This window comes from Tenrec ecaudatus, chromosome 2 (assembly GCF_050624435.1).
Source record: "Tenrec ecaudatus isolate mTenEca1 chromosome 2, mTenEca1.hap1, whole genome shotgun sequence".
In the NCBI taxonomy this organism is placed as follows: Eukaryota; Metazoa; Chordata; class Mammalia; order Afrosoricida; family Tenrecidae; genus Tenrec; species Tenrec ecaudatus.
This window is the reverse complement of record NC_134531.1, coordinates 211,853,671-211,997,461: the sequence shown is the minus strand read 5'-3', so window position 1 is coordinate 211,997,461 and position 143,791 is coordinate 211,853,671. Positions and strand designations below refer to the sequence as shown.

At 50.0% G+C, this 143,791-nt stretch overlaps 2 protein-coding genes and 2 pseudogenes across 2 annotated transcripts; 2 read left to right on the top strand and 2 right to left on the bottom strand.

Annotated features, from left to right (window-relative positions):
• Window positions 1-11,333: 11,333 nt before the first annotated feature.
• On the bottom strand, window positions 11,334-37,084 carry RIPK4 (receptor interacting serine/threonine kinase 4). The gene is made up of 8 exons (XM_075543356.1): window positions 36,903-37,084; window positions 26,133-26,424; window positions 20,341-20,489; window positions 18,708-18,757; window positions 16,573-16,731; window positions 15,655-15,758; window positions 12,787-13,051; window positions 11,334-12,517 (listed from the first exon to the last, which is right to left on the bottom strand). Exons 1-8 carry the CDS (start codon window positions 37,082-37,084, stop codon window positions 11,334-11,336), a joined length of 2,385 nt encoding a protein of 794 aa, XP_075399471.1.
• A 21,276-nt stretch (window positions 37,085-58,360) lies between these two features.
• Window positions 58,361-58,679, top strand: LOC142441324 (vesicle-associated membrane protein 3 pseudogene; annotated as a pseudogene).
• Window positions 58,680-81,158: 22,479 nt separating this feature from the next.
• Window positions 81,159-142,487, bottom strand: PRDM15 (PR/SET domain 15). The gene is made up of 23 exons (XM_075542271.1): window positions 142,441-142,487; window positions 141,603-141,696; window positions 141,335-141,488; window positions 139,068-139,320; window positions 133,048-133,149; window positions 116,384-116,608; window positions 113,498-113,627; window positions 112,152-112,354; window positions 111,769-111,863; window positions 111,270-111,357; window positions 109,004-109,171; window positions 105,208-105,302; window positions 102,282-102,413; window positions 100,494-100,628; window positions 99,405-99,568; window positions 98,883-98,962; window positions 98,566-98,685; window positions 96,158-96,289; window positions 94,527-94,610; window positions 94,031-94,206; window positions 90,589-90,669; window positions 85,659-85,871; window positions 81,159-84,612 (listed from the first exon to the last, which is right to left on the bottom strand). Exons 1-23 carry the CDS (start codon window positions 142,475-142,477, stop codon window positions 84,133-84,135), a joined length of 3,441 nt encoding a protein of 1,146 aa, XP_075398386.1. The 5' UTR covers window positions 142,478-142,487; the 3' UTR covers window positions 81,159-84,132.
• LOC142441875 (U2 spliceosomal RNA) lies at window positions 117,528-117,593 on the top strand (annotated as a pseudogene).
• Window positions 142,488-143,791: the final 1,304 nt, after the last annotated feature.

Below are 143,791 nucleotides of genomic sequence, written 5' to 3'. Positions count from 1 at the left end.
TTGAAAGTACTACGGTCTTCCAAAAGAACCAACAAGTCTGTCTTAGAAGAAGTATCATCACAATGCTCCTTAGAGTCAAGGATGATGAGACTTCATCTCATGTCCTTTGGACATGTTGTTGGAGACACCAGTCCTTGGAAAAGGACATTGTGCTTGGCAAAGTGGAGGGACATTGGTAAAAGAGGAAGATGCTTGACAAGATGGATTGACACAGTGCTGCAACAATGGGCTCAAGCATAAGAGCAATTGTGGGGATGACACAGGACTGGGCAGTGTTTCGTTCTGCTGTACAAAGGGTCTCCAGGAGTCAGAACCAACCCAACAACAACAAAGAACATTAGGTAATATGATTATTAGCTAGTGGCATGAGCGATATATTTTTTAATGATTATATATATCAAAAGTAATTGAATGCAAGAAGCTACCAAAACACAAAACAGGCATGGAAAGATGAACAGAACTTTTAGAAATGAAAAATATTATGAGAAGTAAAAATACCAAAGAACAGGTCAATTTTTTCCTTCTTCATAGTTTTATACTTCTCTCATCATATTAAAATTCTTTCCACTTCTGCTCTTAATATTTGCACGTACAAATGTTCATTCACACACATACACAGCTGTTCTACACTTCATAGATATAAAATCATCTGTTTTCTCTCTGAGATCATTGTAAAAAATTTTCAACGTTCTTTCTAATCCATATTTTGTGTTGTCTCTAATTTTTACAATCTGCTTGTTGGGTTCATTTGGAGCTATTGTGTTCTTTCATTTTGTATTAGGGACAGCCTCTATGTCTACTGGGGCTTTCTGTTGATGTTCCAGATGGGAGTTGGGAACGATGATTGGAAATTTGGCATGTGTGGGTGGGGTTTATCAATGAGTAAGCATCATAGTGATTGGAAGGAATCCAAACCAAACTCACCACCATCAAGTCAACTCCAACTCAAAGTGACTCTATAGGACAGAGTAGAACTGCCCCTGTGGGTTTCTGAGGGTGGAAATCTTCATGGAGCAAAAAATTTAATCTTTCTACCATGGAGAAGCTAGTGATTTAGAACTGCTAATCTTGTGGTTAAGAGTCCAATGCTGATTGGGCACGCGGAGTCTCTAATTGTCAGAGCTGCAGATCTTGTCCTTCTTGAGGGTAAGAGTCTTGAGTTCCAGAGTCTTGGGTAATGAGAAGATGAGTTGAGAGGATGTCAGACTCGATGGCAGTGATTTTGGTTCTGGTTATGTAGTGATGACTCCATCTGGCCCTCCAATGCTTCACTGAGTTCCAGCCTTGAATATATTACTTTCTCGGAGATCTCAAACCTAACAAACATAGAACAGAACTCTTCCCAATGACACCCCCCCCCCCACCATCTCAGTAAAAAGGCCACTCTGGGTGCTCTGGACAGAAATTGTAGAGTCATTTTGAGTTTTCTCTTTCTACTAGAAGCTCTATCCAAGTCATTTGTAGGGCTTATTGGTTGGTCTTTGAGATCTACCCAGTTTCTGATGACTTCTAGCCCAGGTCATCACGACTCTTACCTCAGCCCAGCTGGCCTCATGCCCCTCCCTGTTCTTGCCCATTCCTTGCCTAGCAGTCAAACTAATCTTTGGGGTGGGGTGGGGGGGGACAGTAATGTCAACAAGGTGATCCTATTAGTTACCCATGTACAATGTTCAAGCATTTTCCTACTATGCTAGGATCCCTGGTAATACTGTGGGTTAGACATTAGGCTGTTAACTTCAAGGTTGGTGGTTCAAACTCACCAGCAACTCTGTGGGAGAAAGAAGAGGTTATCTGCTCCCATAAAAATGAATTGTCCAGAAAACCATACATTTTGGGTCAGTATCAGTTGAAATCAACTCAATGGCAGGGGAGTTGGGTTGTTTTGTTTTTTTGCTTGCTTTGTGTTGTTTATTTGTTTGGGTGCTTAGAATAAAATCTAACCCTGCTGTGGTTAGTGTGTTAGTCTGGGTAGACTAGAGAAACAAATTCATAGACACTCACATGAGTATAAGAAAGAGTTTTATATACAAGAGCAATTGAATATTGAGAGAACATCCCAGCCCAGTCCAGATCAAATCCATAAGTCCAGTATTAGGTGATATTTCCGATACAAATCTATAATTCCTCTTCAGACTCACAAAACACATGAAGGATGCCAAATGCAGGACAATCAGAGGCCAGTGGGAGGAAAGTCTTATGGATCCAATGGCGGTGTAAGCATCTCAGGGCTGGCAGGGGTCTCCATGTGGCTTCTCCAGCTCAGGGCATGAGTAGTTCCATTTGTCTTGTCAGCTGCAAAGTCTCCCAGGGACTGAGAAGAGAGAAAGCGTGTGTCCCCTGCCTCCAAGAAGTACAGGAGTTCCCAGAATCCTCAGAAGGCCATGCCCACACAGAGGCCTCATTGGCTATGTCCTGATTGACAGGCTAGACTCCACCTCTTCACTCTTATTCCTCTCAAATTGACAAATGAAAGGAAACCGAGCTGATTCCAGGAACCCAAGTGGAAGGTGAATTTTGAGAATGACGAGTGCAACAAATGTATAAGGGTGCTTTGCTCAATTGATGTATGTATGGATTGTGATAAGAGTTGTATGAGCCCCAATAAAAAGATTAATTTTTAAAATTTGACAAATGATTATGTAACTACCAAAGTTGGATAAATACCAAAGAAACTGATGTTAGCTATTTTATTCTTCTTGGGCCAATAGTCAATGATCAAGGAAGCAGGAGTCAAGAGCTCAAATGCTGTATTGCACTGAATAAATTGGCTGGGGGAAAAGGTCTTTAAAGTTTTAAAAAGGAAAGATATCATTTTGATGATTAAGGTGCACCTGATCCAAGTCATGGTCTTATTTTAATTACCTCCCATCCATCTGAAACCTGGGCAATGAAAAAGGAATCAATACATTCGAATAGTGCTGCTGGCAATGAATACTGAAACGTGTGGACTGTCAGAATGAACCAACAGGTCCTATAAGTAATATAACCAGAATGCACCTGAGAAACAACGACGGCAGGACTTCAGCTCTCTCACTTTGGACGCACCATCAGGACAGACCAGTGGATTACAAAGGACATCATGACTTGTCAAGTGGAAAGTTGGTGAAGGCAACCCTCACTCTCTAAGACATAGATTGTTCTAGCAATCCATGTATCGTCGACATCCCTTGCCACCATGACCGCTGGGACGAGTCAATTCTTTTGTCTGCCCTTTTCATTGTTGGCCTCTGGCACATTCACCTGGCCACTGAAAAAACCAGGGTCTGTGTCAGTCCTGGCACAGCTCGATAATCAAAAGGACTGTGACGTTTTTGTGTGTTATCACCTTTACGAGGTCTTTTCCAGCAGATTCCCCCCAACAACTTCTACAGACGCTCATTGCTGATCCAGGTAACATGAGATCATGAGCAAGCTTTATCATGTTGTTTGGAGAGCCGGCCTTCAACGGTTGAAAAGGGACCCTGGGTGGTACAGTTCACACTGCTGCTAATTAACATGTGGGAAGTTTTAGCCCACCCAGAAATGCCTCGGAAGAAAGGTCTGGGGATCTGTTTCAGACACACCAGACAGGAAAAACCTTACGGAGCTCAGTCTAGTCTGGTGGACGTGAGCTGGCGTTGACTCACTGGTAGCCAATTCGTTGGTGGTTAGTTCAATGGTTTTACAGTGAAAGATGCCGCTCCACAATTCAACTGAGACTGGCCTCTTACCCCGCAGCCACCTGGGAGATAGGGACAGGAAATAAGTCCGGCTGCAAGGGCCCATGCTGGCAGACCCCAGGGGAGGCGGCCCCCATCTGCAAGTCTGCTTTCTCCCTGAGGGAGGTCACCTCCTGCCCAACCCTGCCTGACATCCTCACCAGGTGCCACCTCACCTGGGTCTCGTTTTTCCAGTAGCACAGCTGGGTATGGGCAAGGTGACGCAAGGAGGAAAGAAAACGCCGGAGAGGCGGGAACACCCGCAGGGAGACCTCATTCTTTTTGGTTGCCACCGACAGACCGGGTTCCTCAAAGCCACCGACTGCTCAAAGTAGAAGCAAGTGACCAGATGTGTGCCAAGTAATAGATGCGCCCCCCCCTCCCGCATCCCCTCCAGGGCCCCCCTCTGGGGCAAGTGCTGCGGGATGCTCTGGGGAGCGTCTTTCCGGGGAGCTACACCCAGTTCTCTCGTTACACTTCTAATGATAAGCGGAGTATGCATCCTGTTCTCCGACACACTTCGCTGTCCCCGGCTGTATGGTCTGTTTGTTTTTCTCTCTCTCAACCCAGAATCTAAACATAAGCATACATCCCTTCATTCATACCTCAGTATAACACTTTCCATTACCCTCGAACCGAACGCAACTTACTCTTTGTTTAACCCCTTCATTGTGGCCAATGCAATTAGTGGTCTGGGAGGTCTGGAATGTTCTTTCACTCTCACTGCCAGAAGAGGCCGTCATCCCGAGCAAGGGGCAGGTGAGTTCAAACCTTTCCCCAGTATTGGCTGCATTGTTCCCTACAAGGGAGGCCTGGTGGCATCGTGGACTGTGCGTTGGGTTGCTAACAGCAAGGTCAGCAGTTTGAAACCACCAGCTGCACCACCGGAGAAAGAAGAAGCTTTCTATTCCCATCAAGAGTTACAGTCTCTATTGAATTGTATATGTGGATGAAGTGCCACTAAAACTGTTGTAAAAAAAAAAAAAAAGCTTTACAGTCTCAGAAACCAACAGAGGGTCATTCTACTCATCCTAGGGGTCATTGAGAGTCGGAATCGACTCTATGGCAGTGAGTTTGGTTTGGGGCGGGGGGCGGGGGGTGCCCTGCCTCTGCCTCTTCACAGAGTCCTGATTGGGGTGATCTTGGCCATGGTCTGGCTCTGTGCCTCCCTCCAGGCAGAGCTCTGTGGCTAGTATGCCTTGCCTTCTTGCTTGGTCCTGGAGTGGGGTGGGGAGGAGTGTAGCAGGTGTAGTCAGAGGGCTCGTCCCCCGACTCCTGATGCGTCCTTCAAGGCAGCCCTGCGAGACTCCCTCTGACGTCCTCCTGCAACTCCAAATTCACCAGCAGAGTCTATCAGGAGGGGTTGTGTTGGGGGAGGGATCTGTAAATGAAAACTCTCTTTGTGGGTTCGGCTCAGAAACTGGGCATCAGTGCGCATCCTACACACAACGCAGGCCCCACCAAGCTGTGCTGGGGCTCTCCTCACAGGATCCAAGTTTGAGAGCCCTGTGTCCCTCCCAGAGTGTGGGACACCTGGGCCCGTGATGACCCAGTCTTTCCCAGTGAGAGGGCCCCTGATTTCCTTCTCGGAAACTATAACCCACACACGTCAGGGTTGGGGTCCACCAATTTGACTCACCAACTGAGTCAGTAGGAACCTTCTCTTCTCCCAGCTACTGAGTGGCTTAGTGATGGGCACGTGACCTACATTACGATGATCTTATCAGTAACCCAGTTCCCATTGAGTCAGCTCTAACACACAGCAACTCCGCATAAGTCAGAATAGAACTGGGCTCTGCGGGGTCTTCAATGGCTGCTTTTTTTCCCAGAAATACGAGACCACCAGGCCTTTCTTCCGAGATAGCCCTGGGAGGTCTTGAACTTCCAACCTTCCAGTTAACAGCTGAGCATGTTAACAACCTACACCACCCAGAGGCCCTACTTGTCAGCTGGCTCTGAGCTAGCCCTAGACGCAGGGAATCTGACTGATGCTGCCTGGTCCTGCTCCCCCTCATGACCCATTGCAGATTGGACTGTTGTGTTTCAGAGGGTTTCAATGGCTGGTTGTCTGAAGTCAATCACCAGGCCTTTATTCCAAGGTGCTTCAAGTGGATATGACCCTGCAAGTTTTCAATTAGCAGCTGAGCCCCTTAAGTGTTTGCATTATCAGAGACTTTTAAAAAAATCATTTTATTGGGTGCTCGTACAACTCTTATCACAATCCATACATCCATCCATTGTGTCAACCACATATGTACATTTGTTGCCATCATCACCAGAGACTTTTAAAACGTATACCTAAGGTGCAAAAATAAACAAATACATAAATAAAAACATTATCCAGCTTTGTTGTAAGAAGCCATCACTAGTAAGTACATTTTGATTCCTGGGTTGTTAAAATACGTGAGAGAGGAAAGAAGAGTGTCTAAGAATCTATGACTTGTGGTGAATTGTGGTTCTGGGAAGGAGGAAGGGGGCTCTCTTTCCACTGAGGTCACCTAAGTTTGGAGATGACAGGGTCACTAGCGAAGCCAATCCTGAGCACCTGGATCCAGCCCTTCCTGACACTGGATTTTCAGTTTGCTTTGCCAGTGGGCCTTACAGCAGGGACCAGTAACACTGGGTACAGTCGACTGCCTGCTCATACCTCCTTGCTTTACAGTCATTCTGGCTGTCACTGTGCTCTGGAGTGCAGGCACGTCTGTGTTCAGAGAAACAGCAATCTGGAGCGCTAGCTGACTGCAAAAGTGGAACAGCAGCCCGTGGAGTTCCACATGCCTGACCTGCCTGATAACTCATCACAAGGAAGAAAGGAGCGGGGACGGCGGCAGGAAGGCAGGGAAGAAGGAATGACAGGAGAAAGGAAGGAAAGAGGGAAACAGAAAGGGAAGTAGAGAGAGGAAGGGAGGGACGGGGCAGGAGGCAATGGTGTTAGGAGCCTTCAGTCTTCTAGAACCTAGCAGCGGGAGCTTAGAGTCAGCTCTCTCCCTACCTGTCAGCCTCTGCAAAATGCCAGCTTCCTCTAGGCTGCTATGTAAACAGGAGGCTTCACTAACACTGCCTGCCCCACCCACTCTTTAGAAAGAAGTAGCTCATGTTTGGCCCAGCGAAATGCCTCCTGGCCAATAAAGGACCCAGAACGTGGGATCAGGGTCAATTACCTGGAAGAAGATGATGAATTCTTAGCTAATCAGCTTTGGAGAGTGGACATCCAGTGGTAAACCAGTTGTTTGCTAAGCCATCTGCAAGTACACAGGTGCACGTGTTGGCTGCCTTCACGGGAGAGCCAACCAGAGGCTGGCGGCTGCTGCCCGCTGCCCAATGGACTTCAGAAGAACCCCGCACGAGCCCCCGATGTCTAGATTTCTAAGGCACGGGATGGTGAAATCGTGGGAGCAGGCATGCCAATCAGGGGTGGGGTGTGCGATCTCATTGCTTGCCAAAAACCTGGGCTCAGGTGTGCTAAGGGTGAAATCACTGCTTGACTCAACCAAGCCCAGCGAGAGGCAGAGAGAGGCAAGGTGGAAGAGGGGAGGGTGTGGGTAAACGGAGGGCTGAGGCAGAGGTTCAAGTCCTTTGCTACCTTGGTGAGGCAACCCCCAACCTGGAGTTCCAGGTCCGTAATCTGGTCGTGGGGCCCCTGGGTCATGCAAATGGCTAAGGTGCTTGTCTCAGGTGATGATGAAGTTTGGGGAAATCAAACCACTGAACAGTCCCTGGCACTCTCAGTGGGCCTTTGCCCACTGAGAACCCAGGGTCGGGGCGGCCCCAAGTCGGAAATGACTCCATAGCAACAGATGTGATGGGGCCTGGGGTGTGCAAGTCACTAACCTGCTTCATGTGACCCATGTCTGAAAGGCCAGCCATTAAACATGCTGGTGAGCACAGAGCTACTCAGACACACGAGAGGTTGCCATGAATCAGGAGTGGCTCTGACAGCAACTGGTAAAACCGGGGGTGGGGGGAGGGTATTGCACCAACACATTACCTGGGGGTGCTCCTTCCCATGCTCCCATGAACACTGCCGCCAAAGGGGTTGCCTGTGGCTGAAGGGTCTGGGGAGGCCCACTGGACAGCCACTTCTCTTCCAGAACCTACCACTCTCCACATCTGAAGAAAGGCTGGCGGGACCTCTTGGTCCTGACAGGACTGCTGGGCAGTGTCCTGAGCACTCCTTGACCACAGACCACCTGGAATGTTCCCTTCCCTTGTCTCTCTCCCCAGGATGAGTGGAGCTATTTTTCCTCCCAAAGTGGAAGGTCTAAGAGATGCCCATGCAATTCTCAGGGGAGAAAGGTGCTCCAGCATGAAATGTTGATGATGGAGAGGGCTCCCAGGGGACAGGCACGAAGGCCCCAATCTTCAGGGAAATAGGAAGGAAAATCTTGAATACTTCAAAGCTATCACTATTTCAAGACCCGAGACAAACAAAAAAGGAACTTGCTATGAACTGAATTGTGTCCTGTACACCCCCCCTTTTCCCCTGTCCCCTCCTACATCTGCCAAATTTGTGAAGTCCTGATCCTGTTTAGAAACAAGATTTGTTGTTGTTTTTTTCATGTTAATGAGGTCATCCCAAAGTAGGGTGGGTCCTAAGTCTAATAACTTCTAAGCCATCAGATAGACCTGCTCCTGTGGCTTTCTGAGACTCTTACCCCTTTATGGGAGTAGAAAGTCTTGTCTTTCTCCCGAATCACTAAGTAGTGTCTTCTAAAAAGAGTAAACTACAGGGATGCACATGAGGTTGAGGGAAGGGTTAGGTGGGGAGACAGCATCTGGGGCCTGTCTATGAGTCAAGGATGGCAAGGATTGCTGGCAGGCATCTGAAATTAGGAGATAAACTGACTAATGTAATCCATTCAACCAAGCCCCTGATTAGGATTTCTAACCCCTGAACTGAAAGAAAATAAACTTCTGTACTGTAAAGTCACTCACTTGTGGGATTCATCTTACAACAGCACTAGGAAACTAAGACAACCTGATCGGAATAAAGAGTGAAGTTAAGCCAAATGGCAGTCTTTTTTTTTTTAATTACATAGACCTTGCCTCCAGGAACTTGCCAGGGTGCAGTGGGGCCGTCCGCAGAGGGGATGCAGCTAAGGAGGGAGGCATTCCACATGGCAGGGGTGATGCTGGTGCACACAGACGAGCCTGGGACACATCGCGCAAGGTTGAAGAGAGGCCTTCATTGATGGAGCACGTGATGGGAAAATGGAATGAAAAGATAGTGGGATCTCACCATGAAGGGTTTGAAAGCCCCTTGGTGCTGACGAGGAGAGGAGCTACGTTTCTCACTGTCAGAGGAAGGAGGCACAAATGTGGAAAGGCTGGAGTAAGCCCAGGGCATTCGGTTCTAAGTGAAGGCACTGGTGTGAAATCGTGCTTTTAAGGAAGTGCATAGATATGAGAGTTATACACCTCTCTCCTCCATCTGACCAGAGAGAGCCTAGGAGTCATAGCATCTCAGTGTCAATGAGCACACAGGCAGCTGGACTATGGTTTCTAAATCCCACTTGCACTTCAAGAAGCCAGGTCTCCTTGGAGAAATGGCTACTTCAAAGGCTAGGGTGGACCTGAGGGGTGCCATATTGTGCCACAAGCAGACATGCGAAGTAGGGGTGGGGTGGGGGGACACCAATAGGATACAGGCGTCATCTGGGAAGGAGCTCAACTAGTTAAATGGGGCAATTTGAGTAGCTAAATAACAGATTTTAGCCCATTGATTACATAGAAAAAGAACCCTGGCAGCCCTGTAGGCTGAGAATTAATGATTCAAGGTCAGTGGTTCAAACCCACCAACTATATATAGTCTTCATAGGACTTGCTAATTATACTGAATCACATCAAGGCACTTTTCCTAATTCTGAAGTGGACACTCTGGCTTTACTACATATTGTCCTTGTTTCTAGATCCACAGTGAAGCATGTAGAAGTAATGGGGCACAGTGCCAGCAACTTTGTCAGCAAAAAAGGTGGACAGACGAACCAACGGATGGACGGATAATACAACTGAGAAAGGAAAGAGAATGGTCACACAGATGACAAGGAAACATGGGGATCTAGATTCTTCCAGGACTACTCCGCTTATTTCAGTATTAAAAAGCAATGTAGGCTTGGGTGATGACAGAGCCTTCTCTCAGGACTACCTTCTCTCCCAGGGGAACAGATGATCTGGCAGGGCCCACAAGCACCTCAAACCCCTGATCTTCAGACCACAGGCTCTCTGAGGAAAAAGCAGACACACGGACTCCAGAGAATAGACGAAAGACTTTGCTTTATTGACATCCAACAGAATGTGTTTGGTCTTCCACACAATCTATATGAACAGTAGCCAAGCACAATGAGGCATATTAAAACATAGCCAGTTCTAAAGAGCCTGGATATTTCCTGTCACAGAAAAGAAGCATCCTGCCTGTAGACTCATGTTAACATACACAGTACGTTAATACCAATCTCTGTATCATACTCTAGGCCACATGACGAGGTTCCAGGTCTGTGCCAGACTCATTCTGACAGCATTCGGAAGGCACCGCACAGGACACACATGGCGATGGCATGTGAGACTGGACAGATGGGATCTTTTTTATCCGAGAGTGCGGCTCGGTCCTGGAGCCACCTTGGGACCCGTATGTCTTAAGGTGCACAGGCTCTGACGGCCGCAGCCATTGTAAAACAGGTCCCCAAACTCCTCTGTGACCCCCAGACATTATCATTGCTCAGAACGATCACCCGTCTTACCAAGAATGAGAGCCAGAAAGTAACCAAAGGAGCGAGGTGTTTCCTCTGACCGGGTGATACGGCTTTTAGTCCAAAACAGAGGTTAGAAAGTAATCAAAATTTCAAATAACCTCGTATGGGGTTACCTTTTTGGCTCTAGAGCGTTAATTTTTTTTTAACGCAACAAGAAGTGACTAGCAAGGAATCTTCCTGGTGCAACAGGGCAAATTCGCAAATAATGAGCCAGTAGGGTCCTTGTTGGGTTTCTTTCTTTTTCTCCGGGAGGCATGACCCTTGCTCTTTATCCATGTCCTTTACGGGCGAGACTACCAATGTCACGACCCTCTGACAGAGTTAAAGCAGCCGTCGATAGGAGGGTCCTCTATTCGAGGCATTTTATAAAACAAGAATTTCACTATGAATTTCCAACAGCAGGGGTCATTGCCTGCTGCTTTATATGAAGGTGAAACACACAGCTCTTCCTCAACCTCTTCACTCCAATACTGGGGTGACCCCCCAAACCAGAGGGGGTGCCCCTCTGTGACAGAGCACGCTCAAGCTCACCCGTGACTTCGCCACTGAGACCCTGCGTCAGGGGACCATGAGAAACAGAAGCACAACGAAATGATTCCGACCCGTCCTGCCTGCCAGGCCCAGGCCCGCTGACCAGCCAAGAGCAGGGCAGCCCACTGCACCAGAGAGGAGCAGGCCTAGGCAGAGGCGGGCACAGCATGGACATCCTGGGGGGCCCCTCCCTGTTGCCTGCACACCCCAATGCTGTCTCACCCTTTGTCCAGTGGTTCAGCTGGACCCCGACAAGGCAAGTGCAGCCACCCAGCATGCACCGGTCTGTCCCCGCAGCAGAACACAATGATGGGGCAGGAGCCCCCGACCTTCGCCCAGACTCCATGGGCACAGGCTAGGTCTTATTCCTCCGGGGGAGTGTGGACTCAGGGCTCTGGCCGAGGTCCCCGCCCGGCTGCTGGCCGCCCTGGAACTTGAGGCTCTGAAGGTTGATGTAGGCACCGTGGTTGAGGAGCACCTCCACCGTCTTGGCGTGCTTGCCCTGGGCGGCCAGGTGCAGCGCACTGAGGCCCCGTTCGTCAGACAGGTTGATGTTGTCGGCACTGACCAGCTCCTCCACCACCTCCCAGTGTCCAGAGGCGGCGGCCAGGTGAAGGGCTGTCTGCCTCAATGGCCCACGGGCCAACACATCCACCTTCTCCTCCACCAGCAACTTGGTGGTGGCGAGGTGTCCACCGCGGGCGGCCAGGTGCAGGGCCGTGCAGCCCTCAGCAGTCAGTGCCTCCTTGTCAGCACCGTGGTGCAGCAGCAACCGTGAGGTGCTGGTGTGGCCCGTCTCGGCGGCCACGTGCAGGGGCGTCTGCGCGAGCTGGTTGCAGATGCCGACATCGCAGTGCAGGCTGATGAGGATGCGGGCCACGCGGTAGTGCCCCCGCTGGGCAGCCAGGTGCAGGGGCGTCCTCCCATCCACTGTCTGGGCATTCACGCTCACACCTGGCTGCTTAGCCAGCAGCTTCACGATGGGCAGGTGGCCCTGCCAGGCAGCATAGTGCAGTGGGACCCAGGCGTCCTTGCCCTGCAGGCCGGCATCCACCCCGTGACGCAGCAGGATGCGCACGATGCTCTCCTGGCCGTGCTGGCAGGCCACGTGCACAGGTGTGCGGCCCTCGCAGTCCGCCTCGTCGGCGGCCGCGTTCTTCTCCAGCAGCAGCCTCGTGCTGCTCTCGTCGCCATTCTGGGCGGCGAAGTGCAGGGCCGTCCACTGGTCCTCGTCCTTGGCGTTGACGCTGATCTTGCGGGCCAGCAGCAGCTCCACGACCCCACGCAGTTTCCGCTCCACGGCCAGGTGCAGGGGCGTGGAGCCCTTCCGGTTGGTCAGCGTGGGGTTGGCGTTGTTGAGCAGCAACCACTTGACGCACTCCTCCTGGCCGGCCTCCACGGCCAGATGCAGGAGGCTGGCATTGCCCTCCAGGACCAGGTCCACGTCCTGGGGCTGCAGGATCTTCATCAGACGGCTGGTGTCCCCGCACATGATGGCATCCACCAGCTTCTTCTTCTGAATGTCCATCGTGCCAAGATCTGCAAGGAGGAGAGAGGCGGGCTCAGCAGAGTCAGGGGACCCCGGGGCACACCGGCTCACCCCCATCTGCACACCTGATGGCAGACCCTGTACCTGACTGGGCACAGGTGGGACCGGTGGTACAGCCAGACATGGGCTGTGCTTTTTACTCTCGGAGCCACCAAAAATCAATGTGTGAAGGGTCAGAACTAAGACACCGGATCCTACGCAGCGGTCCCTGGCCCTCCCAGCCCATGGGTCACCCGGCACAGCCGTGTTCTCCACTCACCACCTGTCGAAGGCTCGCGCTCGAAAGACAAGGACAGTGACCCTCTGGACGAGAAGGCGGAATCCACCGAGGAGACCCCTGAGAGCCTTTTGCCGCTGCTCGTCGAGGGCAGCTTGGACTCCGAGGAGCTGCGGCTGAGCTCCTCGGGGCCCTCGCTGGTCTGAGAGATCCCAGAGTCTAACTGCGACAGCAACTCCGAGAGGCTGTAGTCGTTATCAAAGGCTGGGGCCGAGGCGCGCTTGAGAGGCGTAGACATGGGCATCGCCTGCCAGGGAGGGAGTGGAGAGGGGAATGCATGGAGACCACACCATCTCTTGCTCAGCAAAGGGAACGATAGGCAGGCACTGAATTGTGTTCCCCCCGACTGGACCTCCACCCATTAAGTGCCAAGTCCACTGCCATCAAGCCGATGCAGACTCATAGTGACCCTGCAGGGTGAGGCAGAACTGGCGCTTGTGAGTGTCTGAGACTGTAACTCTACGGGAGTAGAAAACCTTGTCTTTCTCCCATGGAGAAGTGGGTGGTTTCGAACGACTGACTTTGTGGTTAGCAACCTAGCTGGTAACCGCTCTGCCACTGGGGCTCCTCATTCAAACTATGAGTCAAAAGGCTGGTGGCTCCCCCCCACCCCCTCCCACCCCACCTAGAGGCAGCAGGGGAGACAGCCTGACAGCTCTACCCTGCATACACGGGATCAAGGGGGGGCTGAGCCCACTCCACGGCAGCCACCAGCAATGCCAGTGGATGGACTCCGTCTGGGCAGAGGGCTCTCTTTGGCCAGGTGAACCATACAATAGGGTGTGCTTGGAGCTAATCATTTCTGAGATAAGCAAGGAGGCACAGATGGGGGAAGACAGATACAAAGTCCCATGAAGCTCACCAAGGAACTGAGGAATGGAAGATGGAAAGACAGAAGGACGCCAGAGGGAGCAGAGAGACCCTCCCCACCCAGCACCCACGGCCACCCCGAGCACATGGCCTGAATTTGGACCCTGAGCCTCCTGAAGTGCAAGACAACATATTGGTGTTGGTTGAAGGCACCCACTTGTGCTCTTTCTGGTACGAGAACAAAAGGAAATGTTGACACCCGGCACGGGAAAGAGAAGAGCATCCGTGGCCGGCGAGCGAGGGGGAGAACGCAGTATCTGTAACCGCAGCAGAGCCCGAGCCGCAGCGCTGCCAGAGCCCCGGGCTGGGTCTGCCCAGCAGGAGGAAGCTGAAGGGCACCGGTGACTGGACAGAAACGGGAAGTCCGTGTTGTCCTGCTCCAGATGCCAGGGGCTAAGTGGCATTACATGCCGCGGTGCGCAGACCAAAGGCAGAAATGAAGCAAACCGCCAGAGCGCAAGGCGAGAGCGGCTGGATGCTAAAGCCCAGTGTTGGTGCATGCTCAGCATCTCGGCAACATGCACACCCCCACCAGCAGAGGAGGCAATGGCACAGGCGACGGCGTTGTCGGGACAGAACCTGGATCTCCTACATGGAAGGCAAGCGCTCCACTACCGCACCACCACTGTCCCCTTACTCACTGCCATCGAGTCGATGCCGACTCAGCAGCCCCCGAGCCCTGCAAATCGAGCCTAGGAACTGAGTGTGGACACCGGCGAGGGTATGGACGTCGACCTAGCTGCCAAGGACCACAGGACTGTCCAATCCAGGACAGACTGACAGGTTGAGAGATAAGAAGATTCCTGATGACTGGAAGCAGCCTGTGACCGCCCTGATTCATGCCCACTCATTTGCTTCCAAATCCCTCTCCTCCCTCTTTGGGAACACGAGAGCCTGATTTGTGCTCCCTTTGCCTTCCAGCCTGAGTCAGACCCACTTGTTGGATTCCCTTCTTTTTCTTCTCAGGGGCAGGTCTGATTTTCATGGTCTCCTCCCTGGGCTAGATTTGTTCCCTGATCCTTGCACTTACACACACGCATGCACACACACACACACACACACACACACACCTTTATGTTCAGACAGTGGGTGTGCCACACAGGTGACTTATCTCCCAACCTCACAATGCCAGCCTGGAATGAACTGCCTGGGACTAGATAAGAAGCTATTTAAAGGCAGTTTATTAGGCTTTACTTTACAAGGCTTGTTATCCTAAAATGCACTTAGGGTCCAAGTGCTGGGAAGTTCTTATTGCACCTGACATGACTTCTGTGGTGCTCAATAATGGAACCACCATTCATAAGAGGTTAAAAGATTATGTGTGTGGGTATGTGTGTAGATGCACACACGCACGTATATATGAAGCCTGGTGGTGTGGTGGTTACACACTGGGCTGCAATCCACATGGTCGGCCGTTTGAAACCACCAGCAGCTCATGGGAGAAAGACTGGGCTTTCTACTCCCTTGAACAGTTAAAGTCTGGGAAACTAACGGGGGGTTGCTATGAATCAGCACTGATGATTCCATGGCAGTGAGATAGATAAATATATTTTAAAGAGAGTCCAGAGACTCAAGCCAGGGGTGCAGAGACACCCAAGACCACCAAAACCCAGATTACAGCCAGTCCTCCCTCCACCGGCCAAGTGGGCCCAGCAGCTACTCAAGGTACTCTGCTCAGTCAGTGTCCAGTGGGTGGCTATTCAGTCTCGAGTGCGCCCCACAGTTTGGGTGGGATGGAGAAAGGTGTCCAGAGCCTGGTGGCTAGCCGGGGGGAGCGCGCTTGGTGCCGGGCACAGACCAGGGATGGACTCATAACACAGTCTCAGATGTCAGGGGGAGCACGTAGGTTCACGGGGGCACCCTGCACAGCATCAGGACTGCTTGTGGGCAAAAGGCCCAGCCGCAAAGCCAACAAAAACTGCCACAAATGATGCCCCCCCCCTCCAACACACACACACACACAAAGATGATCCAATTTACCTCATTCTTGGGCTCAGGGGAACTTTTGACGTGGAGGTCTGGAGCCGTTTCTCTCACCTCGTCGTCAGGCATTTTACACAGGGCCTCGGTTTCAGAGGTAATCTCTAGGGAGAAGACAACAGGGCACGTCACTTCCACAGGCATGCTACTTCCAAATTCTAACTGCAGCCACAGCGTGCCAGCAGGCCCGTCTGGGCTTTAGCATGAACCTGTGGGGAGCGGGGAGCTTCTTAGATCTCCCACGCAGAGCCCGGCTCACCAGGAAAGCCCAGGGGCCCCGGTAGCCCCGGGGGCTCGTGGGTGAATCAGGATGAAAGCAGGGGTCACTGTTCTCCAAGATCCTACAGGAGCGTCCCTTCAGTGTGCCCGGTTTACGTGCTCCTCGGGGGCCACGGGCAGGGCCCGCACCCCATCTATGTTGCCGTCCCTCTCTAGACTTGGAACTAATTCAATCTCACCAGGCGACTCTCCTAACCAAACTGCACATGTTGGAAACAAGACCCGCAGCAAAGTGCACCGGGAGCCCCCCAGCCACCTGGCTGAAGACGCATCGCACTGTAGGGTGGGGATGGAAACATGCCGGTGCCTCTGGTCAGCAACCCCAGCCCTGAGGCGTGAGGATCCCAGGCAGATGGGCGACTCACCTGTTGGGCTTGGGTTCGTGAGCTTGCTGCTCTCCTCTGACCCTGAGGCCTAGGCTGAAGCCCTTTCTGCCTCAATGCCGGCCACCAAGGAGGTGAACAGCATGCACCTTAAATAGCTCGTGTGGTGCTCCATGAGGGAGCAATGCGAGGCGCTTACCTAAGTCAGGAGTGTAAAGGCATCCAGACCCTGCATCCAAGATTGTGACCCTCCAGGCCCCACCCCACCCCCACCTGGGCAGCCTAGCAGAGGAGCCAGCATGTGGGACAAGCTCACCTTGGAAGGTGGGCCGTGCTCTCGGGTCATCCTGCCAGCATCGCTGCATGAGGCGGATCAGGTTGCTGCAGGCGCGAGGCCGGTGCCTGCAGACAGAGGGCAGCTCGGGGCGGTGGCCCTTCACCACCTTCACCATGATGTGCAGAATGTTCTTCTCGTCTGCCAGGGAGAGGGGTACAAGTCACGACAGCTCAGGGAGCTGGGGGAAGGGGGAGGGGGTCATCTCCAGGAGGAAGTGGGGACAGACCGTGGGAAAGCACTCAGGGGCAGGCGCAGTGCCACCACCTGCCCGTCCACGTCCACGAACCCGTTGCCTGGGAAACGGTGCTTCCTCCTCTGACCTGCTTCCTACGGGGCACCCACTTTCTGGGACATTTTCGGGGGTTACGGTTTGCCAAATGGAAGCAGGGTGCTCTGTCATGAGGACGATCTTTCCGGGCCTCTAACGCAAAGGAAAAGCAGCAGCTTCAAAGGAGGAAGGCATCCGACAGGGCATGTTCCCAAGTGGCCCGAGCCTGCCCAAAGGCGGCAACGCGGGCACCGCAGCATCCGCAGCACCCAGGACGGGGAACACGATCTTGCCAAACTCCAGCCCTGCCTCCAACAGCAGCTGCTCCTCCCCGCACCCCTACAGCTCCCAGAGAGCCAGCCGGAGGGGGCTCTCCCAAGGAGTGGGCAGGGCAACACGGGACCCCTGCTGGGGCCCAGGGTGGGGTTTTACTTCCGTGGGGATGGGCTGAAGGGGCTGCTCCCAGGGCCAGTCTCACTGTCTATCAAGCTCGGGCTGAGCGGTCCAACACTTCCCAGGGGAGGGACCCTCTGGAGAGGCGTGTGGAAAACTGGCCCAGAAGTGCCGGGCCCACACTGCTGTTTGCTTCCCTTTCCCATGAAATCCCGTGCCTGAGCACCTCCGCCCTGGCTCCCATCATCGCCCAGCCTTCCAGAACCAGGCAGGCCCTCTCACGGAACCACCATGAAATGAACACGTGGAAGAGCCCTGCCACTGGCCATCTGGCTCCTACACCTTTAAGCTCCCGTATCTACCAAGCAATAAAAGGCTGGCGCTCAACTATTTATAACACATCTATCAGACAATGGTAGGCTTGCCAAGGCTAAACGAAAAAGTAGATCACACACAGGCCTCATGAGGGAAAGGAGTCATTCGGGAAGAAAGCCTGGCAGGTCGCAAGGCGATGCAGATGCCACCCCGTTAGAAGAAGGCTGCTGGAACATGCAGTTCTTCCTCCTGCGATGAAGGCAGTCCCAAGACCGCCTAAGTCTTGAGGACTCCTGAACCACTCCGCTGGCCCAGCACTGATTTCACACAGCCTCCCTGTCTCTGACCACCCCAACGTACAGAGGGACAAGACCAGACAGCGTCCCTTCCTGCCTCAGCGTAAGGCCGTCACCAGGGCAGCAGCCAACAGCTCCCTAGTCTGCAGCTCCCAGACCTGTGGGCCATGTATCCACTGAGCTGTATTTTTAGGGGTTTTTTTTTTTTTTGGTCACACCTAAACACTGTGACTGTCATTGCACAAGAATTAACGGGAAAGCAGAACAGAATATCACTGTGGGATCTGGCAGCGGCTGGAAAGTTTGGGCCAATTTTCCACCCCTTCTGATAGCATCTGCCTGCCTCTGCGAGCGCTCTCTTCCCACGGGCATGTTGGGAGCTGGTGGTCAGGGGAGGCATGTGAGAAACTGGGGAAGGCCGGCTGAGGAGCTGGAGAGGCACGTTGGGAACTTAAAGGCTGTCAGGACCTCGCAGATACACTGCGGAGGTATTAGGATGCGGAGGCAAACGGCTTCCTGGGAATGAAAAGGAAGTTTCTGGTGGCCCGGGAGGGGGGGGGGGAGGAAGGGAGGTGTCGAGCTCTGGGGCTGGGTGGTGGGGACCCACTGTGCACAACTGCCACCATCACCAGAACCCTCCCTGTGAGCGTGTGATACTGCGAGAGCATGCTAGGAGCTGTGTTGTTAGGGTGGTGGTCTTAGCCGCCCAGCAGGACAGGGCAGCTGGACCCCAGGGTAGCCCAGCTGGCCTCGAGGCCCAGGGCAGGCCGGGCCAGCGGTGCCGTCTGAGAGCAGAGAGAGTACACAGAAAGTCCTACTGTTTCCAAAGAGAATCCACTCACCTGCAAACGGTTTCTTCTGTGTAAGCACCCCCCAGAGGACGATGGCAAAGCTGGAAGAGAAACCAGGCCGGTGAGTGCCCTGTGACCCAGAGCCCCCACGTCAAGGGCAGAGCGTGCACACACAGCAGTGAGGAGGGAGGGGAAAGGCACTCTAAAAGCATCTCTAAAGCTAGATGACACCATGGTATTCCTCGGGAGTTTTTAAAAAGGAAAACAACAAAACAGAACACGCCATGTCGCTAGCACGGCTACTCGCTAATAACCACAATATGTCGCCCCGCAGCCAGAGGGGACGGGACCCCAGGCTCTTACAGAGCCCGTCACCGCCGCCTGCTCCGAGCCCCAGCACATTCCTGCAAGCACGGGGCCCAGAAGGGGCTCAAGCATGTGCTGAATGCATGGATGCAAGACAGACTAGCAGCTCACAGCCTTCTCTGCTCTCCTCTGCTCTGAAATAAATGTTCCCCGATGAGTCAGCTCACACACACACACACACACACCAGGATGCCCCCCAAGTTCCAATTTGGGAAGCTCCTGGCTGCAGCTTTGGGACACACACACACACACACACACACACACACACACCAGGATGCCCCCAAGTCCCAATTTGGGAAGCTCCTGGCTGCAGCTTTGGGACACACACACACACACACACACACACACACACACACACACACACACACCAGGATGCCCCCAAGTCCCAATTTGGGAAGCTCCTGGCTGCAGCTTTGGGACACACACACACACACACACACACCAGGATGCTCCCCAAGTCCCAATTTGGGATGATAGGAAGTATTTATATTTAACAGCTACACTAGGTAGAACAAAAGAAAAAGCCACACAACTTAAAAAAAAAAATACTAGATAACCAGAAAGGCAAGAAGTCAAACCACTGTGAGAGTCTCAGTCCTAAAGTCAATAAAATCAGAGACTCTCTTTATTTGCCCCCAAGCCTACAAGCCAGGGCTCAGCCCCACAGCGCACAGCTCACAGGCACAGCCCAGCACCTGAACAGTGCTGACTGCCAAAGCCAAGCCAGGCGGCCACCTGCGGATGGATGGCTCTCACAGCAAGAGGCTTGGGGCCTAGGGCCAATGGGTAAGCGCGAGCCCCACACCAGGGCTGAGTACAAGCCTGCCTGCTCCTCCTCCTCTTCCCCAAGGGGTGATGATTTAGGCCTTTACGATTCAAAAAAGAAAAGAAGTCGGTCCGACTGACTTTGAATCTTGGACGGCTTCCAGGGTGTCTACATTCTTAGCCCAGGCTAAGGGAGGCAGAAAGGTGAGCTGCCCGGTGAGGCGGGGGCACGACCCCACCCACGGAGACACACGAACACTCAGGTACTTAAAAGCAATAGATCCTCCCAACAGACAAGCAACAAAATCCACATTCCATCCAAGCTTTTACACGGTGGGAGCTGGGAGGTCTGGTTACATAAGCGGTCCCAGTAGGCATGACCCCTCTACCCTCCACGAGGAGACCCTCTGGGTAAGAATATGCCAAGTTTGCATGCCTCTCTCTGGACAGAGCATCCTTGACAGGCCCAGGAGGCATTCCCAGCACTGTCACTCAACACGGGGACAGGCCCCGGCTCTCCCGTGACAGGGGCGGGAGGTTGTGTCTGCCCTACCTGTACACGTCATGCTTGGTGTCAAAGAGTCGGTTCTTCTCGCGGATGCGCTCTGGAGGAAGGTAGGCGATGGTGCCAAAGAGCCCGTCCATGCTGATGTCGTGAGAGTGGGACAGCCCGTTGCACTTGGCAAGCCCGAAGTCAGAAATCTGCACACAGACCGAGAGAGAGCCCATCACACTTGGTCTGCCACTGTCTGGGGCAGGGCACCGGGGCCCACACGTGGCTAGCCAGGTGTCCCTGGGTTGACCCCCCACTCAAGGCGACGCTGTATGGTACGGAGCAGAACTGGGCTCCACGGGGTTTGCAATGGGTGATTTTCCTTTTTTCTTTCTCTTTTTTGTTTTTTGGAAGCAGGACACTAGACCTTCTTTCCAAGGTACCTCTGCATGGGCCTGAACCTCCAACTTTCCAGGTAGCAGCTGAGAGCTAGCATTTGCCCCATCAGGCACTGCTGACACGTTACCAGTGTTTCTGATCTGCGGGGCCATCTTGGCCCCTGGATGCATACACAATCCAGAACTACGGCTCCACCAGAGAGAAAGCAGCTCTGGGGGAGCCTCCCAGGGTCCTGACAGGCCCTGGTCTAGGACTGTCCCTGCGTCCCCAGGAGTGATGTCAGACACCACCAGAGCAACCTACAGTGGATGGGGGCAAAGACCCTCCTTGAAGGAAGACTTCACCGGGAGAAAGACGCCTAGGAGAGTTAACAACCAGACTCAGGGAAGCTATGGTGCTGCTCTAGCTGACGTCCAGCAGGATAAACACAACCAAACAAAACCTTGACCTTCAGATTGATTCCCACACCTGGCCCCCATGTGTTACTGAGCGCAGAGCTCCACAGGCCCCTCAATGTCTTCTTTCTTCCAAGGAGGAGCTCCGTGGAAGTTAGGAGTTGGGCTGCTAACTGCAGTTTGAAGCCACCAGCCGCTCCTCGGGAGCAAGACGGGGCTGTCTACTCCCATAAAGAGTTACAGGCTCAGAGCCCACAGGGGCAGTCCTGCCCTGCCCCACAGAGTCTGTGTGAGTCAGACCCGACTCCACGCCAGGGTTCACGTACTGAGCTATTGTACATGGAGGCGGGGCCCTAGTGGCATTGTGGGTTAGGTGCTGAGCTGCTAAAGGCCAGGTCGGTGATTCAAACTCACCAACTGCACCCCTGGGCCAAGATGAGGCTATCTGTTCCTATAAAGGTTCACAGTCCTGGAAACCCCGTGTAGGGTCAGAGTCAAAAATCAACTTAATGATAGTGGGCTGTAGGGTTGGTTCAATCACAGACTACTTCAGCTCCCACACAAGAAACCCTGCTCCACAAGCAGCCCCTCCTCATACCCTACACCACCTGCTGGACACCACAAACCTACTTTGCATCTGTCTGGGTCGGTCTATTCTACACATCACATATGGAATCACAGAGCATGTGCACGGGCAATGCCTATGTTTACACAAGGAGACCACCAGCCTGGGGTGTTTGAAGCACCAGCCCTTAGGTCAGCAGTCCAGCTCCCCAGGGGCAATCGCCTGGGTGCATGGAGGTGTCAGGCTGCAGACGGGGTCCCCCAGAGTGGACACGTAGAGAGCCGGGCCTGCGTACCAGGCGACCTGGTTATGCAATTGGGCGTGGGGAGGCCAGGCATGTGGCTGCAGGTTTTTTTTTTTTAAAGAGAAGCACACCTTCAGAGCCCTTTAAAGCAAACAAAACCCAAACCACGCAGCCAGCCGCACTGGGCCTCCTGTCCTCTACCCAGACGGAATACTAGCACCGGCTGACACGCCCATGGCCCCCTTGCATGCTGAGTGTTCAGGTGGAGCGTTTGGAAGGGACCTGACCAACAGGGACTTCGTCACTCACAGCCCTTCCTGTTCAAGAGGGGGGATCTAGGGGGACCTTCATGCTGCCTTAAGCCTGCCAGCAGTACTCCCTCCCAGCCCCCCCACCCCTGCCAGCCTGTGTAAACCAGACTCCTTTGAAGTCCTAAGCGTTGTGTGTGGGATTAAGCCACAACTCATTAACATTAATGGGAACCAGGATCCTCGTGGAAAATGGCCCCTTTATGTTCTCCTTCAAGGCTTAGGGATTTTTTTTAGCCTTTTAATTAACTCCCCGGCTCTTCCTCAAACACGCCCACTGAGTGATAGGAACATGGCTGAGTCAGAGGGTGAGGGCCCCCCCAGGGCCGGGTGAGCGATGGGCCCGCTGCTGTCACCACCAGCTGAACCTCGGGATTTACAACCGCTGACTTGGGGCTTTCAGGGAGCCCTGACCACATCTGCGGGGAGGAGACACAGACAGGAGGAAGCTGCCGAGCCTGTCCCTCGCTTTCCATTGTCCGCTGGTACCCAAGCTCAGTGGCCCTCGGAAGACTCCTCCCCTCACTTGGACAGAAGTTGTGAACTTGCCAGAAGAACACTACCCCCAAACTCACTGCCATCGAGTCAACGCTGACTCCCGGCGACCCTGTGTATTTGTTTCTGAGATTATAACTCTTGACAGGCGTAGAAAGCCATCTTTCTCCCCAGGAAGGGCTGGTGGTGTCGAACCGCAGACGTCTCGGCTAGCAGCCCCGTGCGTAACCGCTACACCACCCCACCGGGGCTCTGCAACTCCGCAAAGCGGCCAGCAGCTGAGAATCGACATGTCTGTCATTCCTCTCAGAAAGTTCCCAGCCACACACACGCTCACAGGCAGTCAGAGAGCAGGCGGGCCCCTGGACTTGTGAGTCGGGGGGCCATGAGGGCTATGCCTCCTCACCGAGAGGGGCTTTTAATCCAGGTGAGGCACGCCCCTCGGCCATCCCTCTGCACACAGCCCGTTCTGGACAAGCCAGTGTATTTCAGGGCAGCCTGTGGTCTCATTCATATCAGCTCTTTTTATTTTTAACGTTAAATGTGTGCACATGCTTAACGCTGCCAGCCGCACAAACACTTCCAACTTGGCAAAGCAGTGGTGGCCGAGGCAAAGGTCCCTTCTCTCCCGTTAGTATCGGTACCAGCAGCCAGCAAGTTGATGCCCACTCATGGGACCACTGCGTGTGTCAGAGTAGAACCGACACCCCAGGGCGGCCGGGGCCTGATTTTCTCTGCGGCAGATCATCAGGTTTTTCTGCTGAGGAGCCTCGGGGCGGACTTGAACCACCAAACTTTCAGTTAGCATCCTAGCTCGGGACATTCACGGGCCACCGGCAGAGTATTCCCCATCCAGAAGGGCCAGAGATGAGGGGCACATGGCCGGGGGTGGAATGACACCCCCTGGTCTTATTTCAAGTGTAACTGCTTCAGACCCCACCTCCTGGATGCCGATCGACGGCGCACACACGGCCCGCTTTTCAAGCCAGGTCTCTTGGAGAACAAGGGAGCTGACACGCAGAGCCTCACACCCGCACCCTGCTGCCCTGCACACACCCGGCTAGCTATTTCTAAGGATAAAAGAAACGTGTTATGGAAATACCTGTGTCTGTTGTGGGGGCTACCTTGATGGTGACCAATGTGCCTGATCCAGGAGGGAGTGACACAAAGCACCTGCCCTTTAGGCATCCTGGGACCAGCCCCTGAGCAAGAAGGGGCAGCGTGATCCACAGCAGTTCCTCACTTCCCTGCCAGTGCTTTCGGGACAACGGTCCCCGAAAAGCCGACAGCGCACTCCCCTCTGTGCCCGTCTGGGCTGTTTCCATGGCAGTGAGGATGTTTATGAGAGAAGGCATCCATGCTAAAATCAGAGGCTTCCAGGCCTCCGGTTTCTCCGAGGGGAACGGCACTCACTTCCACAGTGAACAAGGATAAAGCAGAGTGTCAGGCTCGGAAACCCACAGGGGCAGCTTCCACCCCCCCCTGTCCTGTAGGGTCACCAAGGTTGAGTGTAGGGCACCAGGAGGACCTGGTGCTGTGAGGGCGAGGCCCTGATAACTGAGTGTACCACCACCTCTGTGCTCCCGTCAAAGGAGGCAAAGGCAGTGTGGGAGGCCAGGCGGCAGCGGCGCCTCTTGCCTACCACGTAAAAGGTTTGCTTTCCAGCCATTGCACCTCATGTACAGACACCAGCGCCTGTCAGTGGAGGCTGGTGTGTTGCTACGATACTGAAGAGGTTTCAGCACGACATCTAGGCAGAGGTGGACGAGGAGGAAAGGCCTGGCAATCTAACGTCTACAAACCAGCCAGTGAGCGCCCTATGAATCAGAATGGCCCACCTACCACTCACCGCAGGGATGGTGAGGCAGGGCCAGGCAGGGTCTTGTGCTCTTTGTGTCTGGGGTCACCTAGAGGCAGGGGCGGGCTCAATGGCAGCTAGCAGGGAAACCACTATCTTCTAGTTAATATCTGTCCTGGTCAAACAACTCAGTAGGGGCAACTTCTATCCAACGGGAGAGGGGTCTGCCCGGTGCTCTCAGCCTCTCCGTGCAGTGGGGGAGAATGCCGTCTCTCCCCTGGCCCCACCTTCATTTCACAGGTGAGGAAGCATAAGCCAGCCCAGCAGAAGGAAGGGCAGGGTTGGATCTTGGACCTAGGTCAGTGGCCCTCCGCCCAGCACACGTCTCTGTCCCTAAGTAACCTGGGACTAGTCATCACCTCCTGTCCTTCCCACTGTGGAGGACAAAGGTTGACGCAACCAGGGCAGCATGGCCAGGAATTGACACCGCGAGTGTCCCGAGAAGTGTGGATGGCACCGCGTGGCAGAAAGCCGCCCGCCGAGGCACCTGCTCCCACACACCAAGTTCCTTCCAAAGGAGAAAGTTACTTATGGAAATACAGCTTCAACACGGGAAAGACAAGGTCGACCATGGGCAAACTCTGGGTGGCTGGTTCCTGGTGCCTAGCAGGAGTTTACATTCGCTCTCATACGTATGCCTCTAGATAACAGAGACCAAAGTCTCACCAGTCTGATTCCTCACCCTGAGTCATAAACTTCCATGTCCCTGGGTGTTGGAAACAGCTGGTTGAGCACTCAGCTGCTAACTGCAGGGTCAGAAGTTGAAGCCTACCCAACGGTGCCTCAGAATAAAGGCCTGGTGACCAATTCCCATAAAACCAGCCATTGGAAACCCCATGGGGCTCAGCTTACTTGGGTTGTGTTGGAGGTGACTCCACAGTCACTGATATAGAAAAAAGCAAAAACTAAACTCACTGCCCTCAAGTTGATCCTGACTCCTGGTGACCCCATAGGGCAGGGTAGGAATGCTCCTGTGGGTTCCCAGATGACAGGTCTTCCCAGGAGTAGAAAGCCCCACCCACCTTTCTCTGCAGCAGCTGGTGGTATCGAACTGCTGATCTTCGAGTGGGTCAGCAATCCAACATGTAACCACTAAGTCACTAGGGCTCCCTGACATTCACCCCAGAGCCCCTATCTCTTTCTACAAGAAGCCCCAAATCTAGGCATGTGCCAGGATTTGAAGCCATGATTCCTGTTATCAATGGGATCCATTTTCTAACTGCACATTTTTGTGTCTGCGCCAAATTCTTCAAGAGCAGGGATTCCGGAGCATCTTATGCAGAGAAAGCACGGGCTTAGAACCCTCAGCATGCCTGGGCGGGTGACCAGCTGAGACTCGGCCACTAACCGAAAGGCTGACCACTCAAATCCACCCAGAGGCACTTTGGACGATCTACTTTAAAAACAAGTTAGTTGCTGACAGCCTAACGGAACACAGTTCTAACCTGACTCTGCGAGGTTGGCGGGAGTCGGAGCAGATTTCAAGTCAACTGGCTTTTAAATAGAAACGATGGTTCCATTTCTCAGCATCCCTGTCCTGGGCTCTGACCACGCCCAGGACCCAGCGTCCCCCTACCCCAGCCCCTACCTTGACGTGGTAGTGGGCGTCCAGCAGGATGTTGGCCGGCTTGAGGTCCAAGTGGAGGAGCGGCGGGGACATGCAGTGCAGGAAGTTCATGCCCACCGCGGTCTCGTGCGTGATGCGGACACGCAGCTCCCAGGGCAGTGGCTGGGAGGCCAGCAGCTTCTCCAGCGAGCCTGTCTCCATATATTCCATGACCAGGCCCACGGGCTCCCGGCATATGCCGTACACAGGCAACACATACAGAAACTTGGCCATTTCCATCTTCTTGGCTTCCTCCAAGAGTTCCAGGCGCTCCCTGGGAAAGTTCAAAGACATGGAGTGTGTGTGACAATCACCCTCTATACACACACACACACACACACACACACACACACACACACGCAGCACCCCAGCCAGGCAACAAGCAGATCCAACCAGCTGAAAAGACAACGAGGGCACCCCCGGGCAGGGACACGACAGGTACAGGGCCACGTCCTGGGACCCAGCCTTCCCCAAGTCCATGGTCCTAAGGCTGTTCAAACACACCCGTGCAACCTGAGGTCACTGCCAAGGAGGAGAGAAACCCTAATTGTTCTAATGATCCAAACCCTGATGGCAAGCTTGAGGCCAAGGCTATCTCCTGCAGGTCAATGCCAATGATCCCTCCTCTCGCTTGGGCAATGTCCACCTAAACATGCTACCCAATTGTCCATCCCTGAGCCCGACGCTCTGCCTTTGCTTAAAGCCGAGCCCGCGGCCTGCCGGATCATCCCTGCCTTCAACCTAACACTCAGACGCACGGAGTAACCAGAGTCCGCAGCCGACGTCGGAGGCCAAGGCCAGCCTGCCACCTGTCTTCATCAGTAGAGTTTTACTGGAACACAGCCACGCCCACTCATCTGTGTGCCGCCTGTCTGTGTCTGTTTGACACACCACGGCACTGGAGAGGGGAGGCTGTGTTTGGGTGAAAGACTTATCTTCTGGCCCTCCCCCGAAAGCATTTGTTTTCCAAGCCCTGGCCTAAGTTCTCCATCTCCGATTCAACCTGAGTAAACACAGACCAAAACCCCAGGGCAATAGTCTGAATCAGCTTTGCACAACTCTGTAGGGTAAAAAGGCAGAGCCCATCGCCCCCGCTCTGAGAACTGGGCTCTGGTGCTCAGGGCTGGGGCTGGGCTGAGTCACCACCAGGCTGATGAGCTCCTCTGACGGACACAGCCTACAGAGCACAGCATGCAGCAGCAGGCAGTGAGGAGCATGTGCAGGGCCATGCGGAGAGGCCAGGGAGCACAAGGCTTGCCCATCACCCAAGATACAGCTTGAGTCCCAGTTCCAGAGCCTGCTGGGGAATCTGGACCGTTTGTTATTGGTTTAAACCACCGCCACCCTCACCTTAGACTACAGAATGCTGCCAGGCTGCCCTTGAAGTTTAAAACTGTCCCCTGGGAGGAAGGTGGTAGGCCGGGGGTGGGGGACTCTGAACCATGAGAGCAACTGTTGCTTGCGGCCCAGTCAATCCGGGTTCATGGTGCGCCTGGTGCACCAGAGTGGAGCCGGGCTCCACAGGGTTTTCAATGGCTGGTTTTTTAGAAGCAGATCACCAGTCCTTTCTTCCAAGGCACCTCTGGTTGGCCTTGAACCTTCAGCCTTTCCGTCCTGGCCATAGGCATCACCCCGGGACTGCTTTTTCTCCTGCGTGAGACTGTTTACCTGAAGCTGCCTCACAGAGGCTCTTCCGGTGTGGCACTTCTGCCACGGCTTACCACACCGGTACCAGGCACTCGGGGAAGACCCTCGACCGCCCTGCCCACCCTAGTCCAACTCTTATGGCTGTGAACTGACCCACCAGGAGGGCCAGGGGGCTGTGGGTCTCAAGTTGGGTGACTGTATGTATGTATGGTTTCACAGCTCAGGGGGGCTACTGGCACCGTTGGGGAGTTCAGGGTCATGTTAACCATCCTACAGAAAGATGACAGGGCAGGCCCCCAACAAAGACTGACCCAGAGCAGGATGTCAACACACAGAGTTTGAGAAGCCTCAGCGGAGGCTGAGTTGGCGCGTCTGCAGCTGAACTTGAAATCAACCATCCACCAAGGCCGGAACCGCTAATTTAAGTAATCCCAGCGCTTCGTCTACTTTTATGCTTTTGAGGGTTGTTTGTTTTTAACTGTTTCTAATTTAAATGCATGTATGGAAAGTATTTACTGAGTACCTAACACCTGCGGGGAATCTGGGCTGATGAGATGTCCCCCTGCCTGCTTCCCAGCGAAGATGAAACTAGTATCCAGTGCCCTGCAGCCCACCTCACAGGGCAGCACTCCCCACCTCACAGGGCAGCACTCCCCCACAGTCTCTGGGGGCTGCCAGCTTCCCAGGCCCAGATCGCCAGGTGTCTCCCCAACAGAGCTACGGGGAGGATTCCAATCCCCCACCTACTAGTGAGCAACTGAGCTCAGTTAGCATCTGTTAGACCACCGGGCTCTCCAGAAGATGGGATGCACCCCAAGAAGTGTAGTTGGAAACTCTCAGGACTCTGAGGGGAGTGTACAGAGTGAGGCCGCAGCCGAGAGAATAAAAACACAAGAAAAACCAGCGACCTCACTGCCAGAGCCAACCCCGGCTCTGAGGAGAAGGAGGAGGATGCCCCTGGGGTTTCTGAGACACTTCAAATATTCAGAAGGCCAGACAGCCTCACCTTTCTCCAGAGGGGCGGGTGGTGGGGTCGAACTGCTAAGCAATTCCTAGCCCACTCGACACCCCCATGGCTCTTTTGAATAAAGAATACAAGAGGAACCTGACTGAGTGGGGAAAGGGCGCAGGGGGGTGGGGGGTGAAGGGCGCAGGGGGGTGGGGGGTGAAGGCTCCAAAACAAGGACCTGTCCAGGTGGAGGAGATGCAGGTGGAGGAGGAGACGCAGGTGGAGACAAAAGTGAAGGAGTCGGTTGCCTGAGTGCCCAGCAGAGCGGGCAGTTCACAGAGACACTCCGAACTGGGGACAAGGTCGGGTCTTGCAGGACTTTAGCGCTGCTCCTGAAAGATGGGCTGCTCGGTGAGGACAGTGAGTGGGGGGCTGGGCCACTGGAAAGAGAAAGGGCCCTGGGCAGGGTCCCCTCCTCCTGGGTTCAAAGTGGACTTAAGGCTCGGCTGCAGAAGTGGAGCAGGAGGAAGCGGGCTGATGCGTGACACGCTCGGAGGGGGAGGCAACAGGGCCGGATGAGAGTGAGGTGGCAAGGATGCCTGAGATGCCCAGGAAGCGTCTGTCTGCTGGCTGTGGGATAGAGGATTGGGACAGTGGGGGCGGGGGAGGGCAACTACGGGACTGGTGGGAGGGGGGAATCAGGGGTCTTCTGAACATGCTCAAGAGGCATAGAATCCCACTGATCCCAGTTTCCGAGGTGAACCTCCATGACTAATGCAAAGCTGGCCTCAGCCCGCCTTGCCCTCTCAGCATGCTGAGGAAGCAGGGATTGGAGGAGAAGCAAGGGTTCTGCAGGAGAGGAGAAGCAGGCTGAAGGGGTCTTCGCGAAGGGCCCCTACCAGGTCTCGGCCAAAGGGAGACCAACAGCCTTTCCCTTCCTTCAGCAGGAAACGCCATGAGCAGGAGGGCCAGCTCCCCACCCCCACCCCCGCTGCCACAGCCCAGAGTCAGGCCTAAGACAGAGCTGGGGTCCAGTTCCCAGCCAGGCAGGTGGGGCTGCCAACCCTCTGCCAGTCCTGCCAGTCTAACAGGCAGCGGAGGGCAGGGAAGGCAGAGGACTGACTGGATCACGGTCCCAAGCATCCTTTAAAGAGCAGCAACACCTCTCCGTCACCCTCCTCCTGGGAAAGCACTCCCCGCTGAGGACCTGGGTGCCTGCTCTCCCTTAGAGTCAGCTTCCTGATTTGTGTTTGGGCCTTAGTACTTCTGTCTTCTTTTGTGAAGTGGCCAATTTATCACCTCCACCCATGCCAGTGGGGTGGTCCGCCAAAGGGCCCTGCACCCCACTCCCACCCCCGGTGGGGCTGGCATGTCCTCCAGCTAGATTTTGGGAGACCCACTCTGGGCATAAAGCAGGGTGAGGCATGCCCGGGGTCCTTCAGTTCCAGATGCTGGCAGGCCTGGTGCTTCCAGCGACAAAAAAAAAAGAAAAAAATATCACGATCATTGAGTCGATGCCAGCTCATAGCAACCCTATAGACAAGGCAGAACTGCCCCGGTGAGTTTCTAAGACAGCAACTGTCTGCGGGAGTAGACAATCTCGTCTTTCTTTCTCCTGAGGAGCTGCTAGCTCCGTGTTCTCAACCTTCCTCATGCCACGACAGTTCATGCGGTGGTGACCCCACAACCACAAAATTATTTTCATTGCTACTTCATCACTGTCACTTTGCTACTGTTATGAAGTGGGCGACCCCTGTGAAAGGGTTGTTTGACCCCCCCAAAGGGGTCGCAACCCACAGGTTGAGAACCGCTGGGCTAGAGTCTTTGTCGATCACCACCTAACATGTCACCACTATGCCACCACGGACCCAAATCACCTTTCTATACCCCGTAAGGCAGTCTAGTCTGGGGTGCACTCTTCAAGCCAAGCCTATGTGATCACAAATAGGCATTCCGAGAACAAAGTCAGTCAAGACGGAATATCTTCGTAAGTGAAATCTCTGACCGACTCTGCAATGCAAGTGTTTCCTCCATCTGCCCAAAGGGCTCACAAGAGAAACCCCAGAGGACTGCTGAGGGCCCAGCTCCTTAGAGGTGGCACGTCTCGTGCCTTCCCTTAGTTCAGCAAGTCCTCCTCCCTCCTCGCCCTAGCAGAGACCCGATTTACCTTACAGAAAGCAAAAGGCCCCAGAGCCGAAGAAGCCAGGGCAAGCAGGCAGCGTAGTCCCAGGGAGCAGGGCGGGATGTCCCCTTCCAGGCACCTCACAGAGCAGGACATGTGTAGCAAATCACCTCCCCTGGAGAAAAGGCAGTGTGTCCAAGGGCAACTCACACTGGTCTCCTTCTTGAAGGCTCCGCCAGAACCAAACAGACAGTCCGGGCAGGAGGGAGGGAGGGGGAGGGTGGGGGCGACTCTCCTCCGGTGCTGGTGGAGGGGTCCCCGGCCCATGGCGGAGAGTTCCAGGGACAACACACATGCCTGGCATGGATTCCCCGGTGTGCCCTCCCTGCCAATGTTGACTTTTGTCCAGAAGAGTGAGCAGCATCATAGAACCCCATCGCTCTGTCATTTTAGATCGTCACCAAATCAAACAAGAAAAACACATCAAAAACCCGCCGCTCCATGGAGCTGACCCTGACGCATGAGGGCCCGTCCGGCATGCTAGAGCAACACTGTGCGCCAGCCGGTGTTTCAACAGTGGACTGGGGCCTTCCTTCTCAGGCTCCAGCTCCGTGAGTAGTCAATTTTGTTACCGTTTGCAGGAAGAAGTTACACTCTCAACTCTGGATTTAGGGCCTGCTGAGCCCAGATCTGCAAGCCCCACTGGTGAAGCGGCTACATCTTGGGCTGCTACGGAAAGCAGTTTGAAACCACCAGGAGGTCCTCGGGAGAAGGACGGGCTTTCTACTCCCATGACTTAGTCTCGGAAACCCACGGGGGCAGCTCTGCCCTGTTCTCGTGGGTGCTGTGAGCCAGAGTCGACGCCATGGCAGTGAGTTTGGTTTTGAGTTTGAGCCCAAATGTAGTCACTGGCCTAACCCCACCCTTGCCTCTTCGGGCTTCAAAGTTCTAGAGGCAACCCCTTACCTCCAACTCCAGGAGCCTGAAAGGGGCTGGCGGGCTGGCGGGCGGCCACTTGAGACATTCCTGGAAAATTTATAAGGGATGGTGTGCCAGGGAAAAAAGACACCAATTTTTGGTCACGGACAATCATACTTTTAGAAAAGCCTTTGACCCCCCTCAATTCAGTGTCTCTGACTGGAGCTGGTGACCATACAAAATAAGACTGTAGATTTATTACGGTGGCTTGTACAGACCTGATACGGCCAACGGCTTCGCTAAGCTTTCGCTCCCTGGGCAGTAGTTCACCGGGTCTGCTGCAGGCCCCCGACCTTCTGGTTAGCAGGGGAGTGGTTGAGCATTAGAACACCCGGGCTGCTTAAGGTGACTTTAAGAGCTAGAGCCTCAGTGCTGGAGGTGGGGTGGGGGTGGGGCAGAGAATGCCCCAAACAAGCGCCTTGGCGCTAAGTCTGGTCAAGGTCCTGTCATAGCCAAACCACATTTTTGACTGTTCCCACTGAAATGCGCAGTTCTGGGCCATCGGCGCCCACTGACCTCAGCCTTTTAATGAAAGTACGATATTAACAAGTATGACGTGCTACAGGCCTGTACACGATGAGGCATGATCCAGGAAGGTGAGTGATGTCATGGGTCTCTTCTGCAAGCCACTGGAAAACAGCCTGCTCCTTCCATGGCAGGGGCTCTAGGAGAGCTCCCAAGATGACTACAGCGCAAGAGTGGTTCCCCAGCTCCCCCAGGGGCCTCTCTTGCTGCCAGAGCACAAAACTTGGGGCAAAAAGAAGCCCCAGGCCTGGGCCTCCAAGTCTTTCTCTCTCTCTCATGTGCCCGAATCAACTCGATGACAACTGGTTTGGTTGGTTCCTAATCGCACCCCCATTAGTTCCACTGCTCCTCACTGAAGGCTGTCCTAAACCGCCGGGGGGGGGGGGGTTGGGGGGGGGTTCCCAGCGGGAGAAATAGCGTCACCCTGGCCATTTCTACAGGTCTGGACTTTACTGCTTTCCAAAGACTGGACTCCACCAGGCCTCCGTGGGGCTCTCTGGGAAAACTCCAAAGCCGGGAGATGTTGGGGGTGGGAGAGAGTGGAGCGGGGTGCAGAAGAGGTGGTGGTGACAGTGATGGTTTCCCTTTCTAGAATCGGCTACCTTGGAAAGGGGGCAAGAGACCAGTCTGGTCCAGGCCTATGTCTTGGGAGGGGGGCGCAGCAGAGGGAAAGGGTGGAGGGGGGTGAGGCGCTCCGGTAACAAAGAGCTCTCCAGAAAGGGAAAGCTGGGAACCACCTTTGGAAAAAGGCAACAGGGAACATGTTTTAATCATTTGTTAGCTGATGCCTCTCAGCTAGGGCTTTCCACTCCGCGCCAATCCAATTACGTTCCCAGGGTTCCCACACTGCTATTTTTAAACTGACAAGCAGTGGGCTTGTCCGACTGACTGAGGTGCTGCAGTTACAAATGTGGGGTTTGCTTGGGCTCGCCCTGACTAGCTAAATCGGCTGCTTTGTTATTCCTCCCCAGGCTGCCTGCCTAGCTCACAGCAGGACAGGTGGGGAGGGGAGCTGTGGGAGAAATTGGGCCTTTGGGCTCACTTTTCTCTCCAGCCAGGTAACAGGAGTCAATGCCTAGACTGCACCCCAGTCTGCATGACTCCTGAGGAGGGTCAGCCAAGGAGGCTATAGACGGAGCGCCCCAAAGTCAGCAGAGACAAAGCCTGCTGCAGCCAAGCCCCATGAGGCACCTTGGAGGGGAAGAAGGACAGATGTGTGTGTCCCTGCTGGTCCCCAGGAGAGATGCTTTGGCAGCCCCAGTCTTGCTTGCATAAAATGCCCACTCCCAGGATGAAGACGGGCTACACAGGTGGGACATAAGACTGGAGCTAGAGCAGCAGGAGCAGCAGCCCTGGTGGCATCGTGGTTATACACTGGGCTGCTAACGGCAAGGTAAGCAGTTCAAAACCACCAGAGAAAGATGAGACTTTGTGCTCCATAAAGAGTTAGTCTCCAAAATCCACATGGCCAGTAGGAGGCAGAATTGACCCCATGGCAATGAGTGAGGGCAGCAGGGGCTAGCTGGAGACCCCAAGTTGGCTTAAGGGACAAGCAGCCCTAGAAAAGGGACACACACTAGCTGGCCCAGCAACTGTGTAAGATTCCTGCAGGGGTGAGGGGTTCAAGCCCTCCATCTGGGGAGACAAGTCTTAGGCAGTATTGGATTGTGTAAAATATGGCAAATATATATATGTATATATGACAGATATATATGTATATATATATATATGTAAAACTATTATAGGAAAATAATAAGGATTCCTGGAGGATAGGGATAAAGGGGAGCTGATATCAAGGAGTTCAAGAAGAAAGAAACTGATTGTGGTAGCAATTGTACAGTACTGCTTGATAGGACTGAACTATGGAATGTTATGATATCTGGAAAAGCTCCCAAGAAAATGATTAATAAAAATAATTTTTAAAATGACGTGGCCAGGTAGGGGCCTTGGGCAGTTGGTGGTTTCAAGCTGTTGACTGGGCTTCGTTCGCACGCTACCCATACACCACTAGGGCTTGTAAATCCGGGCTCAGCTCGCAATGACTAAACATAGCTCTGATGGTCGGGTCCCCCCCCTTTATTCCTCACGCCCAGGGGCTCTGCTGTCCATGTGCTTATGCTTTCGGCTGCGGCCTACAGGGAGGTAACTTGAACCACCCGGCAGCTCCGTGGGACAAAGACGGGACTTTCTACTCCCATAAAGAGTTATAGTCTCCGAGACTCGCAGACACCGTCGCGCCCTGTCCCATAGGGTCTCTGAGTCGACACTGACTCAACGGCAGTGAGTTAGGGCTCTCTTTGTATTCCTCACTTCAGAAAACACACCTTGCGAATCGTGGGGTGCAGCTGAGAGGCAGCTCATCAAAGCAGCACTAGAGCTCCCCGGCCCCACTATGGGCAGGGCTGTGTGGAGGTCTAGATGTGACAGTCTCCAGGCCCTCCCGCAGCTCTCCCAGACTGACTCCAACTGCCCCTCCGGCACCACAGCAGTGGTCCCTTCTGACTCAGGGCGACCCCATGTTATGCTCGGAGCAGAACTGCTCCACGGAGTTTTCAAGGGAGACTGACACCCGGCCGGTCTCCCAAGGCGTCTCTGGGTGGGTCTGAACCACAAGCCTTTCAGAAATGAACTTTTTCTGCCGCCCCAGGACTGCCACCATTAGGACCAACACAATTCTAACTGGAATTTCAAGCCCAGCAGTCAATAAATGAAGCTAAAAGGGTCACTTTCTCTAAAAGGGCAGGTTGGTTTCTCAAATGTAAAACCCAAGAAAAACCATCCAGCCTCTCTTCATGACAACCTGCAGGCGCTGAGAGAGGCTTCCTGTTGGGCGATGCTGACCTAGCCACAGTCGCCCAGAGCAAGCCGCCACCTGCCTGGTGGGGCAGGGCAGGATTTCAGGCAAAGGACAAAACACTGTGCCAATCAGCCCGTGTCATACCCTAAGTGGCCCGCCTCGAGCTGGGAAGTCCTATTCCAAGTAGGCCACCCAAGAAACAAAGGGGGCTGGTCACTGTGATAACAGAGGACCTGGGAGATAAGTCAGCCAGGGTCTGGGACGTTCATGTTTCCGCTGCTTTTCCAACACCAGAGGAAGCTGCAGTAACCCTTCCGGGTGACCAACAAAGTTCACTGGATGAGAAGATTCCATCAGACAACCATTCCCAAGAGTACAAAAAAACCCCTTCCTGACAGACTCTAAGTAGGTTTGAACTTCATCAAAATAACCGCAGCGCCCCTTGCGGCCACGGAGAAGTTCCCAGCACCAGCGCAAGGTGAGCAGGAAGTTAAGTCAGCAGGTTTGCACAGTCTCAGCACCTCATCTCAGCTAGTGGTATTCCTGGGCCCCTTGTCACCACCACTGGCAGCCAGTCCCCAAGAAACGCTGGATTTGGGGCTGGAAGCAAAACAGGCACCAATAGAATACAAATAGGAAATAACTCCCGCGTAGCATACAAAGTTCTTTTAAAATTTTTTAATTAAAAAAAAAAGATGCCAGTGTGCTAATTTGAAACTTATTTAGTGGACTTTAAAAAAAAACATGGGAAAATGCCAGTCTTTTAAAATTATTATTGTTCTATTTTTCCACAAACTTTTTAAAGCGCCTTTGTAATTATAAAATGATTAGATCTCAGTCGTGAAGGGTGGAATCTGGGAAAACATTAAAATGGACAGTGATCTGCGTCCTTTGCAACCGTCCCCACTACCTTGGGCACTTTTTTGAGGGTGGTGGGGAGAGACCAACTTCCATCCGGGCTTTGAGACAGAGAAATTGGGGCAAAGAGGCCGTGGCACGCTACGACGCAGGTGCCAGCCTGCGGGCCGCCCAGCCCTAGCCGCTCGCCTCGGAAAGCAACTGGGCTGGAAGCGAGAGTGCGCCCAGGGAAAGCGCCCCGCCGCCCCAGTCCGGGCCCCGGCCCCGCAGCGCCAACCCGCGCGCCCCGGCGCCCAGGGGGCCGCGCCCGCGCCAAGCCTGCGCTTCCGACCGGAATAATTACGGTCTTACAGCAATTTGTGCTCCGCCGTAAATTACTACGTGAACTCGCAAGGTTAAGTACACTGACAAAGCCCAAAGCCCACACTGCAATTGTTCCGAGGCCGGCGCAGACCGCAGCGCTCGGCAGGCTGGTCCCGGACTGAGCGGCGCGGCGGGGCCGGCGTCCCCGGCGCCCTGAGCGCATCGGGTTTCCAGAGCCGCGCTGGAAGCGGGACAGGCAAGCCGCACAAAGGACTTCGGGCACTGGACCAGGCGTGGGGCCGACGCGGCCCACGACGTCGTCCCCCGAATCGCCGGACGCCCGGAGCCCCGCCGTGCGCGAGCCGACCCGGCGCGCGCCGAGCCCCTCCCGCCGGCCCTAGGCCGGGGCCCGAAAAGCGGACGCGGTCGCGTTTCTCTCCAGGGAGGTGGCTCGGCAGGGGAGCCAGGGGGGCGCCCAGGAACCATGCAATCCAGCCCCGCGCCCCTGCTGGGCCGCAGCGGACCGTGGAGACGCCCGCCCGTTCGCCGCGGCGCCCCGCCCGAGCCACTGACCTGTCGTCGACGTGCAGGCTCGGCGAACACTTGATGGCCAGCCACGTTTTCCAGTGGACGTGGCGCACCTTATACACCTGGCCGAAGCCTCCCGAGCCGACCTTCTCCCAGCCCGCGAACTCGCCCGCTTCGAAGGTGCGCAGCAGCCCCAGGGCCCACGGGCTCCCGCACTCGCCCTCCATCGCGCGCCTCTAGCTGCCGCCCGGCGCCGACTGGGCTGCCCAGGTACCCAGCTCCCCAGGTGTGCGCCCGCCCCCCGCGCGACGTCATTTCCGCGGAGAGCCCCGCCCCACCGGCCCCGCCCGTGCCCATCCTCCCAGGTCCCGTGTAGACTGACAGCTGGCACCCACTGAGGGATTTTTTGTCCTCCCTGGGGTCCACGAAACGCGAGAAGGGGCTGGCGCCTGCTTTTTTGTTTTGCTCTTTTGTTTTTAAGATAATTGTAGTCACGGGCAGTTGTAAAAGATAATATACATTTTCCAATTTCCCAATGGTAACAATTTGCAAAATTTAAAATATAACCTCACAACTAAGATATTTTTACACGACCCACAGATTGGAATCACGTGTCCCCAGTTGTCCTAGCACTTATTTTCGTGGATGTTAAATTGTTCAAATTTCCCACCTGTTCAGATTCAGATGCCGTGCACCATCCCATTGTCATCCACTCCATTCTGACTCTTGGTGAGCCTACACTGAGTTCCCCATCTTGTAAGTATTTATGGGAGTTGATAGCCTCAACTTTCTTCTCTGGAGAGGCTGGTGGGTTTGAAATGCTGACCTTAGAACATGTCAGAGCCACCAGAGATCATGAATATTTCTGTCACCACAAAGATCCCTCCTGTGGCCCCTAGAAACTTGAACACCTGCTCCACACACAAGCCCTGGCAACTGGGAATCTTTCCCTCCATTTCTAAAAAATTGTATTGATCTTTTGATTGGGGCCTTTACAGATATTATACAATCCATAAATCAATTACAGCAAGCAAACTTGTACAGATGCTGCCATCATCATTTCCAAAAGATTTTCTTTCTGTTTGAGCCCCTTGGTATCAATTCCTCTTTATTCCTTCCCTCTCTCACCCTACAACCCATGTGAACCCTTAATAATATATATGGTATAAATATATATATTTCAAATTTTACACCATCTGATATATCCCTTCACCCACAAGGCTGTTCAAACGTGTTAGAAAATAGAGTCATGCATGTATAACCTTTTAACAACCTGTGATAAGCAGATGAAATAAACTTGCTTACTGAAAGTGAGGATTGGAAGCACTCGCTGATGAAGATCAAGGATGGCAGCCTTTGGTGTGGATCACAACTCAGTGTAAAGAAGACTCAACGCCTCACAACTGGACCAGTAGGTAGGCAGCCTGATGATAAATGGAGAAAAGGTTGACTTTTTCAAGGATTTCATCTTGCTTGGATTCACAATCAATGCTCATGGAGGCAGCAGTCAAGAGATCAAAGGACACATTGCATTTGGTAAACCTGCCACCTCAGACCTCTTTAAGATATTGAAAAGCAAGGATGCTACTTTGAGGAGGAAGGGACACCTGACCCAAGCCATGTTATTTTTAATTTCCTAATGTGAAAGTTGGATATTGAATAAGGAAGAGCGAGAATTGATACTTGTGAACTAGAGTGCTTGTGGAGACTATTGAAAGTACCATGGACTGCCAGAGGGATGAGCAAATCTCTCTTGGTACAGCCAAAATCCTCCTTAGAAGTGAGGATGGCAAGACTCTGTCGTTTGTGCTTTGGACATGTTCTCAGGAGAGATCAGTCCCCGGAGAAGGACAGCATGCTTGGTCACGCAGGAGGACAGTGAGAAAGAGGAAGGCCCTCAGCAAAATGGGTTGACACTGTGACCACAAAAATGGGCTCAACCATAGCAATTGTGAGGATGGTGATGGGTCAGAAAGTGTGTGCCGTCCTGTGGTCCACGGGCTGCTATGCGGTGGGGCCCACTCAATGGCTCCTAACGGCAACCAAGAACTACTGTCTCAAAAGCTCACAGGAGCAGCTCTATGCTCCGCTGCAGGTCGCCAAGTTGGAATTGACTCGGTGGCAGTGAGTTTTTGAGCTTTCCTTTATCTGTAGAACTGGTTGCTTGAGGAGGAAAGGTGTTTTTCCGCCTTTGGGAGTGGGGTAGGAAATCCCTGCTGGAGAGCACTTTGCTCTTCACAAAGGTTAAGGAGCGCTAGTGGTGTCATGGGCTCTGCTGGGAAAGATGAGACTTTCTACTCCTGTAAAGAGTTACGGGCTCAGAAGCTCACAGGGACAGTTCTACCGTGTCCTGTGGGATCCTTATGAGTCTGAATTGACTCAATAGCAGTGACTCTGAGACTACTAGAAAAAGTTGGTCAGACTGGGGTCAGAGATCAAGCAGCGTAATAATACACTTCCATGCCTTAAAAACACTCATTTCTGTAAAGCTCTGTAAGAAGGCTTTTTCTTGGTCAAAGTGAGAGTGGAGAAATAAACACAAGAGCATTTCAGTAGAATTTAACTCTGTTTTGTGTGTTTAAAACATCTCACTGTCATCGAGTTGTGGGGACTCGTAGCAATCCTATATGACAGGGAGAACTGCCCCGGGGGGTTCTGGGATTGTAACTCTTCATGGAGGAGATAGCTCCTGTAGAGCAGCTGGTGGTTGTGCAAAGGACAAAGAAGGCCATTTTAACGGGAAGCCTCAAGCTTAGCTTCTGGAGGCTTTATCTTCCTCTGGGCAAATGGTAATGGCTATTTTATAGCCAACACCTCAGCCACACCCCTGATTTATGGGAGCGCCTGCCTCAGTAAACAGCGCTCAGTCACTGGGCCTGTTGACACCACTGTACATTGCAGCCCTTGCTTGGGGGCTTCTTAGGAGACCAGATATCAAACACAGAATCAAAATTTCCTGAGGAGACAAAGTTTTTTCTTAACCTGTTTATAGCTAAGAGAGAGAGAAAGAATCAAGTCAATTGCTCTTGAGTTGATCCCAACTCATATTTGCCCCCATGTATTACAGGGCCAACTGAGCAAAAACCCACAGGGGGTTCATGCCTGAGATCTTTATCAAAGTAGATTGCCAGGCCTTTCTTCTGAGGCATCTCCAAGTGGATTTGAACATCTGTCCTTTCAGGCAGCTAAATTGCTTACAGTGTGTCCCATGCAGGGACTACGATGTAAGCCGACACTAAAAATAATTGGCATGTTGACTATAAGGACAACAGAAAGTAAACACAAACTTGTTGGGAGAAGAGGGAAGGAGATAAATAAATGGACCAGAAAATTCATCTCCCAGGTTCAACTGTCTCTCAGAGCTCACTCTAGGCTGTAAGCATAAGTTCCCAAACATTTGGCCCATCGCCCACTTTGTAGGGGGAAAAAAACCAAAAGCTACTCAGGACCCCCTTGGCAAGAAAACGTTTGTACTGTGTTCCATGATCCAGGTAAAGTGTAGGCACCTGGTCTGCTCCAGCGCACCCAGGGGCGGGCGAATCGCCCCCTTTGGGAACCACTACTGCAGAATCTCACTTGCACGCACATTTCAGCTGTGGGTGACTAACCCACACCAGGCCAGTAATAAAACACTCCGATTTCATTTCTTTAATCATCTGTCTGCTTCACTTGACAAATATTTATGGCGTGTCTACTGTAGGATCTGGGCTCTCGAACTAGAGTCCAGGCGGACCGTGGTAGTGGATGCCCAACTGCGGTGGGGACCAGGACAAAGGCCACGGTGGGGGCCAGGACTAAGACCACAGCCAGGGCTCAGAGAACCTGGCTTGGAGCCCCAGCTCCTCGGCAGACTGCTCCCTAGGAAGGTCACTATACTCTCTCCAAACTGTGATTTCCCAATCTGTAGAAAGGAAACATGTTCCCAGGCTGAGAGTTTGAAGGCAAGGTGCTGAGCCCTCGGGGAAGACAGGCGTGCACTTGCTATGTTAATGACCACTTTGCTTTCACAGCCCCGGCAGGTGAGATTACCACTTCCCAGTATGAAATCTAAACCCACTGCCTTCCAGTTGATCCCGACTGCTAGTGACCGTGGACAAGGTTTCCGGGACTGTAACTTGACAGGAGCAGACAGCCTCTGCTGATCTTCCTAGCAGTTCGCAGCTTAATCCTAGCCCATAAGCCACGAGGGCTCCACTTCCATGAATAAAAGTACAGAATTTGAAGTTTTATTTTAACTAAAATCTAAGATACTAGTCCATTCATGAAAATTAGTACGTGAATAATACCAAACGCCCACTCCACCTACTGCCATTGAGTCGATTCTGACTCATAGCAACCAAATCAGCTGCTGTCCATTCCTATCCATGTCAAACCCGGTGTGCGTCAGATTTACACTGTGCTCCATTGGGTTTTCAGATTGCTGAGTTGCTTTCCGGAAGGAAGGAGATCTCCCGGCCTTTCTTCTCAGGCACTTCCTGGAGGACTTGAACTTCCAAGTCCAAGCAGAGTGGGAGGAAAGTGGGAGACACCTCGTGATGCCAGCTGTTCGGAGATTTTAAACTCTTTTGAGTCTTTTTCCTTTTTGCCTTTTGCAAACCGGTGGCTCCGTTAGATAGGAGAATGCCTCAGGGTGGCCTCAGAGCGAAGTCAGCACCCCACCCTCTGCCTTAATCTGGTCCCCCATCCCTTAAATGTGGGGAGGGACACACGGAGCTGCAATTCCAGCCTCAGCCACGTGGTGGCAGCCTCCTGCTCTCTCTGCTCCTCCACAGTCTGGCTGTCAGAAAAAAAAAACTCAAACAGTGTGAGTAGCTAAAACAAAGGGAGAAATGATGAAGTAATAGAATTGAACAGAGGATTTCAAAAGACCGTTTACGAAGACAAAGTATAGTAAAATGTACAAAAATCTGAAGTTGGAAAACTCAAAGGGGGGAAACCCTTGTATTTCTCAAGCTGAACAAACTGAAGGAAAAAAAATGAGGCCTTGAGTTGCTATATTGAAGAATTACATGGGCAAAAGATTGAATGAAGCAGGAAGCACGGAAAGACAGTGGAAGACAGAAGTGGGAGTGGGAGTGCAGGCCTCGCCAAGCGCGCCAAGCCTTGGGCACAACGTAACCACATGGAGCAACTCATGGACAGAGAGGGCTACAGGACCGGCCCCAATCAGAGCCAAACATACCCCTACATAGAAGCAAGTGCTACAGAGAACAACACTTAACCTGCAGGTTGGGGAGAGGGGCCGGTCTGCCATGCCCACACAGAAGCAAACCAAGAAGCACAAAGAGAGCGTGAGGGACTAGAGCCCACACTGGCACACCAAGCCCTGAGGACGTCATCCCTGCAGGGAGCTGCTAAGGCACATGGAGGACTGTAGGGCCCACAACAGCTGGAGACATGATGTCCCCTCACTGGAGCATACCACGCATGACAGGACAATACTGGGGACACACTGCGGGGAGTGAGCCCCTCAGGGGCGAGAACCAAGAAGGGAACTAGAACTGATTAGCAAAGTGATCAGACACGAAATCAAGGTGCATTTGATAAATATTGGCTGACGGGAAGGCAAAAGTTGGAAACAACAAGGAATGAAGCGTAGTTCAAAACTCTGGCCTTAGTGATAGAAATGAAGTTGGAGATCTCATGATATCATTTTGTAAGACCAATGAAGTATTCATCACAAAGACTCTTTATCCACAATACAAACACCTACTATGCTCATGGATTTCTCCAGATGGAATACACAGAAACCAAATTGACTCCATCTGTGGGAAGAGACCATATCAGAGAAAATCAATATCAGCAGCTAAAGCCAGGCCTTGGGCCAACCAACTGTGGAAAATCTTGGAGAAGGTATTTTATGCTCACTAGTTATGTAGTTATGTTGGTAATTTATTCATCCCCGAGAGGGAAAAGAGTCTAAAAATGCTATATTCCATTATTATTCCATATAAAAATGCTATATTCCAAATTATATGGAATATAATTTGTTGAGAGTAGTCTGTATATACCATATAATTTGTCATTATATGTATATTTCCATATAATGCCAAATTATATAGAATATAATTTGTTGAGGGTAGTCTGTATACCATTGTAGTGTTGGAAAAACTCTTCATGATTTCAACATGCTTCACACATTACTCAGAAGCTGGCTCAGGAGAAAGTTTGTGCTTGCGAATAAGCTACCCATTGTCACCCTCACACAATGCCGCACTAAATAGATGGACAATCAAGGATAAAAGCATGCTCAAGGAAGTCTGTCCAGGTGTTGTGCATCAGCTTTTGTACCATTTTTATAAAACTATTATACCTTCTTCACCTAAGTGCCTAAGGTTTTGTAAAATTAATTAATTTAATTTCTAAAACCTTCACTTTTTAATAAATATAAGTATTGTAAATTGCCCTAAGGCCTAAAAATCACATTAATGATGTGATGTAGAGAGAGGTTATTGTTGAATATTTGTTCAAATTGGAAAATGTATTCACTCTTTCCCTTTCCTCGTTCAGCTCATGAACCTGGTTTCCACAGCCCCATAATTTGGCCTTATACAACCTTTAAAATAAAATTCTAAAGCCCCCCCCAAAAAAAAAATAAGACAGGAAAGGAAATGAAAAGGTCAATGCCAAAAGATACTCTGAAATTTGCTCTTAATGTAGAGGAGTTGGGGCACATGAACGAAATGATGACGTCAAGGAGCTGAACAGAAAATTCCACAGGGCAGTTCAAAAAGACAGAGTCAAATACTATAATGAAATGTGCCAAGACCTGGGGCAGAAAACCCAAAAGACGAACATGCCCAGCCTATCTTAAACTGGAAGAAGTTAAGGAAAATGAATCCTCAAGTCGCAAGATTCCATGGACAAAACATGTCCCGAGCAGATGTAAAGAATGCACCGGCGCTCTCCCGAGAGACCGGGCCGGCAGCCGGTCATTTCGAGAAGGAGTGTAAGATCAAGAACCACTGGGACTGCAGGCAGACGACCAAGCTGCTCTGAAGGCAGGAGCCAAGGAGGAGGCTCCGGGAACTGATGGAATAGCAATCGAAAGGTTTCAAAAAGCTACGAACTGTCTATGCGAAGAAATTCAGAAGACCTTACTAACGGACTGGACGAAATCCATATTTGTATCCATTCCAAAGGAGGGTGACCCGGCAGAATGCTCAAATTATAGGACAATGTCATTGATGTAACATGCAAGTAAGGTTTGGATGAAGATCAGTCAACAATGGTTGTAGCAGTACATTGAGAGGGAGCTGTCAGAAATCCAGGCAGGATTCAGAAGAGGACGTGAAACAAAGAACATCACGTTGATGCCTTACGGGTCTTGATTGAGAGCAGAGTATACCAGAAAAAAACATGTGCTTGTGTTCTATTGGCTACACAAAGGCGTCAGACTGTGTGGATCATAAAAACTATAGATAGCTTAGGGAAAGATGGGATTCCCAGAACGCGTCCTTTTGCTCATGCAGAACCCGTGCGTGGATTAAGAGGCAATTGTACGGAGAGAATAGGAGAATGCTGCGTGGTTTAAATCAAGAAAGACATGCGCCAGGTTGTAGCCTCTCACCATACTTATTCAATCTTCATGCTGAGCAAGGAGTACTGGTGGTGTCATGGTTACTCACTAGGCGTCGAGCCACAAGGTCGGCAGTTTGAAACTGCCAGCTGCTCCACTGGAGAAAGCTTTCTACTTCTGTAAACAGTAAGAGTATAGGAAACTCAAAGAGGCAATTCCACCCTGTCCTGTAAGCTCACTATGAGTTAGCTGAGCCAATAATGAGAGAAGCTGGAATATAAAGAAAAAAAGGTAGAATCTGGATTGAAGAAAAGCTTATTAACAACTTGGACCAAGAGATAAGCTCATGATAAATGGAAGATCAAAATTATCAGTGATTTCATCTTTCTTGGATCCTTAATTAATAGTCATGGAAGTAGCAATCAGGAGATCAAAGGACGCATTGCACTGGGTAAATCTGCTGCACAAGAAAAATGTTACTTTGAGGACTAAGTTGCCCTTGACCCAATCCATGATATTTTTCAGTTGCATCATATGCATGTGAAAGTTGCACATTGAATAAGGAAGACCGCACACATTTGAATCATGATGATAGCAAAAAGTAGTGAAAGTGCCCTGGCCTTCCAGGAGAATAAGGAAATCTATCTTGGAAGAAGTATGGCCAAAAGTCTCCTTAGAAGCAAGTATGGCGAGACTTCATATCAGCTGGTGTTTGCTGGGCTGTTAGGAGGGTTAGGTTCCTGGAGAAGCACGTCAGCCTTGTGGCGTGTCCGTGAACCAGACAGAGCTGGTCTGGCATGGTGGCTGCAACAGTTGAGTGTAAAAGACGGCGATGATTTGTGAGGACAATGCCAGACCAGACAATGTTGCCCTCTGCTGCACTTCAGGTCACAATGAGTTGGAACCTGATCCAATGTCATTCTGTCGACCACAATTCTCCATGTGGGCTTCATTTAACAATTGTCTATATTTCTATTCAATTTGTATCTCACTGACCCCTCAAAAATGGAGAGATAAATGAGGATTTCTGGAGTGAAATTTGAACCCCTTCCTATTTTTGCTTTTGATATTTAGAGAGTGTTTTATTAAATACATGCCAACCCATTAATCCCTAATCATCTTTCTATTAAAGTCAGTTTTCTCGGACAGCAATATGGAAGCACCCCTTTTCGTTAGTTAACCTCTGCCTGATATGGCTCCTTCTTTATACCTTCCACACGCTTTATTGTGAACATAAGACATGCTTGCAACCCAATGGGAAGAATATGAGTCCAATTGATGGTACACAGAGACACACACATCATCACACCATCACCAGGATAAGCAGGAAAAAGACTGAAGCGGTCAAGGATTTTATTTTCTACAGTGTCCCTGGAAACAAGAGGAAACACATGTTGGGAAAAAAGAGGAAACACATGTTGCATTGGGCACATCTGCAGCAGGAGACCTATTTGAAGTGTTACAAAGCAAAGGTGCCCCTGAGGCATACCTTGCCACTGACTAAGAAGCCCACAGAAGAATCGATGCATTTGAGTTGAGCGGTCGGTGCCGAATGGGGACTACATTGTGGACAGCCAGAGGAATGGGCATCCCTGCCTTCCAAGAAGTACAACCAGAATACTATTTGAAAGTGAGGACGGTGAGGCTTTGTCTGACAGGTTTGGACGTCCTTTTAGAAGAGAGGGAACGATCATGTTTGGTAACACAGAGTGGCAGCAAAAAGGAGGCAGGCCCTCAATAAGCTGGGGTGACACTGGCTGCAGTGCCAGCGGTGAGGGTGGCCAGGCTGTGCCTAGGGTCGCTGTGAGTCAGAGCTGCCTCCAAGACAGATAGCGAGTCGTGTGTGTGCACGTGTGTATTGGACTATGTCCCCCTGGCAGCAGCCCAGGTGGCTAGTGGGTTACACATGGGCCAGGTCAGCAGTTCAAAACCACCAGCTCCCCTCCGGGAGGAAATTGATGGTCTCCACCCCCACAACAATGTACACTCTCCGAAGCCCAGCGCGGCAGTTCTACCCGGACGCATGGGGTCACGATGAGTCTGAATCTGCTCGAAGGCAGTGAGGTGTTGGTTCGCTTTGCTTTTGGAGTCAAACTGGGTGTTGGCATCCTAACCCCAGCACCTAGAAGTGGAGCCCCTGGGGGGTGTAAATGGTTAGTGCACTCCGCGGCTTAACCAGCTGGAGGTGTGAGTCGGCCCAGCGGCGCCTTGACCCCGTATGTGTCAGAGGGGACCTGCGCGCGCGCTCCATGCGGTTTCAAGTTCGGATTTGTCAGAAGTGTCAAGGGGAGAGATTGCGAGTGGTGTGGGAGGACGGTGGGAGCCATCTGATGGGGCCAGCTTCTCAAACCGGAGCCTGTCAGCAAACTCTCCGCCAACGCGAGAGGTCACTGTGGGGTGCAAGACCTGCCCAGGCCTGGGGTGCGGGTGGCGGCCCAGCAGCTACACTCCTAATGGGACAGGACATGGGGAGACCACACACCTTCATGTCGGGAGGGAGGAGAAGCCGAGTGCTCCAAACACAGGACAGCCGGGTAAAGATTGTCCTTGTCCATCATCCCCTACAGCGCGTGCCCCGAGGCTGTTCCTCCAAACCGCAGTGGTCCCTCTCCCGTCCGCAGCCAATTTCACAAAATCGCCGCCCGCCGGCTCTGCCCGGCACTTGGCTTACTGAAGTCAACCTTGAGGAAGACGTGAACTATATTATTTCAAAGTTTACGGACAGTTTGGTAAAATGTCAATATAAGGTGATTCGTTACGTTTATCCGTAAACAGTGGTGAAACGATCCTGATTTTTAAATATTTACTGTAAATGTTAGGCGTCCTGGTGGCACAGCGGCTTAAGTGCTCAGCTGCTAAATAAACCCAAGTCAGCCGTTTGAAAGCCCCAGCCACTGCCCGGTGCGCTGCTGATGCGACGCTGCAGTGCTTCACGGCCGGGAAGCCTGAGCGGGCCTCTGCGAAGGGGGATCGACTCGGTGGAATGGTTTTATTTGGGTTTTCGTCCTTGCGTTTAGCACTCAGCAAAGCACATTTCTATGCAACCATATGTCCTTGAAAAGTGGCAAAACGACCTTGGGTCCAGGTGATCGTCTGCAAGCAAGTAAAATAAATTGTGCAAAAACCTGTTTTAAGACTTTCAGAAGCCTCCCCATACTGATGCCGGCATGAGGGTAAAGCACACGGATCCTCCCCGGCGCCCGCAGATGGCTCACGGGGCCTGCCCTGGGCTTCCTGAAGAAGTCATTGGCTGAAGCTGAAGGGGAATCGGGGGAAAGTGACGTGGAGGACTGTAATCTTCAGCTTACTTTCTTGTGGATCCAGTCACTTTGGAGTTTTGTTTCCATCGTTTTACTGAGGTATAATGAACACCAGACAACTCGAGAGTTCGACCATAGGAAGCCGGTTGTGCGAGCACAACCACAACCTACCTGGGGACGGTTTCTTCCTTCTCGTGACCATTGTCCAGGACTCCTTCTCCCAACCTCCCCTTCCGTGTCCCCAGATAATTAGTCATCTAGTTGCTGCCTTCCTAGATCCACCAGCCTAAGTCCCCTATACAGAAGGCATGCAAAGCAAGACCAAAAACAAACAAACAAGCAAACATAAAATGACCCGGCAACAATGACCAAATAAAACACAGAAAGATCTCCATGGAAAGGAAAGCAGAACCTCTGAAAGAACCAGAGTAGAATCTAAATGGGTCAACGGGAGATCTAAGGATGAGGTGGCACATTCCAACCCAACTACAGCCGCTAACCTCGTGTGTCTGCTCTGATAGTAAGGCTGTTTACATTGCCAGACGGTGATCAGCGGGAATTCACTGGAGGCTCAATGCGCATAATCAAGCCCAAACCAAACTCACTGCCAATGAGTCTACTCTAACTCGCGACCCTACAGGACAACGTAGAATTACCCGTGGGCTTCTGAGCCTGGGGACGCTGCGATGGATGGAGGGCTTCTTCTATCATTCATAAGGTTCGCCACACTGGATGCTTAGAATTCAGGCTCTGGTACTGTTCCCTCCTCTAGAGTAGATTTTATTATTTATGATCCCTTTATCACACACAGACTGGTGTGTTTGTTCTATGTGTATTTAGCTGACTCCTCACTTAGATGGCTGCTTCTTCAATGAGTCTTTAAGCCTCTAGTTACTATTTGCTTCTGATCTCCAGGCAACAGTTGATTTCTTCACCATAGCTTTCTATAGCACCCATATCTTCAGTGTTGTCCCCACGAGGGCAAGTACGACGCAGGGCAAGTACGACGCAAGTACAGAACTAATTGCTTTATATTAAAGCTATGATCAAGTGAGAGCTCAGAATCCATTCACATATCTATTTACATATGTCTATTTACACATATCTATTTACATATGTCTCTGACTCATACCCATAGAGCAAAAGGTAATTCTATTGATAGCGTTATTGTTTTAGTCAATGGTATAGAGTTTAAAACACTGTTAAGAAAAGAAATTTATACATGTGTAAGACATCCTTTAAGATGGCAATACATGATTATTGAACTTACTGTCCAAAACACTTCAACTCTGTGTCTTCGGGTTCGTTTGTTCCCCTAGTTTAGACAGACCATCACGTTCGTTATTTAAATGCTCACTTTCAGTTTATCAAGAGAAGTCAATCCTTATTAAGTTATGACAAATAAAAAGAACTATCTAGTGGGAGGATAGAAAATCAAAGGAGTGATTGTTAAATACATGTCAAAAGGACTCCATAAGCTCTGTTTGAAGATTCTTTTTTAACCGAGGGCATACAAAATAAAAACTACCCATTTATTTTTCTTCAACACAGGACATGCATTACAGTTAAATCCACAGCCACGCTCCTGTGTACGTTTTCAAAGCGTAGGACCAAGCTTTAGCGTGAAATCATTCCCGATTCACAACCAGCCTCAGTTAATTTTGTCTAACTGTTTTCTGGGCGGCCCTTGACTTGGACTTGCCACCACAGGAAGCATGATTGCAGAGCCTTTTCCTCAGAGAGGAAACGTCTGCTGGCAGAGCTCTCTACAAAGGGAGCCATGACACCTGTAGAGCCTTGGCTATGTGGCTCCAAGATTTTAATCCTTCCGTTTACAAACAGAACAAGACAAAAGCCTCTAGAAGAACCAACAGGACGGTTTAACTACTTCCTAAAGCGGCACTCTGTAGTGTGAGAACAAAACGCACTGTCAAGTGTTTTAACATAACACTCTCTGTGCACAGCACACCTCAACGAAAATAGGGTTTTTTTTTTTGCTGTTTAAGAATTGATGTGTGTATAGATTATAGATGATTTAAAGATGATAGATAGCTAGCCAGATAGATAGATAGATAGATAGATAGATAGATAGATAGATAGATAGATAGATAGATAGATAGAGATGTTCTAGATATGTATCTCACTGCCGTCGAGTGGATTCCAACTCAAAGGGACCCTATAGGACAGGGTAGAACCTCCACCACAGATTTTCAAGACTAACTCTTTATGGGAGTAGAAAGCCCTTTCTCCCAATTAGACATAAGGCTATAATCAGCCTTCCTGTACTTTCCCAAGAGCACATCAAGAGGCAATGTCCTCAATTATCCAGCGCAGAGCTGTTTTTCGACAGGAGCACCATTAGATGGTCATGGGCGGTTGTGAAATCTCCCGCACTCGCTTCATTAAGAGTAAAATAAATCATGTCTGGGGTAGTGTCGTCCCTTTCCTCTTGGGTTTGAAATCATGGTCTCCAAATTGCAGCTGGGGCCATAAAACTTGGTTTGGTGTGGAGCTGAAGACAAAGATGCTGCGCTCAGCCGTGAGTCACCAAAGGCAGCAATGAGCTGTCCACCACACCAGAGTTCCCACAGCCCTGCCAACTACCACCCAGAGGGGCGGTGAGCCCGCAGTCAGGAGTCTGACCTTGAATGATGAATAATCAGTAATAACCGTCAAGCTTTGATTCCACCGGAATGCAGGGGGGTCAATTATCTCTAGAATGGGGAGGCTGGCTCATAGGAGCCACTGCCAGTGAGTAGCAGTTAGGTAGGAGCCAGGAATGTCCGTGTGTGTGTGTGTGTGTGTGTGTGTGTGTGTGTTCTTGTGCACATGTGGTAAGAACATATATAGCAAAACATTTGCCGATTCAACAATTTTACTCAGTTAACTGTAAGTCAGTGACATGAGGTCCAATGTGCTGTACAATTATTAGCACTGTGTGTTGGGTTGTCATCCGCGAGGTCAGCGGTTCAAAACCACCAGTGCCTCTGGGGGAGAAAGACTGGGCTTTCTACTCCCCTACGGAGTGACCGTCTCAGAAACTCACAGGAGCAGTTCTCCCTTGTCCTGCAGAGTCACTGTGGGTCACCGTCCGCTCAATGGCAGGGAGTTTGGGGTTTTGAGTTGTTCTAAAGAAACTCTGGGCTCCCAGTCAGCAACTCTTCCTCCCCCCCCCCCCCACCATTCCTCTCATCTTGACAACCCAGTCAGCTTTTTGTTTTTACTAGTAATATGCTTGCCTCTTCACAATGGACCATCCTACATTTTCCATTTTCTGTCTGACTAATTTCCCTCAGCATACTGTTTTCCAAGGTTCAGCCACGTTGTCACATGTTTGTGTATTCGATTTCTTTTTAGGACTGATGAAGGAGCCCTGATGGCACTGGTGAATAAGTACTGGGCTGCTAACCACAGGCTCAGTGGTTCAAACCCACAGCTATCCTTCCAGAGAAAGACGAGGCTGTCTGCTCCTGTGAAGAGTTAACCGGCTCTCAGAAAGCCTAGCCAACAGAATCACGAAGAGCCAGAATTGACTCCGCAGCAGTAGATTTGGTTTGAGTTTGGGAATATGACCAGTTAATATTCCATTGCATGTAATGGTCCTATGTTGTTTATCCATTCTCTGCTGATGGGCCCTTACCAATCTCTGTCTGCATTCTGCTTTCCATTCTCTAGGCAGATACCTTGGATTAGGATTGTTGGATCACATTGAAATTCTGTGCTTAGATTTTTGAAGAACCTCTGAACTGTTTTCCACAGGGTTTGTACCAGGATTTAATATATCAATCGCATTTTTAATTGGGAAAAAAAGGATTTTTTCCTCTAAGGTATCTGGGCGATGCAAATCAAAACACGGGTGACATACCACCATCCACTGACAATGTCAGCCAGATACAAAACCAAAACAAAATCATCTGTGGAAAGATTGAGACCCTCATGCACTGCTGGAGGGGCAGTGAAACGGTCCAGCGAGCAGGGGAAGCGATATGGTGCTACCTCAAGCAACGGAAATAGAAACGCCACACACCCAGCAGCCGCTCTGCTAGGTACGTGGCCTAAAGAAGCAAGAGCCGTCATGTCAACAGACGCAGTACACTGAGGCCACGGGCAGCACTGCTCACAACAGCAAGAAGATGGAACACCCCAAATGCCCATCCGTAGAAGAAGAGGTCAAGAAACGGTGGGACATACACCCCATGGAATACAATGCATCTCTGCAAAACAATGATGAAACCTTGAAACGCTTCGTAGCGTGGACGGACCTGGAGAACAGCATGCTATGTGAAATCAGCCAATCACAAAAGGGCAAACATAGGAGACCACTGTTATGCAGTGTGTGGGAGGGACACAAGACAAAGACTTTCATCCTAGACGTTGGAGATTGCCGAGGTGGGGAAAGGGAGGAAAGATGAAGCAGTGGACTAGCTGGTAGATGGGTCTTAACTTTGGTGAAGGGGGAAATCGTAATTCAAACAGGGAGAAGATACATCAAAGGAGTGATGGCAGGGTAAGTTATTGGGAGATTTGCTGTATAGTTTAAACTGTTGAATACAAAGTTGATCATCTGAAATGCAAATGCACACCTAATTTACAATAATCGGTACTATTTTAAAAGTCTTGGTAGCACTTTTAGAATCATATTCCATTGCATGTATAGACCATATTTTTTGTTTATGTGTGAGGTAGTTAGTTTATTGTGCCAACCTGGCCGATAAACACATGTGGGGTGAATTGAAGGGCAGAGGGACAAATGGCTCGGTGAGCCTCGCCTTTCTAGTTCTCGGGTCTCTTGCTTTCTGATGGTCGGACTAGGGTGCAGCTGCCTTAGCCAGTTCCCTGCTTCAGCTGGCAAGGCTCATTTCCTGCAAGACATCCCCAAGGAGAAGCCACATGGACCTACCCTGATGGAGCTATGGGTGCTGGAGCAGCCATGGGGAGACCCTTGCCAACACTGAGATGCTTACATACTCATTGACTTGGCTTTGCTCCTGCAGTCGGCATCATTGTGTCTGTTTTGTGAGATGGAGGACTTTGTGGATTGGTGTCAGACATATGGGTTAACATTGGACTCGTGGGCTTGAGCAGCACTGGGTTGGGATGTTTTCTTGATGTGCACTTACCCTTTATATAAAACTCTCTTATACATGAGTTTCTTTGAATTTGTTCCTCTAAAGTACCCAGACTAACACAATGTGTTTCTCTGGCTTAGGGGCACTTGGGTTACTGCAGAAACCGTCTGACAAACCCTGCTGCGATGCTCGTAAGCAGGAATCCCAGAAGCTCAGCTTGGTGTCGTCAGGTGCCATCAAGTCAATTTCTACTCAGAGCAACCCTACACCATCTGAAGGAGGCACGGCCCGGTCCTTCACAATTGTTTTACGTTGGAGTCCATATTTGTAGCTGAATCCACCCCCTTGACAGTCTTCCTCCTTTTCACTGCCCTTCTACTTTTACCAAGCATGCTGTCCTTCTCCAAGGACAGAGCTCTCCTGAGCGCATGTCCAAATCGTGCGAGAAGAAGCCGCACCATCTTTATTTCTAAGGAGCAGTCAGGCTGGAGCACTTATTTTAAGACAAATTGGTTGGTTCTTCCGGCATAGATTCAAATGCATCAATTCTTCTTCAGTCTTTCTTACTGTATGCCCAACTTCCACATGCATATTGTGATGATGTCTTTAAGAATTTAAGAGCAGATGAGGGCAATGACTGTACAGATGTGTTTTACACAATTGATGTATGTATGGTTTGTGATCAGAGTTGTATGAGCCCCTAATAAAACATAATAAAAAAAGAATTTAAGAACAAATACCAGAATAGTCATGAGGTTAGAGATGAATGATGTCCTAAATAACCGATTCTTCCAAGACGCTAGCTAATCTGCTTATTATCTGCCCCTCTCCACTCCCCCCTCAAGTTGGCTCCTTCATGTGCCCCGGGCCTGTGATTTGCTGAGACATCCCCCAGAAACTCCGGAAGCGTGGAGACAATGGCTCACACGGTGGTGGGTGCTGTTCAATCCCAAATCCAAAGGCCAGGTGGAGGTGAGACACATGCCGGCTTCCGAGCCCAAGGCCAACAATGTCCAAAAGACACCGCAGCTCTTCTCGCTTCGGTCAGAAGTAGAGGTCTGCCTGTCCAGGTGAGGCGATGTGTGTCAGGACATATATGGTGATGCCGTTATACATCCCAGGAAGCAAAGGTTCACACCCTCTGTGAAGGTCAGGGCCAATCTCACCCTATTCCTGTTCATTAGTAGAGAATGTCCTCCAACGTGGGACTATTGCCACAAACATATAAAGTCCAGAATTACATCACAGAAGGAGTCATGGCTAGATGGGCCATGTCAATGGACTATAATGCATATGAGGTGATTGGAAACACCATGGTTTGAATCAGGCACACCTTAATCCTCCATGTGACAACCTTGCTCTTCAACAGATTTACAGTGGATTTGCTCGATGTAATATGTCATTTGATTTTTAGCTGCTCCTTCCATGAAAATTGATTGTGGATTCAAGCATTTTCTATTGGTGCAGTTATGAAGATTTTGGTTTTCTTTACATTGGGTTGCAATTCATATTGATCTTCACCGGCAAGTGCCTCAAGTCCTCACTTTCACCAAGCAAAGTCGTGTCATCTGCATATCAAAGATTGTTAGTCAGCCTTCCTCTGGTCCTGATGCTGCATTCTTCTCCACCATGGGCCAGCTCCTCAGATGATTTGTGCAGCCTACAACCTGAATAAGTACGGTGAAAAGATACAACCCAGATGCATACATTCCCTTATTTTAAACCCAAGTCTGATCAAGCATGTAATCAAGAGGCATTGATAATTACTGGTGATTAGACTCCAAAAGCTGGAAACAAAGAAAGCTCAGGAGTTGGGACAGGTGACTCAGGTGATACAAATAACACCAATCACTCCCACGATAGAATTTCACAGGAACAACAACTTATTCGTTGCAAACACCTTTTTCACAACATAAACTATGACTCCACATGGGAACCTTGCAGGACTAAATACACTGGAGTCAAATCAACTTACCCCTGTGGACGGAGACCGAGGAGAGCTCACTGTCAGTCAGAACGAAGTCAGAGGCCCCCTGCAGAGCTGACGTCAATTACTCGTGCACTTGTTCAAATTGAGGCTTAAGAAAATTAGAACAACTATACAAAAGCCAAAGCACAACCTTGACAACATCCCACCTGAATTTAGAGACCATCTCAAGCATAGATTAGACCCACTGAATATTCATGACCAGAACAATTTTGGGCCGACACCGAGTACATCACCCATGAAAAAACAAAAGGTCATTCCAAAGACAAGAAAGAAAGAAAAGACCGAAATGGTTGTCAGAAAGGATTCTGAAACTCACCATATACTGACCAGATGATCTGAAAAACCAGCTATATAAATGAAGAAGTCAACACCAAGACTAGGGGAAGACTCCTTAATAATAAGATACAGATGGCACAGCCTTGCTGCGGAAAGTGGAGAGGATTTAAAGGATGAAGTTCAAAGACTATGTCTTGGGTGTGGATTACACCTGAATATCAAAAAAAATGAAAACCTCATAACTGGACTAATGAGCAACACGATGATAGAGAAAACATGGAAGCTGTCCAACAGTTCATTTTACTTAGATGCACAGATAACACAGAAATAGTATTTGAGAAATCAAAGAACATAATGCATTTGTCAAATCTGCAAGGGGCCTCTTCAAAGTGTGACAACGCAAGGATGTCACGTTGAAGATAAAGGGGCAGCTGACCAAGTCTTAGTATTTTCAGTCACCTCATACGTATTTGAAAGCTAGACAAGGGATAAGGAAGACCAAAGGAGAATTGATGCCTTTGAATTGGGGCACTGGCAAAAACCACCAAATTGGCCATGGACTATCTGAAGCATCAAGAGTTTTGCTGGTGTAGTGGGTTATGCACTGAGCTGTTCGCCACAGGCAAACAGTCCAAACTCAGCAATCCCTCTGAGGGAGGATGGGGCTTTCTGCTCCTGTATCGATTCACAGCCTCGGAAACCTAAAGGGAGCGGTTGGTTATATGCTGTCCTATAGGGTCGCTATGAGTTGGGTTTGACTCAATGGCAGTGAGTTTAGTTTTTTTGTTTGGTCAGAGGAACAAACATGTCTATTTTGGGAGAAGTACAGGCAGAATTATCCTTAAAAGCAAAGATGACAAGACTCTGTCTCACATCACAAAACTCAAACTCACTGCTATGGAGTCGATGCTGACAAACAGTGACATTACAGGACGGGCTAGAACTGCCTGTGTGAGTTTTGGAGGCTGTAACTCTTTACAGAAGGAGAAAGTCCTTTCTCCAGCAGAGGGGCTGGTGAGTTTAAATGGCTGACTTTGCAGCCAGCAGCCTATGAAGTTACCACCATCCCACCAGGACTCCCTCACATCCTTTGAGCATTTTATCAGGAAAGATCATTACCTGGAGAAGGACATTGTGGTTCATAAAGTACAGGGTCGGTGATGAAGAAGAAGCCCCTCCATGGGATGGATGGACACAGTGGCTGCCTCCATGGATGGGCTCAACCAACGTACTAAAGAGGAAGCTCGGGCAAGACCAGGCAGTCTTCAGTCTGTGTATGAAGGGGTTTCAAATGGTCATTGGGAAAATTCCATTTTCTGAACTTATTTTTTTGACAATCTCTCATACACAAATCTCTGAGTCAACATCCACTCGATGGCATGTAGCAATAACAACATAAGACAGTATTTTATCATTACATTTCACTCGTCTGGAGATCTACGCTTGGGTGAAGGGATTCTGTATCATTTTGCTTCTTGTGTTAACAAGAGACCCCTCTCGGGGACTGGGGCACAACGGTGGTTCCCTCACAGAGTCCGGGCCTTCCACGTGGGGAGGCCGAATTCCATCTTCCGCCGATGTACCTCCTGAGCACCACCACCTGTCTGTCTGTCAGTGGAGATGTGGGTGTTACTTTGATGCTCAAAATGCAGTACACTTTTTACGTAAAAGACTTATGTCCTTTGTATTTGTCATTTCCATATGTCATCATTGTACATTAAGAATTTTAATTGAAATGAAAAAATAATAAGTAATCACCTATCCATGGTTTGTGAGGGAGAGAGGGAAGGAGGGAGGGGAAGGGGGAAAAGGAGGAGCTTGTACCAAAGGAGGAGCTCAAGTAGAAAGGAAATGTTTTGAGAATGATGATGGCAACACATGTGCAAATGTGCTTGACACAATGGATGCATGTATGTATTGTGATAAGAGCTGTATGAGCCCCCAAATAAAATGATTTTAAAATAAAAAAATAATTTGAAAAGAAGAATTTAAATTAAATGCATTTAAGGAAAAGCAACGACAACCAAAAAAAAGACGGAAAAAAAATTTACTTGTCTCCTGAAGAGTCAGGTGATATCAACACAAAGATAGTGGGACAAAAACTTGAGAGTCATTATTTTCTAAATAAATAAATAGATGGATGGACGGATGAATAAATAAATAAAGGCAAGACTTAACCATTGAAGAAACAAAATAGTATCGTTAGTTAAGCAGGGGTCCCTACGGGCCACATGCAGCCCGCCGAGGACTTTTATCCAGCCCACTGGGTGTTTTTGCCCCGTTTGTTTTCTTTCTTACTTCAAAATAGGCTATGTGCAGTGTGCATAGGAGCTTGTTCGTAGTTTTTTTTAAAAACTATAGTCCGGCCCTCCAACAGTCTGAGGGACAGTGAACTGCCTCCTGTTTTAAAAGTTTGAGGACCACTGGGTTAGTGGCTTGTTTGGTTAATAAACTCTGATCAAACGGCGCTCAGGATGCTGAGAGTCTCATGAAGGTTTAGAAATGTCAAGTAACAGGTGTTAGTCTGGGTGGACTAGAAAAACAAAGTCATAGACATTCATGTGTGTGCAATAGAGAACTATATATCAAAGAATAATTGTATAGTCAGAAAACATCACAGCCCAGTCCAGATCAAGTCCATAAGTCCGATATTAGCCCGTATGTCCGATACCAGTCTGCAGGTTCCTCTTCAGACTCACGCAACACTTGCAATGACGCCAGGTGCAGGAAGATCACAAGTCAGTGGGTGGAAAGTCATGTGGATCCAGTGGCAGTTGAAGCATCTCAGCGCTGGTGTGGGTCTCCCACGTGGCTCCCCCAGCGCCAGGGCTCTGGCTCCATCAGTGTAGCTCCATGAGGCTTGTCAACAGGAATGTCTTGCAGGGAGTCGAAGAGTGTCTGTGTGTATTTGGCTCCAGTGAGCTATTTATGTCCATGGTGCCTCCAAATGAGGTCATCAAGCTGCGACCTGATCGACAGACTAGACTCTACCTCTCCTCAAGTTGACACCAGAGTATGCTATTACCACCTAACACTTCTTTCATGTGGACAGAATCAGTCTAGCTATGTGTTTAGTGCTTCAAATTTTTGGTGGCAGAAGAATCATGCCCCACTTCCCCCACCACTTTGACAAATGTAGCCCCGCCTTTCACCATTGCCATGATTGGTTGGGGATCAGAATGCTGTGATCCATAAAGTTTGCATTGGCTGATTTTTTTTAAGTAACCCATCAGTCCTCCCTTCCTCCTGATACTTAAAACACAAACATATTTTGAAAACCACTGGTGATGTTTTTTAAGTCGTGGAAACCCTGATCTTCACAGTGCATCAGAAATGAACAAAGGTGAGCCCACCAATCCTCACCCACGGGCTCCGCCGCCACTGCCAAAATGTCTACAGGTGCGCCCGCAGGGTCATGCGCTGCTTCTGGCAGCAATCAAAGGCTGCAGCTGGCACAAAGCCAAGTGGAAGAGGTGGGGGACAGCATGCGTGCAGCGTGGACAAGGTGTTAGAAAGAGACCAGAAGCTTTCTGAGCTGGATGACCGGGTGGAGGCCCTGCAGGCCGGAGCTTCTCGGTTTGAAACGTGCTGCCAAGTTAGAGGAAATCCTGGTGGAAGAATGACAAGCTGTGGGGAGTTGGGATTAGCGTGAAGGTCATGATCATCATCATCATCATCATCATCATCGTGTGGAGTACTTCTTCGTGAATAGCCTGTGAAATGAACCTGCTGCCCAAGGAAGCTCTTCAAGACTTCTGACTCAGTACCTGCGAATCATCAAGTTCACCTACTACTATATCTAAAGGGACTCTTTTTGCTTAATGTAACGTTTGATTTCCACAAAATGTGCCTTTGTTTTTTAATATGCACTAGAAGTGGAGTCAATCCAGCCCCACGCACCCCCGCCCCCGGTGTGCACAGTGCCTTTGCCAGTTTACACTGGGGCTGATGGGGAGGACGTCCACAGGGGCAGTGTTACCATCTAGAAGGAACGTCGTCCCTGAGTAATCGCGGGGCTCCAGTTATGGGAATGTGTTCCACCTTGTCTCTTCTCTTCATAGGGTATTGTTTAGAGAGCCACCTGTTAAACCTTTCGGTAATCTGATTTCCAGCTTGTGCCTTCCAGAAAGAACATTACTACCTAGCACAAATCTGTGACAATAGCAGGCCGTGCCTCGTGTATTTTGCTATTTTTCTGAGTACCTCTAAGCACACACACTACTTTTATAAGCACTACTAATGCAGACTTTTTGCTTTTATTATCTATGAAGATGCTTACCGTCTTGTTATTGCTATGTGTAACTTGCTAAAAACATGCCATTTTCACCAGAAATTATTGACACTTTTAAAAGGACTGTCGTTATAGAACTGTGGCTGTGACCAGTTTCTTTTTTGCCAAAAAGTAGAATCCCAGTAAGCACCTTCTAAGTCTGTTCCTGACAGACCAACGACAAAAAGCGCCCCAGGGAACCCAGGGTCCCCTTCAACCCTTCAACTGTGTTGAACCCGCTGCATCTTGGCAGGCAGTGCTTGCCTTTGAGAGAGAGTACATGATATGACTCCCCATTCAGCGTTTGCCCAGGGGCGGGGGAAGGCTCGTGCGAGACTCTGTCCACCTCACAAGGAGTTTGATCCAGCTGTCCTCAGTGTAACAGCTGTGGAGGCCAGAACGTGTCTGAGAATGACGTGAGCAACCGTCTTGGAGCTTGGTCATTATCTGATCCACCCCCCTTTAAATCATGCTTTCAATTGGGCACTGATCCGAGGTGGGTGCCTTTTCAGAGAATGGCTCACCATGCCCTACACATGCACGGCGGCTGCCGGCATCTGAGATTTTACTGGGGTGTCGTGAGCCTCTGGACATCAGGGTCTGCGGCCAACAGATGGGGGTACAGTGTGAAGGGAGACAGCCAAGAGAGCCGTGCAGAGGCTGCACCCCTCTATGCCCCACCGTTAGGCCATTGTTCCAAAGTGCAGATCCACATGCTATTGCTCACCTCCAAAGCACAGCTTCCATTTCTGGAATACCTGTCCCTGCCAGCACGAAAACTACATGATGCTGAAGACTTGCCTTCCATCGTGACCACCTGTGAGCAAAAAGCAGCTGTCAGTGGCAGAACACGAGCTGTCCTCTGCACAGGCTCCCTGCAGGTCTGACTGACCACGGTGCTTTCTCTGTGGCCTCAATGCTCCAAGTCCCATGTCACCCGCTGGCTGCTGCACGAACCCAGAATAATCTCGCTTGTATCGGTATAACATAGCTGGGAATTTTCCCGCTGAATAAAACGTTTAAATAAAAAGTTTGTAAACATGAAAAAAATTAATGAACAGAGGCTTTGTCTTAGCTTCAAACCATGATCTCAGATGTTAGCTGGTAATACTTAGAATACGTATGTTGGCATATTGCCGTCAGGCGCTGTCAAGCCAGGGGAACCCCTGCACACGGAATGCAAAACTCCCAGCCTCACCCTGGCTATTTGTGTCCATTGTTGCAGCCCCAGTGTCGATCCATTCCATCCGGGTCTTCCTCCCCCTTGCTGCCCTTAGAGTTTACCAAGCACGGTGTTCTTCTTCAGGGACTGGTCTCCATGAATGCAACACGAACAGTTTTAAGCACCTCACCAAATTCTTATAACACTAGGTACATGGAAAATACAAATCACATTTTAAAAAGTTGAACACTGGTTATCAAGTGTGTGGTGGGGTGTTGTGAATTATTTGGTAGGGCTCTTCTAGCCCCCGGAATTGGTCAGCTTCTCCATCTCACAAGGCTAAACATGGGCCACCTCAGCAGTCGATACAGGGATCTTACTACCATCAAGAGGATCCAGCAGGAGTGGAGTGCATCCATTGGACCTCATGATGCCTGGTCCGCTGAACCTCTTCAGTGAAGGAGACAGAGAGCTGTGACGTGAGAGCGTGAGAGCAGGGCAGCTGAGCCGAGAGTGGGAGGCGAGGGGTGGGGGTTGGCTTGCCGGCCCACAGAGTGAAAAGCTGAGTGTCTTTGGGAAGGATACTCGCTTTCGGAGGGGAGTGCCTCCAGGCACAATGTGCGCATCCATGGTTGCTGGAGCTGCGTGTCTTTGGACTGAGGCTTATGTAAGCCAATGTGAAGTGCCTTTGGGACATTTATTGGCAGTGCCAAAACGTTCTGGATTGGTGAATGTTTTGGTGTGGATATTTTTGCCAAAGTGGAAAAATAAATAAATACATAGATAACAATGAGTACAGGGGAAAATGTTCTAAAGTTGATTATGGTGGATAGGTGGTGATAGGATTGAACTACTGAATTGTGTGATATGTGGATGAAGTGCCAATAAAATGTTTTTTAAAAAGGAGTTGTGCAACATTGCCCAAGTAAAGCAGAGGCCACGGGGCTGTGTGTTAGAGAGGCTGCGATTCAGAGAGAGGAATGCCAGTGAACAGGACTAAACTGTTCTGACTGAAGAATTATCTCCTGAGCATTTCTAATCCTGAATTGTAACCTGTGAACATCCCTAATAAACCCATAGTCTGTGAGTTTTGTGAGACTATTACAATGATTTTCTTTAACACAGTAGAGAAGTGGAGAGTACCACGGGAAGGATGGTTGGTGTCAGGATTTGGCCAAGAAGGTTTGAGGATTGAGACAGGCCTGTTTGGCCACTGCCTCATAGAAATCAGCCTTGGGCTGATGAGTTTGATTCTGCCTCCCCCTTGTGAAGTCAGAGGAGGTCAGATGCAGCCCACACACATCTTTACCAAGTGGCTCTTCAGTTATAAATTACACACTAACCTTCAAACCCAGTGAACGCACTCTTAAGATCCAATGACCTTAAGAGAAATGAAAATCTGTATCAACAAAACGCTTACACATGAATCTTCATCACAACCTTATTTGTAATAGATCCAAACTGAAAACAACCCGTCTTTCATTCAGTGAAGGAATGTTAAACAAATGGTGGTATGTCTATACAATGCTATCCTAAAAAATAAATGGACTATTAATACATCCAATGAGTTGGATTGATCTCAAAGTGATTATGTTGAGTTAAAAAAAAAGTTCAGGCTCAAAAAGTTACATGTGTTACATGTGTTTTGCTGACTAGGGTGGGGGATACACAAACCTACAAAGTTGACACAATCATATGGAACGGAAGGCACACACGTTAAATGACCTTATATGCATTTGAAATCAGGACGTTACCAAAGGCAGGTTAAAGAACCTCTGAGGCACTCAAATTGTATTGGTGAATGTTACCGAATAGACCATGGACTGTTACCGAATAAACCATGGAGCAAGTCACTCTTGGAACACAGCAAACCAGAATGCTCCTTCAAAGAGAGAATCGCCGGACTAGCTTGCTTGCTTTGGGCATGTGATCAAGAAAGACCAGTTTCTAGGGAAGGTCCTCCTGAGCGTGATGGTAAAGGACATGGTCAGCAAAAATGTAGGAAGCCCTTGGATTGACACAATGGCTGCCACAGTGGAATTAAACGAGTCTGGTGAAGGGGGCCTCGGGCAATGAGTGATGGAGAAGCCCCAGACAATGTTTTATGCTATTACACAGAAGATCACCATGAGTGTGAGTAGACTCACTGGCAGCTGGGACCACCACCAACACACACACACACACACACACACACACACACACACACACACACGCACTGCCAAGGAGAACTGCCCCTGTGGGTTTCCAAGACGATAACTCTTTGAGAGAGTAGATAGCCCATCTTTCTCCTATGGAGTGCCTGGTGTTTTCACACTGCTGACCTTGCACTTAACAGCTGAATGCATTATCAGTATGCCACCAGGGAGGGAGGGAGGGAGGGAGGGAGGGAGAGAGAGAGAGAGAGAGAGAGAGAGAGAGAGAGAGAGAGAGAGAGAGAGAGAGAGAGAGAGAGAGAGAGAAAGAGAGAGAGAATTCTGAAACACCGAATTAACTCTACATTCCTAATAAACTGTGGAAAATATCAATAATTGTAGCTTAGTGGAAAATTGTAGCTTAGTCAGTATCAAAGCTGTGAAATTACACTATCATTTTTCAAACTGTTACCATTGGCAAAAAGTGGGCAAATTGTAGGGGAACAGTGAATTACTTCTGGTACTGCCTGAGAATTTACAATGGTCTCAGTAAAAAATTTCTATTGGAAAAGGAAAAAGAAGGATCCTGTTGGCCGCCATGGAAAGGATGACACCCTGACAGACAAATGTCTCATCGTTTTAAAGGAGTTGCATCATGCGTGCCCTTGTCTCCCTGAGACTCTGGAAACGGCCAAGTTAAAGAGATGGAGAGCAGATTGTGGTCGCCTCGGGCTAAGGGAGCGGTGAGTGGGTGCAACTGCAGAAAGGGAGCTTGAGAGAGTTCTTGTGGTTATGGGATGGGTCTGTGTTTTGATTGTGGGCTTAACGCAAGTCTGTACCTGTGACAAAACTGCACACACACATGAAAAGCTGGTGAGATTCAAAGAAAGCTATCTCGTTTGGTTAGCAGTATAGAATCGGTGTCAGGTTCCTGGTTGTTCTACTGTACTGCGGTGATAGAGAGCAGATGGTGCAGATAGTTCATTGCTGAGCTACTAACGGAAAGGTGGAGGCCTGAAGAGTCTCAAAAGAATTGACAACCCTTTGGAGGACCGTTCTTCTCCGGCATGCCGTGGGTCAGAATCCCCTCGAAGGTGGCTGTCGTTATTGTTTATCGCACGCAAGTTGCTCCTGGTGCGGAAGCTGTGTGAAGGGTTCATGGGAACTCACTGTGTGTTACCATTGATTGTGGGTGTATAATGATTGTGGGTGTTACCATTGATTGTAGGTGTATAATGATTGTGGGTGTATAAGGAAAAAGATTGAGAAATCAGTTCTCCTAATAGTTCTGAAACACCGAATTAACTCTGCATTTCTTCACTCCACAGAACTACAAAAGTCTGTCAAGGGATTGTTGGGCCTGTGTAGCATTGTTGTTCTTGGTCAAGATCAGCGAGTCGGTGACCCAGATGTTCTGGACTCAAACCACTGCCATCTGTCATGTGTCATGGGCTCATTTTTGGAAGTTGATGGCCAGGCCTTGCTTTCCTCATCCAGCTGTCTGGGAGCTCTGCTGAAACCTGTTCAACAACCTACAAGCAAACCTCCACTAACCAATGGGGGGCGGGGGCTGGGTGGGGGTTGTCCATGAGGTGTGGTGGTCTCTGGCATGGAAGGTAAAAATGCTACCACTAGACCACCACTGGCACTACAGTGTATCCATAGGTGCACACGGCCTGTCTACTCACCCAGGGGATCGCTACTTCTCGACACTTGTGACCTTTGTCAGGAACAAGAAAGGGTTTTTACAACATTCAGCATGTCCTTACATGTAGGACTCCTGGAATTCAAACAATGAGAAAACTAAATTAATAATATAGAGACAAGATATATTACTTGTTCCACCTACAACCATGCTTCTTTGGGAGATGCCCTTGCAATATTGCATCAGCAGAGCCAAGAACACAGGTTTGGGGTCAGGCAGGGATGGATATATTCTCCTAGTTGTTGTTTGTTTACAAAGTGTGATAGTTAGGTTTATAGTGCCAACTAGGCTCCCATGAAGAAATATGAGAGGAATTTAATCAGGTCGCAGCTTCATTGGAAGACGACTGAGATAAATGTCTCCATGAGGCAGCTTCTTCCTCTTTCTGCCTGGGTGATCGGACCAGCATGCTGCTGCCTGAGCTAGTCCCTTGCCCCAACTGTATATTGCACTACCTCTGGGCTGAACCAACCTGTGGATTGGTTACCTTGCCGTGATCGCTAGAGCTAGAAGCTCCATCAGGACCTGCTTGGCCAACCTGCTGGTGTATTGTGTCACCGTGCTTGCTGCAATAGATCTTGTGGCTCCGTTGGGACCTGCTTTGAGGTGCTCCCAAGCAACTGGCCTCTGCTGTGACTCAACTTCTCATCTTCCTTTTTTTATTAATTCATTCCATTGGGAGCTCATACAACTCTTATCACAATCCTTACATACATCCATTTTATCAAGCACATTTGTATATTTTACTAGTTCTATAGCTTACGGGCAGTATGACCTGAGGGTAAGTTCCTGACCCACCATACTTCTCTCATTTGTAAAATGAGCCTAAGCCTCCTCATTGGCTATCGCATTCAGCAGTTAACCAAGTAGTTGTGGGTTTGAATCTACCAGCAGCTTCAAGGTAGAAACATCTGGCAGTGTGCTCCCATACAGATGGTTCTTGTTAATTCCTGAGCTACCCACGCAATGGATGCTGCCTGTAAGCCCATGATTCCTGCCATGGTGTCAATCTGTCCACTGAGGTTCTTCCTCCCTTTCCTGGACCACTGCATTACCAAGGAGGATGTCCTTTCCAGAGTCTGGTTATTCTTATAACATGTGCTTGACAAAATGGATGGATGTATGGATTGTGAGAAGAGTTGTATGAGCTCCCAATAAAATGATTGGAAAAAAAACAACTTATCAAATGTGGGAGACCAAGCCCCACTATCCTCATTTCTAAGGAGTATTCTGGTTGTATTTCTCTCGAGTTTTGTTTGTTCTTTTGGGAATTCGCTGTATGTTCAATATGCTTCACCCAATAATTCAAACACATCAATTCTTGGGTCTTCTGTATTCAGCATCCAGCTTTTGCATACATATGAGGCAATTGGAATACCATGGTTGGATTGACACCTTTGTTTTCTGACATTTAAAAGAGGCCTTTGGCAACAGATTTCACCAATACAATACACCCTTTGACTTCATGACTGCTGCCTCCATCGGCATTGATTGTGGTGAAAGGAATGACATTCTTAACCACTGTAATCTCTCCATCTATCATGATGTTGTTTATGGATCCAATAGTGAGGATTTGTGTTTTCTGCCTATGGAATAGCAGTCCATATTGAAGTCTGCCGTCGTTGATCTTCATCAGTACGTGTCTCAAGTCCTCTTCACTTTCAACAAGCGAGGTTGTGCTGTCATCTGCGTATCACAGGCAGTTCGTGGATTTTGCTCCAGTTGTGATGCCGTTGTTCATAGAGTACCCCAGCTCCGCCGAGTATTGGCTCAGCATACAGGTTGAAATGATACAACCTTGATGCACCATTCCTTATTTTAAACCTTGCAGTGCCATGCCGCTGGTCTATTACAAGTTCCCCATGCAAGCAATTAAGTAGGAAATTCTGAGAGTACTATTCCCGTTGGGTTTACTACCTGGAGGTGTTTGCACATTTTGCTCTTTATCTTCTTGCGCCACCCTTTGAAATCTCCAGTTTAGCTCTTTTGCTTCTTCATACCATCCCACAACTTGTCTGATCCCCAATCATTAGTGCTCAGAGAATCATGTCACTTCTTGACATGGTGGGATATGCTCAAGGCACCTCCACTTGTCTCTCAGTTTATTGTACTGCAGTGGTTTATGGGTTATAGGATGCTTGAAGTTATGCCACCAATTATCCATGTGGAAAGATTTTTTTTGTGGAGCTTCTGGACTAAGAACAGACTAGGAAGAAGGAATAGACGATCTACTTCTGAGGAAATGACTCCTGAAAACTTTATGACCAGCAGCTGAGCACTGCCTGATAGAATGCTGGAAGAGAAGCCCCTCATGTAAGAACGACCTCAAAAGACGATTGAGGAAGAGCTATGTCCTCAAAGAAGAGGTAAGAAAGTAGATGGGGCGGAGCTTCCAAGACCTTCATTTGCTGGGAGGCCACAGCTCACAATGAGAAGACACCGATGGAAACATCCTTTAATGACCAGGACGTGAAATGTGTGAAGTATCAGTCTAGAAAGATTGGAAGTTGCCCAAAAAGGAAATTGAACATCTAAAGATTGATATTCTGGACATTAGTGACCTGAAGCAGATAATTTTGAATTAGACAATTATATGGTTTACTCTCCTGAGAATGACATTCAAGGAGAATGGTGTTACATTCACTGTCCAAAGGACATTTCCTGATCTATCTTGAAGTATCATGCTGTATGTGAGAGGATAATATATGCCTCCAAGGAACCCAGTTAATACAACTATTCTCCAAATTTATACACCAATCACTAAAGTCAATGACGGAGAAATTGAAGAATTCTACCCACGTCTTTAGTCTTAAATTGGTCAAGATACATAAATCATTCTGGAAATTAAAGTGTGAAATTTGTCAACAAAGAGGAAGGTGTTGGTGATAGAAACAAATCTGGTGATGGCATGAGATAATTTTGCAAGACTAGTGAAGTCTTCATTGTAAATACCCTTTTCAATAACATAACAAGCAACTGTACTCATGGATGAACTACAGAGACATTAAATGGCATACACCTGGAGGAATAGACGATGGAGAGGTCCAATCTTATCAGACAAAACAAGGCCAGGTGCTGACTGGGGTGGGGGTGGGGGACAACATCAAAAGCTTATATGCATGCTCAGGTTCATGATAACACTATGTGAAACAAGATGAAACACTGCCCGTTTGGTCCTATGCCATCATTCCTGTGTTTGAATCCATTGTTTCAGCCACTGTGTCAATCCATCTCATAGAAGGATTTTTTTTCACATACCTTCTGTTTTACCAAGTATACTGTCCTTTTCCAGGGCATGATAACAAGTCTAAAGTACATGAGATGAAGTCTCTCCATTTTTACTTCTAAGGAGCTTTCTGGCTGTACTTCTTCCAACACAGATTTATTCATTCTTTTGGTAGTTGATAGTGATTTCAATGTTTTACACCAGCATCATAATTCATATTAATCAATTCTTGCTTGTTGCTGTGATGCTGGAAGCTATGTCTCTGGTATCTCCAATACCAGCAGGATCCCCCCATGTGAGCAGTTTCAGCAGAGCTTGCAGACTAAGAACAGACTACCAAAAAGGAATAGACTGTCTGCTTCTGAGACACTGGCCACGGAGAATCTTTGAAAAGCAGCAAAGCATAGTCAGATATGGAAAATGTCCTGAACAGCAGCAGGGCATGATCAGAGACAGTGTCAGAAGGTGAGCTGCTCAGTCCAGAAGGCACTCAGAATATGACTGAGAAGGAAGAGCTGCTTTCTCAAAGTAGGGTTGACCATCATGACATAGATGGTCAGAAACTTCATTTGCTGATGGGGCACAGCTCAAAATGAGCAGAAATAGCTACAAATATCAGTTAATAATTGGAACTTGGAATGTTTGAAGGATGAATCTAGGAAAACTGGATGTCATCAAAAATGAAAATGGAACCCATAGAGATCAATATCCTAGGCATTGGTGTCCTGAAATGGACTGGTATTGGCCATTTTGAATCAGACTGTCATATGGTTCACTGTGCCGGGAATGATGAATTCCAGAAGAAAAGCACTGCATTCAACATCAAAAAGGATATTTCAAGATTTTCCATGAAGTACGATACTGTCTGCAATAGGATAATATCTATCTGCCTACAAGGAAATCTAGTCAATACAACTGTTCAAATGTATGCATCAACAACTAAAGCTAGTGAGGAAGACATTGAAGAATTTTACCAATATCTTCAGTCTGAAATTGACCAAGCATGCAATCAAGAAGCAACGATAATCATTGGTCATTGGAACACACAAGCTGGAAACAAAGAGGAAGGAACAGTAGTTAGGAAATATGGCCTTGGTGATGGAAATGCAGCTGGAGATCGAACGATGGAATCTTGCAGGACTCACGACTTGTTCATCACAAATACCTTTTTCAACAACACGAAAGGTGACTGTACACATGGATTTCTCCAAATGAGATGCACAAAAATCAAATTGGCTACATTTTTTAGAAGAGACATTGGAGAAGCTCCATAAACCAGGCCAGGGGCTGACTGTGGACAGACCATCGATCCCTCCTATGTAAGTTCAGGATGAAGCTGAAGAAAATGAAAACAAGTCCTCAAGGGTAAAAAGATGACCTTGAGTCTATCCCACCCAAATTTCAGGAAGAGACTCAATGCACTGAATATTTAAATGACAGAAAACCTGGTGATCTGGGAGATGCTGTCAAGAATACCGCTCATGTAGAAAGCAAAAGATCATTAAACAGATTGGAAAGGAAGAAAAGGTCAAAGTGGATGTCGTCAGAAGGGACTCTGAAACATACTCTTCATTGTCAGAGTAGGTAAGGCAGATGGAAGAAAAGATGAAGTAAAAGAGCTAAACAGAACATTTCAAAGGGCAGCTTGAGACAGCAAAGTCAAATATTATAGTCAAGTGGGCAAACATCTAGAGGTAGAAAATCAAAAAGGAAGAACATGCTCAGCATAGCTTAAACTGAGAGAACTCAAGAAAAAATTCAAGCCCTGAGTTACAATATTGAAAGTCTATGTGTAAAATTTTTAATAATGCAGGAAGCATCAAAGAAGTTAAAAGAATACGCAGAGTCACTCAACCTAAAAGAACTATTCGACATCCAACAATTTTAAGATGGCCCGGGTATCAAAAGATATAGCATCTGGGGTCTTAAAGGCTTAAAGGTCAACAAGTGGCCATCTAGCTCAGCAGCAACAAAGCCCACAGGGAAGAAGTACACCAGTCTGTGCGATCATGAGGTGTCGAAGGGATCAGGTATCAGGCATCAAAGAACAAAAAATCATATCATTGTTAATGAGGGGGAGTGTGGAGTGAGGACCCAAAGCTCATCTGTAGACAACTGTACATCCCCTTATAGAAGGGTCATGGGGAGTAGACGAGCCAGTCAGGGTGCAGTTGTAGCAACTATGAAACATACAACTTTCCTCTAGTTCCTAAATGCTTCCTCCCCCCCACTATCATGATCCCAATTCTACCTTGCAAATCTGGCTAGACCAGAGCATGTACACTGGTACAGATAGGAACTAGAAAGAGGGAATCCAGGGTGGATGATCCTTCAGGACCAGTGGCAAGAGTGGAGATACCAGGAGGGTGGAGGGAGGTAGGGTAGAAAGGGGGAACCAATTACAAGGATCTACATATGACCCCTCCCTGGGGGGTGGCCAATAGAAAAGTGGGTGAAGGGAGACATTGAACAGGTCAAGATATGACAAAATAATAATTTATAAATTAATCAAGGGTTCATGAGGGACAGGGGAGCAGGGAGGGAAGGGGAAAATGAGGAGCTGATGCTAGGGGCTTAAGTGGAGAGCAAATGTTTTGAGAATAATGAGGGTACCGAATGTACAAATGTGCTTTAAAAAAACAAACAAACAAAACAATCTCAAGATGTAGCATATGATCAAGAACCAATGGTACAGAAGGAACAAGTCCAAACTGCACTGAAGGCATTAGCCAAAACAATGCTCTAGGAATTAATGGAATGCTGATTGAAATGTTTCAACATGCTGATGAAACACTGAAGTACTTACTCAGCTATGCCAGGAAATTTGGAAGACAGCTACCTGGCCAAGGTAGCTGGAAGAAATTAGTATTTGTACCTACTCCAAAGAAAGGTGACCCAATGCAATGAGTCACTTGTAGAACAATATCATTGATATTACATGCAAGTAAAATCTTGTTGGCAATCATCCAGCAATGGTTGCCACAGTCCACCCATTAGCATGGAGCTGTCAGAGGTTCAAGCCTGATTTAGAAGAGGACATGGAGGAAGCAGAGAACCACATCAGTGACTTGGAGGACAGCCAAGCAGACTTTAATAAATGCAAACAAAAATCTAATAATATCACCAGAGAAGCTGAAGAAAGCCTAAGAACTATTTCTGATGCTAAGAAGCAGAACAACATTAGAATTATTGGCTTATCAGAGGAAGACACAACAAAGAATTCATCTGCAACAGTAGTGAGAGAATTCTTGGAGGAAACTTTCCGCAGCTTAATGAATGAAAACCAGGCAACAATTCAGGAGGCTGAAATAACACCAGCTAGACTAAATCCCAAATCCCAAGAAGAAGTCACCAAGGCACATAATAGTTAAACTACCCAACTTTGTGGAAAAGGAGAAAATCATGAGAGCAGCTAGGGAAAAACAAACAATAACATATAAAGGTTCCCAAATAAGAATATGCTCAGACATATCAGCAGAAACAATGAAGAAGAGAAAAACAGACCCCAAGTAGCATCGGCTTAAGGATGGAAAGAAGTCAATAATGATATATACCCTCCACACACACATACGCACAACACACTAATGAGAAAGAAAAGTAGGAAAAACCCAACACAAAAGGTATACGATGACATCACAGAGTCTGCAGATGGGGATATTAACCCTAAATATCAATGGCCTGAACTCAGGCATTAACAGACCGAGTCTAGCAGACTGGCTTAGAAAACACAACCCATCAATCTGCTGCCTACAGGAGACACATCTCAAGGCTACCGACAAAAATATGCTGAGAATCAAAGGCTAGAGAAAGGTATACCAAGCAAACAGCAATTCCAAAAAAGCAGGGGTTGCAATCCTAATCTCGGATAAAATTGACCTCAAAGTGAAAACCATAAAACAATAAGAAGAGACACTATATAATGCTCAAGGGAATGGTAGAGAAAGAACCACTAAACATTGTAAACATATATTCCCCAAATGATAGACCCGCCAAATAATCAACCAAACACTCCAAAAGATGAAAAAAGAAACCACAGCCTCAACAATTATAGTGGGTGACTTCAATATACTGCTCTCTGAGAAAGATAGATCACAGGAAAAGAAACTCAAGAAGGAGGCTAGAGATCTAAACACTACAATTACACAATTTGACCTGATAGATAGTTACACAGCTTTTCATCCAAATACAAAAATTCACATTCTTCTCAAGCCCACACGACAAATATTCAAAGATAGACCACATGCTGGGACATAAGGCAAATCTACATAAATTTAAGCACATTGCTATACAGACCTCTCTCTCTGACCACAGTGCCATAAGGCTGGACATCAACAAAAGGAAGAGGAAGAAACCAAGAGCAAACAATTGCAGGATGAATAACTCTACTGCAAAAGGAGTGTGCACTGGCACAGATCAGAGATGACATTAGGAAATTTCTAGAAACCAACAAGCATGAGCACACGATGTACCAAAACTTATGGGACACAGCAAAGGCAGTTATCAGAGGAAGTTTCATAGCAATACATGCACACCTGAGAAAGGAAGAGAGACTCGTGATTGATATGCTGGCACAAAATTTACAACTAGAGCAAAGTCAGCAGGACAATCCTACTAACAAAAAATTAAATAAACATTAGGACTGAGATTCAGGAGAAGCAAAATAAGAAAACTATGGAAAAATTAATGCTATAAAAGTTGGTTCTTTGAAAGGATAAACAGAATCGACAGACCGCTGGCACACCTAACCAAAGAAAGGAGGGAACAAATTTCAATAGCAAGAATAAGGGATAAAAGAGGGGACATTACAACAGTCCCTAATGAAATCAAAAGGATAATTACACAGTACTATGAAGGACTAGACACCAATTAATTCAACAACTTGGAAGACATGGACAATTTCTTGGAAAAATAATCCCTCCCTAGACTATCCTCAATGGATGTCATGAATCCCAACAGACCCATAGCAATAGAAGAAATAGACAAGGTTATCAAAGGATTACCAACAAAAAAATCCCCTGGACCAGATGGCTTCACTGGAGAATTCTACGAAGCATTTAGGGAAGAACTAACACCAACCCTTCAACAAACTTTTCCAGAACATAGAAAAACACAGCAAACTCCCGAACTCCTTCTATGAAAAACACGGCAAACTCCTGAACTCCTGATACCAAATCCAAGCAAGGATCCCACAAGAATCAAGAATTTCAGACCAATATTACTAATGAAGATTGATGCAAAAATCCTTAACAAAATACCAGCCAACAGAATACAAAAGTATATAAAACAAATAATTCACTATGACCAAGGGGGATTCACACCAGGGATGCAGGGATGGTTAAACATATGAAAGACCATTAATATTATTCATCACATTGACATGAAAAAAAATATAAGAACCACATGATAATAGTGATAGATGCATAAAAAGCATTAGACAACATCCAACACCAATTCCTACTTAAGACATTTGAGAAGATAGGACTGGATGGAAAATTCCTCAAGATAATACAAGCTATATATGAAAAACCAACAGCCAACGTGGTAGTCAATGGAGAAAAGACTAACACAATCCCACTGAAAAAGGGGATCAGACAATGATGCCCCTTGTCCCCACTCTTATTTAATATCGTGCTGGAGGTTTTAGCTAACAGCATAATGCAAAGAAAAGACATCAAAGGTATTTGTCTCTGGAAGGAAGAGGTGAAACTATCGTTATTTGCAGATGATATGATTTTATACATGGAAAATCCCAAAAGCTCCACAAGGGGAGTTCTGGAAGCAAAAGAGGAGTTTGGCAGAGTGGCAGGATACAAGATCAACAAACAGAAGTCCATCGGACTGTTATACACATCGAATAAGACCACAGAAGAGGAGATTAAAAAGATGGTACCTTTCACAATAGCCAAGCACAAATTGAAATATCTAGGGATGTACCTGACTAAAAGAACAAAAGATCTATATAGGGAAAACTACAGAACACTATTACACGAAACCACGAACTACCTCAACAAATGGAAGACTATCCCACGCTTGTGGATTGGAAGACTCAATATAGTGAAGATGTCAGTTCTGCCAAAGGCACGATATAAGTTTAATGCCATCCCGATACAATTACCCTCATCTTTCTTCAAAGGAATGGAAAAACTTATTACCAACTTCACATGGAGAGGGAAGAAGCCCAGAATTAGCAGAGAACTCCTCAAGAAGGACACAGTGGGAGAGCTTGCTTTACCTGACTTTAGCACATACTATACAGCCACAGTTGTCAAAACCACATGGTATTAGTACAATGACAGAAACTCAGACCAATGGAAAAGAACTGAAAACCCAGAAATAAAATTATCGGCATACAGACAACTGATTTTTGATAAGGGCCCAAAAAAGATCCAATTGGAACCAGATGCCCTCTTTAACAAATGGCGCTGGGAAAAAATGGATATATACCTGCAGAAAAATGAAGCAAGACCCTTATCTCACTCCATGCACAAGAATAAACTCAAGGTGGATCACAGACCTTGAAGTAAAACCCTAAACTATTAGGGCCATCAATGAGAGAATTGGGACAAACCTGAGAACTTTGACACAGGGAATGCATAGGCTATCAAAAATAGGGAAGGACACACACACAGAGGAGGCACAAATTGACATATGGGATATACTGAAGATAAAACACCTGTGTACATCGAATGAATTCACCAAAAGAGTAATAAGAGAGTCCACGGACTGGGGAAACATCTTTAACAATGACACATCAGAAAAAGGCCTTATTACTAAAATCTACAATACTCTGCTAGCTTCCAAAAAGAAAAAAAACTAATTGCACACTGAGGAGGTGGGCAAAGGACCTGAACAGAAGTTTCACAGGGGTAGAAATCCGAACGGCCAACTAACTTATGAGAAAATGTTCCTGATCTTTAGCCATAAGAGAAACGCAAATTAAAACAACAATGAGATACCACCTAACACTCTCAAAGGTAGCCCAATTCAAAAAATCAGAAAGCAACAAGTGTTGGAGGGGCTGTGGGGAGACAGGAACTCTCATCCACTGCTGGTGGGCCTGTAAGTATGTATAGCCACTATGGAAATCGATCTAGCGATATCTAAAACAGATGGAAACCAAGCTAAAAAACGGCCCAGAAATCCCCCTACTGGGCATATACCCAGAAGAGCCAAGAAACAAACCAAGGCCAGACATCTGTGCTCCAATGTTCATTTTGGCACAGCTCTCAATTGCAAGGAGTTGGAAGCATCCCAAATTTCCATTAATTGATGAGCGTATTAAAAAGCTGTGGTACATACATACAATGGAGTACCATGCATCACTAAAAAGCAGTGATGAATGTATGAAGCACATCGCTGCATGGGAAAAACTGGAGGAAATCATGCTAAGCAAAGTAAGTCAAGCACAAAAGGACAAGTACAACATGAATCCGCTGAGGTAAGCTTTAAATATATATATATATAAAAGGGGCATAGGGAAAAAGCTACTGAATACAAACATTCCTGGGGTGAGGACCAGGGACCAGACCAAATACAGGGATACATATGGTAGACAACTAAAAAGGAGGTGGGGAAAGGAAATAAATAAAAATAATAAAAAAAGAAATTGGTAGCGGGGCACAGGGCACTAACCTACGCAAGGGGAGGGTATTGTTTATATCTCCACAGGGAAAGATGGACCAGACTTCAACCCAGTGCTCCAAGATGTGAATGCAACATGCCGGCGTGGAGTAGGGAACCAGTGGAGAGGTCTGAGTGGCCGGTCCCAATCCCAACTACTACGTGGACACCTGTCCCTCCCCCCAGAAGAATTTATTTCAAAGGATGGCATTGAAACTGCAGCTCCAGGAGGGGGACATATCTGATGGAACCACAGGGGAGCAGATGAAGGGGGAGGAAGAGAAGGGTGCAGCACATCTTGGCCCACCAGGCATGGAGGACGATGTTCCCAATTAGAACAGCCAGTTCAAAAAGAGGACCACAGGGCCAGACCCACTATGAGACATGACATCCCTCATTGACCCATAGCCCTACAGGGACAACACCGGTGACACAGTATGGGAATTGTGCCCGATCTGATCCCGCCACACCGAGGCAAAACACTAAGGGGGTGCAACAGAACAGCAAGGGAACGGAGCGGCGAGGTCCCCAGGGAATGCAGAAGTTGGACATTGGGGCCAGGGAATGGTGCCCCAACAGATTGGACTGGAAAATACTCCTAAAGGCCAACAAACAGTCCTTGAACTACCAGCTTTTCTTTCTTGTGTTTTGTTTTTGCCATTTGTTTGTTGGTGGTCTGTTGAATACTGCTGCTTGGATTTGCTCTGTCTTTGTACATGTTATTATCTCTGTAGGTCTGTTTACATAAAATGGGCTGGATGAACAATCTAGAGAAAACGATGAGACCGACAGTTCTGGGGAGACATGGGAAAGGGAGAGGTTGGGCAGGGGGAAGGTAGTGGTGTTAACAAACCCAGGGACAAGGAAACAACAAGTGATCCAAATCGGTGGTGAGGAGGGTGTAGGAGGCCTGGTAGGGCATGATCAAGGGTAATGTAACCAAGAGGAATTACTAAAACCCAAAAGAAGACTGAGCATGATAGTGGGACAAGAGGAAAGTCAACAGAAATAGAGGAAAGAGATAGGAGGCAAAGGACATGTATAGAGGTCTAAATAAAGGCATGTACATATGCAAATATATTTATATATGAGGATGGGAAACTAGATCTATGTGCCTATATTTATAAGTTTAGTATTAAGGTAGCAGAAGGACATTGGGCCTCCACTTAAGTACTCCCTCAATGCAAGAATACATTCTTCAATTAAATTGGCATTCTGTGATGCTCACCTTCCTGACACAACTGCTGAAGACAAAGTGGGTGAATAAGCAAATGTGGTGAAGAAACCTGATGGTGCCCAGCTATCAAAAGATATAGTGTTTGGGGTCCTAAAGGCTTTAAGTTAAACAAGTGGCCACCTAGCTCAGAAGCAACAAAGCCCACATGGCAGAAACATACCAGCCTGTGCAATCACGAGATGTCGAAGAGATCAGGTATCAGGCATCACCAGAACAAAAAATCCCTATTATTGTAAGTGAGAGGGAGTATGGAGTGGAGACCCAAAGCCCACTGGACATCCCCTTACAGAAGGGTCTTGGGGAAGAGACGAGCCAACTAGGGTGCGATGCAGCAATGATGAAAAAATACAACTTTCCTCTAGTTCCTAAATGCTTTCTTCTTCCCCACTATCATGATTCCAATTCTACCTTACAAATCTGGCTAGACCAGAGGATGTACACTCGTACAGATAGGAACTGGAAACACAGGGAATCCTGGGCAGATGATCCCTTCAGGACCAGTGGTGTGAGTGGCCATACAGGGAGGGTGGAGTGTAAGTGGGTTGGAAAGGGGGAACCGATTACAAGAATCTATATGTCCTCCCTGGGGGACAGACAACAGAAAAGTGGATGAAGGGTGATGTCGGACAGGGCAAGATATGACAAAATAATGATTTATAAATTATCAAGGGTTGATGAGGGAGGGGGAAGCGGGTAGGGAGGGGAAAAATGAGGAGCTGATGCCAGGGGCTTAGGTGGAGAGCAAATGTTTTGAGAATGATGACGGCAATGAATGTACAAATGTGCTTTACACAATTGATTGTGATAAGAGTTGTATGAGCCCCTAATAAAACTTTTAAAAATAATCTATGGATACAGTAAGATAGTTTCTTGGGGTTATGGCAAGGGAAATGGGGAGCTAATGATAATAAGTACAAGCGTGAAGGAAACATTATAAAACTGTGGTGGGTATTGCACAATTTTAAAAAATATGTTTAAACCATCAATATGTATGAGAAGTACATGTCAATAAAAGTAAGAAAACAAGAAGCTACTGGAGGCAGGAAGGGAGAGTGGAGTGCACGCATGAACATAGAGGATCGGCCGGATGCTTGTGTCTGGGTGTGCTCTTTCCCTCAAATGTACCCATGGATGTGGTGGAGCCTAGAGGAGGCAACATTATGAAAACTTAGACATAACTGAACACATTGCAGGAATGTCACTAGGCCTGGGTGAGAGGCATCAGGACCATAGTCTCAGAGGACCCCAAGATCAATTGGCATAATATAATTCACAAAGGCAATGTTCTACATCTACTTCAGTGAGTATCAGCTAGGACCTTACAGGCTCCTGAGCAGTGGCCTAAGGCACACACATTCATGCATTAGCTCCCATCATTACTCAAGTCGCAAGAAACCTCCAGCTTACCACCTGACCTACGGACTCGGAAACTGCTCAGACTTGGGCCTGCCCACTTCTACAATTGTGTAAGCTGCTTTCTTGATATAAATCTCTCTAGATGCAGAGATATATACGCTTCACTGGATTTACGGCATGTATATGACACGGATACATAACACACCTGCAGTTCTAAAACCATCTGTGATGTATTGCTGTAGGAAGCAGCACTGTGTCCAGGATGATTACGTAGATGACAGGGATAAGGCATGATCGTGGGTTGGGACATGCTGAGGTCAAGGGTCCTGAGACATTCAGATGGAGATGAACTAATGACTTACTGTAATTTTTTTAAAGGTGGTCGTCCCAAACAACACACGTGGTCCTACTGACAGCAGGCGTCTTCCAACACTGCCTCCCCCAGGTCATTCTGGCTCGGCAGACAGTGCCATCGTGGGTTCCTGTAAGACGGGCAGTCCCCTCTCCACCCATCTTATCTTGATACCAGGTTTTATGGACAAAATCCGGAAGAGAAGGGAAGCCCGGGGTCCTGTCTGAGCTCTAGACCATGGCGCCACCTGGGCCCCGCACCAGGATTCCGTATTTGAACCCCACGCGGTGTGAAATAGGAGCCCTAGTGACACGTTGGGTTAAGTGCTGGATTGATCAACTCAAGGTCAGCAGTTTGAACCTGACGGTTGCTCCGGGGGAGGAAGATGGGGCCGTTGGCTTTCATAAAGATCTGCACCCCGGGAACCTCTGGAGCAGCTCTGCTCTGTCCTCTAGCACGGCGATGAGTCGGAACTGATGGGCCGGAGGTGGGTTTGGCTTTGGTATGGACTTGGTGTCGCTGGGGAAGGAGAAGCCTCCCAGACCAGGCTCAGCAGAGGAGAGGCCTGGTTGCCGCTCCTGGTTTCAGGCTCTCCCCCAAGACATATGGTGGCAGCAACAGATTGAACCCTAACCCCCACGCTCATGGACATAATCCCAACTGAGAGCAGTCCTGGGGGGGTATGGGTGACACGTTGGGCTGCTACCCACAGGGTCGGCAGTTCCAAACCACCGACAGCTCTGAGGGAGGAGGACAGAGTTTTCTACGTCTATAAAGTCATAGTCTGTGAAGCCCACAGGGGGGGGTCACATAAATCAGTTTGGTTTGGAGGTATGTTAATTAAGAGCTATCAATGGAGAGTGTATCTTAAAGCAAGCACTCTTGAGACAAACCAAGATCAGGCCAGGCACAGGGACAACAAAGCACCAATGGGGAAAGATGGAAGCCAAGCAGAGGTCACCAAGGAAGGCTGAGAACACTGGAGAAGCCAAGTGAGACAAGGATATCCCGCCAGGTGTTCAGAGAGAGCCTTCTAGACCTAGGACCCTGAATTTGGTGAGAAGATACATTTCTGCTCAGGCCAAGCCGCCTACCGTGGCGTTTGTTCCAGCAGCATCAGGATAGGGTGTTCCTCTGTTTCCATGAAGGACCCCATTCCCCTGTGGGCCTCCCTCTTCATAGGGACAATGTGAGAAGACAACCCTCGCGAAGGGAGTAGCGGCTTCTTGACTGTAAGTCCAGGTTCAGGACGCCTTGCCACCTGGGAACTGCATCTGTCAGTACTGAGTAGCTCAGGGCCCAAGGAAAGAAGGTGTCATCCATGTATGAAAGGGAACTAACTCCCAGCCCTTTTAAAACGCTAACACGCAGCCTTTCACAGATGCTGACAACTCTTCATGAAGACAGCTCTGGGAAGTTTAAAAAAGTAGAGAAGTCATAATGCGCCTATAGGATGTACACTTAGTAAACCAACTCAAGCCACTTCTTGTCAATGAAGTGACTGATGTCCAGTCGCTTGAAACTTCCCTTTTGAGAAATCCCCTGGCGGTTCATGTCGTATAAAAGCCAGTCAGAATGGTCAGGTGAGAAGCGCATCTCTTCGGACGGGTGCTCCGTTAGTGAACTATTTCTTCTGCCCAAAGAACCTCCTCTTTTGAATTAACTAACTTACCAGACTTTTTTCTTTTGACACCTAAGGGAGGGAGCCCTCAGCACTGAAGGCAGGCAGGCTTGGGGCCAGGTGGGAGGGGCGAGCTCTCTGTCCAGGCAACCCAGGGCTCCTTCCACACAACTTGTTTGTTGTTTCCACTGACAATTCTTCATCGCCACACAAGAAGCCAGCTCCTGGCTCTGCCCTAGAATGGGAGTCTTTTGAAAGGTGAGACATTCAAGTCAGATGTGAAAGTGGCCAAGCAGAAGCAGCTGGCGGCCCAGGTCCTTTCCCTGTTTTAATATTGGAATTGGTTTTCAGTGTGTCAAACGACTGGGTTCCCAGATCGTCAGTGTCCCCACCATATGGCTGCTGGAGCAAATGACAGGAATCTAGACTCCAAAAAGGAACACAGGGATATGGATGAATGAACCATTGGCATTAACAGTCACCACCTGTTGCATCCCCTGAAGTGTTTTGAATGGTCATCTTCGTATGAAGAGAGGACCACAGAGGTCTCATATGCACGAGAAGATTTTGCTGCATGTTAAATGAGTGAATCTTTTTACTACCAGACATCCGTTGAAACCTGTCAGAAATATCTAAAACACGATGCATTAAAATTTCTCAATGTTCACAGCTTGAATCCTTTCAAGATTGGATCCTTAAAGAATTTTGTTTTAAATAGTCACGCCCCACAAATCAAGACACATATTCACTGATCAATGAGAGTAAGGATCATTGAAGACTGTACGCCCTAAGAAATCCCTGGCTGACACTGTCTTCCTTTCTCTGGCCCCTGCATTTTTACGGTGGTCATCCCCCCTTGAAGAACTCTAGTGGCTTTATGGGTTAGGTGTTCGGCCACTGACTACAAGGTTGATAGTTCCAACCCACCAGCTACTCCTCAAGATAAAGACAGGGCTGTCTGCTCCTTTAAAGATTATGGTCTCCGAAATCCTACACAGGGTCGCCACGAGTCAGAATCAACTCGACGGCAGTGGGTTGGTTTGAGTTGTTCTTCCCCCGGAGGCAGCCCCGGGATGGCTTGGTGTGTGCTCACCTGCTAACTAAAAAGTCGGTGGTTTGAGCCCACCCACCTGCTCAGCAGCTCACCTGCTAACTAAAAAGTCGGTGGTTTGAGCCCACCCACCTGCTCAGCAGCAGCCAGCCCTGGGGATCTGTTCTCGTAGATTACAGTCCAGGACACCCTGCAGGGCAGTTCTACTCTGTCACATGGATGCGCTCGGAGTTGAACCTGACTTGTCAGCACTTAACAAATGTTTGTGAACACCCGCCTGCCCCCCAGGGAAGCTTCCCGCATCTCAGCATCTGAGGGGCCAGTCAAAATCACTGCAACCCTTTACAGTTTGGGGCCAAAGCCCGGGTCGGGAGTACCACCCTTTCGAAAACACACCGACTGCGTCAACGTGATGAACGGGAAGTCTGGGCAGAGAGTCAGCAGCAACAGGGACACAGGTCGCAGCACCTTTTATTTCTCATCACAGAAGGGATGGGGCACAAGCACACTCAACTTCTCCAGCCAGTCTGAGTGCCGTTCGAGTCCAACAGGAAGCCACTGGTGTTGCCCTCAGTCGGGAAGCCGTGAGCCGGGCACCTCTGGACGCGGTGGGGGGTGCATGGACTCCGAGGTCCACGCCAGGAGTCCTCCACGGGGGTTGAATGCTGGACACAGTGAGGTGGCACTTGGCACAGAGCGTTTTCCTGAGAGAATACATCACACGCGAGTCTGGAGGGTGGGAGGGGAGGACCCTTCCCCTTCCTCGACTCGTAGCACAAAGTTCACGGGAAAGAGGTGCACCCTGGGGCCTCCCGATACAAGCTACCCACCACCATAGAACAGATCACTGTACAACTTTACAAATTCACAGGCAAAAAATAAATTCTCTAACCAAGGTCAGTGCATGGAGCGTGGTGGCCACGACGGCTTGCTCTCCGGTCTCCCTTTGTGGACCTAGCTGTGCACCTTGGATCAGCTACAAAATTAAATACTTCCTGTCAATAGACAGAGACACACGGGCCAAGGACAGTCGACAGTAGTTTGCTCTTTGGCCTGAACAGTACTTTTGTGGTTTGTTTTTTTTTCCTTTTTTGCTATCCAGTTTCTTCTACGCACATTCACGACAATTGTTTTAGGACGACACGAACCCACTAGGCCTCGGATGGCGATCTTATTACGACTAAAAAGGTGTCTGCAGAACGTGGGCCTTGGTTAGGCTTTTAGGAAAAGTTCTCTACATGAGAATGGGAAGGGCGGGCGATGTGGCTGTCCGCTGGGTTCAGCCCCGAGGGCCCACCCACCGACAGGAGGTTCTCTTCAGACGTCTGATGTATTCTCAGTCCAGGCACAGAAAAGAATGTCTTTAAAAAAATAAAACTGCGATTTAAAAGGCCTTTACTTCAGAGGGAAGAGGAGTAAATGATCAATGCTAGTGGGTGTGGAATTAGGAGCCCAAGGCCGATTGGGATGCTGGACTAGGCGATGCGCCCTGGAGACTCTGCACACGCAGCAAAGTCTTGCCAGGGAGGAGAGATGGGCCCTCGGAGTGATTTTGAGTCCATGAGCCACTGATGGTGGAGAATGGAAACAGTATTTCAGAAAACTTATCGTCCCTGGCCCAAACTCACTGGACACGGTGGGTTTACATACATAAATAGGATAAAAATAACTGTCATAAATTAAAAGGTCAAACAAGCCCCCGTACTACTTCAGCAGAGAGGGAGGGCGGGGAGTGTGTGAGACGAGTGAGTGTGAGGGTGAGCGCCATGGTCTCCCAAGGCTCCTTTCCAGGGGCCCAGGGGAGACACGCTTCCCTTATTGATGAAGGCTGGCCATACACAGAACCAGCTCCAGCACTGGCGTCAGCGCGTTGCCCTTAGGAACAAAGTGCTGAGCACGTTGCCTTCGGCACAGCAAGCCATCCTTTGCCACATTGGCACCATCAATATCAGGCCCTCGCGAATCCACTGACTCCTTAGTCTTTCTGCTGGGTGGCTTTCCAAATGACAGAATCTGGGGCTGAGAGGGGTCATGGACAAAGTAAGGCGAAATGTCGCTTCAGGGAACAAAGCTGCAAAGTACCATGAGCCTCCAGACTGCTTTTCCCCATGCCTCTTTAACCACCACCCACACTGGGTCGGCTCCGTAGCTTGAGAACGTGGCCCAGAGGCACACCTGTCTGAGCCGCAGGCAGAGCGGGCTGTCAATCAGCAGGGTCACTTACTGGTGCACCAACTGGCCTCTTGTGGTTCCAAGGCTGCCTGGGAGGAAACAGCAGGATCTTTGGGCTTCAGAAATGCTTCTCCACTGTAAGGAGCCAAACTCCTTCTATATTTTCATGGAAAACGGGGCTTGAAGCACAGCAACCTTTGGAATTAAGGATTCAACAGAAAGCAAGCAACGGTTTCTTCCCTGCTTGTCTTCCCAGGGGAGCTGGGCGGATCTTCAGCCACAATAAATAGGGTGAGCTGGTGGCGCATCCTGAGAGGGCTGAGGCAGGGCGCCGCCAGCAGAGAGGGCGTGAAGGCTGACTGGCCGTGCTCGTGGGAGGCATTTCTTTGCCTTTGGGCAGGTGTGTAAAGTTGGACGTGGTCGGCTGGTCCTACAGTGCAAATGACTTTACAGGTTAAAATAAGATAAAAAGCAACATTGGGTATCACATTGTCTTCAACACACAATGCTTGCGATAAAACATCGTAGATGTATATATTATACAGCTGAGACTCCAGTACACCTGACGCAGGGGCCCCAGCTGACGCCCTTGTCGACTGGACCTGAAGCTCGAGGAGACACTCACGATCCCAGCACATCTTTCTCATGTGGCCTCAGACCACACAAGTCTGACAAATGCAACCCAACTCAAAGTTCAAGGGTGAGAATAAGGTGACCTTAGCTCAGTCTCCTTGTTCACTATAGACCAAAACAAAACAAAAAACACCCCAAAGTGCGGAGAAGGCTGGGCTCTGTGGCTGCGCGCTGCCAGGTCTGAATGCTGCCTGCTTCTCAGACACACGATTCAAGGGCTAAAGGATAAAACCAAAATGAACCGTGTATGCTCCTAGTAACATAGCACTTGCCTCCCGTGAAGCTGCTCCTCCGTAGTTTAACTCTTCCAAGTTTGTGTGCGTAAGACAAAATTGGGTTTTGTAAGGGACGGTCTGATGCACAGCCTTGGGTAAGACGTAATGTGTGTGTGTGGTGGTGGTGGGGTGTGGAGGGCGCCTATCAGGTCAGACCCTGTACTGTATGTGGACGTGTCTATGGGGGTGGGGTGGGGGTGGGGGTGGAGACAACTCTGCAGAGACCACGTCAACCTTGACCCACATTGCAAGGTATGACCTTTCTTGTTTGTTTGGTATCCAGCAACGAGACTCACAAACCCGCCAGGGCCTGCCTGTCTTTCTATTTCCGAGTTCTCTGCAGGGAGACTCAGTAGCTGTACATCTGCTGCTGCGGTTCTGCCTGCACTTGGGGTGGGGCCGCCTGCGGCTGCGGGGGCTGTGGCGGCGGGGGCTGCAGGACGTCTGCCTGAGGCACTGCCCGCCAGGCCAGTGGGTGCTGCTCGCTGAGCTGATTGCCCAGGGGCGTGATGGAGTTGACCAGTGTGGTCAGGTTGATGAAGTGGGCCACAGACTGTGGGTTCGTGGCTTCGGGCTGCGGGTGTAGCTGGATGTCATTTTGGCGGTTATGCAGCATGGCAGAGCCACTGACGGTGTCAAAGGTCACGGTCAGGATGGAGTTGTCCAGCTGCAACTGGCGTTCTGGGGTGGTGAGGTGGCCAACGGCCACTGGCTGGAGGTTGGTAAATTGAGTCCCCGCTGAGGTGGTGATGGGGGTCACGGTGATGTTGGTCAAGCCCACGGAGCTCGATGGGGTGGTGACATTTGGGTCACCCAGCGTCACCACCACCTGGAAGAGTGACACAGAACATAAACTAGTCAGATGCTTCCACAGAGGTGTGAACGAAAGAACCCTTCCCATGCCACACGTGCCCTGCCCAAAGGACAAGGAGGCAAAACTTCTTTGGGGGGGGGGGTGTTGGTGGTGGAGAGTAAACTAAATAATTAAAGTTTACTTTCTAATAAAACTACTTAATTTAAAAGAGGTGACTTCTATTCCCCCCAAAGATCCTTCTGGACAAGAAGAATCATGAAGACACAATCATACGGGCGAAGAGGCAATGAGACACACTGACAAACACACATTTCTCTGTGGGGCGGGGTGCTGGTGTTGATGATACGGAACAGGGCAGGAAAACCCCAACTACAAAGCCAATTAAGGTTAATCAACTGATTCATAGTATCAAGAGATAATAAATAATAAAGAAGCAGTGTGTGTGTGTGTGTGTGTGCAGTGATAAATGGTCAAATAAATGTTATAATGTTTGCCAACAGGGCAGAAAGTCATGGGAATACTGACATGAACTAATGCTCACGTGGGGAACGGGAGGTGTCAGCTGACCACAGCTCTCTGAAGTCCCTGTGACCAGCATGCCACTGCCCTGCTGGGAGCTAAGCCCCGGGTATTTCAAACGCCCAGCTGGTCACCCGTGGGGGACAGGCTCCACACTAAGACAGACTAAAAGAGAAGTCTGGTGACCTAAGAGCCCGATGTCAGCGGCACCGCCTATGGACTGTGACAGGATATTGTCTGACACAGCGCTGGAAGACAGGTGGGCGGTGGGGGGGGGGGGTGTGAGGCACTAAGGACAGCCACAGAGATGGCCTCACACACCACAGCCTTAGAGCTGCTGTGGGGTCAGATCACATGTCACTCTCTCAAGGATGTGGAGCTGACTGCATGGCTGCCGCCAGGGTAGATAGACTGAAAAGGGGTGGGAGCACCATCAAAGGAGGGCTTTCATTTGGGGCAGGGCATGTCTGTCTGTCTGTCTCTCTCTCTCTCTCGTGGCAGGTGTGGGGGCACCTCACGGACACGGGAAGAAGTGGCGCGACCTGCTGGATGCTCTGTACCGCGGAGTTGGTCTCGTCTCCCACGCTGCCCCCCGTGAACTCAGGCTCCTTCTCTGGATACTCGTTGAAGGTGGCGCTCTCAGGCACGGGGGCTCCCGCCTCCTCCTCTGGCTTCTGCTTCCTCTTGTGAGCTCGCTTGGGAGCTTTTGAGTGCTTGCCCTCGGACAGCTCCTCCTGCTCCAGGGTCAGCTCAGGCTGCAGGACATGTGTTTTAGGAAACGACAAGGTTACCAGGTGGTAGAGGGGCTCCGCCCTGACCTGGACACACGCCTGGGCCACCAGTCAAGCCCGCAGAGCAGAGAGCTGCGAAGGGCCACAGAGGAGCAGCAGCCTGTCGGCTTATAGGAGTTACCGAAAGTAAGTGTTGCAGCGTACGAAACAGTATCACGCAATATTGAAAGAGAAGGCAGTAGTAAGTCTCACACTTCCTAACTTTAAAGCATATTACTCAACCACAGTAAGCAAAACAGCCTGGTCTTGGTATGTCAAGAGACAGATAGACCAATGGAACAGCGCTGAGAGTCCAGAAATAAACCCACACATCTCCTCTTGGCAGATTTCAGACAGGGGTGCTAAGAGGAAAGAAGAGTCCTCCAAAGTTGTTGGGAAAACAAGATTCCCACAGGCAGGAAAGTGAAAATGGATCCATGCCTCACACCATACCAAACAGTATGAAAACAAAATGGATTAAACATGTCCATGTGAAAACTAAAATCATGAAATTATTATTTTTAAACATTACTTATTTTATTTTGCTTCTGCCTCCTTCATTCTAAACTATAAAGTTCTTAGAATTTGATGCTGTCAGGCTTTGCTTTTAACAGTGGATTATCTAATAACAAAAACACAAACAGCAAAAGCCTAAGTAAACAGGACCTCATGAAAATTTAAAATCTGCTCAAAAGACCTCACCAAAGAAGTAAAAAGACAAGCGACTGACGACTGGGAGAAGGCAAGTGTTTGGGGGAACCAATATCAGAGAAGAATCTATTTATTTAAACACAGTGCTTTTGTTTTAACATATAATTCACACGTCACACAAGTCAACAGTGCAACTGTATTAGGAAGAGCTGTGGAGACGTCACCACAATCAAGTGCAGAACATTTCTTCTCTCTTGTGCGAATTGATGTTAGCTCCCCAGTTCCCCCAATGCCATGTCCCAGGTAATTAATTATTAATCCAGTTACCACTTCTATATATTTACATATCCTGGATTTCATGTATGGAAAAACATACAAAACCAAATCAAGAAAAATTTAAAATCCAGTAAGAATGACAAGATAAAGGGACGAACAAGAGAAACATAGGTGAAGGGAGACACGGACGGTATAAAACACGGAAATAAAAATAAAGTACAAATCAAGGGGTCACGAAGGTGGGAGGGTAGGGTAGGGAGGGGGGAAAGTGGAACTAATATCAAGGCCTCAAGTGGAAAGAAAATGTTTTGGAAATGATGGCAACATCATCAACGTGCAAATGTGCTCGATTCAATTAATGTAGGGATTGTTATAAGAGCTGTAAGAGCTCACGATAAAACGATTAAACTGTTTTTTAAGCATGTGAGATGCCTTCCCGACATGATCGCCAAAGACAATATGGGTACATAAGCAAATGTGGTGAAGAAAGCTGATGGTGGCTGGCTATCAAAAGATATAGTGCCTGGAGTCTTTAAGGCTTGAAGCCAAACAAGCTGCTATCTAGCTCAGAAGCAACAAGCCCACATGGAAGAAGCACACCAGCCTGTGTGATCACAAGGTGTTGATGGGATCAGGTATCAGGCATCAAAGAACAAAAAATCATATCATTGTGAATGAGGGGAAGTGCAGAGTGGGGACCCAAAGCCCATCTGTAGGCAACTAGACATCCCCTTACAGAAGGATTGTGGGGAGGAGACAAGTCAGTCAGGGTGCAGTGTAGCACTGATAAAACATACAACTTTCCTCTAGTTCCTAAATGCTTCCTCCCCGTGTCCCTCCTCTACTATCATAATCCCAATTCTACCTTACAAATCTGGCTAGACTAGAGGATGTACACTGGTACAGATAGGAATTGGAAACACGGGGAATCCAGGGCGGATGATCCCTTCAGGACCAGTGGTGAGAGTGGCAATATTGGAAGGGTGGAGGGAAGGTAGGGTAGAAAGCAGGAACAGATTACAAGGATCTATATATAGCACCCTCCTTGGGGAATGAACAACATAAAAGTGGGTGAAGGGAGACCTCGGACAGTGTAAGATAGGACAAAATAAAAATTTATAAATTATCAAGAGTTCATGAGGGTGAGCAGGGAGGGAGGGGGAAAAATAAGGAGCTGATACCAAGGGCTCAAGTAGAAAGCAAATGTTTTGAGAATGATGATAGCAACAAATGTACAAATGTGCTGGACACAATGGGTATATGTGTGGATTGTGATAAGAGTTTGTACGAGTCCCCAATAAAATGGTTTGGGGAAAAAAAAGTATGTGAGATGAAGCCTCACCATCTCTGCTTCTAAAAAAACAAAAAGAATGACAAAATAAAAGAGAGAAAAACTTCCAACATTGACTGTGTTTTAGGCGCCTGTTTAGGTGCAGCCATTGAGGTTCCCATGGCACCACGGTTGTGAAACGTGTTCCGTGACACTGGCTATCACTGTCAGTGGGTCAGCACTCTCATTAGCTGCACTGTTTGTTCCACTGCCATTGAGCTGTGTCCCTGCCCTTCCTCGCTTCTCGCCTGTGTCCCAGGGTAAATGCTGACCGCAGGGACTCACGGAGCTGACTGTTCACGCAAACACGTTGGTCATGCTGCTTATTTAAATAGGACCTGTTTCCTTCAAAGACCATCTAGTATTTGGTCTGTCAACAAGTAAATCAGGGAAAATGTATAAAATGTTAACAGCCTAACAACAAAACGGCATGGGCCCCAATCACAGTGGGAAAAGGACTCGAATCTACATTTCACCAGAGAGGATCTTCCAACGGCCACCCGGTGCTCAGTGCCATCAGCCATCAGAGACACAAAGAGACCACAAGAAGACACCAGCTCATCCTCACTGACACGGCTACCCCTTAGGAAGGACACCTGTTTGGCACAGAAGGTCGGCGAGGACCCTCGATGAAGTGGGTCGGTACAGTGGCTGCAGCCACTGGCTCGAGGCTCGCGATGACCGCGAGGCCGGCCGCAGGACTGGCTGGGTTCGTTCTGTGGTGCACAGGGTCGCTGTGAGTCAGAAGAGAATCGATGGCAACCAACATCAAGAAGATGACGAAGTTTAAAACAACCAAGTAACAAATGGTTGGTGAGTAGCCAAGAGCCTAACTGCTGCGCCGCCAAGTCAATTCCTTAGTGTTGAGAGGATGAGGAGACCGCAACCCTTATCCATTATTCATGGGAATGCAAAACGGTACGTCTGTCCTGGAAATCATTGTGGCTATTCCTCAAAAAACTAACAATGGAAAGGCCACTGCTAGGTAGAGAGCCACAGGGGCGGAAAGCAGAGAGACTCAGCTGAGCACTCCAAGGTTCCCTGCGGCATAGGCCCCCGTAGCCCAAAGTCAGCAGATGAAGGGACAAAATGATTTATATACACACAATGAAACACTAGCAACAAACGGCAATGAAGTCTTGAGAAATGCTATAATGTGAATGGAGAATAAAATTTTAAAAAACTCCATGCTAAGTAAAATACATCAATTGCCAAAGAATAAATAAATATTCTCTAACCTCACGAGTATGAAAAGACAAGAACAGGCAAACATACTGAAACCCAAGTCTATGGGTGGTTCTCAGAAGTAGGCAGAGAGCAGAATGGGGAGCACTGCCTGTGAAGCAGTGATCAAAAGGGGAGGAATGCTGAACAGAAACCCCACTTTCATGAAATGGCATCTTTCTGGAGCCATAGAGGTTGGCTAGCCCCTGAAACTGCCACCCTGAGAAAATCTCTAAAAACGAAACCAAAAAATGTCCCCTAAGTCTTTTTAAAAACTGAACAATAGTTACTACTAAAACCAGCATGCCTTGAGTACTGTGCTCTGTTAAGAAGTACCTATCTGGGGTCAAATCAACAACAGCCACACGAAAGATCAGGTCGGAAACCTAGGAGCCGTGAGTTGATGTTACTGAAGCGGAGCAATTCAGAACAAGGAGATCCAGAGTGCTTGCACACACTCAAGACTATAACCCATGCCCCCTGAGTGCGCAAACAGAATTCTCAATGACAGAGACCATGGGCTGGGGGGGGGGGGAAGAGTGGGTGGCTAGCTGGCCCTCTACCCTGGCCCCTGCCAGCTTCCTGTGCCCCCCCTATGTTGCCTGGTCTTATCCACTGGGACGTAGGCCCAGGGGAAAGCCCGCCAGGTCATGGCTCTCATGGCTTCTGCCTCGAACTTTCCTCTTGCACCATGTCACAGGGACACACAGCCTGCAGGGTTCTGGACACTACGCGGGCGGCCCCCTCAAGCGCCTCCCCACAGTAAGCCAGGATGCTAAAGCACGGCTTTGAAAAACAGGCGTTTACATAGGATTTGAAATCCTCAGCAGAGCAGGACATATTCCTTCACATCAAATATGCTTACACATCACTTCCACCTGCTAGGCCGTCACTTATCCGTCTTCACAGGAGAGGGATCAGAGTGATCACCTTTCCTACAACAAGTTCGTCTAGTGCATCTTCCCCTTAGGAAGTTTGCGGTGTTTTGATGACACCAAGCTTCTCTGGAAACCACCTATTCCCTGAAGGGAAGTATGCCAGCATTTAGAAAACCAAAGTCCCAGAGACTTCGCCAAACAGGGAAGACTTTCCAAATGCCCTCCGTGAGAGGAGCTCAATCGGGAGAGGAAAGAGTGAGGCTGGACAGCAATGCCCAAAGGGCAGCTGCTCATGGGTGCAAACTCCCTACATCTCTCACATCTGTCTGTCTGCACGGCTTACCTGAACGATGCCGATGGAGGAGGCATCAATGGTGGTTGTCTCGGGGAGGTGGTCCAGATCGTCGATCCTCACAGCGAGGACCTGTGAGAAGCAGGGGGCAGTGAGCTGGAGGGCAGCCGTGCCGGAAGGCCGCCCATGTTGGTCACTGGCAGGAACCAGCACGCTGAGCAATGGGCAAAGACATGGCCATCTCGGCTTCCCGTCACTCTCTCCAGTGGACCTGTCGGATGTCCAGGGAGTCCCTCTTCTGCTTGGGATGCCTGGAGACTTGGCTTCTGGGTTCCCCACAGGCGTCACTGTCCCCAGCCTTCATCTCCTCCATCTCCACACAGTGCAGGGCACAGACGTCTTTCACAGGAAGGTGAGCTTCTACACCTGTCTTTGAGTATCCTGAAGCAGGCGACTGTTTCCCGCGTTCTTTGCCCCATGCGCCCAGTAAGTACACTCGCAGGGGAGCTGTTATTTGTAACCAACAACCGAGCAGAGGGAGATACAGCTTAGCAAATGTGCCCTCCCCGGGTAGAACCCAAACTCTCCAAACTGTGAGTCGATTCTGATTCACAGTGACCCTATCTATAGGATAGGGAAGAACTCTCCCTGGGAGTTCCCACCCAGATGGTAACTTTATGTGGAAAGCCCTGTCCTTCTCCTGAGGAGTGGGTTGGTGGTTTCAAACAGCTGATCTTGGAGTTAGCAGCCCCAGCATTAACGACTATGCCACCAGGGCTCCTCCTAGTGGTAAAGGTCATTAGAATAAGGAATCACTCCATGCATCGTTTGTACTGCAAACAGTTTCCTTTTTAGGTTAGTATATGTGCAGGTTCTTCTGTTTGTCGATTTTGTGATGAGCTGACACCCCTTGCCCCACCACACCTTCCCAGTGAACCACCCCAAGGGGTGCCCTCAGCTCCTGGCTGTGACTCAGGACGCAAACCCTCTGCCCTCTGTGTGTCCACAGAGCTACCTGGCTCACCAGGTCAGGGGTATTCTAATGAAGTGGCAGGGTGGCTCGCCAACCTTCTTTGACAGTTGTTCTTGAGAATATCACCACCACCCCCATTACGATAACCACCGTCACCGCCACCCCCATCACTGTCCTGTCTATGGCTGCCCTGTCACTATCACTCTCACTGTCCTCACTGCTTCCACCATAACCACGGTCATAACCACTTCTACTATCTCACCACCACCATCACCTTCAGGCTCCACCCATCACCACCACCGTCACCACCACCACCGACGAAGCCGGCATCCTCAGTGCTCTCATCAGTCTAGATGCTGACGAGTCGGAAGAAAGACCACAGAGGCATTTGCTTTACTCTTCGTAGGAGGTAAGACTCAGAGAAAAAGGGTTTTGTATGTTGTCATCTTGTCAATGCTATTTTTGTTCAAAGCAGAGAGATCACAGCTTGAAGTCACGGAACAGGAAGGATCATCCTGGAAGGAACTCGTGCTGAACAGTATTAGAAGCTCATGCCTCAAACAAACAAATCCTCTTTATTCTCAGTATTCACGGGGCCAGGCTGGCATGGCTCATCGATGGTCCAAGGCTGCCCCAAACAGCAGCCCCTGCTACCAACAGGGAACCATAAGGGCACCCCAAGAGCAAGGCCACTGGATCCCCTCCCTCCCTGGTTCTTTGCTGCCCTGGGTTGCTTCCTCTGTGTCATCCACTCTGGTTTGCCATTATTTTACACCCTTGTCTATGTCCTGTTGTCACTCTGTTCCCTCACTCCCCACCCCCCCGACTCTGATGGTGGAGTTTAGAAGAGCAGACACAGTGCTGCCTAGCTGGTATCCCTGAGCCATGTGGCACCATCCAAGTAGGAGCTTGATTGACACCAGTTTGAATTGAATAGGACAAGACATGGAATGGCCCAAACAGAAGAACCCTAAAGTGAACTGAGAACAAAGTGACAAAATGAAACGAAAACCTAGCTACAGGGGCACTCCCTTTACCCTCCCTTGGTTTGCCTGTGCTTAGAGGGGTGGGCAGTGGTCATGTGGCACACTTAGGAAGCTAAGCACCAACATTTGAATTTTCAAAGCCATCAATCAGTAAGAGGATTCAAATGTTTGCCAAAGACCTTTTTACAGCAAAGCCTCATGAAGCAAGGCCAATAAAGCACCTGACAGTCAACACTTGACCAACGCACTCGAGATTAGTATGTGCAACTGTGCGAACCCATAGTGACCAGGATCCGGTCTGCCTGTCAGTGTGTTGTACTGCGGGAGCTTGTGTGTCGCTGTGATGCTGGAATGGATCTCACTGGCATTTCAGAGGCTCATGGTGAGGAGCTTCATATAGTGGGCTATGAGTTGGGCTGCTAACTGCAAGGTCGGCAGTTCGAGTCCACCAGTTGCCCCTCTGGGAACAGATGAGGCTGTCGGCTCCTGCAAAGAGTTATGGCCTCAGAAACCCCCAGGGGCAGTACTACCCTGTCCTATGGGGTTGCTGTGAGTCAGCGTGGACGCGGTGGCAGTTGGCACGTGCCCTTGTCTGTGCCGGCGGCTCCGCGTGCACCCTGGGTTCTTCCCTCATAGAACAGTATTATCTGCTAATATTAACAGTTTTTATGTTCAAGATGTTAATATTTTACACCTATCTGTTTTTCCATTGACTTTTTTTTAAAACCTTCCTACCCCACAACCCACTGCCGACTCACATGACGCTACATACTATCTCCAAGACTGTAAATCCTTATGGGACCACATAGCCTCATCTTTCTCCAATGGAGCAGCTGGTGGATTTGAACAGCTGACCTTGAGGTTTGAAGCCAAACACCTGACCCATAGGGCCACCAAAGGTTACCCGGTTGCCAAGTGTTTTGACAGTCTTGTTTGGGGCTTCTTTCGTGACTGTTATGCTTAGAAAGCTTGTCCTTCCTGTGGTAGCTCGTTCGCTGCATTTTCTTTGCATGTTTTTCAGCTTGCTGCTCCTTAAAGCACGCAGACTTACTCAGGGACCTTGGGTGGCTCTGGCTGGTGGCCTGGGCTGCGCTTTAATCCCACACCAGTTCTTTTGTACCACCCTACTTCTGCCCATTGCTCCAACGCCAACAGGGGGCTCCCCACTTGTCCACCGATCAGTTTCTGCAGAAGGGAGGCTAAGGGAAAAGTCATAGCTGCACTTGCATTTGCGATGTATCCAGACAGCGCCTAGTTTTTAACCGTAGCAAAAAGGTAGCAAGTTGGAGGCTCTTCTATGCTATTCCTGCTCCCCCTAGTGGTAGATCCAGGCGTTCAAAGGGGAAGGTCAGGCCCAGGCCGAGGCGGGGCACTCAGGGTCTGCAGAGGACAGCCTTTAGTGCCCGGCCCAGCATGGGGCCCTCAGAGCAGCAAAAGGAGGCCCAAAGCGGTGGTGGCACAGAGCGGGTCAAGGCCTATGCTCTTGGGGGGCGGCCCTGGGCCAGAGCAGGAGCGGGGTGGCCAGCAGGCTTACCTCCGGGTGCTTGCGCCGCATGTGCCTGCTCATGGAGGCCCTGGTGGACACCTTGGTCCCGCACAGCTGGCAGCTCTGTGCCTCGACCTTGTCGTGGGTGAGCTGCACGTGCTTCTGCAGCATGTACTCGGTGACGTACTTCTTGTCACACACTGAACACGTCCACTGCTTGCCCACTGCACGCGCAGGGAGGAAGAGACAAGACAGGTCACAAAGACTCGCTGCCCGTGCAAATACTAAGGGTGCCTCGACGCAGGGTGGTCCAGAAAGATGCAGGCGCCTGTACTGAATTCAAAGAGGACACCCTTCACCCGCTTGGCAAATGACTGCCATCAGCTACGTCACTGCCCAGTGCGTGCAAACGCCAGGCTGATCTTTCTGGCAGAGCCAGCATGAAGCCAAGACGGCACAGAGGATTCTGAGACAGTCTGCGTGATAAAACCACAACATGGACGCTTCCAGCCCAGCAGCCACTTGGGTCTAGGTCCAAGCTTACCTGTGTGGATGAGCTTGTGTGTCTCCATGGTGTTTCTCTCGCTGAAAGTCTTCCCGCAGAGTTCACACATGAAATCTTTAATCCCTGCAGGAGATGGCATGTCTAATCGCATGTGTTCCGTTTAACGAGACATTATTCTTATTATCATACCGATCATTACAGTTGTTCGTTGTTCTCAAGTTGACCCCAGCTTGTGGCAACCCCGTGCCCTATGGGATTGGACCACTGGGATCCACGGGGTTTTCACTGGCTGATTCTCTGAACCAGCTCACCAGGCCTTTCTTCCTAGTCTTAGTCTGTACGTTCCTCTGACACACGGTGACATGCGATCCTCCACTGACAGACAGGTGGTGGCTACACACAAGAGGCTTCAGCTGGCAATGAATTTCCTCTCATTGCTCTAGTTTACGCTTTAGAAGCCTTTGGCTCAAACCTTTTTCAACAAAACAAATCCAATCAAACAAAGAAACTCAAACATCCAGTTGAGTCGACTTAGGGGGACCCTACAGAACACAGTAGAACGGCCTCAGTGGGTTGCTGAATGAGTACATCTTTAAGGGAGCAGAAAGCCTCATCTTTCTCCCAAGAAGGAGCTGGTGGGTTGAAACTGCTGATGTGGCACTCAGCAGCCCACTGAGTAACCCACTAGGCCACCAGGGCTCCTCAGAGACTTCGTCCTGCTTGGTCTGAACCTGGAAGCTCTGCAGAAACCGACCCACCAAGCATTGCTCGGCTTGAAGCTGAAATACTGGTGGCATCACTTCCAGCAAAGATGTCACCTCGAGGACAAAGGTGTGCCTGACCCACGCCACGGCATCTTCAATGCAAAAGCTGGACGACGAACAAGAAAGGCGGAAGAATAATGATGCCTTTGAACTTGGTGCTGGGACCAAGAACTATCAGAAGAATAAGGGGAGCTGAACAGTCATCAGTACAAAGGGCCATGGACCGCTCAAAGAGCACACCAAGCTGGCTTGGGAAAAGTACAGCCAGAATGGCTCCTTAGAAGCCGGGATGGTGAGACGTCACCTTGTGGACTTTAGGTACGTTATCAGGAGAGATCCCACCTCCAAGCTCACTGCCACTGAGTTGATTCTGATTCACAATGAACCCAGAGGACAGGGAAGGACTGCCCCTCTGAGTTTCGAGACTGTAACTCTGTACTCAAGTAGAAAGCCTCATCTTTCTCCTGAAGAGCAGCTGGCAGTCGTGAACGGCTGACCTTATGGTTAGTAGCCCAATGTATAACCCACTATGCCACCTGGGTAGGAGAGTCCCTGAAAGGGGACATCATGGTTGGTCCAGTAAGCGGGCGGAGAAACGGAGGAAGACCCTCGACAAGATGGACTGACACACTGGCTGCAACAACTGGCTCAAATATGAGAACAACGGGGAAGCTGGAGCAGGACTGGGCGGTATTTCATGTACATGCTGCACCATAAACCGCCAACAACTGGTTTTTTAAAGAAAATGCTTAGCAGTTGGGGTTCTCTCTGTCATTGACTTCACTGTAGCACCTTCTGGTTTCATTTCAAAGAGTCAGGGCTCTGATGGAAGCCAGCCACCCCACCACCCCTACCCACCCTACACACACACACACACAGAGTGGCCAGAAGCCCTTCTGCACTCACCCGTGTGCCGCTTGTAGTGCTTCAGCATGTTGACCTTCTGGGCAAACTTGCGGTGGCACTCCTTACACTCATACTCCTTGATGCCCTTGTGCAGCTTCATGTGGTGGCGCAGCGCGTGCTTGGTCTTCATGCCTTCCATGACAGAAGCAGGTCAGGGTGTCAGCTGGCCTCCCCGCCACAGGGATCCTGAGACTCCTGACCCCATCACTTTCTCTTGAGGGCTTCCAAGCCTGTACCCCAGGAAAGGTGCCCAGCTCCTGGCTTTGGCAGGGAGTTATCAGCAAGTATGGGGCTAACGGGGAGAGGGTGAGTGGGTGCATCTCTAGGGCAGACTCCTGGCATCACCCGCCCAAAGACCCAGGGAAGCCGATGCCCTCGGTGGCCACCAAGGTACATTGACGGGCAGACGGCCATGCTCCTTTCTGTTTGCCAAGCCCGCTACCATTTTTGTGTACAGAAGGGTAGAAGCTGCCAGTGAACTCCTAAACTATGTGACCCAAAGAGAATTTTAAGTCAAAATGTAGGCATTTGGCCTAGGCTGCTTCTTAGCAGCTACCATTACCCCTAGTAGTCACCTCCGTGCTGGCTAACAGTTCGGCCACAAGCAGCTCCCTTCCAACCTAACCTGCTCTACTCGGTTATCTACAACACCCCCTAGTGGACACGGAGGGGAATGTCCATCAGCCCCTGCCAATCTGAAAACCGGGACCTGGTGAACCGGCCAGTGCACCTTGTGAGAAAAGCCAGCAGCCACGGCACTCTTGAGCCAGTGTTATTGCTGTGTGGGTCAGTTGTGACCCACAGTGGCCCTATGGATGAGAGGCTGATGGTGCCCAGTCCTGCACCATCTTCACGAGTGCTAAATGTGAGCCCAATGCTGGAGCCACTGTGTCAGTCCGTCTATCGAGGGCCTTCCTCTTTATGCTGAGCCTGTACTTCACAAAGCATGATGTCCTTTTCCCGAGACTGGCCTCTCCTGGTAACACACCCAAAGAACACTGCCATTCTTGCTTCTGAGGAGCAGTCTGGCTGTACTTCTGCCAAGACAGATTTGTTTGGTTTTTGGCAGTTCGTGGTATTTTCAATATTCTTCTCCAGCACCACAATTCAAATGCACCCAGCCTTCTTTCATCTTCCTTACTCAGTGCCACCAGGTGCACCGTAGTCCTCCAAATAACATCCTTGTTTTCAACACTTTAAAGCGGTCTTAGGCGGCAGCCTTGCCCAGTGCGGTGCATGTGTCCGCTGTCATTGACTGATGCTCCCAGGAGAGCTGACTGTGGGTTCTAGCAGGACGAGAGCCTTGACGACTTCAGTGTTTCTTCGTTTATCATGTAGTGTCGATTGGTCGCTTGGGAGGATGCTGGTTTTCTCTGCATTGAGCTGTAACCCCTATTGCAGGGCGCCACCCTCGAGCTTCTCCTCCAAGCGCTTCAGACAAGCACGCACGTGTGTCATCTGCATAGGGAAGGTTATTAAGCCTTCTACACACCTGATGCCACGACATTCTTCTTCAGGGAGTCCAGTGTCTCGGATGCTTTGCTCGGCGCCAGTAGAGGGCGCTCAAGTCTTTGGCCTGGCGTCTATGTTGGGGCCTTTGCAGCTCGGGATGGTTAACTGAGAGGTTGGAGGGCTGGGTTTACTCAGTGAGGCTTTGGATGAGAGGCCTGGTGACCCACTCTGGCTTTTCACTAACCTCTGCTCTTTCAGTTCGCAGCTCAGTGCCGCCCAGACTCCCAGTAGATGAAACAAGCAAGCAAAACACAACAAACACTGCCATCGAGTCAATTCTGACTCACAGAGACCCTGAAGGACAGGACATAAGTGTCCTCACGGTTTCGGCTTTATAGGAATACAAAGTCTCATCTTTCTCCCTTGGAGCCTCTGGTGGCTTCAAACCACTGACTTGGAGGTTAGCAGCCTAAATGCATCACCACAATGTCACCAGGGCTCCTGGCCTTTGTATGCGGGGGGCTCAAAAAGCTTGTGAAAATGTGCCATTGTTTTTAATTCATGATCACCACCCACCACCCCCAAACTTTCTGATGCTTTTAGTTTCCTATTTTTGACAGAATGAACAAACTGGTGCCTTTCCATTTATCTTGTCCTCTGCTGCTGCTCAGACCGCTTTATCTTTTATATTCCCGAATCACAGACTTACCACTTTTTATTTAAAAAATCCCTCCCCCGCCCATCAAATGAATGGTTTCCCCCTTGGGATGCATCCAAGAGAGCGCATCAATGACGGCGCACATCTCGCTACATACGGCGCGCTCTCATGGGCATTTCCTAGTACGGGTAACTGTGGCGTCTCTTCCTACATCTCCGGTCGGCCACCTGCCCGCTCTCTGGCCCGGCCGTGGCCGTGGCGGCAGGCGATGGACTGTGGCACGGCGCAGCTCGCGTACCTTTCCCGCACTCGGCGCACAGGTACTCGCGGAGGTTGTCGTGAACGCGCATGTGTTCTTTGAGCATGTCCTTCCGGGCAAAGGACTTCCCACACTGCTCACAGGCATGGCTCTTCACTCCTTGAAAACAAAGCCCCCCCAATGTCCGAGATGGGAAGTCCTCCCGGGTCATTTCCGGACCCAAGCGAACAGAGAAAGGACCACCACAGCAAGGCCACGGGGAACCAGGGCCGGGCGGACGGGAGTGGGTGGCTTAGGGGATGGGGACAGCTCCCTGTCACAATAGGCAGTCACCGGACAAAGGCCGTGTCACCCACCTGTGTGGATGAGCTTGTGCCGCTCCAGGTTCCCAATGCTGTTGAAGATGCGCCCGCAGATCTCGCAGGGGTGGATGTACCTGGAAGCAGAGGTGAGGCGGGGACGTGGCTGAGGCAGGACAAGGGACTTCCCCAAAACACCAGTGACGGCAAAAGCAGGGGCACATAGGGCTGTGTGGTGACCAAAAACCCCAACATTCTGCCTCTAGCTCAGGCTATTCACGCCCTCGAATGGACCAGTCAGCACCCAGAAGTAAGCTGGGTGCAAGGAGGTATGTGTGTGCATGCTGGGGCGGGGGAGGGGAGGGTGCTCCGGAGACAGGGTGAGAACTGTGCTGTTTTCTTCTGTGGGGTTGCCTCTGGGGTGAGGTGCAGCGTGTCAGGACTGAGGGCCAGACTGTGGGGAAAGTACCGCACAGACACACGTGTGTGTTTTTTACATGCCTGGGCAGCAGACGACACGCAGCCCCGAACGCCTGCCCCTTGCCCGCCCCAGGCCCGGCAGCCCCAGGCGGGCCTCACTTCTGCACGTTGGGGTCGGGCAGGTTCTCCCGGTGGATGACCATGTGGGCGTGGTAGGTGGCCTTGAGGGCGAAGCGGCGGTTGCAGATGCTGCAGCTGTAGCCCTTCTCCTTGTGCACCTCCATGATGTGTTTCAGGTACTCCTTCCCCCGGCCAAAGGTGAGCTGTGGGCGCCCAGGGCGGACACACAGAGGGGGGACACCTGTGACACCCAGGAAGGGGCGGTGCCACAGGTCCTTGACCTTCAATCATGCCACCCCCTACCCCCCGAGAGCCCCAGACTCTCACAGCGCAGAGGCTCTGAGAAAGGGGAGGAAAGACTGGCAGAGACCGCCAAGTCCCCCACCTCCAAATGGGTACCCACCCTTGCCCCAGCCCCCAGCCCCCTTCCTGGTGCTGTCTGATCCTCTCATTCTTCTCCTGAGTGACTGGGAGGGGTGCATGATCCCCAGCCCAGACAAGCATGCAGGGTGAAGTGCTAGGGCTTCTGGAGCGTGAGCCTGGCTCTTCTTGTATAAGAGAGGCCCCTCTGATCCAGCACTACCAGGTGCCGAGACGTGGAGCGGGGCTCGCTCACGGGAACAAAACCACGAGCCCCTTTCCACAAGAGGACGGCCTTGGGGACAGAGGGAGGAGAAGCGAAGGCGAGGGGAGCCCAGCCCGAGGCCGGTGCTGCAGCTTCAAGGGGATGGAGGCCCTCATGGGGAGCCCCGCAGCCGGCCATGTGCAAGCACCGAGCTCACTGAGTGGTACGAGTGACGGCCTGGTCTGTGCACATAGTAGGACCCAGGTGCATGGGACACAGATAAGCCTTCCAGAACGTGCTTTAAGGTGTGGGCATCAGGTACAGGGCCTGTGGGCAGCCCTGGACAGCACGGGCAGGGGTGTGTGGGCCACCCGTCACCACTGGGGTACGTGGGGTGCCCTGGCTAGCAGAGGGAGGTGGTGGGGTGTCAGGGCCAGCACAGGGTGGGCATATGGCATGTCCCAGCCTGTGCACAGCTCCCCGAGGCAGTCTTTGTGAGTGGGGTGTGGGCAGCCCTGCGGCTAGGAGCCTCCGGGCATTCCCACGGAGGCTGGTGAAGCTACCTGGCACCTTTTGCAGCTGTACTTGTGAGGCTCCGAGTCAGCGCTCTCGTCAGAATTGTCATCGTTTTCTTCAGAGGAGATGCCGATCTTGCCGATAAACTCTTCCCGTTGGTGGTCATCCATGAGGGCGATGTCCTGGAGACACAGCGTTCTTAAGGCACTCACTTCAAGCAGACCCCCCATCCCCACCCCCTCTACTGAGTCTCTTCATCAGAAAGGCCCACAGCGAGGACCAGGCAGTCAGCTCCACCTAGTCCAGCAGTTCTCAGCCTTCCTCACGCTGCGGCCCTTTCAGACAGGTCCTCATGTGACGGTGACTCCCCCAATCACATTATTGTCGTTGCTACTTCATCACTGTCATTTTGCTACTGTGATGAATCGGGCGACCCCTGTGAAAGGGTCGTTTGACCCCCAAAGGGGTTGCCACCCACAGGTTGAGAACCACTGTCCTCGTCGCTACCACCCTAGTGTGGTCCACAAAGTGCTGCTCTGGAATTGCCCCAGTTGCTTTCTTTCCTGCCTGCCTCAAGGTCCCCACTTTATTTGGGACCTTTGGCCCCATCTATTCTTTCTTTGAGGAGCCCCACCTGGCAGTGTAGTGGGTTGAGCTGGGCTGCTAATTGCAAGGTCAGCAGTTCAAAACCAGCAGCCACACAATGAGACCAAGAGGAAGCTTTCTACTCACGTAAACAGTTACAGTCTCAGAAATGCACAGGGGCAGTTCTACCCTGTCCTGCAGGGCTGCTATGAGTCGGCATCGACTCGATGGCAATATTGTTACTTTGGAGACCTTGGGTGGTGCCAATGGTTAATGCATGCCCTTGACTTCCAACCCAAATGCTGGAGGTTCCAAGCTATCTAGAGGTACCTCGGAAGAAAGCCCTGGGTAGCCACTCCTGAAACATCAGCCACTGAAAACTTACAGAGCACGCATCTACACTGACACGTATGTAACTTAGGTTATTTTACTTGATGTAGCTAGAAACACCACCACCCCCTTTTACAAATGCAGTTAGCCTAAGGCACTTAATGCAGTCTCTATGGAACTTTTGTAACTTACTACTTTGCTCAAAAGCAGACAGGCTGGATGTGGATGTCACCGAGAAGGGCCAGGTGATGTTGACAGTCTTCTCTCATTTATCTGTTAGTGATTAAAAGCTGGGCCCCACTATGTAGTCAGGCCACAAAGACTGGCCGAAGACTTCACAAACCTTATTGTTCTGATTGCGTGCTCATGGGCAACAGTGACCTGCCATGGCTACCCTGAAACCTGAGTTGAAGTACAACATCTGGATGTGCACCTGATGTGTAAATTTCAAACCAGAGGGACACGCTTTCTCTGGGCTCCGATTCCACGCAGGATAGCGTGTGGGCAGCCTGTTTGCCATTGCACCTCGCCAGCCCGCCTGCTAAACAGAAGCTGCTCGTCCGCCCTCAGACTTGGAGTGGGGACAGCGACTGCATTTCAGGTGGCACACGGGACGTTCCCATGAGTCGACTGGGGATGGCTCCCCAGGGATAGCTACAAGGACTACTATTTCTTCCTGTTTTTCCTCCCAGCTCCCCACACAACCGCCCCCGCCCACGGAGGCCAGGAGGAAGGCCACTGACCCCGCCAACTCCCGCGCTCTCCCCAGAGAGCAACAGAGGGAGGGGTTTTCCCTCCAGCCCCGCAGTCAGACTAGGGGAGACATTCCTAAGATATCTGCTTTTCTGGGGTGCCTGGTATCAGAGGGAACAGGGCCCGGGGACCTAGGGCACCCATCGTCTCAGTGAACAGGTCCTCACCTTGAAGTGGACGTGGATGTGGTCCCTGAGCACGTCCACCCGGAAGAACTTGCGCCCGCAGATCTCGCAGGTGTACTTCTTGTCGCCGTGGGTCAGCAGGTGCTTGTTCATGTTGCTGCGGCAGGAGAACACCTGTGGCAGGGCGCCCGGGAGGGTAGGTCAGAGGTGCGGGGTCTCTCACCCCCACTGCACTCCCACCACTGGCCTTTGGGAGGTACACAAATGAATTTCACATTTTTCCTCTTTCAGAAATTTATAATTAATTGGGAGTTACTATATACATCATACAAGGGGAACCCCACCAAAACCGGAATTGCTTGAGCAGAGCAGAGCTTTCATAGGACGCATTTTTCCTGCTAGGCGAGCACTAGCAACTCGTTCTGAGTTGGTGCACCCAGTGGTGTCACCTGGAAGGTTTTCTCTGATCACAAGGAGTTTTATCGTAAAAGCAGTTTTCTTTAAACCTTGTTTTTTGTGATGGTCGATTTAAGAGAACAGCGTGTGGCTGTGAAATTGTTTCCTGCTCGGGAAAAATGCCACAGAAACTGTTGTGATGTTGAGCACAGCTTACAAGGACAGCACTATGGGAAAACTCAAGTGCACAAGTGGTTCTCTCGTTTCACAAAAGGTGAAATGTTGATTGATGACAAACCTCATTATGGATATCATCCGTTTCCCAAGCCGATGAAAATGTCAACTGGTAGTGCATTTGGAGTTCATTCTACCAGGTCAGACTGTTAAGCATGCTTTCTATTTATAGGTTCTGAAAAGATTGTGTAACAGTGTGCAACAAAAAAAAGCCTGATTTGTGGCAGAGGGGGGACTGGTTTTGCCACCACGACAATGCACCTGCTCATGCAGCCTGAGAGAGAGCCAGCTTGGGGCAAAAAAAAAATAAATAAAACGCAGCATGCCTCTCTTGCCCCACACAACTTGCTCACCTGACCTCACTCTGAGCAACTTCCTTTTGTTTCTGGCAATGAAAAGGGGTATATCGGGAGGGTGGGGGAAGTTGAGGGAGAAAGGTGGAACAGATTACAAGGTCTACATATAACCTCCTCCCTGGGAGACAGACAGAGGAGAAGTGGGTGAGGGAGACATCGGATGGTGTAAGATATGACAAAATAATTTATAAATTATCAAGTGTTCAGGGGGAAGGGGGAGCGGGGATAGTGGGGAAAAATGAGGAGCTGATACAAAAGGCTTAAGTAGAAAGCAGATGTTTTGAGAATGATGATGGCAACATATGTACGAATGTGCTGGACACAATGGATGGATGGATTATGATGCATTATATGAGCCCCCAATAAAATGATTTTAAAAAAAGAAAAGGGGTATCTAAGGACAGCGATCTGAGGATGTAGAAGAGGTGAAGAAAAAAATGAGGGAGGTGCTGTAAGCCATCCAAACAGAATGGAATCGCAGATTTGACAAATGTATTCGATGTGATGGGGAGTATTTGAATGTTTTGTAAAAAAAATTTAAATACATAGCTTTGAAATTTTTTTTCTGGTTTTTTTTTTTTTTGTATTCCCTCGGTACCTTCCATAGTTCAATCACATCAAGCAGTAATGCAAAATCGCTACAACAGTTTCCAAACCTTTTTCTTCCTGGACTCCTTGACATTGTCTCCCTTTTACACTCCCAGCCCGTCCCGGGCCACTATCACTAGCCGCCCCCCACTCTCACCCAGACCCCTGAAGATCTATTCTACTTGTCCCTATAGGTTGATCAATCCTGTGTTTCTTATACCGAAAAACATATAGCACAACTTCAAGAGGGTGACCCCAATGACACCTCTGAGATAAACCCTAATATGAACGAACAAAACAAAACAAAAATACAGAAAATGGTGAAAACCAGATCAGGTCTAGCGTGCACCGGGGGCGATCAACTGACAAAGTGTTAACTGTTCAAGTCAGGTTCGTCCCTTTGATCCGCTGTACTCATCTCGCCAATGCATTGTTTAGTGACCACTGTCCTCCCACCGCTCTATTATGGAGAGAGGGAGGACCAGAGGCCTATTTCCTAAGCTTACGATGGTCTAACTCCTGTCGGCAATGGGAGGCACAAATCCTTGCCTGATGCTAAAATCGTCATTTCTCTCCTAATCTTTAAAATCCGCACATCAGCATTTTGCAGAAATAACCTTTTGCTGCTCTGTACCCAGGATGACTCAAGGGAGCAAAACACCTTAAGAAATGTTCAAGGGGCCATGCGCACTGCAAGGATGAGAAGCTAACAACTCCAGGGCCAGGGCCCTGCAGAAAACCAGGACCGTCACTCCCCCGTAGCCCGCAGAATCACCCCTGTGGGGAGAAGCCAGCTGAACTCGGCATCTGGGGCCCCACCCTCCTGCACACGCTTTCAAGGCACTCATTACCTTTGCAACGTGGCCAACTACGAAACACCCCGTGAGCCTCAATTCTCCCCTGGCGCGAAAACGAAACTCAAAAATCAAGAGAGCACGTTTGCGTGGAAATTCAGTAACGGGACCGTGTTGAGGGAGGTTTCCCACACGTGCACTGAAAGCCAGGGTTACCCTTCCCCCTGCCGCAGGTGGCTCTGAGGGTCCGGTAAGGGCAGCTCTGAGGTCTGGTGGGCTGATGGGGAATCAGGCAGTGAGGGTGCACACAGTGCCTCTAGAACCAGGTCCACGCCACTGGATTGTACAGGCAGAATTTGTACTGGCTGTTTGATTGCACCACAATAATAATATATATATATATACATAAATATACATTTTAAAGATCAAAATAACAAACGCATGAAGATGGTGGAGACTTTAGTTTAGGGCCACCCAAAAGCCCACTGTTAACTCCAAGCAAGTCCTCCCTGCACTGTTCTCTGGGTTACCAGCTGAGCTTTCATGGAAGACAGCAGTGAGCTTGTATTTCAGATGACAGGAGTGAGAGCGAAGTGTTACCTTGCCACAGACGGGGCATCCCGAAGGCTCCTTCTTGTACCGAACCAGGTTCTCAGCGCTGGTCTCCAGGTCTTCCCTCTTGACTCGCCTCACTCCTGAAAACCCCAGCCCCCAGCAGGGGAGAGTATGTGAGAGGCACATCCACATAGCCCAGTTCTGACTCCACACAGCGCCCTCCAGCTGGGCCAGGTGGAGGGATGGATACGTAGGGGACTCAGTGATAACGCTGATGGACAGGAGCAGCTAGCCACGCTCCTGACTGCTGCCAGGACTGGGAAGAAGGGTCCGACGTCAGGCTGCAGGCTCAGCACCTGGACCTCCAAGTACGGGAGGGACTTGGAGATGAATGGGTTTCATGTGTTTCCATCCTACCATGGAGAAGAGTTAAGGTGAGCTACAACTAAAGAAGATTTCTTTTATTTCAGCCAGCAGCTCAAAGTCAGGATTCTCTCAGAGGGCTGTGAGTAGGCTTGTACTTTCATTAGACCAACATGAATGCTCACGCCGGGCTCCTTAAATGAGTAAAATGAGGACCCGCGTGCAAAGTCAGCTGATAACAGCATATGTCTAGTCTCTGCAGAGATCGAAGCAGACATTTGGTCTGCTTCTAATGTAGTCTGCATACAGTGGAATATTACTCAGCCCAAGGGGATGTGGGGTCCTGATGCACCCCTCAACACAGATGAACCTGGAAACCCCCAAACAGAACCCAATGCTATCAACCTGATTCTGACTCAGCAAGCCAACAGGCCAGGGCAGAGTGGCTCCCTGGGTTACCTAGGGTGTCTGTCTCTAGGGAAGCAGACGGCCACATCTTCCTTCCAGGAGATGACAGGTGGGTGCGAACCGCCGACTTCTTAATTTGCAACTGAGCACCGTACTGCACGCTCAGGGCCTCTTGAGTGAACCACTTCAGTTCACTATCCCACTTGGATGAACTATAATTCCTTCTGCCAGGAACCAAGGATCCCCGAGGGCACAGGGGAAGTGCTCAACCTAAAGGTCAGTGGCTGGTCCCCAGCAGCACAGGAGAACGATGAGCATTCTGCTCTCAGGAAGGAGCCCTGCAGGGCAGTTCTACTCTCTCCTGCAGGGTCTCTGGGAGTCAGAAACGACTGAATGGCAATTTTTTTTTTTTTTGTCTTCTCTTTGCACCAGGCCTGGAGAAGCAGAGGAGGGAGATGTATTCAGAGCACTGAGTCTGTGTTTAAGGTGATGAAACACTGGACACTAGATATGAGGAATGGCTGCACAACATGGTGACATAATCACTGTCCATGAATTGTGCATTTAAAACATGGCCAAAACACGTACTGTTTTTGTATTGTCTATTCTGTCGTACTAAAATACAAATAGGGGAGGGGGGTCGAAAAAGAATTTTTTAAAATAAAATAAAATGCAAATAAACAAAATAGATACAAAACTGTCTGCATGAACAGGTGATTGCTGAACAAAAGCAGAGAGGGGAAGGCAGGCCCTTCCTGGGCTGGTTTCTGGAAACCCCCCTGGCAATGTGGCGCTGGTACCGCCTTAACATTGGCACACACTGGCCAGAAGACTCAAACACACACCCATTCCTCAGAAGAGACCGGGAGGGTCCAAGGTGCAGCCCATACCATGTCTGAGGGAGCCGCTTAGACCTGCTCACTGTGAAGGAAATACTCACAAACACAGCACCTCACTAGGGTATCCACACGGGCAAGGATGTGCACTGCCAATGAGTCAGAGAACCCCACTGAGGGAACACTAAGATCAGCCGGGACACAAGAAACTCCTGCGGCAGTGGCACCCAGGGCTGACACCCATCAAGCACCTGCTCAGAGCTTCATAAGCAGGCCTGAATCCACCCAGCACCAACCCCATCAGGGGGGCTGTTACCCTCTCCAGTTTACAGGTAGGTTCAGTTTACAGCTGAGGCATGGAAGCTTGCCCAGAGCTACTGTGAGCTTTGCACTGACCTCCACCCAAAAGCGCTGGTCTTGCTCCACGGTCCCTAACCTTGGGCACTTCCCCGGTGAATGGAGCCTTTAGGGCCCCAGAGGGCTGCCGAGCACACACCTAAGGGTTCGTGGTCGTGAGGTGACTCTTGAATGGGGGTGATCAAGATGAGCTCAGGGTTAGTTCAACCAATCAGTTCTATGTGCAGAAACTCCAAAAACACACTGAACATGGGAGCCCCCTGAAAGACCCGTGCGAGATGGGGAGCTTCGGGCTCAGTCCCCTCTTGAGGCCTTGCTCTTACTGCCCATTCCCTTCTGTCCTTTTGCCATAATCAAACTGCAGCTGCGCGTACAGCAACGACTGAGCCCTGGGAGACTTCCTACAGAATTCCTGAGCCTGAGGGAGCGGTGGGAGCCAGTTGGTCGAAAGTGAGGGTCTCCAGGCTGGCCGTCTCAAGACCAGGATGCACTTGGCTGCCTGGAGGCCTGAGCCCTTTGACTGAAGAGCCTTGACCTCACTCTGGCGGTGTGGTCAGGGAAGTGCCGCGGGAGCGGCTGGCATCGGAGAGGAGATGTGCAGGTTGTTGGTGTGTCTTAGAGAAGACAGGCACACAGAGAGATACCCCAACATGGCCCCACCCCCAGGCACAAAGTGGGGGCCCAGTTTGATTTCAGATCGTTCAACACGGGGACACCTGTGGATAGCATGTGGCAGATAAAAAAGGAAAAGGCTGTGGATCTTTGTGTACCAGTGTGAAGAACAGGTAAAAAAACAAAGTCCAAATATATGTGTATCAACACACACACGTACACACAGGGATGCCATTCACATTCCTGTCATGCCTGTCCTGCTGCTCCGTCTTTCCGAGACACAATTGGTCCCCAAAAAGCCCACTTTTTCTTGCCCTCGGCACCTGACAGGGCTCCTGGGTGGCACAAACATCTTCAGCTGTCAACCAAAAGGCTGGCCGCTAGGGTGCACCCAGAGGTGCCTCCAGAGACAGGCCTGGGGCAGACAGCTCAGAAACCAGCCACTAAGACCCCTGGGAGCAGTCCTCCTCTGATGCACAGAGGCCCCTGAGTTGGGCCTGATGCCACCATAGCGCTGTGGGGCTTTTTGTTTGCTTTGTTTTCATCCTGCAAGCTCACCACGTGGACAGACCACCCTGCCTACTCCCCGACCCCAAGCTTGCTACACGCAGCACCACACATCACCCAGCACCCCTGAGGCCAAAGGGCAAACACAAAAGAGACCATGAACCAAGGGGAAACCACTCACAGTGCCGCCTCCCCAACACCATCCACCTGGAAGGTCCTCTTCTCTGTAGGTGGCTGAGACGCGGCCACGTACACAATTTCATATACTGGTTCTCCTACTCCCTATCAGGGCAATGCGCTATACTTCAATATTAAAAACTCATTTCACAACAATCATACAAATGTCCCCCGCTTTTTCAGAACATATTTGTTCCTGCTGCTGAAGGAGTGGTGAGCGGCTGTCGAGCCGACCCGAAACTCACGGGGATCCCAGGTGCTGCAGAGCAGAGCTGCTCCAGGGGGTTTGGCAGGTTGTGACCGTCAGAAGCAGACTGCCAGCCCTTTCTTCCACAGAACCACTGGGTGAGTTTGAATTGCTAACCCTCTGTCTAGACGGGAGTGGTTTCTACAGATCCACACATTCCACACAAGGGAACATTCCACACATGGGAACACCAACACCCGCCTCTGTCTCCGGGTCTGAGGAGGATTCCTGAATCAAACAGTGGGCATTCCTAACTGCTTCCCAAAGAGGTGGGCCAACACGTACACCTGTCTGTCCCCAGACCCTCCCCGCCCTGGGCCAAGGGGCCGCTCACCCTCCAGGTGCCGCCGCTGGTGGTCGAGCATGACGTCCTTGCGGTAGAACATCTTGTTGCAGACCTCGCAGGCGAACTTCTTGTCCCCGTGCTTCTTCTTGTGCTTGGAGAGGTTGCTGTTGGTGGAGAAGAATCTGAAACACATCTCACATTGGAACGTCTTGTCATCTGTCCGGAAAGCAAACAAACAGACAGCGTTGTGGTGAAACGGCATCAGACACCGAGTCGGCGAGGGGCCCAGCGATGATGGGAGGGGACATGAGAGGGACAGCAGGACCCAGGAAGGCCGTCCCTGCAATCTCTTAAGTCATCTACCCCAGAACCCGACACAGGGAAGACGGGGCATACATGCGTTCACGCAACCTTAACAGCACACAGCTCACGTCCCACCATTGTCGGGCTACACCGGCCCTCTTCCCGCCCGCGCCAACCGCCCGAGACACTGGGTGTGTGCTTCCTCCTCCGGTCCGCGGCTCCCCACGGCCGGCACAAGTCCCCAGTCTCTTCGACCCACTGTACGGAAAGCTGTCTTATTTCCAGGTGTGGGGGCCCTTCTTTAACAGAAATCCCCCCACCACACATGCACTCATACACAGACACACACATGCACAGACCCTCAGTCATACGACAACACACGCACTCATACTCATTCACATACTCACAGACTCATCCCTGTCTTAGCCAGCCGCTCTCAGTTGCACACTCACTCACACGTACACAATCAAGCCCGCAGAACTGCGCATGCCCCTGTGTCCACTGCTTCACCTCCCAGGCCCTCAGTCAAGGACAGGCATACTGTGTGTGGTTTTCAGCTCTGCCCAGGACACTAGCCGTCTCTGACTCACTTCCCACCCCCACACGGCACTCTCTCTCCAACGTCCAGGAGTCCTTCTGCTTGTGAGGCCACAGGCTGGGCTTGCTGACCCACAGAGGGAGAGCTGAGTGCCTTCAGGCTGAGGCATACCAGTGGGGGGTGTCTCCGGGCACTTAATTTAGGGAGCTGAGTTCCAGGACCCATGAGCTTGAGCTGAGCACCTTTGGGTTGAGGTTTACAGTGGAGTGACAGGCCCTTTACTAGAAGAACTGTGTAACACGTCCCAACTGGACCACACTCTCCTGGGCATCTCTCATCTGCCTAGCAACGTGTGAGCTAGTAAACCGTGAACACTGTCTGTGATTCTGTGTGGCCACCGCACTGGATGCCGGCGCACAGCTGGGAAGGAGAGAGAGGGAGTGTTGTCTGAGCTACAACACACCAGGCCAGATACAAACTCAACCCCACCTCCTCTTTCCACTGGCAGCTTCCAGCCACACGCACGGCCGGGGCAGGGCTGCTTTCATCTTACTTCTAGAGACTGGTGGGCAGAGAAGGCTCAGAAGACAAGTGCTTTTTGCCAAGTACCAACAAGTTCCTACCCTGGATGCTGGCAGCAAAATGGGTAAAGGGCAGCTGTCGGCTAAGGAATGTCATTGCAAATGGGTGGGGCCCAGCTCTCCCTTCCAAAGCCAGCTGACCAGTGGTGGTCAGGTTGACATTGATTCATGGGGTGACCACGTGTGCTCAGGCGGGGGCCGGGGTAGGGGTTAGCAGTGGCTGCTTTTTCCAGAAGTGGTTCACAGACCTTTCTTCTGAGGACTCTAAGGGAACACGAAGCTCCAGCCTTTCAGGTCACAGCGGCGAGTGTGGCCACCCGCGCCGTCCAGGAGACTGCTGGAGTCACCGCCCTGACTCCTCACGTGGTTGTAAAGCAAAGCGTCCACAACACTCACCACGCCTAGCCTCACTCACCAAGGCCTCCAATGCGAGCCCACAGGGAGGAGGTAAGAAAATCAACTCCTTCGGACACGGGAGGTTTCCATCTGTGTGTCTCTAGCATGGGTGCTAACGGCTTCAGAGCAACACGCACGGCAGGAAGTGCTGCAGGTGAGGTGTGCTCAAGAATGCCACGTTAACTTTTCCGTGTGTGACGGTTTCGATCGAGTGGCTGAAGAAGCGAGCGGAGTCCCTGCGTGGGGCAAGCGACTAAACGGAAGACTACCAGCTGAAAACTCGGTCGTTCAAACCCACCCAGAGGCACTTCGGAAGCCAAGCCTGGCACCTGCTTCTACAGCACCCGACGCTGAGGAGGCAGGGGAGCAGCTCCGCCCTGCCCCACAGGGGCAGCACGGGCTGGATTGGGGCTGAGAACCCGCTGCCACCTGCTGCCACCTGAGACGGGAGCCGGAGGCAAGTGCGAGGCACAGCGGCATGGAAGTGTCCCCTCACCTGTCCTGCAGTTGTGGAACTCCAGCGCGCTCTCGATGCGGAAGGCCTTCTCACAAGTCCCACAGCGGTACCTGTACTCGCTGTCCACCTGGCGGCAGACAGGGGGAGGGGCACGGTTACCTGGATGAGACCAGAGCGTGCCCACTCGGAGTCGGGGCGCGGCACTTTCTGGCGCACGGCTCTTTCTCGCGGGCTGTCCTCCTTCACTGGGGGACACAGGGAACAGGGCTGCACTCTTGCCCTCCAGGAGTCCTAGGAAGAGAGTCCTCTACTGGGGTGCCACATTCCAAAAGGCAGCCTCCCACTCTCCCGCACCCCTCCCCTGCCTTTGTCAGGGGCTTATCAGACTGGGGTGGGCTGAGTGCAGCCCCAGGTCCGCCCACGGAAGCCCCAGGGGACCTAGGGCCTTGGAGGGGCTCCTGGCTCTCAGCTCTCTCTCTGGCCCCTCTTTTCCCTCCTCTCTGACTCGCGAGAGGACCCTGGGGCCGCTGCCACCCACCTCGTTCCTGCTGTGCTTGTAGGAAACATGTTGCTTTAGACTCTCCTTGCGGCTGAACAATTTGGCACATTCCTCACATTTAAACAGCTTGTCACCTGAGGAATCGACCAACACAAAGCTGATTCACTACTTCAAGCATCTGCTAAAGAAAAAAAAAACATGGATTCCCCGCCTCGGAAACCCGGAAGTCTTGTGGACATGGTGACCACGGCCTATCGAGCCCTCTCTCCCTGGAGCACGGGGCGGCTGCCCTCGGGGGCATGCTAGCACCCGGGGACACCAGCGATGTGCAGAAACACCTGGTGGGGGTGGGGTGGGATATGAGACTGGCTACCAGGCCTCGGCCCCTGTGGCAGGCGCTGGCCAGACAGCTAGACACTCACCATGGGAGCGCACGTGCCGGCTGAGGTTGCTGCTGTTCTGGAAGATCTTGCTGCAGATGTTGCACTGGTAGACACGCTTGTGCTCCCCCAGCTGCTTGATGAGCTTCCGCCGGATGCCGTGCCGGCTGGACAGGATCAGGCTCCTCTTGAGGGTGATGGTGCTGTGCGCGTGGTGTGTGAACCTGCTGGTGGAGACGCCAGCGCTGGGGGAAGGGAGGAAAGATGGGGAGCAGAGGAGACCCAGGTCAAAGTCACCTCGGAGGGAGCCTCCTTGCCACGCATCCCTGCTAAGCCCGAGTCCCCCAAGGAGAAAGACTGGCACCGGCCGGGCGTCCCTTGGACGAAATGATGCCCCTAAGTGGGGCTCCTTCGGTGGCAGCCACGCCTCGCACGTGTTGCAGCTCCGCCACCAGGGCGCTGGGACGGCAGCTGGTGCCCCGACTTGAATAAATAAGTCTGTGTCCTGCTTTCGCACTTGGCTTGACCCTTCTGTTTTAAATGTTCACGAGGGGAAAACTGCCGTTCTCTCTTATTTCCCATTTGCCCGTGAGCTCTTTGAAGCCCCCGTGTAGTTTCCCCGGTCTGCTTTGAAAATGTCTTCTCTGTACTACGGGTGCTCTTGACAACGAGCCATCTGCAATCCTCTGGGTGATTAAACACAAACAACTCAAAGCCACGGGTCGATTCCAACTCACGGCGAGCCTACAACTCAAGGCCGAACGGCCCCTGCGGTTCCCAAGGCTGCAACTCTTCCCAGGGGCAGTCCCGCCTTTCTGTGATGGAGCGGCTGGTGGCTTGAACTGCAGACCCGGCGGCGACCAGTTCAAATGTGTGAGCCACTGTGCCAAGGCTCCTCCAAGAGCTTAAGGAGGTAACATTCTTGTGACATTAACTTGACCTCCAGCTTCAGCGTGTCCACAGCCCCACCAGCTACAGGTTCTACAAGCCCACGGGCGCCAGCAGAACTGTGCTCCACCGAGTTGCTCTTTGGGAACAGAGCACCAGGACAGCTGCCTCTGGGTGGATGCCCACCTGCACTCTTTCCATTTGTAGCTGAGCACCAGTTTTACTTCCAGAGTAAAAAGTTAGCCAAGAATAATAACTACAAGAGAAAGAGTTGTTTTCCAGGTTCATAAGGGAAGACAACGAAATACCAATGCCCAGAACAAGGTGTCAAGTTGCGGGCACCCGACTAGGATGCTGCTTTCACAGTGGATGCACTGGCTACCCCTGCGCTCCAGGCGGGATGCTGCTTCGGGCACACAGCCCTTCCCCTTCCTCAGGCTGTGCCCTCTGGGAGGCAGCCGCCCTCCCCAGCGAGCCACCCCCTGCGGGGCGGGACTTACCTTGGCACAGAGCCACTGTCGCTGGGGGTGGTGGCCAGCTTCCCCAGCACCAGCTCCATGATGCGCTCGTCAGGGGCTGCACTCGCAGGCTCGTCCGGGGGGACCTCAGTGACAATCTCCGCCACGTGCTCTGTGGAAGGAGGACGCGACAGGTCATCACGGGGGCAGGGGCCGACACCGCAAACAAGAGGTGCCCAAGGGACAAGGGACATCTCAAAACTGCACACTCAAACCAGCTGCTGCCAAGGCATGGCGGGTGACCCCACTTGCATCAGAGAAGAGCTCTGCTCCATGGGGGTTGCAGGAACTTCATTGTTTTGGAAAGCAGACAACAGACCTGTCTTTTGACATGCCCCTGGGTAGACATGAACCTCCAACCTTCTGATGAATAGTCCGGTGCTTTAACAGTGTGTGCTACCCTGGAGTCAAGCCAAAGTTGTAGGAACTAAACTGTAAGCTATCAAACAGGAGGAGGGGGGAATGGGGGCGGGGGGGGGCAACTAGTCACATTATAAAATCTACACATTAGCCTCTAACTGCAGAAAAGCAACATTTTATCATTTTATTCTTGACTTGGCACTAGAAGTTATAATTTGGTCACACACATACTCCTCCCTCCCACCCGCCCCCCCCAAAAAAAGACAGCAGCCATAGCATTGCTTCTCTGTGTCCATGTACCTACCTAAAAGTAGCCTGGACACCTAGTGGAATTTCCCCACTTAGTGAAGTAGCCCTGACAGAGACTGAGAAACAGCCGTCTCAGGTAGATGTGACCTCGAGCATGCTCAGAAGGCACATCAGCACCGTGTCTTAGAGTCAGATAGCAACTGCCACATTGAGGGACCCAGGCCCGACAACCCAGACACATCAAATACAGACGAATAACAAGAGCCTGGGAGCCAATGGCACCTAGTATTCAGTGTCCTCCTAAATGAGTACTAATTAGCTGGACAATCACACAATCAGCTTCCCATTGAGGAGGTGCACGGCGGTGGTGACCCTGTGCCCAGCGGGGAAGCCACTCTTCGTCACGATCCCTAGGCATGCCAGAGCAGAGGAGGGTCCAACCGAAGTGGTTGGAAGGGTCTTCTGAACATCTCTCTTACTTATTTATCTATTTCTAAATTCGAAGAGAAAATAAATAATTCTCACTTTCACAGAGGAAATTCTGGGAAATATATATGTAAATACATACAAAAACTGCCCCATGGTCAAGAAGGAGGCTGTGAGGGGGCCAGTGTCCGGACATCATGTCCAGTCAAGCAGAGGAGGAAGGCCGTGTGAGGAGAGCCAGCAGGAGAGCGAGCCCCCTGAGGACACTGTGCGGCCAAGGGGAGAAGAGCAGTCTAGATCTGGAGATGAGTCCAATGTCCACCCCCAACTGTGATGCTCACACAATGCTAGGCGAGTCCTCCGGTGGTGGGGGGGGGGGTGGGGGCGGTCGCCCTACGTTGCTGGGAAAGTCACACACGGTGGCAATAGTCGGGCACAGGGGCTGTCTCATGATGCCTGCCTCATCGTCGCTCTGTGGAGCAGTGTCCCCACTGTTAGGGGCTACGGAGCGAACTCCAAGGCAGGGCCCATGCATACACCAGGGACACAGCCGCTGCTCTGTTGGAGGGGCTTCCTCTCTTTCACTGACCCTCGACCTCACCAAGCCGGACGACCTTTCCTAACAACCGGCCCACCTGCTGGCACGCCCAAAGGCAGACTGAAATCTGGTTTTCTCCCCTCTAAGGAGCGTTCTGGCTGTACTTCCTCCGCAGGAGACTTGTCCTTCCTCTGGCAGTCCATGCCGTCAATACACAATTCAAATCCATGGGTTATTTTTCCGTGTTCCAGTTGTCCAGTTTTCACACACATATGAGCGGATAGAAAACACCACGGCCTTTGTCACTACAGAGACTTCTTAGCTTCTTAAGACCATCAAGTGATGGTTTTGTGGCCCAGATTTGCCCAGTGGGACACGTCCTAGGATCCTCAGAATGCCGCTCCCCGAGTGTTGATGGGTGAGCCCAGTAGAACAAAATCCTCGACAGTTTCCCTTTCTTCACCGTTTCTCACGGGCAGGGTGAGCGTGGGTGTCGACAGGGCACCGCTTCCTTCACTCTCGGGGGTGAGCCACCATAGAGGGCGTGGTCCTGAGCTGCCCCAGTAAGTGCTTCAAGTGCCCTTCACCTTCGGCAGGCAGGTTGGTAGCGAGTCTTCCTCCGGTCCGGATGGCCCACTGGTCTTCAGACAGCCAGCACCCTGGACCATTCACTCAGCCTACAGGCTGACTAAGTAGGGTGAGCCGATTCCATCGGACCCACACCTTCCTGATTGGCAGCCACGCAGCAGCCTCTGGATCCCTGCCCAGGCTGTGCATGGGCACAAGGGACCCTGCTCACCGACAGAGGAGAAGAGGGAGTGACTCCGGACAGAGCCCCAAGACACCACACACAGACACTGCAAGCCAGCGCGAGGCCCTGGCCGCCGTCAGGACCCCATTCACGCAGGACTCTGGAACAGGCTGGACGTGTTCTCGAGGAAAACAAATGCTTTCAAAGTGGCTGTCTGGGGTGTGGCCTGGGCACTACCGGGAGGGCCCGCTTCTTTGTCCTGACTGGGCTGCCAGCTGCCCGGCCGTGTACCTCCGTCAGACTCCACCCCTGGGCGCCCGGAAGGTGTGACTGACCGCGCAGCCTGTGTCTAATTCAGAGTGGATTTGGAGGAAGAGTAAATACCCATGTGACGCCCTGACACAGCGTTTTCCTGGGCAGTTCAAGGTGAGGTACCTCAGACTCCCTTCCTCAGCATCCCCTGCACCCCCCCACCCCGCTTCCATCCACCTCCCAGACTCCCCAGGTATTTGACCCACCGCCGCCTGGGGGACCATGTCCTCACCTGCAGGGTCCTTGTCTTCCACGATGACCAGAGGCTGCTCGGTTCGGGGTGCTTTGGGCTTCCTCCCCCTTCGAGGCTTTTTCTTCTGCTCTTTGGTGGCGCTGACAGTCTGGGGACCGGCAGGCAGCTCCACCTGGGGGACCTCGGGATCCTTCTCGGGAGCTGCTTCGCTCTGGCTGGCGGGGGGGACGCCTTTGGTTTGTTCCAGGTGAGTCAACAGGTGTTCTGCACAAAGAGAGATGCAAAGGCCAACCAAGAGTCAGGGTGCAGCAACCGGAAAGGCTGTCCGTCTGCCTGCCCCTGCCCCCACCGCTCCTCCTGGGTTTGGGACTTTGTGTTTCCTCTCTCTCGCCCTCTCTCAATTTTAATTGTTAATAGTATGCTCTTTCCACAAGCACATTAAGTGGACTGCTTCGGCTTTAGAAAATACAATCATTCCCAATGCTCAGAGCTTGACTATTAACGCTGACCAGGCAAATGGATAATAAAAAGGCTGGGGAGGCTCACCACCAAGTTTTATAAAACAGTAAAAGCACACAGGCACATGCCTGTGCCAACCAACACATGGAAGGGTGCTGCAGAGAAGCAGCGTTTTGCTCTGTCCTCAACTGAACAAAGCCTCCCAGAGCTCCCAAGAAGGCCAGAGAGGTGGAAGGTGCAGACAGCTCAGACAAAGGGCATCGCAGAGCCGCAGGAAGGGCAGGAATGCACCGCCAAGACAAGGACAAACGCACTTGACGGAGAGACGTCTCCTTTGTGCAATCTAGAGTCAAGATGTGATTCTCCCTATTGCAAACGGCAACGGACTCAACACAGGCACTGAGGACCGAGTGGTAGCCACTTCACTTGTTCGCTCTCAAGGTGCTAGGCCTGGTGGGGTGGGGGGGAGAACAAACTTCCAGAGAAATGACAAGACAATGTGACCCATATATGTAAGAGGCATTTGGCAGAGCATTCTAACAATGACCCGCGTTGGCTAAAAACACTGGGAAAGATGGGATAAAACAGATGTCCCGTTTCTGTTCCTTTTTTTGTTTTGTTAACAGTTTTATTGGCATATAATTCACAAATCCTACAATAGTTCCATCACACCGAGCTGACTTGTACAAACATCACCAGAATCGCTTTTAGAACATTTTCTTCAATCGCTTCTCGGCCTTTTGGCTAAGATCAAGTGTAGTAGAACATTTTCTTCATTCTTGCACTCATCGTTATTAGCTCCCACCTCCCCTGCCACACCCCCAGTTACGTCTCTAAAGATTTACCTTCCTGGATTTCATATACAGAAAGCTACACCCCAAACAAGCAAATTAACTAGCAATAGCAAAGTAAAGCAGAGAGCCATCTCACTAAAAAAAGCAGGAAATATTAATAACTAGAACAAATTTTCGGTGAATCAAAAGGGAGATCAAATGATAAGGTGCTACATTTTAACCTAATCGCATCTGCAATAATCCATCTTCTGGTGCATTCTGCATGATAACAAGGCTTTCACATTCCTGGGCTACAGTCAGAGGGGATTCACTGGCGGATTAGGCCAAGTGCACTTCTCCTTTTCTCCTTCATTTTTAAAAAAATGGAAACAACTTTAAATAGGTCAAAGGGGAGAGCAAATGATAAGCGATCGTATTTCAGTCTCACTACAGCCTGCCATAATCGACTTCACAGTACTCGCTGTTTGATAACACAGCCTCACAGCCTTCAACTATGAACAGATGGGTTCATAAGAGGCTTAATCCACGGGTGAGCCCTGCAAATAGATCTTGGGTTTCCACGGTCAGCCATAGCCTTCTGCAAAACAGGTATTCACAGGTTAAACTCTGATAACATTCCTTCCTTTGAACCTGGATTTTATGGTGTGCTTCTTCCGTGTAGACTTACTTGGCGCCTCACTTAGATGTCTGCCCTTAAGACCTCGCAGCCCTGGTAGTGTAGTAGTTACGAATTTGGATGTGATCCTCAAGGGGGGCAGTTTGAAGTCAGCAGCCACTTTTTAGGAAAAAAGACAGGGCCTTCCACTCCCATAAACAGTCAGAATCTCTGAAACTCACAGGGGCGGCTCTCCCCTGTCCTATGAACCAGTGTTGGCTCAATGAGAGTGTGTTTGGTTTTTCAGTTTTTTAGAACCCCAGACACTATTCCTTTTGATAGCCAGGCATACCTAGTGTCATTATCACGTGTTGCTAGATCTATCACCTATACGTTCAGTGATCTCTTCATGAGGTGAGCATCAGCAGGACATGTCATAAGAATTAACTGCTCTTAGAATGTGCAAGCCCAGAATCCATTCATATATCTACAGTTCATACATGTCTCTGGTTCACCTAAGAGACGCCATTGCCATTTTAAGTTAGAGAAGATGATCAATCATCCCCCTGGGGCATCACTTCCACTGCCATCAAGTCACTGCTGACTCAGAGCGATCCTAGAGGACAGGGTAGAACTGCCCACTCCCTGTAAATCTGCAAGACGGCAGATCTTCACAGGAGGAGGAAGCTTCGTCCCTCTGCTGAGGAGCTGACTGGTGGTTTCAAACCACTGGCCTTATGGTTAGCAGCCCAATATATAGCAGCTATACATTGAGAGTGCCTTTAGTTTAGTCAATGGTATCAAATTTGAAACACTTGAGAAAACAGACTTATACAAGCACAGCCACCTATGAACCTCAATGCAGCAAGGCGTAAATTGTTGGCTTGGACAAATTAGACTCACACTATTGACACAAACAACAGGGGTTGATTATAAAGCAAAACTTTCCTTTATATTTATCCGCAATGGCAGAGCCATCCAGCCAGATTAACACAGGTCATAATGAAGCAGGGAGGGCATTAAAATAGAAAGTGTGGTATATGGCAAACCCAGGCCGCCATTCATTGGGTACCCTCGAGGCAAGAGATGGAACCAAAGTCCAGTGTCCACCAGTTCTATGTCCTTGGACTGTCACCTGCTTCCTCTCACATTAGGGAGTTCCCGCCTGAAGTCCAAGGACTGCAGATAAGTTTGAGGTAAAGCCAAGTTCACTTAGTGGGGTTTCCATATCAAGTCCCTCTGTTGTGCCCTAGGAAAGATGGTGTGCACTTCCAAAGAACACAGTCTGAAATCCCAGTAGTCTAAAGTACACAGACTGGGTCACCAAGGGCTGCATAGAAACTAGGTTAAAAGTGTCCAATTAGGAGCTTAGTACCAGATATGTTTTCCCCTTGGGTTCTTTATAAGTAAAGTGTTTTTTTTCCCGATGGGAGTTTGCTCCTCCCTGATTTCCTACCAATGGAACTGTAATCACCTTCTCCGAGACATACATGTCCTCCACACCACCTAGATTTGAGTTCCCAGGAAGATTTGCTTATCACTCTGGCTGGAGTGCCAGTTGGATTGGGGTGACGTTAGAGTAATGTTGTATGGCAGAAATGGAATGATCGTATCCCTCTCCCCACACCTTGAAAGTCTGACCCAGCTGAGTGAGGTGTTCTCTGTTGAAGTGGTTGTAAAGATATACATTTAGAGGGGGTGTTATATGTTACACAGATGCTAGGCTGGCTCTCTACTTCGTTGCTTAGGAGACTGGATTTTGAGCATAAAAGAACAAACAAGATCCCTTCATGCCAGACACGCAGAGGCAATTTAAAGTCAAAGTATGAGCTGAGACTAAGGCACTCAGAGACTGGGGTCAGGGGTCTCACATATGAGACATGCGGGTCGGAGAGACATGTCTGCACAGGGTCAGTAAGCTGTGTGGCTCATATAAAGCAAAACTCAGGAAGGACTCCCGTAGGATCCACTGGCCTGAAAAAGCAGCTCTCTGCTCCCGTGTCACAATAATGGGATGGAAGAACAAAATGAGACACCCCCCCCCCCCCGGCCAGAGCATGGTACCCCACTGGACCTGACTGAAGGGCACACCTAGAGATAAAAATCAGACCTTGATCTACTTACAGGTTTTTCTTTCTTTTTAAAATTTTTCCTTTAATTAATTTATTCTTCTATGGGTAATTGGTTTGCTTTTTTGTTGTCATCGTTGTGTTCTCACTCATCGCCTATCTTGCTATGGTGCATATTATTATCTCTACAGATCTATCTAGATAAGAGAGACTGGATGAATAGTCTGGAGGAGAAAACAACGGAACCAATGGTTCAGGCAGGGGTAAGGAGGTGGTGCTGACCAACCCAGAGACAGGGGAGCAACAAGTGATCCAAAATCAGTGCCAAGGAGGGTGTGAGAGGCCTGGTACGGATTCAGCAAGGGCAATGTAACCGAGAGAAACAAGTGGCAATCTAGTTCAGAAGCAACAAAGCCCACATGGAAGAAACACACCAGCCTGTGAACACGAGCTGTCGAAGGGATCAGGTATCAAGCATTAAAGAATGAAAAATCATATCATTGTAAATGTGGGTAAGTGCAGAGTGGAGACTCAAAGCCCATCAGTAGGCAATTGGACACCCCCTTACTGAAGGGTTGTGGGGAGGAGATGAGCCAATCAGGGTGCAGGGTAGCAACGATGAAACATACAACTTTCCTCTAGTTCCTAAATACTTCCTCCTCCCCACCCCCACCCCCCACTATCAGGATCCCAATTCCACCTTACAAATCTGGCTAGACCAGAGGATGTACATTGGTACAGATAGGAACTGGAAACACAGGAAATCAAGGGCAGATGACTCCTTCAAGACCAGTGCTGAGAATGGTGATGCCTGAAGGGTGGAGGGAATGTGGGGTAGAAAGGAGGAACTGATTACAAGAATCGATTTATAGCCTCCTCCCTGGAGGGTGGACAGCAGAGAAGAGGGCGGGGAGAAACGTTGGACAGTGTAACATATGACAAAATAATAATTTATGAATTATGAAGGGTTCATGAGGTAGGGGGGAGTGGGGAGGGAGAGGGAAAATAAGCAGCTGATATTAAGGGCTCAAATAGAAGGCAAATGTTTTGAGAATGATGATGGCAACAAATGTACATATGTGCTTGACACAATGAATATATGTATGGATTGTGATAAGAATTGTACAAGCCCCCAATAAAATGATTTTTTAAAAATGACACCCCCCAAGAAAGTGAGGCCCCAGACCAAATCCAGAGATACATATGGTAGCCAACTAAAAAGGAGGGGGAGAAAAAGAAATGGGTAGCGGGGCACAGGGCACTAACCCCACCCAAGGGGAGGATATTATTTATATCTCCACAGGGAAAGAGGGACTGGACTTCCATATGGTGCTTCAAGATGTGAATGCAACACAATGGCAAGAACCAGGAAACCAGTAGAGAGGTCTGAGGGGCCAGCCCCAATCCTAACTACATGGACAGACGCCCCTCTCCCCAGAAGGATTTACTTCAGAGGACAGACTGAAGCTATAGCTCAGGGAGAGGGTACTGTCTGATCTGAGCACACATGAGCCAATGAAGGGGAAGGAAGAGAGAGTGGAGCACATCCTGGTCCACCAAGCCTTGAGGATGATATCCTTGCTCAGAGCAGCCAATGCACAGAGAGGACCATATGGCCAGCCCCACTACAAGACACGACATCCTTCACTGACCAATACCCCTACAAGGGACAACACTGGAGACAGAGCGTGGGAATTGCACCCGATCTGACCCTACCACATCGAGGTAAAACACTAAGGGCGTGCAACAGAACAGCAAGGTGAGCAGAGCAAGGAAGTCCCAAGGGAATACCAAAAATAGATTTTGGGGCCAGGGCCTCCCACCCCATCACACTTAACCTGAAAACACTCCTAAAGGTCAACAAACAGACCTTGAACTATTTACAGGCTTTTCTTTGTCATTGTTTTTTGTTGTTTTGTTTTATTGCTCCATTTTGGTGCTTTGTTGTGCTGTCTTAGTCTTGTTTTTCTGCATGTTATTATATCTGCAGGTCTAGTTAGGTAAGACAGGCAGGATAAACATTCTGTAGGAAAAAATATGGGACCAACAGTTCTGGGGGTGGGCATGCTAGATAGGGAGGTGGAGGAAAGGAAGTGGAGTCAACAAACCCAGAGACAACGGAACAACAAGTGATCCAAAATCAGTAGCAAGGAGGCTGTAAGAGGCCTGGTAGGGATTGATCAAGGATAATGTAACCAAAAGAGAAATTACTGAAATCCAAATGAAGGCTGAGCATGATAGTGGGACAAGAGGAAAGTAAAAGGAAATAGAGGAAAGAACTAGGAGGCAAAGGGCTTTTATAGAGGTCTAAATAAAGGCATATACATATGTAAATATATGTATATATGATGGGGAAATATATCTATGTTCATATATTTATAGGTATTAAGGTAGCAGGTGGGCATTGGGCCTCTACTCAAGTACTCCCTCAATGCAAGAACACTTTGTTCTACTAACCTGGCATTCCATGATGCTCACCTTCCCAACACGATTGCTGAAGACAAATGGGTGCATAAGCAAATGTGGTGAAGAAAGCTGATGGTGCCTGGCTATCAAAATATATAGTGTCTGGGGTCTGAAAGGCTTGAAGGTAAACAAGCAGCCACCTAGCTCAGAAGCAACAAAGCCCACATCGAAGAAGCACACCAGCCTGTGTGCTCATGTGGTGTCATTAGGATCAGTTATCAGGCACCAAAGAACAAAAAAATCATATCATTGTGAATGAGGAGGAGTGTGGAGTAGGGACCCAAAGCCCATATTTAGGCAACTGGACATCCCCTTACAGAAGGGGCTTGGGGAGGAGACAAGCCAGTCAGGGTGTAGTGTAGCAATGATGAAACATACACCTTTCCTCTAGTTTTTAATGCTTCCTCCCTCCCACTATCATGATCCCAATTCTACCTTAAAAATCTGGCTAGACCAGATGATGTACACTGGTACAGATGGGAAATGGAAACACAGAGAATATGGGACAGATGAACCTTCAGGACCAGTGGTGAGAGTGGTGATACCAGGAGGGTGAAGCGAAGATGGGGTGGAAAGGGGGAACCGATTATAAGGATCTACATGTAACTCCCTCCGTGCAGGACAGACAACAAAAAAGGAGTGAAGGGAGATGTTGGACAGTGTATGAGATGACAAAATAATAATATTTATAAATTATCAAGGGTTCATGAGGGTGGGTGGAGAGGAAGAAAAAATATGAGGTACTAATAAGAAGGGCTCAAGTAGAAAGCAAAGGTTTTGAGGGCAACAAATATACAAATGTGCTTGATACATTGGATGGATGGGTTGTGATAAGAGTTGTACAAGATCCCAATAAAATTATTTAAATTTTTTTAAATTTAAAAAAATTTTAAAAGAAAGTAGGGCCCCAAGAATGTAAATGCACACCACCCAAGTCAAAACACAAAAAGGTCAGGGAATGTTGATCATAGACCTATGTTCATTGGAGTACCTAGCAGAGTCAAAATAAACACTCTGTACACCAACATTTCCCCAATCCAGAGTACATGAAAAGACCACCACAAAGAAGAATCCCTACTGAAGATTTTACAACAAAACAATACTACGAAAACAACAATAAACCAACAAAGAAAATACTGAGCAGGAAAGCGATTCACAATAGGTTGTCAACGCACACATGCAAAATCGCAGGAAGATTTCGAGTATTTGAAGATACGGAGCCAACTTGGAGCAAAATGTGTCTGGAGCAATGTATGGGGAAGGATTAAAATCCATAAGGTACGATTACAAAATCATGAAAAAGAACAGGCAGATATGTAAATTTTCTAGGAAAAGGAAAACATTGATACTGAAATTTAAAGCTTTCAATATTCAACAGACAAGCAGAACGGAAAAAGGAGCTAACAAACTGAAAGACTATCCAGACTGTAGCACAGGAACAAGCTAGAAAAATGCAAGAGGGAGGTTCAGAGAGATGGAGTGCAATAGAAGGTCCACCATATGTACAAAGGGGCCCTCAAAAATAGAAAATAGAATGAAGAAAAAGAAACAGGCAAGAGAATGGCAGAAAATATATAAATTTATAAGTCCCAAGGAAAGTAGGGACTCGCCTGTCAGTCTGTCGTACTGTGATGGCTGTGTGTTGCTGTGATTCTGGAAGCCATGCGCTAGCAATGCCAGTACCAGCAGGCTCGCCCGGATGCGCAGGTTTCAGGAGCGCTCCCAGAAGGAGTAGGCTGTCCACTTCTGAGGCATTAGCCCCTGAACACCCTACGGACAGCATCCAAAAATTGCCAGACACTGAAAAGCTCATGAATGGAAGCAGAACCCTGTGTCACAGAGTGCCAGACGAGGAGCTCTTCGGGTGGGCAGGCACCCAAAAGTATGACTGAGGGGGAGCTGCCTTCTCAAAATAGAGTTGACCATGACATAGAGAAAGCCTTCAGGACCTTCATTTGCTGATGGCGCACAGATGAAAATGAGAAGAGATAGCTGCAAACATCAACTAATAATGGGAACTTGGAATGTACAAAGTATCAATCTGTGAAAATTCCAATTGTAAAAAATGAAATGATAGGGCAAGATATGACAAAATAACGAGGTATAAATTACCAAGGGCACATAAGGGAGGGGGGAAAGGGGAGGGAGGGGGGGGGAAAAAGAGGACCTGATGCAAGGGGCTTAAGTGGAGAGCAAATGCCTTGAGAATGATTGGGGCAGGGAATGTATGGATGTGCTTTATACAATTGATGTATGTATATGTATGGATGGTGGTAAGAGTTGTATGAGTCCCTAATAAAATGTAAAAAAAGAAAAGAGGAGAAAAAAATGATTAGGGCAAAGACTGTACAGATGTGCTTTATACAATTGATGTATGTATGTATGAACTGTGATAAGAATTGTATGAGCCCCTAAATAATTGTTAAAATTTTAAAAAATGAAATGGAATGCATAAAGATGAATATTCTAGGTGTCAGTGAGCTGGAATGGATTGATTTTGGTCATTTCAAATCAAAAAGCATATGGTTTACTATGCCAAGAATACAAATTCAAAAGGAATAGTTGTATACTCATTGTCCAAAAGGACACTTCCTGATCCTTCTTTGAAGTGCAGTGCTGCTTGGGATAGCATAATATCTATCCCCATACAAGAAAATCCAGCAATAAAACTATCATTCAAATACCAACCACTAAAGCTACTGATGTGTAAATTAAAGAATTCTAGAAACATCTTCAGTCTACAGTTAACCAAATATGTAATCAAGATGCATTGATAATGATGGGCATGGGAATGCAAACGTTGGAAACAAAGAGGAAGTTGGAACGATAGTGGGAAAATATGGTCTTGGTGATGGAAATGGAGATCGCATGATAGAACTTTACAAGACCAAAGACTTCTTCCCTGCAAAGACCCTTTTCAAGACTACAAATGACTCTAGAGGACCTGATGCAAAGGGCTTAAGTGGAGAGCAAATGCTTTGAAAATGATGAGGGCAAAGAATGTACAGATGTGCTTTACACAACTGATGCATGGATGGATTGTGATAAGAGTGGTATGAGTCCCTAATAAAATGTTTAAAAAATACAAATGACTATAGATGTGGCTTCTCTAGATGGAATACACAGAAATCAAGCCGACGACATGTGTGGAAGGGACGACCGAGACGCTCAATATCAGCAGCTAAATCCAGGTCGGGGCTGATTGTGAAACAGACTCTCAACTGGTCACGTGTGAGCACAGGTTGGAGGTGAGGAAAATGAAAAGGCGATGAGAACCCAAATAAGACCTGAGTCTGTCCACACGAGGCTTGAGACGATCTCAGGGACAGAGTAGATGCACTGAACATGACAGAAGACCCGGCGACCTATGAGTGACATCCAAGAGCATCACTGATAACAAAAGCCAAGGTCATGACAAAGACAGGAGAGAAAGGAAAGATCAAAGACGTCAGAGGAAACTCAACCTTACTGTTGACCCTAGAGGAGCTAAAGGAAATTGAGGAAATGATGACATCAAAGAGCTGTCGCCATCCCTTCCCATCATGAGGGCGGACTTCTATTTATCTCCTCCTAGCTCTGATAATCTGTGCTTCATATATTTCGAGGCTATTTTGTTTGGTGCACATAAATGTAAATATAAGATTTCAGATAAGTGAATTTCTAGCTAAAATGTTCATATTACTATCACTTTATTTTTTGCTAGCTTTCTTAATCCACTGTGACCTCCCTCAAAGACTTGCACTGGTTTGGGGATAATCAGGAATGTCTGCATGACTATGACCATAAACATGTATTCACATGACGACTCATTTTTATGCACACCTCTTTGTCTTCGCCAGAGGTCTTTGGGCATCACCACCGCCGGCACAGTGATCACTGTATCATGTAACACACACGGCCCAGCTCATCAGACTGTCCCACCCACCTGTGTCTGTGACTCTACCTTTCCCCCCCTCTCTACTCCATCCCTGTGCCTTGCCACTCCACCCCTCTCCACTCCCCCAACCCTGGAGTCTTCAAAGCCTGCTTCTTTCGGTGTAAAAGCCATTTCTCCAATAGTAGTGTCATGAAGTATGTCTTTATGGATTGACTGACTTGGCCGAGTATGTCTTCCGAATCCATCCATGTCACGAAGCGTTTGACAGTCTCACTGCTGTGTTTCGAGATGCATGATATTCCCTTGGATGTGTGCACCAGAGTTTATCTAGCTAGTCCTCCATTTTGGGGTGTTTCCATCTTTTTGCTATTAGAATTGCACCCCCTCACACACACGCTCCTGGAAAAAAGGAGGGGCTTGGATTGTCCACTAATATATCCCTAAACTCCCTGTCATAAATGTAACTCTTTTCTCTATAAATACACCAGTTAATATACTTCTGTTTTGTTCTTAAAAAGTAATAATATTAATAAGCCATTCTTGAAGGGGGAAGTGCAGAGTGGAGACCCAAAGCCCATTTGTCAGCCACTGGAGATCCCCCTGCAGAGGGGTCTAGGGGAGGAGATGAGTCAGTCAGGGTGCGATGTAGCAGAGTTGAAGAATACAGCTTTCCTCAAGTTCCTAAATGCTTCCTCCCCACCAACTATCATGATCCGAATTCTACCTTGCAAGTCTGGATAGAGCAGAGGATGTACACTCATGCAGATGGGAGCTGGAGGCACAGGGAATCCAGGGCGGATGATACCCTCAGGACCAGGGGTGTGAGGGGCGATACTGGGAGGGTAGAGGGTGAGTGGGTTGGAAAGAGGGAACCGATTACAAGGATCTACATGTGACCTCCTCCCTGGGGGACAGACAACAGAAAAGGGGGTGAAGGGAGACATCGGAAAGGGCAAGATATGACAAAATAACAATTCATAAATTATTAAGGGTTCATGAGGGAGGGGGGAGCGAGGAGGGAGGGGAAAAAAAGAGGACCTGATACAAAGGGCTTAAGTGGAGAGGAAGTGCTTTCAAAATGAGGGCAAAGAATGTATGGATGTGCTTTATACAATTGATGTACGTATGGATTGTGAAAAGAGTTGTATGAGTCCCTAAAAAAATGTTTTAAAATAAATAAATACATAAATTCAGAGAGGTCAGCTCAAAAACATTAAAATTAAAATGAGGAAAAAAATATGAAGCCATTCTTCCAGATGTCACTGATCCTGCTCTGGACTCTCTGCATGTTTCTCGGTCATGTCTCTCTGTAGGTATCTTGTATGTAGTGGCCCTCGGCCGTGTTTCCTGGCAGTGCAGCACCATATCACATCCTGATGCTTTGTGACTGCCCCACTATCTGAACCCAACCTGCCTACTCTTTTCCCTAGCTCGCCTTCCCTGGGCTTGGGCCTGTGACGCCTCCTGCTCTGTGAGCATCCCGGGCGGGAGGAGGGCCCCATGTGTGGAAGCATCTAGCGTTCAGTCTGGAGGCCGGAGCTGGTGCCTACTGTGTGACCTGCAGTGGCTGTACCAAATGAGCCTGACTGAACCGGTCGTGCGGGTAAGTTCAGCCTCTCCAACCGGATGCTCTCGTCCTTCCTAGTAATTCTGTGAGCTTAGTTAACATGTTGTTCCACTCAACACCCCAGACGGAGTTCTGCTGTTTGCAGTGAAAGAGTCAATGGACACAACTGTCTTCTTTCTTGATTAAAAAAATTACAAACGAAAAAACCCTGACAGAGTCCCTCAGATGTGCAGTTAACCCCTCCCTCGTTTTGTTCAGAAGCTTGTCTTCCAGAAGATTCCTGAGAAAAATTATACGGGAGGTCACATTTTTGAGATGTTTGACTTCAGTCCAAGATAACTTGGAAGCAAGCTGGCTTCAAAATGCGTTTCAGTGGCAAGTTTGATCCTGAAACTATAAAGTCATTTTCAATTGGGAAAATCTCTCTGATGTTGCCTTAAAACTCACTGCCATCAAGTGGATACCGACTGATAGCAACCTTATAGGACAGGGCAGAACTGCCCCTGGGGGTTTCCAAAACGAACTCTTAATGGGAGAAGAAGCCTCATCTTTCTCCCGCAGAGCAGCTAGTGGAATCGAACCGTGGTTAGCAGCCCAACCAGAAACCACTAGGGCTCCCAGATGTTACCTTACAAAAGTCTTTTTCAGACTTCACCTATGAAAATCAAGGGTTTGTGTCCAGCTGGCTAGGCCAGGATTCTCTATGGGTTAGCAGTTAAGACCTGGCCTCCCCATGATGTTACCTGTGAGAAATAGAAAAGTTATGCCCCATAATATGTGCCAAACCTAAGGTGCTGCTTGCTAACACGTGGTCAATGACTGCACTCTTGGAGGTCAACTAGGGTACTTAAGGTTATCTGCCTGAAGGTTATCAGCCATCTAGGGCAATCAGACCTGTGGGTCACAACCCCTTTGGGAGTGGAACAACCCTTTCATAGGGGTCACCTAACCCATATTTTCCATGGTCTTAGGAGATGAGACACCGCTCCTCTATCCATCTCCAGGTATGTCTGCACATACCAGGTCACCACCACATGAAGAACTGTCTTAAAGGGTCGTGGTATTAGGAAGGTGGAGAACCACTGCTATAGTCTGTCCCACCCTAAGCAGGACCCACTCTCTTCTGAGAAGAATAATGGATTCTTCCCCTGAAAGAGAACCCAAAGATATTAGGGTCAAGCCAACTCAGGGACGACCAAGGTTAGGCTGCCATCTCCACTCTAGAGTCTGCCTATCTTGTTCCGTGTATGCCCCCAGTGTCTCCCCTTCCTATTGTGTGCACACCCCTAGTTCATCCCCCTCCTATTATGTTTATGCCTATTAAACAACACCTTCCTGTGACGTATGTGATTACCTGTATTTAGGGGGACTGAGTGTATATAAGCCTTAGTTGGAAATATATTCTCTCTCTAATGTGCGGGTCTGGCTGCTGAAGTCATGACTGTCCGGGAAGTGAGCAATCACATGCTTTATCTTGTCTGATGTCTCTTTAATTTTGCCCATCAATTACACAACCGCCCCTTAGACCCATTCCATTGTGAGGGCTGGTGCCACAGTTATCTAACATAATGTACTCCCCGCCAAAATGAGATCTGCTGTGAGCAGCTAATCCACTGAAGATACTGCAGTGGGATGTTAATACCCTTATGCAGACCACAGCCCAGATCCAATGATTTACCAAGAAGTGTCCTTGGGGGGGTGCCTGCTTCTAATATAATGGATGCTGTGGGAAAGCTTGCTTGCCTTTGGCTGTGTCTGGAGGCTGTATCCGACTCATCTGTTCACCTCCAGTTCTTTGAACTTGAGTCAGTGGTCCGCCACACTGCCTGCCATCTGACCCGCTGACCTTGGATTCATTTGCCTGTGTACCAGAAGCCAGTCATCTGACCTGCCGACACTGGGCCCAACAGTCCCTGCAGCTACATGAGCCCAAAGACGGCTCCAACTTGACATCAGACCCACAGACTTGGAACTTGCTTGCCTCTACAACTGGATGAGCCAGTTCTTTGATATATGTATACATATGCATGATGTAAGTCCACGAGTTCTCCTCTAGAGAACCCAGCCCGAGACATCACTAGATTACAAACTTCTCCTCTGTACATACTTGTATCCCCAAGTATGGAATGAATGAGAAACAAAGGTGACGGCATTCATTTACCCCCTATTAAAATGCAATATTGGTATGGTCAACTCTATTCTGTTTTCTTCTTGGGCTGCTAGCCACAAGGTCAGCAGTTTGAATCCATCAGCTGTTCTACAGGATAAAGGCACAAGACTTGGAAACCTGACAGGCAGTTCTGCTCTGTGTGTGGGCGCTCTACGCGTGGGTATCAGCTTGAGCAGGCAGTCAGTTTTATTCTGTTTTCTACAACCTCATCCCAAACACGCATGCCACTAGCTCTCGGGTTGCCTGTAGCCAGTTTGCTGGTGACACATGCATGGCCCGGGATCTGCATGGCAGTCTCCCACGTCCAGCTTCCGGTTCTGCCCCCCAGCCTCCTATGCCTTGGTCACAGTTACACGCGACCCCCCCCCCAGGGAGAGGCTGTGCTGTGGCTGTGGGGCCTTGGCACTGAGGAAGTGCTCTCTGACTTCAGCAGTTCCTCGCTGCACAACAGGGGGGAGCATTGTTAAAAGCTCTCATCTCAGTTTGCTATCGGAGTAATAACTGTCCCCAAGGGCGGATGGGAGACTTGCCTGAGTTAATACATGTATGTGCCTCAAACAGGGCCTGGCACTGGGTCAGTGTGTGACCCTCACTGATACCAGGGGCGCCAGATCTCAGCTGACTACAAGAGGCACTCTAGTGCCAAAGAGAAAGAACTGTTTCTTCCTTACATGAAACGATTCTCTGTAGCCGGTGGGGAAAGGAGTAAAGGGCAGACAGAAAAGCCTTTCTCCTCTGTGGCTGAAATACCTGCTCACAGAATGTCCTTTCCTGGGGTGCCCCTGCACCTGGCCCCCACGGACCTCTGGGGACGTGCCTGTTCTTCAGAGACACTGCGCTCCAGGAATAGCTAGCAGCCGCTGTACTTAATCTGTTTTGTGGCATGCGGGATGCTTCTCGCTACACAGAGCATGGTGACATGTCAGTAACGCACGACCGTCAGGGCTGGCAGAACATCCCCAGGAAGAGGGACCAGAGCTGAGTCAGAAGGTCTCTGGCAGCCACCCCAAAGCCACTGAACAGTCCCAGCAACTGTAACTCCCAGTCTGTGGAATTCAGATGCTAACCTTCCTCTTGCTACAACCTGCTGGCTGGAAGGATCCAAAATGCTAAGCTGGTGACGAGACTTGGGCCAAACCACTCGCCTCCCGCCTGAACCCCTCTGTGTCAGCCTCCTGTGTGGTGGTGACAAAGTCCTGCGAGCTGGGTGCCCTCAATAACGGAAACGGATGCTCTGACAGTTCAGGAGGCGGGGGGCTGGAAATCACAGTAATCAGCCAAGATTCTAGAGGAGGCCCCCCACTGGTCTCTCCCAGCTTCTGGTGGCTGCAGGCGGCCATGCCTTGGGGCACGGCAGCATCGCTCCAGTCCCTGCCTCCATCCTCATGGGGTCAATGTCTGCTCCCTTCTGTAAAGCCCACACTAATCCAGCATGGCTTCTTCTCAGCTAATTCCATCTGCAGAGACCCTCCTGCTGAAGAAGGTCATCGTGAGGTTCTGGGTGAGCATGGACTTTTTAAAAACTGTTTTCAAAACTGTAGCTTGGGTGAAGGTTTCTCATTCATTTTCCATCCATTTGGTTTCATGATCTTGTGTGTAATCCCCTCCACGCAGCCCCACTGTTCGCTCTGCCTCCCGGGGCTCCGTTCCCATGGACCCTCCTTTCCTGGCCTGGTCTGCCTTCTGAGCAGATGCTGCCCTTGCTGCTGATTGCTCTGAGGGCCACAGGCTCCCTGCAATGACTGTTCACTTTACAAAACAAACAAGACCAAACTCACTGCTCCTGACTCGATGCCGACTCATAGCAACCCTAGACGACAGGGTAGCATGTGGGTTTCTGAATGGTGACTCTTGACAGGAGTAGAAAGCCCTGTCTTTCTGGTTTCCAACCGTTGACCTTGAGATTAGCAGCCCAATTTATCTTCAGGATGCCGCCAGGCCTCCTTGGTTCACTTTATAGGCCTATCTATTGTTGACTGGAAGGTAAAACTCGGGGAGGTGGCTCCCTTCCAGCTTGAAGGCTGTTTGTTTAACACCACAGCCTCTAGGGGGTGTTCCACGGTCTCTACCAGACCAGTAAGCCTGGTCTGCTTCTGGATCTAGCCTTTTGCGGGACACTATTCATCCCAGCACGGCCTCCTCCGTCACCCTCACAACACACTGCCTGCCTGAACTGCCATTCAGAGCCAGGGTCCCATGTGACATATTCTATTGAAATACGACTTTCTCCCAGGGTCCAGTTGACTAAGGTCGTTACTCCACATGAGTCTCATAAAGAGCACGCAGCAACATCGACCCCCTAAAAGATGTACGCAGAAAGTCAGCAGAGCATTGCACAACCTGGTGGTTAATTCACTTCTTTCTCAAACACTTTGAATCAATACAAATGCCCTGCAGATGGAGAGACGGTGGGAGGAAGAGTCGAGGAGGCAGAATAAAGGCAGAGTTACAAGCCAGGCAGTAGGGGGACCAGCTCCCTGCACCACTCCCCTCCAAGGGGAGGGGACCGGGAAGAAGTCCTCACCTGATAAAGGCTGGCTCCGGTGACTAGACTGTGGCAGCAGCAGGGACAGGGCATAGAGTGAGGGCTGGTCGGGGAAGAACACGGGCCGTGGGTAGCGTCCCCCACCCACAGGGGATCATGTGGTAGCAACAGTGGAAGCAAGCATGCTCACTTGCAGCCCTGCCCCCCCCACCCCCCATTACCGTTGAGGAGCTGCAGCTCCAGGAAGGTGGCTGCACACACTTTGCACGCCCACTGGCTGGGCTCTGCCTCCACGGGGGCGCTGCTCTCCGGGGTGCCTGCAGCTGCAAAGACAAGGTGGAGGAAACATCAGTCCCCAGTCCTCACCCCACCACGGAGCCAGGCTCAAGGGATAGCACATCTGTTCCAGCAGGTGAGGAGGAAGAGCTGGCCTTCCGGAGCACTTCAACCACCTGTCACTGGCTGCACTGTGGTACCTTGGCATTGCTGGGACACTGAGATTGATGCCACTGGTGTTTCAAATGCGAGCAGGGTCACTCAGGTGGGCCGATTTCAGCAGCGCTACTCCAAGATTAGGGGAAACAAGGAAGAAAGGCCTGGCAATCTACTTCTGAAACTTAGTCCATGAAGACCCCATGGACCAAACAGAACTGCCTGATCTAGTGCTGGAAGATGAACCCCTAGGTTACAAGGCACTCAAATTCACTGTGGCCTAATAATAGACTCAGGCATGCTAGCACGGCCCAGGACGGGCACCATGGCCCCAAACATAGACTTGACTATGCCGACACAGCCCAGGATGGGCACCATGGCCCTAAACATAGACAGAGGCATGCTAGCATGGCCCAGGATAGGCACCATGGCCCAACAATAGACCCAGGCATGCCTGCATGGCCCAGGACGGGTACTGTGGCCCCAAACATAGACTCGGACATGCCGGCACAGCCCAGAATAGGCACTGTGGCCCCAAACATAGACGGGGAGGGTTCTGTCCTGCTACGTGTGGGGCTGTTGTGAGCAGAAGTCAGTGCAGTGGCTGCAAAGCGGCACAAGGAGTTTCTGGACAGATGGAAACGGCTCCGACGGGGAGTGTACGTGAGTGTACACATTCTTTTCAAAGCTATCTGGACTTAAAATGGAACATTTTATTGCATGTTCACTAGCTGATTTTAGAAACGTCTCCAAGGAAGAGCTACCATTGGCCAATAAGCACTTGGAAAGACGCTCCACTCAGGGATCTGCAGATCAAAACGATAAGGCAAGGCCACTTTACGTCCGCTAGACCAAACTCACTGCCATCGAGCGACGCTGACTCGGGGCGATCCTGTCAGACAGGACAGGAAGGCCCCTGTGAAGTTCAGAGACTGTCACTGCTTGTGGGAGTAAAGAAGCCACGCCTTCTCCCAAAGAGCGGCTGGTGGTTTCAAATTGCAGCCCTTGCGGATCGCAGCCCAACATGTAACTACTGAGCCAACACGAGAGGAGGCTGTTATTGGAAAAACAGAATGTGACCGGGGACACGGCTGTGGGGAACTCTGAACCCCCGGGCATGGCTGGTGGGGATGGAAAATGGTGCAGCTGCAGCAGCTGGAAGAGGTGGGCAGCAACATAGCACTACCACGTGACCCAGTCATCCCCATCTGTGTTCATGCCCAAAGGACATGAAAGCGGGGTGGGGGGGAACACATGCCTGCACCCCAATGACCACTGAAGGAAGCATTGCTAGCAATAGCCAAAGGGTGGGCACCAGCCCTGTCCATCTGCAGGTGTATAGATGCGCTAAAGGTGGTGCTGCGGAACGATGGGCGGTCACTTCTATGGGGCCTTCCTCGCCGCACGAGCGCAGTCCTATAACTCCCAGCAAATGAGCGGGTCAAGAAAAAAAGACAGACCTGCTGCCATCAAGTCATCCTGACTCACAGCGACCCTAGGAGGCTGTACACCTTCCTAGGAGGTGAGGCGCACAGCCCACCACGGGCACCGGGAAGCTTGCAAACAATACAGAGGCGGAGCATAGAGCCTTTTGAAGGTAGGACAATGCACTAATGGGGTCCTGGTTAGGTTTCCCATCCCGCCAGAATGACAACAAGCCATCCCAGAGGCAGACATGGGGACCAGGTGACCCCCAGGAAGAAAAGATGGGTGCAGAGTATGTCCTTTGGACCTGGGGTCCCTGTGGTGGGAGCCTCCTAGACCAGGAGCCAAAGAACAGTAACACTGGAGAGAATGAGTGACCACAAGACTGGAGACTGAAGAATGGCCGCAGCAGAAGGAGAAGATGGGCTTCCCAGCCCACAGAGCAAGAGAGCTGAGTGTCTTTAAGTAGGGAGCTGGTTGGCAGAGTAGGGTATCTCCAGGTATTTACTGGCAGAGCTAAAGGGTTTTGGAAGATTTGCCTGAGCGAGGCAGATGCCAGACAGACCCAGGGGCCTGCCCTATGGGCACATCTGAGAGAAAATTGAAAAGCTGAGTCTTGAGTTATTTCTGATTCGACATTATAACCTGTTGCTTCCCCAGTAAGCATCGTCATTGTGAGTTTGCCTGTTAGTTGTGTGTGGCCAGTCATTACTGAACCAGAAGACCAGGAGAGAGTGCCGTGGGAGTTGGCAGAAAGATCGAAGAGAGGAGGTATGCGTGACTCCCATTTAGAAATCAGCCTCAGGCAGATGCTGATGGTGAATTTTCTCTGCTCAGGATGTTAGAGGAGGTCAGATGCCACCGGTGCTGCCTTTTCGTACATGTGCACACATAGAAAGAGCATGCATGTGCCTGTAAGTAGAAATGAGGTTCTCATACATTCCACAGCAGGGGTGAACACTAAAGTCGTTATGATGGGTGACATAAGACCCAGGAGGACAGATACTATGTGAGTCCACCTGCATGAACTACCCAGAAAAGGCAAGTAAGCAAAGCCTGTTCGTGTTTGGAAATAGGGTCTAGGCAGATGCACGGAGCTAAGGGCATTGAGAGGAAACCATAACAGAATTCAGGTGGGTGTCCTAAATCTAAGCACAGGTGTCCTCCTACGGAATGGACACAGGACACAGCCAAGTGACCGTGCAGAGACTGGCCTGATGGATCCCAAGCCACTAGAAGATAGGAGAAAGGCAAGGAAGGATCCTCCCCGAGAGCCTCCAGAGGCAGACTGGCCCTGGGACTCTGGCCTCCAGAACCCTGAGAGAAAGCAATTCTGTCATCTTCAGTGGCCCAAGATGTGGACCTCTGTCACAGAAGGCCACAATAGTCATGCCCAGCGCATCTCACCTCTTTGCGGGCAGGGACATCTGGGATGGCTGTGTCAGGTCAATACTTTACAAAACTGCAAGCATATGAACGCACAGAGGCTGGACCCAAACCCAACACACAGGAACCCTGCAGGACTGGCCCTTGCAAACACGTTCCCAGGTGCACCCGGGAGAGCTACTCTGTGCTACAGCGTGCTTATCACCAAGGACCGCCATGCTCCTGTCGGAGTCAGAGGCAAGCCGCTCACCATTTCCTGCCCTAGAGCAAATCGCCCCTGGATAACAGTGACCAGCTCCCTGGGGTGACTAGAGAGGTCCTTCTGCAGCAAATCACTTCAGAGGTCAGCAATCTCCTCTGGGTCTCCAGGATGCCGTGAAGGGCCTCCACCCAAGAGCTCACACACAGGGTTAAAGATCCACGCTCCCCTTCTGGGACAAAAGTGACATACATCATCCCGACCACTTTTTTCCAGGGAGAAAGTTGGATTCTGGTAGATCGCTTATATCACCTCACTAAAACTCTTCAGATGCCTACATACATGTAGACACGCATGCTCTCACTCTCATACATACACCTGTGTGTGCTGCACGCCCACACAACATCCACACAACATACACATGTGTGCCTATGTGCAAGAACATACGGCAAAACCAGGTGGTGGCTGCTGCAGAGGGGAAGGGCACCCGTGCTGAAATCAATCCTGGGTTCAAATCCCGGCTGCCCTCCTGCACTGTGACCTAGGCAAGTTCCTGAACTTCCACAGAGGGTTGAACTGCGTCCCTCTCCTAAAATGTACAGAAGTCCAAGGACACAGAGACCAGCCTGCAGAAGTAAAGGCCTTGTAAGGGATGGAGCAGTGTATGAGCAAGCCAAGGAGCACCAGAGCATCAGAAGCTTGAAGTCCCCTCCCCCAGGAGAATTTATGTCAGAGGACAGCACTGAATCTGCAGCTCCAGGAGAGGGACATATCCGATCAGAGCACACGGGAGCAAATGAATGGGGTAGGAAGAAAGAATGGAGCATATCCTGGCCCACCAAGCGTTGAGGATGATATTCCTGCTCAGAGCAGCCAGTGCACTGAGAAGACCATATGGCCGGCCCTACTAGGAGACACGACATCCTTTACTGACCCATAGCCCTACAGGGGACAACACTGGAGACACAGTGAGGGAATTACACCTGATCTGACCCCACCACACCGAGGCAAAACGCTAAGGGCGTGCAACAGAACAAATAGCAAGGAGAACAAAGCAAGGAAGTCCCAAAGGAGTATCAAAAATAGACTTTGGGGCCAGGGTGTGACACCCCATCAGACTTGACCAGAAGACACTCCTAAAGGCCAACAAAGAGTTCTCCAGCTAACTACAGGCTTTTCTTTCTTGTTGTCTTGTTTTATTTTGTCATTGTCTTGTTTTGCTTTGTTTTCTTTTGTTGCTTGGTTTGGCTCTGTCTTGTTTTTGTGCATGTTATTGTCTCCACAGGTCTGTCTAAATAAGATAGACTGGATGAACATTCTGGAGGAGAAAACAATGGGACCAACAGTTCCGGGGGGGACATGGGAGAGGGGGAGCCATCTAACTCAGAAGCAACAAAGTCTGCATGGAAGAAGCACGCCAGCCTGTGTGACCATGAGGTTCCAAAGGGATTGGTTATCAGGCATCAAAGAATAAAAAATCATATCATTGTGTGCTCACCTCCCTGATACGATGGCTGAAGACAAATGGGTGCATAAGCAAATGTGGTGAAGAAAGCTGATGATGCCCAGCTATCAAAAGATATAATGTCTGGGGTCTTAAAGGCTTGAAGTAAATGAGCAGTCATCTAGCTCAGAAGCAACAAAGCCCACATGGAAGAAGCACACCAGCCTGTGTGATCACAGGGTGTCGAAGGGATCAGGTATCAGGCATCATCAGAAGAAAAAATCATATCATTGTGGGTGAGACAAAGTGCAGAGTGGAGACTCAAAGCCCATCTGTAGGCAATTGGACATCTCTTTACGAAAGGGTCACGGGGAGGAGATGAGCCAGTCAGGGTGCAGTGTAGCAATGATGAAACTTTACAACTTTCCTCTATTTCCTAAATGCTTCCTCACCGCCCCTCCCCCCCCCCCAACTATCATGATCCCAATTCTACCTTACAAATCTGGCTAGACCAGGGGATGTACACTGGTACAGATAGGAACTGGAAACAGGGAATCCAGGGCAGATGATCCTTCCAGGACCATGGGCGAGAGTGGTGATACCGGGAGGGTGGAGGGAGAGTGGGGTAGAAAGGGGGAACCGATTATAAGGATCTACATATAACCTCCTCTCTGGGGGATGGACAACAGAAAAGTGTGTGAAAGGAGACATTGGACAGTGCAAGATATGACAAAATAATAATTTATAAATTATCAAGGGTTCATGGGTGGGGGGAACAGGGAGGGAGGGGGAAAATGAGGACCTGATACCAGGGGCTTAAGTGGAGAGCAAAGGTTTTGAGAATGATTGGGGCAGGGAATGTACAGATGTGTGGATTGTGATAAGAGCTGTATGAGCCCCTAATAAAATGATTTTTAAAAAATAAAAAGAAGCTGGATAATACAGCAGGCTCAGCCCTGCCTTCCAATGCCCTGATCCCCATTCCCCAAACTGGGAGGAAATAGACATAGGCTTCTGTTCTTACAGGCACCCAGTTTATGGTGCTTTGTTACGACAGGCCAAGTAGAGTCCCACCTCTCTCTGATGTTTCCTCTGCCTAACTGGGAGCCAGACAGGACCGAGAGGATGCCTTCCCCCAGGAAAGCCCTGGAAGCAGAGCTGTCTCAGGGCTGGCTTGTGTCACGTCCAGCACCCCTTACAGTGCTGGAGGTGGGGGGACAGCAAGCTTGTGGCTCAGGGGTGAGCTCTTATACTTGGGCGTCCCATCAACTCATTATAAAAGCAGAGCCAGTGGCCCAGAGCTGTGTGATACCCTTCAAACCCGAGAGAGAACGAGGTTGGCACAGGCCACGTACCATGGGTGCCAGCGGAGGCCTGCTTCAGCATGGGCTTGTCCATCTTCTTGGCGTAGAAGGCGGCGTACCAGACTCGCAGCTCGGTGCCGGGTGGGATGTCCCTGGAAGTGGTGAAGTACACGTCGCTGTCCTGCTGGTAGGCTGTCAGGTTCTGGTGCTCGTGCGCCACCGCCGGCCGCACCAGCATCATCCAGTTGCAGTCGTCCTCATTGGACGTGTCAAAGCAGACGGGGTGCCCGTCCTTCTGGAACACCTGTAGGCAAGCACAGCCCCAGGGGTGGGGGTGGGGGGGTTACTGGTGACCAGCCAACCTGTGTCTCTGCGTCAGGTGTGGAACGGGGATGTTGAGAATCAGTGCCAGGCCAGGCTCTCCGACAGGTGAAGTAAGGGTTGGGCCAGGGCTTACGGTCCCGAAGGAGTTAACAACAAGACCATCAGACTTAGATGGTTCACTGGTGTCATGGACAAAGGTGAAGCAGGCACCACAAGGTGTCATTGGGGCAGGTAGGCTCTATTCCTGGTGGGCTCTGGGTACCTGGGCTCTATTCCTGGTGCAGGGAGGCACTGGGCACCCAGGTCCTCCTGATCCAGAGGGTACCAGAGCCCCTGAGCTCTACTTCTAGTCTAGGTAGGCACTGGGACCCCGGGCGCTGGTCCTGGCTCTATTATATGTGTGCTAGAAACCTCAGAAACCTTAGAAAAAAATGTGTCTGCCTTTTGCTGCTTTCTCACCTAGAAAACAGCTGTTGCTTTATGGATCCGGGCAGACAGCGTGCAGAAAGAAATGTTTAAGTATTTTGAAATTCAAATCAACCTTCTCACAATGATAGGCTTTGTCCTCTATTTTACAACTAGGGAAACTTCTCCCTCTCCCAAGGCTTTGCCTCTTCAGTCTTCCTTGTGGCCCCCTGCCCTCCGAATGGAGGGCGTGCCTCCTACTATCTCCACACTAGGTGGATGGGATCCCCTGAGGGCGAAGGCGCCAAGCTGCCTCAGCCGCTCCAGGTGGGCACCCCCACCAGACGCTGGTCTTGAAAATCAAGTCCAGAGAGAAGACCACAATGGACAGAGGGCTTTGGATCTCCCTCCGGCCCTCCCTCCCTTCTAAATAAAACAACTGCCTTCCCTTGTCCCTCTTTGCTCAGTGTGCCTCATAGAGGAATTTTTCAAAGGCCTGCCAAAAGTCTGAGGTCATCTACTCCATCTGTACTGAGACCAGTGGATGCCTTTTAAGGCTCTCAAAGCCAGGATCACCTCCGTCAGGAATGTGCGATGATGAACAGCCAATTCGTGCTTTTGTTGACAAACAAGTTTGGAGATCTGCTCTGGGCCGCACACTGTTCCAGAGCCTCTGGGTGACACGCACAGATGTCAGTGTCTCAAAGCCGCCTGATGCTCCTCAGAAGAAAGACCTGACAATCCACTTCCCAAAGATCAGAGATGCTGAAAAGCCCATGGAGTACAGTTCTACTGGGGGCTCCACGGGCTGGGGTCCAGCGGACAGAGCAGCAAACACATCCTGCCCTACGTGTCTTCTCCGAGCTTCTCGGGCAGGGGTGGCCTGATTCATCACCGTAGCACAATGACAGGGATGAAGCAGCAATGCAAACAATGCCATGGCTGGGGGGGTCACCACCACATGAGGAACTGTCCGAAAGGGTCGCGGCGTGAGGGCGGTTGAGAACCACTGCTCTGGAGTCTTCTCTTAAGCTACTCAATTGTGAGCCGCTCGGAGGCCCTCCTTCCCAGCTCAAAGGAGAGGGCACCTGTCTGGGCTCAAGCTGGTGTGCTCTGTTGGGGCTGCCCAACTCATCACCGAGTGTCCCGGCCGCCACGGCCGAAGCAACACATTCTTTAGCGAATTTTGCAAGGGGTCATGCGCTCCTCAAGGATGAGAAGCTAACAACTCCGGGGCTGCAGAAAACCAGGACCGTCACTCCCCCGTAGCCCGCAGAATCACCCCTGTGGGGAGAAGCCAGCTGAACTCGGCATCTGGGGCCCCACCCTCCTGCACACGCTTTCAAGGAACTCTTGTTAGCTTTGTAATATGGCCAACTACAAAACACCCCGTGAGCCTCGATTCTCCCCTGGCGTGAAAACGAAACTCAAAACTCAAGAGAGCACGTTTGCGTGGAAATTCAGTAACGGGACCGTGTTGAGGGAGGTTTCCCACACGTGCACTGAAAGCCGGGGTTACCCTTCCCCCTGCCGCAGGTGGCTCTGAGGGTCTGGTGAGGTTCTTAGGTTCGGTTGGCTGCAGCCCTTACCTTCAGTGGAAAGGCAGACTCCTTCTCCCACTTGGCAACTCTCCGAGACTCAAAGGGACCAAACTGGGTCCGCTTGACGAGCTGCGTGACGGCAAACACGCCCTCGGTGCCATCTTCCAGCCGTCGGATCTCCAGGTTGGAGGGAAGAGAGGACCTAGATGTGGAAACAAAGGACAAGGACACTGGCATCCTGGTGGCAGACCGAGTAAGAGAACCTCCACGCGCTCCCCGGGGCCACGCATGTCTTGCAAAATGAAGCCGCACTCACCTTGCACGGCTTAGGACAAAGGAGTCCTTGACCATGACCACTGGGCCCAGCTCGGGACACTCGGAGTCGTGGTACTGGCTGCAGTCCTCGCACCCTGCAGGCAGACATCAGTGTTGTGGTGTCGGGGAGGGGAGGGGACACAGCTGAGACACCGTGTTCCGCACACAGAGAAGAGCCGGCCCTGCCGGATGGGAGGGGGGGGTGTCTAAAGGCTGTGACACACCTGCACACCAAGACCGTGGAGGGCTTGCCAGGCAAAGTGAGATGTGTGTCATGTAGGCCTCCCCACCAGGGACCCCGCAAATAGACAGGACATCTCTGCCTCCTTAGGAGAAGAGCCAGATCAAGGACGATAGACCCCTGAAAGTGGAACTTAGTCGCATCTGTGACAAGGAAGAGGGCAGTGTGGATCTGCTATCCAAATCCGCCAACCCGGGGTGACTTTTCTGAATCAAAGCTCCTCCCTGAAAAATGCCCTGGGCCAGGAGGTCCAAGATAACCCTCTCACGGCCACACCTCTTGCTGCTTGCTCCTCAGAGAGCAAATCCTATTGTGTGAAGCAAATGGGAAATTCACTGCTATCCAGCCCATGCGGACTCATAGTGACCCTGGAGGACAGGGCAGAACTGCCCCTGTGAGCTTCTGAAACTAACTCTTTACGACAAAGCCCCCTCTTTCTCCTTCAGAACAGCGGCTGGTTTCAAACTGCTGACCTTGCAGTTAGCAGACCAACTTGTACCCAGTACACCACCAGGAGGTCACGTGAATCAAAAAAGAAAAGAAACGCTTTTCTGGAATGATATAAACACAAGGCAGATGCGGCCGTGCTGAGACTTACAGATAAACATGATCTCTTCGCTCCCATCCTCTGCCATCTCCGACACCTGTCGGGACACAGAGAACAAGAGGTTAATGATAAGCCTCTGCCCAGTGTTCTGGACATTTAACACCCCAGGCCTCTGAGAGCCTGGGCAGGGGCCGTGAGCTGGCATGATGTGATCTATTTGATTTATTCTCATCTAGAAAAATGTGATTTTGTTGTTGCTGCTGTTTTACTAAAACTACTTGACTGAAAAGATCCCAGGACTTCATGAACTAGATGCTCTCATCTCTCCGTATCAGTCACCAGGTGCTGATAAAGATTGCTGTCTGGACACTGACTTACGGCAATCCCACTGATTACCGTCAGAGTACAGCTGCGCTTAGAAGGGGTCTCAATGACAGTTTTTTGGGTTTTTTTTAGAAGTAACTCATTGTGATTCAATAGGACAGGATAGAACTGTCCCTGTGAGTTTCCAACACTATCACTCATTACAGGAGTAGAAAACCCTATCTTTCTCCAGCAGAGTGGCAGGTGGTTTCCACTGCCGACCATGTGGTTACCAGCCTGATACGTAACCACTACACCACCAGGGCTCCTTCTGAACCTCTCAGGGACCCCCAAAATAAACATGAGGGGGCTTCAGAAGAGGTCAATGGAAAATGCCCCTTCTTGTAACACTATCTTCTTTAAAGAGCTAGTTTGCCTGCTGGGAATTTAAATGCTAATACCCCCCCCCCCACACACACACACACACACACACCACCACCACCACCAAGTCCCTTTCCCCAGAAGCTTAAAGAATGAGAAGCAGACGACAGGAAGTCCAGATACAACTCCAGGTTCGCCGCCACTCGTCACAGTGAGCAGAGACCGGGATGGCAGTCTTCCCTGTAGACTGGCGAGGGAGCTGAGGGAACCAGGCAGAGGCCGGGTTTCCAGTGTGCCCTCCCAATGCCAAGGATAAATAACCAGAGCATTTTTCTCAAGACCTGAACACACAGTACAAAGGCCTCCGTGTCCCTCGAATGCCCTCGGCTGTAGTGAGTGATTCCAAAAAGCAAACACTGATGCCAGTTCCCAGCTGTCCCTGCATTGCAGCATGCCCACCTGGGGCTCTCATGTGTACCCCGCCTTTCCAGAGCCCACTTGCTGACACAGTAGGAGTGCTGGAGGCGGTGTGGTTCAGGGTTGCAGCGGTCGCCCAGCAGAAGGAAGAAGGGCTGAAGCGGCAGAGGAAGCACTGGGCTGTGTGGTGGTGGGGTGATTGCTATAGCAAGTCTCAGGGGTGCCTCCAGGCGCCTGGCACCATGTGTACTCCTGGGTAGGCACACCCTCCACTCCTCAGTCTGGCGTAGCCGAGGGCCTT

Bases quoted from the DNA above. Each gene is read 5' to 3' on its own strand.
- PRDM15 (XM_075542271.1), bottom strand. From the start codon at position 142,477: ATGGCAGAGGATGGGAGCGAAGAGATCATGTTTATCT. The intron at 116,609-133,047 runs GTAATGGGGGGT...CTCTTTGTGCAG, and splicing joins GGAGCTGCAGCTCCTCAACG to AACACCTGTTGACTCACCTG. The intron at 94,207-94,526 runs GTAAGCTTGGAC...CTGCGCGTGCAG, and splicing joins ACACAAGCTCATCCACACAG to TGGGCAAGCAGTGGACGTGT.
- RIPK4 (XM_075543356.1), bottom strand. From the start codon at position 37,084: ATGGAGGGCGAGTGCGGGAGCCCGTGGGCCCTGGGGCTGCTGCGCACC. The intron at 16,732-18,707 runs GTGAGTGGATTC...TCTCCCTGGCAG, and splicing joins ACAGAAGAAACCGTTTGCAG to ACGAGAAGAACATTCTGCAC. The intron at 12,518-12,786 runs GTGAGTGGAGAA...TCCTCCTTGCAG, and splicing joins GCGCGAGCCTTCGACAGGTG to ATCTTGGCACGATGGACATT.